This window comes from Melanerpes formicivorus, unplaced genomic scaffold, assembly GCF_026170545.1.
Source record: "Melanerpes formicivorus ecotype bairdi unplaced genomic scaffold, bMelFor1.0.p_v2 SCAF_116, whole genome shotgun sequence".
In the NCBI taxonomy this organism is placed as follows: domain Eukaryota; kingdom Metazoa; phylum Chordata; class Aves; order Piciformes; family Picidae; genus Melanerpes; species Melanerpes formicivorus.
This window is the reverse complement of record NW_027142468.1, coordinates 314,969-427,494: the sequence shown is the minus strand read 5'-3', so window position 1 is coordinate 427,494 and position 112,526 is coordinate 314,969. Positions and strand designations below refer to the sequence as shown.

The following is a 112,526-nucleotide window of genomic DNA, read 5'->3' as shown; positions in this document are numbered from 1 at the left end:
TGGGGACTGGAGCAGAAGGAAGTCATGCAGAGAAGATTTGCTGTTTGGTGTTTGGTTGTGGCTTGGTTTATTTCTTTTTTCAGTCATTGGTTTAAGTCCTTTTGTAACCTGGTTTGGGTTTGTCTTTCTGTCAAGATGTTCTTCTCTCAGTCTAGAATCACAGAGCTGTCAGCTTTGAAAGGGACCCCAAGCAGCACCTTCTGCAGGGACACAGCAAGCTGAACCCTTCTCCTGCTGGCACAACATCTTGCAAGGTGCTCTGGCACTGCCAGGGAAATCCACTGCTGGCCCCAGTCCAGCGGTGAGGGATCAGAGCTTTCAGGGGGGCTCTGTGAGTTCCTTTTCCCGTGGCTACTGGCAGGGCTGGGGGGTTGCTTGCGAAGCCTTTCTGCGCAGCATCGCTTCCTCTCCCGGCTGGGACGCGGCACGGCGGCAGGCAGGGTCCCTCCCACAAGGACTGCACTGAAGGGAGAGGCACAGCAGCACTGACTGGGCCATGCTGGCTACCTCCCAGGCTGGGGAAAAGCAGCAGGCATCCCCGAGCCTGCAGAAGGCCGTGGGGCCAGCAAGGGCCAAAGCACACAGTCCATGTCCGTGGTGCTGGGCAGCTGGGCAAGGGCAGGCAGCAAGGAGGAGCTGTGGGCAAGGTGCTCCCAGTCCCTGGGCCCAGCTCCTAATGCTGCTCCCGAGAAAGGGAGAGGAGAGTGAGGGAGAGGCAGAGGAGTGCGGAATCTGCCAGCGTGGAGATTCCAAAGCACCTTCACTGTGGAGGTGGTGCAGGGGGATCAGGGCCAGCACTTGGGGATGCTGCAGGGTTGTTCCTTCTGCGGAGGCTCCTGGCTGGGGCTGGGCTGTAGGGAGCAGCTTCCTCTCGACGCTGCAGGCGGGACCTAGCGCGCGCCTGCACAGGCCCAGGGCTGCTGGACTGGCTGGCAGGCTCAAGCCCTGGGCAGCTGCCCTGCTGCCCTCTCTCTGCTGGGCCTTGGGCTGCTGCTCTGCGGGTGCAGGGAGCTGCAGGATGGCTCCAGCTGCCCCTGTCTGGAGCTGCTGCTCTGGCTGGCTGCTCTTGCCCTGCAGGGTCTCCCCCGGCGTCTTCTGGGCCGCCTGCAAGGAGGAGCTTCACCCTCACCCTGCAGCTGGGAGCCACCTCGTTTCCTCCTGCGCCGACGGCTGCCGGCCTGGCTGCCAGTCTCCTGCACTGGGGAGCTGCCCTGCTCTGCTGAGGGTGTCTCTGGGGGGCTCCTGGGGCTGCTGGTCTCAGGAACCGTTGAGCTGTGGGATGGCACAAGCAGCATCTGGCTGGAGGGGAGGCCCTCAGGATGAAGAGTTGCTGCAGCCCTGTGATGTCCCTCAAAGCCTCTTCTGGACAGGCTGTGGGGAGCAGCTTCCTCCAGACGCTGCAGGCAGGACTCATCCTGCACCCTCACAGGCCCAGGGGTGCTGCCCCTCTCCACTTCCTCTGAACTGCTGGAGGATGCTGCCCCTGTCTCCTGTCTGGGGGCACCTGGGTCAGGGAGCTGCCAGCTGTCACTGGAGTCTGTAGAGGAAAGCAGAAATGTCAAGGGCACAGCCTCCAGCTGTGTGGCAGCAGAGGCCTCTGCAGTGCCCCCAGCCCTCCCCGAGCAGAGAGGCTCTGCCAAGCCCAGCCTGGGCACCACTGCCAGCACCCCAGCCCGGGCTGGGGAGCAGCTGAGTGCTTTGCCTCTTACCTCTGCTGGGGCCAGCACAGCTGCTGCACTCCCAGCTGCCGGTGCTGGGCCTCAGATGGGAGCATTGCCTGTGGGTGCCCTCAGCAGCACAGGAGCTGCATAACAGCAGTTGCCAGGGCCTGGGGAAGGAAAGGGGTTCATGGCTGTGGGGACAGACTGAGGGCAGCACTGCACCATCTGGCACAGCTCTTCTTCCTAGAGCTCCTGCTCGGAGCCCTTGGCCAGACAGGGATCCTGTGCAGAGCCCCAGGTTGCAGCTTTGCCAACTTACCCTTCTTGCTCTGCCTGCTCCCTGCCTCCTGGGCACAGGCACTCGCTGGCATCACAGTGCCTGTGCCTCTCACCTAGTTCTTCTACATTTTCCTGGACTAGCCAGGATGGCAGTCTGGTGGAGAAAGGGATATGGATGAGTCCCTGCTGCCACCCTGGCAGAAGGCAGATGCAGGCCATCCTGCTCACCCTGCCCTGCCCTGGCTCCAGCTCCTCCCTGAAGCTGAAGCCAGGACTCCCAGGAGAGCAGGGAGCCAGGACTGCAGGGGCAGGCCCTGGGCTAGCAGAGTGCTTGCACCTTCCTGCCTTGGGAGGTGGATGGAAGGAGACCAACCTGACAGGGACTCGGATGCCCATGTAGAGCATTTCAGGCAGGAATGCATTCTGATCCCTACATGCTGGGCACTGGAATCTCAGCAGCCCAGCCTGCAGAGCTTGTCCCTCCTGCTGGGGATGTGCCCAGGGCCCACCCTTCCCCATGGCTCTTGCCAGCAGACAAAAGGGGGCACGGTGCTGAGACTCCTGCCCTACAGCACAGTCTTGGGCTTGGAATGCCTCCAGAGACTCCACCACCTCTGTGGGCAGCCTGTTGCAGGACTTTACTACCCTCAAGGGAAAGCAGTTCCTCCTCATGTTCAGATGAACTTCTGGTGCTGCAACCTGGGACTGGCAGCCCTCCTGCTGCTGCTGGGCTCCACTGACAGAGCCTGCCCGCAGGCTCCTGACGCCCACCCAGACGTGTGGAGAAGCATTCAGGCTCCCCCTCAGTGCTCTCTCCCCAGGCTAGAAAGCCCCAAGCCCCTCAGGGCCAAGGCAGAGCTGCGCTACTGCTGCCCTCGGGGCTCGCACAGGGCAGCAGCTGCCGCGGCGCCGCTGCGCCCCAGCAGGAGCCGGGCGGCGCATGCGCACAGGCAGGGCTAGCGGAGCCCAGGGGCCTGCAGGAAGGGCGGAAGTCACGTCCTGGCCTGGTGCCGCTCAGCGCTGTATTTGGGGTGGGCAGCCATGAGCGCCGTCCTCACCTGGTGCCGCTCAGCGCCATGTTTGGTGTGGGCAGCCATGAGCTCCGTCCTGGCCTGGTGCCGCGCAGCGCCATGTTTGGTGTGGGTAGCCAGGAGCTCTGTCCTGGCCTGGTGCCGCTCAGCGCTGTATGTGGTGTGGGCAGCCATGAGCTCTGTCCTGGCCTGGTGCCGCTCAGCGCCATGTTTGGTGTGGGCAGCCATGAGCGCCGTCCTCACCTGGTGCCGCTCAGCGCCATGTTTGGTGTGGGCAGCCATGAGCTCCCTTTCGGCAGCATGGGCAGGAGGGAAGTGCTGGCGCTGCGCCGGGCGATGCCAGGTGCACAAGTGGCAGAGCATGGCCCTGAGCTTCTCTTGCAAAGGTCTTTTAAACCCCTCCAGGGATGGGGACTCCAGCACCTGCTGGGGCAGCCTGTGCCAGTTCCCCATGAGCCTTGCAGTGAAGACTTTTCCTAACATCCAAGCAGAAGCTCCCCTGGCACAATTTCAGGCTTCTTCCTCTCATCCTATCACTTCTTCCCTAAGAGAAGAGGCTGCTCCCCGCCTGGCTCCAACCTCCTCTCTCAGGCAGTTGTAGAGAGCAAGAAGGCCTCCTTCAGCCTCCTCTTCTCCACACTCCACACCCCCAGCTCCCTCAGCTGCTCCTCCCCAGCCCTGTTCTCCAGACCCTTCCCCAGCTTCGTTGCCCTACTCTTGAGCAGCTCTGTCCCTCAATGTCCTTTTAGTGAGAGGCCCAGAACTGAGCCCAGTGCTCCAGGTGTGGCCTCCCCAGTGCCTGGCACAGGGCTAAGATCACTGCCTGGTCCTTGGGGCCACACTGTAGCTGATCCAAGGCAAGATGTGAATCAGAGAGAGAGAAACTACTCAGCAGCTGAGACTGCCCAGCAGGGATTCTTTCACAGTCTCTGTGCAGTGCTAGACACAGCACTGCCACACAGGGGGCATGGTGTCCAGGCAGGGAAAGGGATGCTGGAGGTAGATGAATGTTCAGAGGGGTCAGTAGAGGTTGATGGAGAGGGAGGGCAGACAATGCAGGTGGACCAGGGCCCCCCACCAAAGCAGGGGAGTGCTCCCCATCCTCGGCCCAGATCTGGCTTGGGTCAGCTGCTGCCAAGCTGGGGACGGTGATCTCCACTGCAGGGACACAGCACCCTGTGCCCTTCCTAAGGTGGCACAAACCCAACCACTCTGCTGCCCTGAGAACCTCTCTGCTCCCCTTCTCCTGCTGGCACAACTGCCACCACCCTGCTGCCCTCAGCACTCCCCCTCTTTGGGCAAGGGGCTCAGCCACCCAAGTGTAACCCTCAGGCCAGGCAGGGCTCAGCACTGGCAGCAGAGTCCTGCTCTGCCCAGCGTGTCCCAGGGCTGTGGCACATCCAGTGCCTGTCAGGACAGAGCCCAAGCCCCAGCTGAGCCCCTCAGGAAGGCCTCAGCTGTGCTGGGCCAGGGGCTGCTCCTTGGGCCAACAGCCACATCCCTGCCTTTGCCTCCAGGTTGATCAGAGCTGTGGGGTCTGGAGCAGAACAAAGGAATTTAGAGAAGATTTGTTCTCTGCTGTTTGCTTGTGGCTTGCTTTATTTTTCTAAAGGCATTTCTGGAAGTCCTTTTGTAACTAGCTTTGGCTTTGTCTTTCTGTCAAGATGTCAGGTTTGAAAGGGACCCCAAGAAGCATCTAGTTTGGGGTGCAAGGCACTGTCAAGATCATCTCATTGCAGCACTTCCTCCAGAGGCAGTGTCACCTCCCACTAGAGCTGGCTGCCCAAGGCCTCATCCAACCCAGCCTTGCACACTGTCAGGCACAGGGCAAGCACAGCCCCCCTGGGCAGCCTGTTCCTGCCTCTCCCCATTGGTGGGAAGAATTTCTTCCTCATCTCCAGTCTCAGGCTCCTGTCCTCAAGCTGCAGTCATTGTGCCTGCTCCTGGCACTGCCAGCCCTTGTCAGAAGTCCCTGCCCAGCTCTCCTGGAGCCCCTGCAGGTTCTGGCAGGCTGCTCTAGGGTCTCCCTGGAACCTTCTGTGGTTCCTGGGCTGGAGGCAGCTGGGGGTGCTGGCACAGCCACCCTGGGGGCAGGGGGAGCTGAGCTGAGTGGTGAGAGGGTCTCCACTGGGGAGGTGGCCTGAGCTGGCACCTTGGCAGCACTGCAGCATTGCAGGGCCCCAGGAGTGAGGCCAGGCCTGGGAGAGAGGCCAAGAGCAAGCAGGGCAGAGCATGGGTGCCCAGGAGAGAGGAAAGGAGCAGGCAAGCAAGGCCTGCCCTGGCCCCACTGCCAAGAGCCTCCCAAAGAGAAGCCAGAGCCTCAGAGCTGCTGTGAGTGCAGCAGGGATTGAAAGGAAGCTAGAGGGACAGCCCTGCTGTGGCCCAGGCTCCTCTGCTTGCCACCCCCTGTGCCCCCATGGTGACAGGATGCAGTCTGGGGCCTTGGTGACAGCCTGGGGTGATTGTGAGGTCACAAAGGCCCTGGGGGGCACAAATGCCCCCAAACAACCCCCCCCAGGGGAGTGGAGCATTTGCCAGGGCCGCTGGAGCATCAGGTTGCTCTTGGCTGCAGCAAGGTGCCCAGGCTCAGGCATTTGCTGTGTGGCAAAGGACTTGTGGAGATGCCACTGAGGTCTGTGAGGAAGAGGAGGCCCCGGGCCAGCCCTGCCCAGCATCCTGCAGCAGGCAGCAGCAGGCAGGAGGAGCAGGCAGGACCTTCGGATGGGCCTCCCCCTAGCAGAAGGAGAAGGCTCCATCAGGTTCCTGAGGAGACAGGTGAGCCCAGAGCACTGCCCCGGGCAGCTGGGGCCAGGGCACAGTTGTCTGAAGCCTCCCTGGCAGAGGGCAAAGTGCCCAAGCCATTCCCAGGCCTTGCCAGGGGAAAAGGGAGGCTCCTGGGGGAGCAGGAGCGTGGCAGCTGGAAGCACCAGACGCTGCTGGCTTCTGCTGCCATCTCTGCCACCCTTGCCAGGGCTAAGAGTTTGCTTTGGCCTTTCAGGGAGTCCAGCTGAGAGGCAGGAGGAGCCACAGCAGCAGCAGCTGCTGGCTGAAGAGCAGCGGCCAAGGAGACGCAGAAGAAGGCGGCGTCCAGCACGGCGCCAGAAGCCGGTGTGAGATCCCAGCCTGGCCTTAGCTCAGCTGCGGGGCTGCGTGCTGGAGCCCTGCAGGGTGCCCTCCATGCCTCTTCTCATGCTCTGCTCCTTTCTTCTCTTCCAGTTCTCCTGCCAGTACCGCTGCTTCTCAGTGTTCAGGGCTGCTGGAGCTAGCCACAGGCCTGCTGTGCAGACAGGCGGGAAGAGTAGGTGCCCTTGGCTTGGGGCTGCAGCCTGGGGGAGGAGGGCTTCTGAATCCTGAGAGTGAGAGAGCTTTAGGCCCAGACTGCAGGAGCAGCTTCAACAGCCTGCAGAGGTGCTGCTGGCTTGGCAGCTGCAGCTACAGGCACCCCCGGGGGCACTTGAAGCAGGAAGGAGGAGGCCTTGAGGGCTTGATCCCCACGAGTGTGTCATGAAAAGTCCCACCCAGTGGGGCCTGCTTTCTCAGCAGCAGCACAGGACATTCTTTTGCTGCTCAAAGCTCAGGGCCATTAGGAGCCCTGGCAGTTCCTGCTTAAGGACTTCTTGCCCCTCCTTGCTGCACCTCACTTCTCCGCTTGACCAATGCCCAGAGATCGGCCAAGGGAGTTTTCAGGCTGCCAGCCTGATGCCAGCTTGCTTTCAGCTGGCCTCCAGTTCAGGGCACCTGTAAGGCCAAAGCCAAGAGAGTGCCTGGAGGAAGCATTGCCTTCAGAAGCAGCTCACAGCAATCTCCTCCCTCTGTCAGGTTACACAGCGTGGCCTGCTGTCTTTCCATCCCTAAGGCCAACAGAGAAGATCCTACTTTCAGAAAGGGACAATAGAATGGGGTGGGATTTGCTCTTTGCTCCTTGCCACTCGTCCTAATCCTGTCTTCTCCTTCTTCTCTGCAGTAATTCTGCCCCCCTCGGCCTTGGCTCAGCTCAGTAAGTGAATATTTGACTGGGGAACAACACACTTGGGCTGCCCAGGGCACGAGCCAAGCTGCTGAGCAGCTCTCAGCAGTGCACAGGGCAATGCTTACAGCTAAGCCAGGAAACTCTTGGTCTCAACCTGCTGCTTGTGGCTGCTGCAAAAGTGACTTTGAGGACAAAAGCAGTGACAGCTTTGCAGCGGGGAGGAGGATCACTGGCTCAGTGCTGCACAGGCTCCTTCCTGGCCTCTGGGGTCTGGAGGAGCTGCAATCCTGGTGTGAGGGCAATGCTCTCCTCTAGGCTCTGCCCTCTTCTCTTGGTAATGTGCAGTCTCCAAAGGCTTCAGCAGTGTGGCACTGGCCTTTAACAGAGGCAATTTGGTCCTGCTTTCTCCCCAGGCCAACTCAACCTCCCTTGCCCAATGTTCTTCAAGCTGACCAATGCCAGGCGCAACCGCAGCACTCACTGTGGGGTGCTGGAATTTGTGGCTGAGGAAGGCATCTGCTACCTCCCACCTTGGGTGAGTTGCCTGAGGCTGAACCAGGCCTGGCAAGGTGAGGAGCAGGAGCAGCCAATGGGCAGTGCCAGAGGAAAGAGGGAGAAGGTTTGCTGAGAGCCCCTGCCTGTCTCTGCTGCTCCTGTTCCTCCCCGAGCTGCCAGGCCCAGCTCAGGCTTCCCTCCAGGAGAGCTGAACGCAGCGAGCAAAGCAGCCTGCTCGTTGCGCTGCAGCAGGCTGTGCTCCCTGGCAGCAGCCCCAGCAAGGCAAGGGGCTGAGAAACATTGGGCACTGTCTTCATTCTTGTAGGTGATGCAGCTCCTGGAGCTGGAAGAGGGAGAGCTGCTGCGGGTGAAGAGCGTCCGGCTGCAAATGTGCACTCAGGTCACATTGCAGCCCCAGAGCCCAGAGTTTTGGGGCATCACTGATGTCAGGGCAATGTATCCTTCCTAGGAGCCAGGGAGCACTTTTCTCCCCGTTGCAAGGCTGAGGCAGAGCTGGGCAGCCTTGCCTCACACTCTCCCTGCTGCTGTTTGTGCAAAGCCAAAGTGTGGAGAGCTCCTCTGCAGAGCTCTTGCCAGCTCCTGGGACACAGGGGAGCTGGCAGGCAAGCAGCCTGAACCTGGGCTGGCTGTGCAAGGAGCCTGAGTGTGCTCTAGAGGAGCTTGCACAGCCTGCTGTTCCACAAGAGGCTCTCTGCAGCCCTGATGACTTCTAGGCCACCTTGGAGAGATGAAGGGTCAGAGTTTTGTGTTGAGGCACACAGATGGTTGACCTTAACCCCCTGCACAGATTGGAACAGCACTTGAGGCACTGGCCTTGCCTCACCACTGGAGACCTTGTGCCCATCACCTACAATGAGAAGGTAGAGTAGAGCTGAGAAGGGAAATCCTGCCCCAGGGAAGAGAGGAAGGTGCTGTGCTTCAGCAGAGCTTTCCCTCTGCACAAGGGGAGCTGTGCCATGGGCAATCTCTCTCTCTCCATCACTCTGCCAGGTCTATGAGCTTCGGGTGATGCAGACAAGACCTGCTGAGGCGGTGTCCATCACCGATTGTGACATCCATGTAAGTCAAGGCTGAGAGAGAATTCTGCTGCTGCTGTGTCCTCCCCAAAGGAGAGGACATCATCTGAGAGTCCCCCAGGTTCCTTTGCAACCCCACCCCTGGCCAGGGGGCTGAGCTGCACGGCAGGTCCCTTCGGGTGTCTCTAGTGGCCAGAACTGGAGGCCTGCAGTCAAGGTGGTTCAGCACCTGGGTCTGATGTAGCAGCCCTGCCTTGATTCAAAGCCCAATGCTACTGTGGGCTGCTGCTTTGCTGCTCTCTTGCCTTGCCATGCTCAGAGTCGTTGCTGGGAGGCTTAGTTTGTCTACTTCCCAGTTCAGCTGGTGTTGAAGAAGCAAAGCTGAGGTCTTTGCTGATCCAAATGGAGGAGTGCTGGTTTGTGGAGTCTTGGGGGAGAGTGAGACAGAGCTGGTGATGAAGAGAAAGAGATCTCAGTCATGCTTCTTTTCATGCTGCTTCTGTCCCCAGGTGGTTATTGTCCCTCCCCCGGGCTGCCAAGAGCCACAGCATCAAGAGAGCACAGTAAGTGAAGCTTCTGCTCTTCCAAATGCCAGTCTCTAAAGAGCAGCCTTGCTTGTGGGGGAGCACTGAGCTCCAACAGACTTGGCTTTGCCAAGACTTTCTGAAGGCTAAGCTTTCCTTGCCCCATGCTTTTGCTGGCCTTCCTTAGGAGGTGCTTGCTTACCACCTGCTGCTTGGGGAAGAGCATTTTGGTCAAGTTTGCTCTGGCTGCAGCTCTGGGAAGCTGTTTCCATGTGCTCTGCATATCCCCACGGGAACAGCATGCAGGACCTGACTCTTCCCTCACAGGATGCTGAAGCAGGCCCCAGTGCCTGTGGCTCTGGACTTTGTGCTGCAGCAGGCCCCAGGCTGCTGGATGGCAAGGAGGAGGAAGATGCTGAGCCTCGTGCAGCTCCAGCAGCCGCTCCAAGGTATGTCCCTTTCACTCACTTCTCAGCAAGGGAAGGAGCCCTGCTAGGCTGCCTGGGACATCCCTGGCTCCTTCAGCTGCAGCTGCTGACTTCATGCTGCCCAACCTCTCTCAGCCACTCTCTTCAGCTGCTCTCAAATTCCTCCTTTCATGGCACTCTGCTGCTTCTTTTCCAGAGGAATCCCAAACTACGACTTCAAGCTGGGCAGAATCACCTTCCAGAGAGACTCTCAGCCAGCAGCTGGGAGAGCCCGAGGAGAGGTAAGGAAAAGTGGATCCAGCCCCAGGCTGCACAGGGCCCTGTGCAAACCTACTGCCCCAGGCTGTGCTCCTCTGGCTTTTGCCAGCACACTGCTGTTCAAAGGGGGGAGGAGTTGCACAGGGCTTGCAGTTAGCAGGGGCTCAGCTTTCCCCACGCACAGGCAGCACACAGAGCTAACAACCTCTTGTCCCTCTTCCCTTTCTCCAGGAGGAAGCTGCAAGGCAGTTCATTCCCTTCTCAGGGCAAGGCCATGTGCTGGGCAGGAAGTAGTGAAAAGCCTGAGCTGTGGAGCCTTCACTCAACTACTGTGTAAATACTGTAGATATACCAAACCCAACCCAACCCAACCCCAACAACCCCCAAAAAACACCACCCCATACCCCAAAAAAAAGAAAAAACCAATAAAAATCCCCCCAAATATATATAATTCCTTGTCCTGGTCTCAGTCCAACCTGATCTTCTTCTATGATCAGGTGACCCGTCTGGTGGACGTGGGGAGGCCTATGGATGTGGTCTGCCTGGACTTCAGCAAGGCCTTTGACACCGTCCCCCCACATCATACTGCTGGCTAGACTGTCTGCTCGTGGCTTGGAGCACTACACTCTGTGCTGGCTTAGGAACTGGCTGGAGGCTGAGCCCAGAGAGTGGTGGTGAATGGTGCCACAGCCAGCTGGCAGCCAGGCCCCAGTGGTGTGCCCCAGGGAGCAGTGCTGGGCCCTGTGCTCTTTAACATCTTCAGTGATGATCTGGATGAGGGGGTCGAGTCAGGCATCAGCAAGTTTGCAGATGACAGCAGATGTTGGTCAGTTAGAGGGTAGAAAGGCTCTGCAGAGGGACCTCAACTGACTGGACAGATGGGCAGAGTCCAATGGGATGGCATTCAACAAGTCCAAGTGCCAGGGGCTGCACTTTGGCTACGGCAACGCCATGCAGAGCTACAGGCTGGGCTCAGAGTGGCTGAGAGCTCCCAAACAGAGAGGGACCTGGGGGTGCTGATCGACAGCCGCCTGAATGTGAGCCAGCAGTGTGCCCAGGTGGCCAAGAGGGCAATGGCATCCTGGCCTGCATTAGGAACAGAGTGGCCAGCAGGAGCAGGGAAGTCATTGTGCCCCTGTACCCTGCACTGGTTAGGCCACACCTTGAGTCCTGTGTCCAGTTCTGAGCCCCTCAGTTTAAGAAGGACATTGAGACACTTGAAGGTGTCCAGAGAAGAGCCCTAAGATGTTGTCGGGCAAGAGGGGACATGGGTCCCAGGAACACCTGTGCAATTCAGGCCTTGAAGGATTCTCTGTTGATAATATAGTGGCAGAGTAGGAGATGTGAGAAAGTGCTGATTGCTTGGTATGCTGAAGTCCAGCTGCCCCTGATATGGGAGGCAAGCAAGATAAGGAGGAGGCGAGATCTGGGAAAGAGAGCAATTAGACCGGATAGAAGAATTCCACAGAGTTGTGAAAACAATGATGTAACCTGTTAGAGAGCAACCAATAGTATGTTGCCAAGTGGGCATAATTATAGCAAACTGTATATAAGATGTGTCTGATGCTCAATAAAGTGGAATCCGCTGATCAAATTGGTCGTTAAAGTGGCCCCCTTCTTGCAGTAAGTGGCGCTCGAACACGGGACCCTAATGAAGACAAACGTTAGGGTTTAAGAAGTTCTTCGGGACGTTGGGAGATTCGCAGTAAGCCGGGAGGCAAGAAGAAGGCCGGCCCGGGATAGCAGTACCGGAGGCTGCAAGAAAAGGGAAGACAGCCTTGAAGCCGAAGACGCTGTAGAGCCGGAAACTGCTTAAACGAGGACTGTGCGCACAGGTATTAACGTTTAAATACGGACATGGATAGGCAGGCAGCGTATGATTTATTTATATGCTTGTTAGAAAAGCGACAGTGTAAGTTAAATTTTACAAAGGAGTTGGTGCCGCTGTTAAGCTATGCAGGAGAGTTAGGATATTTTAAGGACCCAAATGAGGTGTTTGAAAGATTGCAGTGGAAAAAGTCTGGACAAGACTTGTGGCTGCATGGCTTAGATGATGAAAAACGAGCAAAGGAGTGTGGAAAATGGTGGAAGATGGTTATGACAGCATTGGATCAGCATCGGATCAGCATCGTGCTGAGCAAATGGCAGCTTATCAAGCCAGGGTACGATTAGATTATACGGACCCAAATGGAGCAAGTGTTACACATGCTGGGTTGCCTTTGTCAGAAGAGGTTCAGGATTATTTAAGAAAGGAGAAGGCTGCGTGTGTAAAAGGACTAGGTGGCAGAGTCGAATTACAATCTGTAACACAGGACTCTGCTGAGGAGCCTTCCCCATCTCTTTTAGCTGAGCAAATTGTACAGGAGAAGAAAGTAGGTGAGGGAGAGGAGACAAACAGGGCGATAGATCCTGGAGGTGGTGTTAAAGATCATGCAAGAAAGCACAGAGTATTGGCGAAAGGTTGCAGAACACTTAAACGCCGAAGGAGATCAGGAAGGGCTTAGCCGGCTGGCTGCTTCACATCAAGTTCTTCCAGTAATGTATACACAGGTCCCTGGGGAGCAAAATGTTGTTCAGGCTGATGTAACCCAATTGCCATGGAAATTGTTATCTCAATTACGACAGACTGCGAGTCAGTTTGGGATTCAATCTGAACCAGCTAGACAGATGATTGATTTTATTTACATGAACTATAATATGTTACCTAGAGATTCTTATAATGTTATGAAGCTGATCCTAACAGCATCTCAATTTATGACATTTTTGAATGAGTGGGAACACCTAGCTAGACAATCAGCTGGAGTACAAAGACAGCAAAATGATCCACTATTTGGTGTAACAGTAGATCAGTTGTGTGGAACGGGACAGTATGAGAGACCAGAGTTACAGGCACTTTTACAGCCGCCTGTTTTGCAAGCATCAGCCCAGATAGTAAGGAGGGCTTTTGACAAGCAGAAGGATGGAAATGCAAATCCTCACTATATGGGAATTAAGCAAGGTAGACAGGAACCTCTTGGCGAATTTGTAGATAAGTTGCTTGCCGCACTTAGAGCAGCAAGTGTAGGAGAAGGTATCCGAGAGGCAATTTTAAGGCAGTGTTTAATGCAGAATGGGAACCAGCAGACGCAGCAGCTTATTACATCAGCAGATCCTAGATGGACGGTAGCCGAATTGTTGCAGAGGGCTCAGGACTTGCCAAGCAATCCGATGGCCATGTTGACGGACGTGATTGATAAGGGATTACAAAAACAGGCTGAGGTGTTGTCAATGACAATGACAAAACAGCTTGAGCATAGTCAACAGGTTATGGCAGCCTTAGTACCTTTGCGCACAGACTCGAAAGGGCAAGGCCGACCCTATAAGCAGTCATCAGACGAAATACAGTGTCATCGAAAAGCGTAAGGCGGAGATATCGTCTAAAGTAATGCCCGGACTTTTGGCCCATAGATCCGCTTTAGGGCATTTCCCTAGCGGAGAGAGTTATTTTGATGAAGCTTGTTGGAGAGAATACAGGAACAAGTTGTGGGACTTGGTTATAGATGGTGATAAAACTGCTATAAAGCTGCAAAAGTCGTGGCGAGAATGCATGAACTGTGTTAAAACCTACGAACTGAAACAGCGAATGGCTGCTGCAGTTAGAGCAACTTTGTCAGGACGAGACGCAGCGCCAGGTGTATCTGAGTTGCAGCTGAAAGATGTGTCTGAGAACTGTCGACCGATCGACCGGGGCCGCCCCCGATACATCTTGCGGCGACCACACCGCGTTTACCAGCCGTCACCACTGCTGTTTGCACACAGCGGGGAACCTTCCTCTGACATCGCCAGCGACGGCTCGGATTCGGAAGACAATACCGGCAGCGAGGAATTCAAACAGCGCCGACTTTGCTTTACAGCCCCTCTTAGAAAAAATGGAGCGCTTGGAGGCTCGCGGTTACAGCGTTCCTGCCACCGCACTCCTCCCGCGAGCCCTGCCGGCCCCCGCGGATACCGACGGCTCCGACCAAGGCGGTACCGGCTGACGCACCACCGACACCGACAGCACCGACAGTAGCGGCGGAGCAGCTGCCACGGCAGCAGCCCCCACCCCTTTCCCCCACAGCGGCTTTAGCCGCACTACTCTGTTTTGATTTAAAGCAACAGTACTCATTTTGTCATTTCTGGTTGTAACGTCTTTCAGAGATTTGTTATTTAGAGTTTTGTTAAGTTTTTCTAATAAGCATAATGAATAAGTAAGCATTTGGTATTTATAAGTACTTAGTACATAGTAATTGCAGTAAGGTGTATGCACTTAGTTAAGAGTTCAAATTGTAAGATTTTCTTTTGGTTCGAACCTTCTTAGTTGTCTGCCTAGGCATTTCAAAGGAGCTCCATGTAATATAGTTAAGAGATGTATAAACAGGTTTTAATTTTGGAAAGTGTTTTTTAGTTAATGTAACAATTTTATTTCTTTTTAGACACTGATTTGATGGATTAATTTTAACATAGTTTTTTAAGGTTTTAAGGATTTTTTGGTATTAGCATAAGTTAAGGTTTGTAGTAAATAGGTATTAATTTTAACAACTATTCCTTCACCAACCAAGACTAAGAGGAAACAGCATTTCCCATGAAGCCGAACATCGATCACAATAACTGTTCTGATAATCTGGGGTCAAAAGCATCAATCAAAAAATATTTTGTCCTGAATGCTGAATTTGAAAATAGGCAGTTTGGGCTGGTAAATACAGAAAACCTATTTTGTGGTGAGAAAAAGGATTTAAATCCCCATGGAAAATTATTGAAAGGGATTGGCATAAGTGGGAAATAAAGACTAGAGAAATTTTAGTTGGGAAATATCAGGAATAATTAAAAGGATTAGTAAAAGGAAAAGTAAGAGACATAAGATTTTGAAGGCAGAGGAATTGAAATAACAAAAGCACAATGGGAAATGGTAAACAAACTAACCAAGGAAGTAGAGAAGAGACTCCAAATGGAATTTTGAAGTGGGTTAAGGAGTTAAAAAATCTGTAGGGCTCCTGAAGAATGTAACTGCTGCCGAGAAGAAAATACACCCGGCTGCTGGTTGCACCCCAGCAGGCCGAGGAGGCAGAGTTCACATATACTTGGTGGAGCCTAATTTTGGTCCTAACCCTATTTGTACATAAGTAGTCCAATCGAAATCAAAAACCATGTTCCCATGTGTGGAATCTTGATCAGACCGGAGAGAAAAGACTTGAACTTGAAAAAGCAATAGTAAATTTTTCTGCTACAGTTGAAATCATGATGAATGCAAGCATAGATGTAATAAAAGTGCAGCAAATTGAAATCAATAGTCTCTCGAAAATATCTACTCAGAATAGATTAGCTTTGGATTTTTTATATGTTAAGGAAGGGGGTGTATGTGTAGTCATAAATGTAAGTTGTTGTAGTTATGTTAATCTAGATAAACGAGTGGAAACAGATTTACAGGCGATTGTAAACCACAATCAGATATTACATCAGATTTCTTTAGATGATACTTCTTGTGGATTTAAAGAAATATGGGATAAATTAACTTTCTGGTTACCAAATCTAAATTGGCTTCAACATTTGTTTGTAATATTGTTGGAATAATTGTAATATTGCTATGCATAATACTCTGCAATTGTTGTTACAAAATACTAAGACCTTTAAGTAAGATTGCTCATGTCAACGAGTTACAAGTAGAGAATTATGATCAGAATGTGATCAGAACAGATGAACTTAATTATGATCCAATTAAGAAGGTTCTGAAATATCTGGAAATTTTAATACAAATCAATGGTGACAAAAAAAAAAAAAAAGGGGGGAATTGTGATGAATATACTGGTGATTTGTGTTAAAATTCTAAGACTTAGAGTGCACTGGGATTAAGGGTCAGGATCTTGTGAGGCCTGTTTAGAGGGTAAAGAGAAAGAAACCTCTCTTGCAGACTTGCAAGGACACTGTCTGGTTAATTGGAGACATCACGGCTGAGAAGGAGCTGTCTTAAAGATAAACATTCAGAACTGGGAATTTGTTTTCTTCAGATAAGAAGCCTGCACAATTGAGCATGTGTGAAAGTGGATGCTTTGACCCTTACCACACTGAATGTAGGGAGAAGGGATTTGACCACCTATTCTAAGACTATCATATGCCTCCCTTCTATTTAGCATAAGTTTGCTTATATAGATGATGAAACTATATAAGATGAAGAAAACTATTGTAAGGTTGCTTTTTGGGTGAAGTTGGTACCAATAAGAGATCAGTATTACTAGGATGAGCAAAAACACATTATTATGGGTAATTTTATATTGGGCAAAGCAATGAAGCTCTTTTGCTCTTGCTGATTGCCTGCAAGTTTTCTGTCTGTGAAGCTAGAGCCTGGCCAGATCTACCTTTACAGATTAAAGAAATCTTGCTACCATTAAACAAATTATGATTTTTGACCATCCTAGAGAAAATAAAGGTGCAACATAACAGGTAATAATGAATTGATTGAACTTTTTCAGACATGTCTGATAGGGATACCCAGACTTAATGTAAATATGTTTGTTAATTATAGTAGTAAGTTTTAAGGTTCTTAGGTATCATCGTACTCATTTTGATTATTGTTAAACTTGTTTATAATTGTATTATGCAAAGTGTTCAGAGAATAACTTCCAAGGCCTTACTTGCACAAAAGAAAAACGGGGGAATTGTTGTTGGGCAAGAGGGGACATGGGTCCCAGGAACACCTGTGCAATTCAGGCCTTGAAGGATTCTCTGTTGATAATATAGTGGTGGAGCAGGAGCTGTGAGAAAGTGTTGATTGCTTGGTATGCTGAAGTCCAGCTGCCCCTGAGAAGGGAGGCAAGCAAGATAAGGAGGAGGCGAGATCTGGGAAAGAGAGCAATTAGGCCGGATAGAAGAATTCCACAGAGTTGTGAAAACAATGATGTAACCTTTTAGAGAGAAACCAATAGTATGTTGCCAAGTGGGCATAATTATAGCAAACTGTATATAAGATGTGTCTGATGCTCAATAAAGTTGGAATCCGCTGATCAAATTGGTCGTTAAAGCGGCCCCCTTCTTGCAGTAGTTGTGCTCATAGTAAAGAACTTCTTCCTCATCCAATCCAAACCTACCCTGCTCCAGTTTCAAGCCACTGCCCCTGGTCCTCTGGCTGCATACCTTTGGAAACAGCTCCTCCTCAGCCCCCTTCAGCCACTGGAAGGCTACTGTAAGGTCTCCTTGGAGCCTTTGCTCCCCAAGCTGAACTCCTTCAACTCTCCCAGACTGTCTTTATAGGAGAGATGCTCCACGCTGCTGCTCTCAGCTTTGTGGCTTTCCTTGGGGCCTCTTGGTATAGAATCATTGAATCACTAAGGGTGGAAAAGACCTCAGAGATCATCAAGTCCAACCTGCCACCCAACAGCTCCTGACAACTAAACCATGGCTCCAAATGCCAAGGTTGAACACCTCCAGGGATGGTGACTCCACCACCTCCCTGGGCAGCACATCCCAATGGCCAATTTCTCCTCAGCTCCAGCCTGAATCTCCCCTGGCACAGCTTGAGACTGTGGCCTCTTGTTCTGCTGCTGGGTGCCTGGGAGAAGAAACCAACCCCCACCTGGCTACAACCACCCTTCAGGGAGTTGGAGAGAGCAAGAAGGTCTCCCCTGAGCCTCCTCTTCTCCAGACTAAACAGCCCCAGGGCTCTCAGTCTCTCTTCACATGGGAGATCCTCAAGTCCCCTAAGCATCCTCCTGGCTCTCCCTTGGACTCTCTCCAGCAGGTCTCTGTCTCTCTTGACCTGGGGAGCCCAGAGCTGGACCCAGGATTGCAGCTGTGGTCTGAGCAGGGCAGAGCAGAGGGGGAGCAGAACCTCCCCAGCCCTGCTGGCCACACTTTCCTTCCTGCACCCCAGGACCCCAGTGGCTCTCTTGGCCCCCAGGGCACATTGCTGTCCCATGCAGAACTTGTCCACAAGGACTCCATGGAGCTGCTCTCCAGCAGGACAGCTCCTAACCTGTCCTGGTGCCTGCTGTTACTCCTCCCCAGATGCAAGACCCTGCTCTTGTCCTGGCTGACCTCCATGAGGTTTGCCTGCAGCCAGCTCTCAGCTCTTCCAGAGTTCCCTGGATGACAGCACAGCCTGAGGGGTGTCAGCCACCCCCACCCCCCAGTTCTGACTTCAGCACCTCACAAGAATTAAAGATGATTGGTGAAACTCAGGTGGTTGACACCTGAGCAACAAATGATTTGGCATTCTGAAGGTCTCAAAAGAACCTTGGTTTGTTTTGCCCTTTCCCTGAGGACTCCTAGCTGATCTTGCCCTGTCTGCAAGCACAGGTAGCATGAAGATTGATGTGAGAAACTCACCTTGTGTGGCTGGCAGTGGGAGAGGTTATCAAATTGCTGGCTGTGAGGCACAAGGGGAAATGGTTTGGAACAGGGGATCAAAAGAAGTGAAGAGAGTATTTCGTTGTCTGGAGCTCCTCACAGGAGCCCTGAGCAGCATCCAGGCTCCCACAGGCAGCACATCCTTGAAGAGGTTGAAACAGGACCTGGGAGTGCTGGGGGGCAGCAAGCTCTGCATGGGACAGCAATGTGCCCTGGGGGCCAAGAAGGCCAACGGGGTCCTGGGGGGCATTCAGGGGAGTGTGTCCAGCAGAGCCAGGGAGGTTCTCCTCCCCCTCTACTCTGCCCTGCTGAGACCCCACCTGGAATATTGCATCCAGCTCTGGGCTCCCCAGGTCAGGAGGGACAGGGACTGCTAGAGAGAGTCCAAGGGAGGGCTGCAAGGCTGCGGAAGGGACTGCAGCACTGCCTGGGGAGGAGAGGCTGAGAGCCCTGGGGCTGTTGAGTCTGGAGAGGAGAAGGCTGAGAGGGATCTGATCAATGGCTATCAAGAGCTGAGGGCTGGGGGTCAGGAAGGAAGGGACAGGGACAGCCTCTGCTCACTGTGCCCTGGGATAGGCCAAGGGGCAATGGATAGAAACTGCAGCACAGGAGGTTGGGGATGAAAGAAGAGAGCCCTTTGGTTTCAACTTCCCCCTGTGAAGATGAGTGGGGCTGCCTGATCCACAGAGGCTAAGAAGAAGAACCCCAGAGCCCCTGCGATGATGGTAGAGAGGGGGAAGGCAGACTAGAGCCCAGGCCAGGAGGAATGGCCTGGCCCAGGCAACCCCCGAGGGAGCCCCAGCCCCAGGGTCCCCCAAGGGGAGGGAAAAAGCAGCCAGAAAAGGTCTGAAGAACCAAAAACCAAACCTTTAGTGAACAACACAAACAGAGGGGGGAACCGCGCCGCAGAGGGGAGGGGACAGGGCCGGGAACCGCGAAGTGGGGTAGGGGGAACCGAGCTGCAAAAAGGGACGGGGCCGGGACGCTGCGGACGGGACGGGGCCGGGGCCAGGGAAGCCGCGGACGGGGACCGGGGTGGGGACCGGGGCAGGGACGGCGCGGACGGGGACCGGGGGCAGGGACGGGGCGGACGGGACGGGGCCAGAGACAGGGGCGCGGCGGACGAGACGGGGCCAGAGGCAGGGGCGCGGCGGACGAGACGGGGGCAGGAACGGCGCGGACGGGACGGGAGCAGGGACGGGGGCAGGGACGGCGCGGACGGGACGGGAGCAGGGACGGGGGCAGGGACGGCGCGGACGGGCCGGGACCAGGGACCGGGGCAGGGACACGGCGGACGGGACGGGCCCAGGGACCGGGGCAGGGACGGCGCGGACGGGACGGGACCAGGGACCGGGGCAGGGACGGCGCGGACGGGACGGGACCAGGGACCGGGGCAGGGACGGCGCGGACGGGACGGGACCAGGGACCGGGGCAGGGACGGCGCGGACGGGACGGGACCAGGGACCGGGGCAGGGACGGCGCGGACGGGACGGGACCAGGGACCGGGGCAGGGACGGCGCGGGCCCAGGGACCGGGGCAGGGACACGGCGGACGCGACGGGACCAGGGACCGGGGCAGGGACACGGCGGACGCGACGGGACCAGGGACCGGGGCAGGGACACGGCGGACGCGACGGGACCAGGGACCGGGGCAGGGACGGCGCGGACGCGACGGGACCAGGGACCGGGGCAGGGACGGCGCGGACGCGACGGGACCAGGGACCGGGGCAGGGACGGCGCGGACGCGACGGGACCAGGGACCGGGGCAGGGACGGCGCGGACGGGACCGCGGGCAGGGACGCCGCCGACGGGACCTCCAGCTTGGGCTGGGGTCCTGGCTGCTGAAGTTTTCACTGGATGGGGGCTGGAAGGAGAGAGGTTGCTGCCGAAGCCTGGGAGCACTCTGGGGCTCCTCTTGCTGCACTGCCGTTCACAGGGCCTGAAGGATGCTCCGGGGCTGCAGAGAGAGGAGAGAAGGGCATCAGGCAGCTCTGGGGCACAAGCAGCAAACGCAGCTCCCCTCCTGAGGCACACCCAGGCACTGGCACCTCCCTGCTCTCCCGCCCTCCCCCCAGCACCAACCATGCCCCTGCCAGGGCTTTGCCTCGCAGCTGGCACAGGGCTGGCACAGCAGCAGGCTGCAGGCTGCCGCGGGGCAGGGCTCACTCCTGGCTGAGTGGTTCCCAGGGCAGCCTCACCTGGGCTGCAGAGGACAGGGCAGCTCTGTTCCTGCTCTGGAGTTCCACTGCCCACTCTCCGGGGGGCAAAGGGCTCTGGGAAAGGCAAAGAGGCCATTGGCACCCAGCCAGGCTCAGGGCAGAGGCCACAGGCAAGGTGCAGCTGCAGCCATGGAGCAGGGCCCACACTGGGGAGCACAAGCAGCTGCTGGCAGCTCTCTCACCTCTCAGCTCCCTCCTGCTTCAGGGCAGAGGCTCTGCAGTCCACAGGGAGCCTGGGCACAGAGGGTGTCCGTGGGGCACAGGCCAGCTTGCAGGGCCTGCAGGCAGGGCAGAGATGGTTAGTGCCAGGGGGGATCCTGACTGCCCCTGGCACGGGGCTGGGAGGCACCTGGGTGCTGCGTGGCTCCCTCCCTGGGGGCCAGGGGTCGCACTCGCACCGTGACGGCCACGGCGCCCTCCTGGGGGGAGGGACCAGCACCATGGCGGCGACGACGACGCAGGGCTGAGGGCACTGCCCCTGGGGTCCGCACAGCACCGCTCCAAGGACAGCACTGGCTGAAGAACACAGCTCCGGGCTCCAACGTCCTGAGGGCGCACTCTCGGGAGAAAAAAAGGTCAGGCAGGGAGGGGAAGCGGCGGAGGGGGAGCCGCAGGCTGGAGAAAGCCTGGACACCCCCAGCCCCCCACCCGGGACCCTGCTCCCACACCCCCCCTGTGGTAACTCCCACCGGTACCCCGAGAGCTGCCCTTCCAATACCCTCCAGCCCTACAGGTTCCCAGCGTCTGCAAGGATCCTACATCACCCTGGGGTCCCCACAGCCACCCTAACGCTCCTACAACCGCCCCGGGACGCCCCCACATCCAGAGCCCTGATCCCTGATCCCCAACCCCCTCCCCACGCCCACACCCCCGGCCTCTAGCCCTCCCCGGCGCCCTCCCCAGCTTCCCCCCGGCGCTGCCACCGCCGCCTCCAGCACTCCCTGCCTCCCCCAGCCCCCGCTCCCCGCAGCCGTCCCCATCCCTCTGCCTCGCCGCTCCCGGGGCCCCAGCGCTACTCACCGCCGCCTGCGCCACAGGGCTTCAAACGCTGCCGCCGGACACGCCCCCTGCGCTCACTGGCCGGTGCCCGAACGCAGCCCCCCATTGGCTCTCGAACGCCGACAGCCCCGCCCCCTCCCGCCCGCGCAGAGCACCATGGGAGCCGTAGGCCGCCGGGGCCCGGCCGCCATCTTTGCCCTCAGCCCCAGCCCTGCCCTGGCAGCTTCTCCTCCCAGCTCCCTGCCGGCAGCTCCGGCCCCGACCAGCCCCCGCGGCCAGCCCAGCGCCGCCTGCCCCTCAGCAGCGCTGAGAAGCCAGCACCGGGCACCCACCAGGGCCCGCACGGGGCACGCCCAGGGCTGTCCACACCTCCCCAGGGGCTCTGCTCTCTCAGCCGGGGCTGGAGGCACTCTGGGGCTGCTCCTGCTGCGCTGCTGCTCAGAGGGCCTGAAGGATGCTCTGGGGCTGCAGAGAGAGGAGAGAAGGGCAGCAGGCAGCGCCGGGCACACCCAGGCCCTGGCAGATACCTGCTCTATTGCCCTCCCCCAGCACCAACCATCCCCATGGCAGGGCTGTGCCTCCAGCTGGCACGGGGCTGGCACAGCAGCAGGCTGCAGCCACCCCCCAGCACCAACCATCCCCATGGCAGGGCTCTGCTCCAGCTGGCACGGGGCTGGCACAGCAGCAGGCTGCAGCCACCCCCCAGCACCAACCATCCCCATGGCAGGGCTGTGCCTCCAGCTGGCACGGGGCTGGCACAGCAGCAGGCTGCAGCCACCCCCCAGCACCAACCATCCCCATGGCAGGGCTGTGCCTCCAGCTGGCACGGGGCTGGCACAGCAGCAGGGCTCACTCCCAGGGCAGCCTCACCTGGGCTGCAGAGGCCTTGGCAGCTCGCTGCCTGCTGCGCAGCTGGGGGATGCGGCTCCGCTGTCCACCCCCGGGGGGGCAAAGGGCTCTGAGGGAGGCAAAGAGGCCATTGGCACCCAGGCAGGCTCGGGGCAGAGGGCACTGGCAAGGTGCAGCTGCAGCCATGGGGCAGGGCCCACAGTGGGGAGCACAGGCAGCTGCTGGCAGCTCTCTCACCTCTCAGCTGCCTTCTGCTTCAGGGCAGAGGCTCTGCAGCCCACAGGCAGCCTGGGCACAGAGGGTGTGCGTGGGGCACAGGCCAGCTTGCAGGGCCTGCAGGCAGGGCAGAGATGGTTAGTGCCAGGGGGGATCCTGACTGCCCCTGGCACGGGGCTGGGCCCTGCCCTGTCCCCATTTCCAGCTCTCCTCACTCTGAGCTATTTGCAGAGCCCCAGAAGCAAGGAGGTCTCCCTGGGGGTGTCCTGCACCACCAGGGCCAGGTGGGGCTCAGCCTCTGCACAGCCACAGGGCTCCAGAAGAGCCAGAGCCTCTTTGCTGCACCAGCCAAAAGCCACCCCAAAGATGCCCAGGCCCCCAAGGGCACAGCCCTGACCCCCAGTGCCAGGAGAGCAGATGCCCAACCTGCTCCCAGCCAGCACTCCTGAAGCAATCTGGAGGATGCTCCAGGGCCAAAGGGAGGAGCAGGAGCAGGAAAAGCTTCCCTTGGAATGCTCTCTGCCCTGTGCAGCCGTGCCCAGGTGAGCTCAGCCTGTGCCTGCTGGCCAAGTGCCTCCTGCCCACCCTCTGCCCTCCACAGAGCTGCAGCCATCCCCACAGGAGGCACCCAGCCATGGAGGGCAGGATCCCCAAAGCCACAGGGAAGGCCCCAGGGCAGCACTCACTTGGGCACCGAGAGGGCATCCTGCTTGTGCTGCCAGCCTGGGGGCTCCAGGCCCCTGCAGCCCAAGGGCTCAGGGCTGCTGCCTGAGGCTGGCAGCCTGCAGACCTGGTAGGTGACATTGAGCTCATGGCTCCTGGCAGCAGCTGCAGCCCTGGGGCAGAGAGAGACAGAGCCAAGGAGCAGTCAGGGGCTGAAGCTCAGCCCCTGGCACCCAAGACAGGCTCAGCACCACCAGCAGCACCTCTGAGCCCCCTCCTCAGCTGGGGCACAGCCTGGGGGGAGCTCTGGGCCAGGCAAGCTTTGAGGCAGAGCTCATCCCTGGGGCAGCTACGTGCAGGAGGAGGGGGCACACACTGTGCCAGGGCAAGTGGCACACAGGGGGGCCTTCTGCTTGGCTTTTTCTCTTCAGCAACCCCTGCCCAGGTGAGCTCAGCCCACTGCTGCCCACCCCCCAGCCCTGTGCCCCCTGCCCACCCTCCCTCCCCACAGAGCCGCAGCCACCCCCCCAGGAGGCACCCAGGGGGTCCCCAACCCCGCAGGGAGGGCCCCAGGGCGGCACTCACTTGGGCACCGAGAGGGCATCCTGCTGCCGGAGGAGGTCCTGGCTGGGGGGCTCCAGGCCCCTGCAGCCCGGGGGCCCAGGGCTGGCTGAGGCTGGCAGCCTGCACACCTGGTAGGTGCCATCCAGGTCAGGGCCCGGGGGCAGGGCACAGCCCTGGGGAGCTGCCAGCGGCGCCAGGGGCAGGCGGCTCCGGGAGAGCCTCTCCGGGCACAGGCTGGAGCCGCAGGGCCAGGCTGGCAGCGCCACAGGGGCTGGGGGGGCTGCAGCCGGGGGGCAGGGGCTGGGGGGGCTCTGTGCCGCCCTGGCAGCCTCTGCCGGCTGCCCACTCGGCCGCCGGCGTTTGGGCCGCGGGGAGAGGCTGCAGGCAGAGGCCGGCTGGGCAGGAGTTGGCATCTCAGGGGACCTCCTCCTCTTCCCGATGGGGCTGAGGGCCAGCAGCCTGGCACTGCTGAGCGCAGCCAGGTGCTGCCAGCCTGGCAGGGGAGAGCTGGTCACGGGGGCGCCAGGCACAGCCACGCAGCTCTCGGCTGGAGGAGCAGAGCAGAGACCGAGTCAGCTCCCTGGCTGCAGCTCCCAGGCCCTCCCCCCCTGCCCCCCACCCCCCTCAGCTCTTTGCTGGGACTGCCCCAAACCACACCAAGCCCAAGAGCCAGCACCAACCATCCTGGGCCCAGAGCAAGTGCCCCGTGGCAGGGCCTGGCCTGTGCCCAGCAGCAGCCTCTGCAGAGCCAGGCTCTGCTGCTGGCCTCATGCATGGGCACCGAGGATGAGGAGGAAGAGGTCAGCCCTGCCCAGACACAGGCTGCCAGCAGCCAGGCCACAGCTGGGCTGAGCGGGGCAGATGCCCCCAAGAGCAGTCACCCACAGGAGATAAAGGCAGGCTCAGCCCCCACTGGGTGCCAGGGCAGGAGAAACTTCTGCCCCTGCCCTGTGCCCACAGCTGGCAGCTGCCCCCCACCACCCCCCAGCCCTGCAGCAGAGCCTGGGACAGAGGAGAGAGAGGGCACCAACCTGGATCCTCAGCAGCACTGCCCTGCTGGCTCCTCTGGGCTGGGCTGGCCCTGCTGGCCTCTGCAGCCCTCCCTGGGGAGGAGGCCTGCTCCTGGCTGGCAGCAGCCTCCTGAGGGGCCAGGGGCTGCAGTGCCTCAGAGGCCACAGCAGCAGCAAGGAAGCTGCCAGCCTGGGGCAGGGACTGCTGCTCTGGGGAGGAGCTCCTGGCAGCAGCTGCAGCCCTGGGGCAGAGAGAGACAGAGCCAAGGAGCAGTCAGGGGCTGAACCTCAGCCCCTGGCACCCAAGACAGGCTCAGCACCACCAGCAGCACCTCTGAGCCCCCTCCTCAGGTGGGGCACAGCCTGGGGGGAGCTCTGGGCCAGGCAAGCTTTGAGACTGAGGGGTGCCCAGGCTGGCACTGCAGGACCTGAGCTGGGAGATCACCTGTGGGCTGCAGGGCACCCAACAGCAGCCCCAGAGCTGTGCTGGGCCTCAGGCACACAGCACAGGCAGCCTCCCTCGGGAGACCTTCCCCCTGCCAGGACATTGGGGCACAGACAGCAGCAGGTGGTGCCAGGGCAGCACCTCGGGGAGCAGAGGCAGCAGCAGAGCCCTGGGGGAGGCAGCTCCAGGCCTGGCAAGAGGCACTGAAGGCTCTCAGCTGCTGTGCCTGGAAACCTTCCCTGCTGACCCTTCCAGGGGAGCTTCTCCCCTGGGACTGGCTCTCTAGGAGCCAAATCCCACCTCAGAGGGCAGGCACTGCTCTGTAAGCCAAGGCCTGGGCCCTCCCCCACCTCCAGCACCCTCAGGGGGCTGCACACCACAGGAAGGTTGAAACTCTCTGAGCAGCCAGGAGCAAGTGGCACAGGGAGGGGGCACAAGGACACTCACCCCTCTGGCTGGCTGGCAGTCAAGCCCTGCAGGAGGGGGGCTGCTTCCTTTGCTTCCTGCTGCACATCTGCCTGCTGGATGGCTGGGGCAGACCTTTCCTCTGCAGCCTGCAGCAAGCCCCCAGAGCAGCATCAGGCCAGAGCTGAGCTGAGCCTGGGCCCCCAGCTGCCCCTTCCCTGCCAGGCTCAGAGCTTTCTCCAGCACTCCACAGCCCAGCACCTGCTGAGCCCAGACCTCCCAGAGCAGCTCAGCTCCTGCCCTCTCCCAGCCTGCCCAGTGCAGCCCAGCAAGGTACCTGAGCTGGGTCCCGTCACCAGGCCAAGCCCTCCTCTCACCTCCTCCAAGGCCAGCTGCAAGGCAGCAGGACACCCAGCTGCCAGCTCCTGCTGCTCTCCAGCACTCTCCCCACCAGGGAGCTCCAGGCACGCCTCGGGCACAGCCTCCTCCACCCTACACAAGTCACAGCAGCAGCCCCTGAGCCAGGGAAGAGCCTCTGGGGAAGCCATCCCTTGGCCTACCAAGGTTTGGGATGGAGCCAAGGGCAGCTTTGGCCTTTGTCCCCCAGCTCTGGGGGCTGCCAGGCTCCTCACTCCAGCTGGGCAGCGGAGAGGCTGTGGCACAGCAGCAGAGCAGCTCAGCTGCGTCCTGGCAGCCACTTGGGCTGCAGCCAGCAGCCAAACTCTGCAAGCTCCTGGCCCTGGGGGACCCCAAGGTGCCAGCCCAGGCTCCCTCCCTCCTGCCCAGCAGCCTCACCTGGGCAGCTCCAAGGGGCTGGAGCCGAGGGCAGGCAGCGGCTCTGGCGCCTGGCCCTGTGCCCCGCGGGCAGCATCCTCATAGGCACGGAGCTTGGCCTGCAGCTCTGCCACCTGTGAGCAAGGGGCAGCCCTGGCTCAGAGCATGCCCTGAGCCCCAGCAGCTCAGCAGGCTGGGTGCCAGGCAAAGCAGAGCCGCAGACAGAGCCCAGCCCTGCCCCCGGCAGCTCACCTCCGCTCTCAGCTGCGCACACAGCACAACGTACGGACAGACGTGGGAGTCCGGGCTCGGCAGGTTGCTCTTGAGCTGCGGGGAGAGGGAGGAGCGGAGCTGAGAGCAGCACCGGGACAGCTCCTTCCCCTCCGCTGAGGCGGCAGCGGGGCAGCTCCTCAGCCTGCCCTGGGCTGGTGGGGCCCGAGGGGCTGCAGCTGACTCTGAGAGGGGCTCCAGAGGCAGCCCGGCTGCGGCAGGGAGGCGGCAGGGAGGCAGCAGCCTGCCCCAGGCTCCTTCCCGGGCAGCCCCAGCAGCTGCCGGCCGCGGGGCGAGGTGCTCACCGAGACCTGGATCTCCTTGGCCCTGCTGGCATACTTGAGGGTGTTGAGGGTGTCCTGGCAGCAGAGCGGCGAGGGGCTGAGGGCAGCCAGCATCAGGGTGCGGCAGTTGCCGCCGATGGAGTCCTTCAGCAGCCGCGTCAGCTTGCTGTCCCGGTACGGGACGTGGCTCTGCTTGCCCTGCCCGGCACAGCGAGGCTCCGCTCAGGGGCTGGCCCTCGGCTCCCAGCCCCGGCCAGGCCCAGCCCACGGCAGCTCTGCCGTGGGGACGGCGCTCAGGGCCCCTCAGCGGCAGCCTCACCTTGGCCCCAGCCAGCGCCTGGATGACGCTGAGCAGGGCCAGCAGCGAGCGGTTGATGCTGGCTCCCTCCCGCAGCCGCTCGCCGCTGGTCTTGGCCACCGCGGCTCGCTCCGAGCCGGCCAGGTCGACCAAGCTCATCTTGGCCACCCGCACGGCCCCAGCGAGGCCCTCGGCGCGGTCCTGCTGCTTCACGTAGACCTGGCAGGGCACACAGAGGGCAGGCTGCAGCTCCGCAGGGCGCTCGGGCTCGCCGCTCGCAGCCGCGGCAGCAGCCCTGGCACGCCGGCCCTGGCACAGCATCGCCGCCTGCCCCCCTCCGGGCAGCGGTGCCAAGGGCTGCCCCAAGCACCACCCCTCACCTGCAGCACGGCGTGGGAGCGGGAGGAGGAGGCGTTGGCATCGGTGGCATGCTGCGTGCGGTTCCTGCTGCCCCCGAGCAGCATCTGCAGGAGCTGCTCTGCCGAGCTGGGCTGGCGGGGAGCAGGCAGAGGGCAGGGATCAGCGCAGCCCCGGCACGGGCACCGAGCGCCCACAGGCTGAGGCCTCCTGCGCCCCTGCAGGGCTCCTCTGGCCTCGGGCTCAGCGCTGCTGCCAGCCGGCACCCACCCAGCCGGCACCCCCGGGGCCCCGCAGCCCCTGCCCCGGGGCCCCGCAGCCCTCCCCTCCCCCTCCAGCTCCCCCGGTCCCAGCTGGCACCCCTGGGGCGGGCACAGCGCTGCCCACACCTTGTGCCTGCTTCCACCCCCACCTGCTGGATGGAGAGGCCCTGAACCACAGCTCCTCTCTCAGGATCCTCCCGGATGGGCAGAGGGCCCTTGGGCTCCAGCAGGTCACGGATCTGCTCGTTGTAGACCTGCAGCAGGCAGCTCCAGCTCAGGATGAGGCTTGGGGCCCCAGAGGGCAGCAGGCAGAGGAGCTTGGGACTCCAGGGCCTGCTGCCCACCCAACAGCACCTCTGGCACCTGCCGCCAGCAGGAGCAGCTGAAGGTGCCCTAAGGCAGGGGACAGCTCAGGAGGCTTCAGCAGCCAGGCACTGAGCCGCTGCTCCTCCAAAGGCCTTGCAGCCAGGAAGCCCTCATTGCCCTGTGGCCCCCAGCTCCAGAGGGGGCAGGCCAGCAGCACCAGCCCAGCAGCCTGGCCAGGGGCAGCCTGCTTCCAGTCTGGGGCTGCCCTGGGCACAGCTGGCAGCACAGGGGTAGCCCTGGCACTACAAGCCCAGACCTTGGAGGTGGTGGCCTGGCAGCAGGAGGGGCACAGCTGGGCACAGCCTACCTCCAGGTAGGAGACCAGGACCTCGCAGCTCTTCTGCTCCTGCCTGGCCTCCAGCCTCCTGAACAGCTCCTCCATGGTGAGGTAGATGATGCCAGGGCTGTTCTCCGAGCCCAGCATGGTGTAGGTTTTCCCTGCTCCGGTTGCTCCGTAGGCAAACACTGGGAGGAGAAAGGGAGGAGCCCTGAGAGCAGCCTCCATCGACAGCAGCACTGGGGGGATGCTGCCAGCTCTGCCTCAGCTGGGGACACAGCCCCAAACCCAGCTCCTGCTGTGGGGCACTGCTGCCTCCCACTCACATCCTGTCCAGCAGGGCCCCCGGGGCCCTCTGCACCAGCCTGCTGCCCAGCCTGCACAGGGCTCCCAGCTGATGCCACCCCACAGGCAGGACTCCACACTCATCTGGGCTTGTCTCTGCTCTCCTCTTGCTGGCCTGGGCCCTGCCTGCCCCCAGAGCCCTCGGATGACATCTCCAGGCCAGCACTGGCCCTGTCCCGGCCCCAGCTTGGTGCCAACAACAAGGTCAAGGCTTTCTCTTTCTGCAGAGCCGCTGCGTCCCCACTGCTGCCACAGCCGCTCAGGGCTTCTGGAACCAACCCCCAGCTCTGCTGAGCCCACCCAGAGCAGGGGCAGATGGGCAGGAGCTCCTGCAAGGGCCAGAGCAGGCTGCTAGGGCTCACCAGAGCAGTTGTAGCCGTCGAGGAGAGTATCGACCATCTGGCGGGTGGTGTGCTGGAACACCTCCTCCTGGGTGGCCTGCTCAGCAAAAACCCGGTCGAAGAGGAACTTCTGATGTTTGCCTGGGTTCTTGCCGCGGCCAGCAGGCAGCACACCGCCGGAGGCACCAGGGTCGAACAGGAGGGTGTGATGGTCGACCACCCTCAGCAGCGGGTGCTGCGCGGCTCCCTCGCCGGGGGCCGGGGGTCGCACTCGCACCATGACGGTCACGGTGCCCTCCTGGGGGGCAGGGGCCGCCGCCATGGCGGCGGCGGCGACGAAGGTGACACAAGGCTCAGGGCACTCCCCTTAGGGTTCGCACAGCACCACCACAAGAAAAGCACCGCTCGAAGGAAAGCGCCGGCTGAAGAACACCGAAGAACACAGCTCTGGGCTCGAAAGTCCTGAGAGTGCACTCTGAGAAGAGACAACAAGGGTCAGGCGGGGAGGGGAAGCGGCGGAGGGGGAGCCTGAGGCTGGAGAAAGCCTTTACCTCTCGAGCCCGGAGCCTGCTCCCGAGCCCTGCCTGCCCTAACCGCCGCCGCTGCCGCCGGGGCTGCCGTTACACCCCCCCCAGCCCTGCGCCTTCTCCCCGTCCGGAAGGAGCCTGCATCCCCTGCGGGTCCTCACAACCGCCCCAACGCTCCGACCCCACCGCGGGTCCCCAGAGCCCCTCCACAGCCTCGGCCGCGATCCACCGGCCCCGGCCCCGCGACGCTCCCCCGGGCCCGGCCCCGCGACGCTCCCCCGGGCCCGGCCCCGCGACGCTCCCCCGGGCCCGGCCCCGCAACACAACGCTCCCCCGGGCCCGGCCCCGCAACACAACGCTCCACAGCCTCGGTCCCGCAACGCTCCCCCGGCCTCGCAACGCTCCCCCGGCCCCGGCCGCGCAACGCAACGCTCCCCCGGGCCCGGCCCCGGCTCCGCAACGCTCCACAGCCCCGGCCCCGCAACGCTCCCCCGGCCCCGCACCCAGCACTGCCCAGGGCGCTTCCACCGCCGCCTCCCGCAGCCCGCCGCAGCCCCGCAGCCCCCACAGGCTGCCCCTGACCTTGCAGGCTGTCCCGGATCCCGCAATGCTGCCTCAGCCCCGCAGCCCGCCTCAGCCCCGCGGAACCCGCAATCCTGCCTCAGCCCCGCAGTCTCCGCAGTCCTCCCCTGCCCTTCCAGGCTGCCCCCGGCCCCCGCAGCCGTCCCCATCCCTCTCCCGTAGCCCTTGGGGCACCGGAGCGCCTCTTACCGCTGCTTCCACCGATGAGGGCTCAAACAGTCCCGCCGACCACGCCCCCTGCGCTCATTGGTCAATCGTCGAGCAGAGCCTCCCATTGGCTCTTCAGCAACGCGAGCCCCGCCCGCTCCCGCCCACGAGCCCCGCCCGCTGCCGGCCGCTCCGCCCGCGAGCCGCGGCCGCTCCGCGCAGTGCACCATGGGAGCTGTAGGCCGCCGGGGCCTGGCCGCCATCTTTGCCCTGAGGAGCCAGCCCCGGGCACCCCTCAGGGCCTGCAAGGGCTCCCCCGCCCCGGCCCGGGCCCCAGCCCCAGCGCTGCCCACACATCGCCAAGGGCTCTGCTCTCCGAGCCGGGGCACGGAGCACTCTGGGGCTCCTCTCGCTGCGCTGCCGCTCAGAGGGCCTGAAGGCTGCTGCGGGGCTGCCGAGAGAGCAGAGAAGGGCAGGAGGCAGCGCTGGGCACAAGCAGCAAACGCAGCTCCGCTCCTGCCGGCTGCCACAGTCCCTGTCCCGAGCAGAGGCTTTGCTTCAGAGGGCAGCTGGCAATCAGCTGCTTAACCCAGCCCCACGCTGGCCCCGAGCTCCTTGCCCAGCTGCTGCTCGTGGGGCAGGAGTTGCAGTAGGGAACCAGAGAGCTGCAGGGCAGTGCTGAGAGGTTCTGCTCTTGAATCCTGCCCTGCAGGTCCTGACCTGCTGCCCTGGCTCTGCTGCAGGCACCTGGTCCCCATCCTCACTCCCAGCCTGAGGCATAGATTGCTCTGCCTGCCCTGCTGCCTGCATCAGCTCTGTGCCTGCTGCCCACCCCCGGGGGGCAAAGGGCTCTGAGGAAGGCAGAGAGGCCATTGGCACCCAGCCAGGCCCGGGGCAGAGGCCTCCCTGCAGCCCCATGTCCCCTGGGTGCCAGCTCTGGGGAGCCAGAGGCTCTGGGGAGCAGAGGGCTGGTGGCACTGAGGCTGCTGGATTGCCTTTCGTGCCCAGCCAGCTCTGTGCCCTTGGGGCTGTCCTGGGCCGCTGGCAGCAGTGCCAGGCAGGGCTTCTGCCCACACAGACAGCTGCTCTGGGGCACCGAGGTACCCCACAAGTGGCACTTGGCATCCCCACCCTGCCCCCCAGGGACAGCCCCAGGGACAGTGGCTGTGCCAGCCCCTGGGCTCAGGGCACCTCCAGCCCCACAGACTCCCTGAAGGCCCCCAGGGGGCACAGCCCTCACAGGGTAGGGGACAGTGTGGGGGCTTCGGGCTGCCCCTGAGCTGCCAAGCAGCTCCCCAGGGATTCCTCTTTGCCCAGCTCCTCCCCAGCCAGGATCCAAGCACAGAAAGTGTGGAGTCTCCTTCTCTGAAGCCTTTCCATCCCTGTCTGGATGTGTTCCTGTGGTTTGGCTGTGGTGCTTGGGGCTATGCTTGAGGGGTGACCCTTGCAGAGCAGGGTTCTGGGTTGGCCTTGGTGACCCTGAGGCTCTTTTGCAACCTGAGTGTTTCTGTGACTCTGTGACTGGCAGTGTGGAACCACAGCATCCCAGGTCTGTTGAGGGTGGAAGCAGCTCTGCTCCTTCTGATGTCATTAGAATACACAAACACAGCTCCTGGCCCACAGCTGCCCAGCTCCAAGGCAGACCATGCCTTGGGCCCAGACCCCACCTCAGGCACTCCTCCTTGGGCATGAGTGGAAGCCTTACTCTTGGGGGCAGGAGGGGGAGAAAGAGGAGGAGTTTGGACACAGGCAGGTGTGAAGCTGGTTATAACAGAGGTCTCCTTTTCAATGGGACAGGTTACAAGAAGAAAAAGAAGAAGAAGAAGAAGAGGCTGCCACAAGAAGGCAAAGAATACCCAGGAGGAAAGCTTTCCCCACCAGGATCCAGAGAAGATCAGAAGGAGCAGCAGGACTGCACCAGAGAGACAGCTTTGGACCCTCACAGTGGTGGTAGCCATAAACTTCTTCCTCTCTTCACTTGACCTTTCCACCTTTCTCCTCTCACTTTTCCCTACCTATTGCACACCAGCTTATGGGCAAACAGTGCCAGAGGGCACTGCCAGCAATTCTGCTGCTGGCACCAAGCTGGGAGGAGTGGCTGACACACCAGAAGGTTGTGCTGCCATGCAGCAAGACCTGGACAGGCTGAGAGCTGGGCAGGGAGAAATTTGATGAGGTTCAACAAGGGCCAGGGGAGAGTCTTGCACCTGGGAAGGAACAACTCCATGCAGCAGTACAGGCTGGGGACTGAGCTGCTGGAGAGCAGGGAAGGGGAAAGGGACCTGGGGGTGCTGCTGGATGGGAGGTTGAGCATCAGCCAGCAATGTGCTCTGGTGGCCAAGAAGGCCAAGGGCATCCTGGGGTGGGTTAGGAGGGCTGTGGTGAGTAGGTCAAGAGAGGTTCTCCTCCCCCTCTGCTCTGCCCTGCTGAGGCCACATCTGGAATCTTGTGTCCAGTTCTGGGCCCCTCAGGTCAAGAGGGACAGGGAGCTGCTTGAGAGAGTCCAGCACAGAGCCACAAAGATGCTGCAGGCAGTGGAAGATCTTCCTTAGGAGGAGAGCCTGAGGCAGCTGAGGGCTCTGGAGCTTGCAGAGGAGGAACCTGAGGGTGAGCTCCTTGCTGTGGCTAAAGCTGTGCAGGGGGAGTGCCCAGAGGCTGGAGCCAGGCTCTGCTGGGGGATGCCCAATGGCAGCACAAGGGGCAGTGGTGGAAGCTGAGGCAGAGGAAGTGCCATGGAAAGAGGAGGAAGAATTTTTCCCCTGTGAGGGTGAGAGAAGCCTGGAGCAGGCTGCCCAGGGGGGTTGTGGAGTCTCCCTCTGTGGAGCTATTCAAGACCTGCCTGGCTGTGTTGCTGTGTGAGCTGCTCTGGGTGCTCCTGCTCTGGCAGGGGGGTTGGCCTGGATGAGCTCTGGGGGTCCCTTCCCCCCCTGGCATTCTGTGATGACACAGTGAAGGTTCACTGTTGATGGCAGTGAACCCCTGGTGTAGTCTCCTGAGTTGTTGCATTTGAGATCACTCTCACAAAGCACCACCAGTCCCCTCTCTGGACCATGACTCACATCCACAGCTCTCTGAGATACTTCCAGGGATGTGACTCTACCACCTCCCCAGGCAGCCTTCCCTATGATTCCATGATTCAAGGGCTTGCTGTGCACTCTCTCTGCCAGATTACATCTTAGGAGGACTTTCAGTGACCACAGCCCTGGCATGACACCTGCCCTTGCTCATTGCAGGCTCCACTCCCTCAGTTATGGCCCATAAGGAGTTGCTTGTGGGTGCTATTTCATTTGGAGGGGAAGCAGACATCTCTAATGAATATTTCCTTTCTTTTGGAGCTCCTGACACAAGGAGCTGGTCTGTAATTAGTTACTGGTGGTTTCCAACAATAAGTCTTGCAGCAGCAAGGAGGAGGAAGCTATGTCCTGAAGAATTTAGTAGCTAGAGGATTCCTGCAGGAGATTGACCACATCCAAGTGCCAGGTTCTGCACATTGGCCACAGCAACCCCAGGCAGTGCTACAGGCTGGGGTCAGAGTGGCTGAGAGCAGCCAGGCAGAGAGGGACCTGGGGGTGCTGGTGCACAGCAGCTGAACATGAGCCTGCAGTGTGCCCACAGGGCCAAGAGGGCCAAGGGCATCCTGGCCTGCATCAGGAGTAGTGTGGCCAGGAGGAGCAGGGAAGTCATTGTGCCCTGTGCTCAGCACTGCTTAGGCCACACCTTGAGTCCTGTGTCCAGTTCTGGGCCCCTCAGTTTCAGAAGGACATTGAGAGACTTGAAGGTGTCCAGAGAAGGGCAATGAAGCCAGGGAGGGGTCTGGGGCACAGCCCTGGGAGGAGAGGCTGAGGGAGCTGGGGTTGCTTAGCCTGGAGAAGAGGAGGCTCAGGGGAGACCTTCTTGCTCTCTCCAACTCCCTGAAGGGAGGTTGTAGCCAGGTGGGGGTTGGTCTCTTCTCCCAGGCAAGCAGCACCAGAACAAGAGGACACAGTCTCAAGCTGTGCCAGGGGAGGTTTAGGCTGGAGGTTAGGAAGAAGTTCTTCATAGAGAGAGAGATTGGCCATTGGGATGTGCTGCCCAGGGAGGTGGTGGAGTCCCCATCCCTGGAGGTGTTCAGGAGGGGATTGGATGTGGCACTTGGTGCCATGGTCTAGTCATGAGGTCTGTGGTGCCAGGTTGGACTCGATGATCCTTGAGGTCTCTTCCAACCTTGGTGATACTGTGAGCCTGTGATACTCTGATGCTGTGATACTGTGAAGTTTCTCAATGTCCTTCTTAAACTGAGGGGCCCAGAACTGGACACAGGACTCAAGGTGTGGCCTAAGCAGTGCTGAGCACAGGGCACAATGACCTCCCTGCTCCTGCTGGCCACACTCTTCCTGATGCAGGCCAGGATGCCATTGGCCCTCTTGGCCACTTGGGCACACAGCAGACTCAGGTTCAGCTCCTGTCCACCAGTACCCCCAGGTCCCTCTCTGCCTGGCTGCACTCCAGCCACTCTGTCCCCAGCCTGTAGCTCATTAGAGAACATTTCTGGTCCCTGACAAAGCAGTAAAAGCTCTTATTACCAAAACTGCCCAGGGATTCTTTCTTTGCTCACATAGCTCTGCTTTCATTTGGGGAAACTGGAGGACAAGGTTAGTAGATTGACTTTTGTTCAGCTAAGTGCCATAAATTGGACCTGAGTGCTCCTGTATGGCTGGTTTCCATCACTGCAGACACTGAAGGCTTTTGAGGAGGCATGGGGGTGCACTAGAAGAGCATCAAGCACTCAGGTCCTAATAAATCTGGGGAAAAAGTTTTGTTTCCACCTCAGCTTCTCTGTTTTGTGGTCTGACAGTGCCTCCATCCAGGGCAACATGAAGACTTTGAAGCAGGCAGAATGTTTTAGGCTAGCTTGGGTCATTAAGCATGCATTCCAGACACCAGTGGCACGTTAGCACTTGGGGTCAACACCTGCTGATGGCATCAGGATGTTTGCATCTCCTCTGAGCCCTCCATAGTCATGGCTTAGAGACAGTGTGTTGGATTGGACGGGCTTCTTCTGGTGTTCATAGAAACACAGAATCAGCCAGGCTGGAAAAGACTTCAGAGATCATCAAGTCCAAGCTGTCACCACAGGCCTCATGACTAGACCATGGCACCAAGTGCCACATCCAATCCCCTCTTGAACACCTCCAGGGATGGGGACTCCACCACCTCCCTGGGCAGCACATCCCAATGGTGAATGACTCTCTCAGTGAAGAACTTTCTCCTCACCTCCAGCCTAAACCTCCCCTGGCACAGCTTGAGACTGTGTCCTCTTGTTCTGCTGCTGGGTGCCTGGGAAAAGAGACCAACCCCCACCTGGCTACAACCTCCCTGCAGGGAGTTGGAGAGAGCAAGGAGGTCTCCCCTGAGCCTCCTCTTCTCCAGGCTAAACTACATTCTTGTAGTAAGATCCCCATTGCCCATCTATGGTGTAGGCTAGATGATGTATGCCTTCAAGGACCACAGATGAAGGTAAACCCCAGGAAAATGCTCCCTTCCCTCCTTCCTATGAACCCCCAAATGCACAAAGCCTCTTCTTAATTCTTGCTGCATTTCCTTTTCACTTGTCAGCACTTGCCAGAGGGTTTCAGACTTTCACATGAATTTACCAAACTATAGAGCAGCCACCTGCTGTCCTCCTGGGTCCCACTTTGGTTGGTGACTGTATGCTGGGGGTTTGCTTCCTGTGGCTTGAGGCTTGCTTCTTTGGGGCTTGGGGTTTCCTTCCTTTCGACTGGGGGTTTACAGAACCAAGGGCAAGGTCCTGCAGCTGGCTCAGGGCAATCCCAGGCACTGCTAGAGGCTGGGCAGGGACTGGCTGGAGAGCAGCCCTGAAGAAAAGGCCTTGGGGGTGCTGGGGGAGGAGAAGCTCAAGAGGAGCCAGCAGGGAGCACTTGCAGCCCAGAGAGCCAAGCAGAGCCTGGGCTGCAGCAAGAGAAGTGTGGCCAGCAGGGCCAGGCAGGGGATTCTGCCCCTCTGCTCCACTCTGCTGAGACCACAGCTGCAGCTCTGGGGCCAGTGCTGGAGCCTCTGTGCCAGGAAGGATCTGGAGGTGCTGGAAGGTGTCCAGAGAAGGGCCAGGAGGAGGAGCAGAGGGCTGGAGCTGCTCTGCTGTGAGGACAGACTGAGGGAGTTGGGGTTGTGCAGGCTGGAGAGAAGGCTCTGAGGAGACCTCATTGTGGCCTTGCAGGATCTGCAGGGGGCTCCAAGAAAGCTGGGGAGGGACTTTTGAGGGTGTCAGGGAGGGATAGGACTGGGGGGGGATGGAGCAGAACTAGAAGTGGGGAGATTGAGACTGGCTGTTAGGAAGAAGTTGTTGGCCATGAGGGTGGTGAGAGCCTGGCCCAGGTTGCCCAGGGAGGTGGTGGAAGCCTCCTGCCTGGAGGTGTTTGCAGCCAGGCTGGAGGTGGCTGTGAGCAACCTGCTGTAGTGTGAGGTGTCCCTGGCCATGGCAGGGGGGTTGGAACTGGCTGAGCCTTGAGGTCCCTTCCAGCCCTGACACTTCTGTGATTCCTTCCTTTGGGCTGGGTTATTTTTGTTTGTGGTTTTCTCTCAGGTGGTCCTGCTCTGAGCCTCTCTAGAGGCCTATGCAGTCTTTATTGAGGCTGATGGAGCCTCTCTATTGACAGTGGCTGCCTCTTTAGAGGCCTATGGACCCTTTGGTGAGCCCTTGGTAGTCTCTGTGGAGGCCCAGGGAACCTCTCTATTGACCATTGGAGCCTCTCTACAGGCCTATGCAGCCTCTACAGAAGCCTATGGTGCCTCTGTAGAGCCCCTGGAAGCCTCTCCTGTGGCCTGAGGAGCCCATATGGAGCCAAAGGGAGCCTCTGTAGAGCCCCTGGGAGCCTCTCTAGAAGCCTATGGAGCCTCTCTAGACTCTCATGCAGACACTCTATACCCCTGGGAGCCTCTCTCTAGACCTTGGGAGCCTCTCTTGTGGCCTAAGGAGCCCACATTGAGCCCATGGGAGCGTCTCTAGAGCCCGTGGGAGCCTCTCTAGAGCCCTAGGAAAGAGCTGTTCAGGAGAAGGTTGGAGCCTGGAGCGGGGCCCAGCTGGGCACTCCTGCCCCCGAGCAGGCACTGCTTGGAGCTTGCCCTGCATCAAGCTGGGAAGGTAAAGAAAGGAAGATGAAAAATGGAAGACTGAAAAGCTTGGGGTCTAGGATCTGCCTTGAGAAGCTGGGGACCACCTCTCAAGCCTTGCTTGTCACACAAGCCCACAGCCTGGTTCCTGCTCAGTGCTGCAGCAGCAATCCTCAGCAGATGCTCCAAGGACTCTGTTCACAGCCTGCCCTCAGGCTCCAGGCTCAAGAAGGTCTAAGAATTGCCTGGAGGCTTTGTGTGCCAGAGTTCAGTTGAGTGACTCTCACTCCTGCTCCTGAAGAGCTTCTGCCCTTGCCAGAACATAAGGACAGCTCTGAGTCAAGAAACAAAGAGCAGCCCAGAGCAGAACACCTTGTGAGGCCCAGCTGGCACCAAGCAGGATGGCTGAGCTGCAGAGCCAACCACCTGTGCCTTTGTGCCAGGGGTACCTGAGCACTGCCTGCAGCTGCTGGCACTGCCCCTGCTGAACTGCCAGAGCAGGCCAGGAGGGAAAGAGAGCTCCTAAGAAAATGGCAGCTGCAAAGAATGTCCTGCTTGACAGACAAGCAGCTAGGGGAAAAGCTGGCCAGGAGCTCAGAGAATCACAGACTGCTAGGGGCTGGCAGGGACCTCTGGAGAGCAGCCAGTGCAGCAGCAGCCAGAGCAGCAGCAGCCAGAGCAGGTCCCACAGGAATGCAGCCAGCTGGCTTTGGAAAGGCTCCAGAGAAAGAGACTCCACCACCTCTCTGGGCAGCCTGCTCCAGGCCTCCAGCACCCTCACCCCAAACAAGTGTCTCCTCCTGTGGAGGTGGCAGCTCCTGTGCTCCAATTGGTGCCTCCTCTTCCCTGGCCTAGCCCTGGGCACCACTGAGAAGAGCCTGGCACCTCCAGCTGACTCCCAGCCCTCAGATATGGATAGACAGTGAGCAGGTCCCCTCTCAGCCTTCTCCTTGCCAGACTAAAGAGCTCTCAGTCTTTCTTCAGCACAGAGATGGTCCAGTCCCCTCCTCATCCTCCTAGCTCTCTGCTGGGCTCTGTGGCAGTTTGAGGCTGCTTGCCTTGAAGAACTGCAAAGCTCCAGCAGCTAGAAAGGTCCAGGAGGTGTCCCACAAAGTGTCACCTCTGGATTCCATGCCCAGGAGTCCTGCCCCCCTGGAACACTGCCTGCAAAGCTCCTTTCTTCCCTTTTCCCTTCCTCTCTCCTCCTGGGAAGATGTGCAGGTTCTTAGCTGAGGCCTGCTCAGCATTGGTGCTTCTGCCAAGCAGGCCTGGAGCAGCTGAACTGGGGCCTGGAGCTGCCAGGCTGAATCTTGTGCTGCGGCACAAGCGGTGGGGGAAGGGAGGGGAGAGAGGCAGTGGCAGGGAGGGGGCCGTGGAAGCCTGGGGGTGGGTGGCCTGGTAGAGAGAGAGGTCTGTGTGAAGCTTTGGCTTCAGGAGCTTCTGTGTGGAGCCCAGAGCAGGGATTTCTGTCTATTTGCTCTGCACTACAGCCCTGGAGCAGTGGAGTTTGTGAGCAGCCTCTCCAGTGCAACTTCCCCATCCTATCCCCTCCTCTCTGGCAGCCCAAGCCCTTCTCTTGCCCCTTGTGCAGCAACAGAGCAAGCTGCCTGCTCCTGAAAGCACCCCAGGCTCTCTCCAGCAGATCCCTGTCCCTCCTGACCTGGGCAGAGGCAAACCCACACCTGGGAACAAAACTCCCTGAGCAGTGCTGCTGGCTTGGCTCAGGCCCCGAGGCCTGGCAGCACAGGAACAAGGGCACTCCTGAGCCACACAGGAGGAGGTTGCTAAGAGGATGTCTGGGGGGGCTGCACAGCTGCCTCCAGAGGAAGTCAGCCTTGGCTCAGAGCAGTTGAAGTGCAACCCAGTTGTAAAAACACCAGAGGGGGAAAAGCAGCCAGGCAGAAACTGCTGGGAAAGTCTGCCCTGGAGTCAGCTCTCCTGCTCCAGGCACCAGGGCATGGCAGTGATCAGCGCTCCCTTGGCAGCTGAGAGCTGGCCCAGCAGCAGCCTTTAGCAGGCCAGGCTTACCTAGCTTGTGTCCAAGGGAAAACTAAGCCCATGGCTGCTCCCCCTTAAGCCCAGGAGGGGCAGGAAGAAGCCAAAGGAACCCTGCCTGCTGTGGGCACTTGGGAAACAAAGCCAGAGAGCCAAAGAGAAACCCCTGTGGAAAGAGAGCAGGAGAAAGCTGGAAGGCAGCTGAAGGCAGAGCTGAGAGAACACAGCCCAGGCAGTGCCAGCTGAATACCTCTTGGCAGGATGTCCTGGGTGGACAGGACTAGGCCCAAAACAGGTTTCAGTCAGAGCCCCAAGAAGCTGGGGGAGACAGACCAAAGGAAAGATGTCCCAGCACAAAGCTAGCCAAAGCTGTTTGGCAGGGATCCTGACCACTCAGCGCTGTGCTGATGCCCAGCAGGGGATGGGCTAAGTTTCCAATCGCTTCTCTGCCAGGGCTCAGTTGTGTTTCACAGCAGCAGTTCAACAGAGAGGTTCTTCAGTCACCCGGCCCCTGTTTGCCTTTGCCTCTGGCTCCTCTTCAGCCAGCCAGGTGTGTGCCACTCGCCCATCCCCCTGCACCAGCATCCCCCACCTGTACTCCAGTTTCACTTTCAGTGTCAGGCACCGTGCTTGGGTCCTATTTGTACTGTTCCTTGGCTTTACAGCATTATACCCAGCACAGAGTTCTGGGTGATAAACTTTCCTGCCCGCTGCTCCCAACCCCAGGTCTGGGCCTGACTCACAATCTCCGGCCTGAATATTGCTTCACAGTGTCACAGGATCACCAAGGTTGGAAGAGACCTCAAGGATCATCCAGTCCAGCCTGTCACCACAGACCCCATGACTAGACCATGGCACCAAGTGCCACATCCAATCCCCTCTTACTATGGTAGAGCCAAACACTCCATGGTTGGAAACTCATCCTGTACCTCCTGCTACTGCACCTAACACCATTCTTGGTCTGGAGAGACAAATCCTGTGCAGACATGGAACTCCAGAGAGGATTGAGTCAGACAACAGAACTCACTTCAAAAACAATCTTGTGAAGAACTGGGCCACAGAGCAGGCATGGAGTGGATATTCCACATCCCCTACTCTGCACCAGCTGCAGGGAAGATTGAGCACTACAATAGTTTGCTGAAGACCACTCTGGGAGAAACATCTAGCAGCAGCAACCTGGCTGGTAAATAGCAGAGGCTCAGTGAATGGAGCTGGACCTGCACACTCAGGTTTGTCCTGAAAGGTAGAAGGTGATAGAGTTCCTGTTGTTAGAGAAAAGGATCTGTTAGGCAAAACTCTTTGGATATTTTCTCCTTCAGGAGAGGCCAAACCTGTCTAAGGGGTGGTTTCTGCTGAAGGTCCTGGTCACACTTACTGGGTAATGCAAGAGAATGGAGAAATTCAGTGCATTCCCCAAAGAAATCCAACTTTAGCTGAGAGAGTTTCAATTCAGAGTGCTGTACAGATACAACCTTGTGCCCAAAGGAGTAATCCATGAGGCATCTACGGAGCACGAACCCTAAGAGCCCTGAGAGCCCTGAGTCACCTGAGAGTCCCTGCTCCTTTTCTTTGCTGCAATGCAGAGAGACAAACTGTTTTCTGTTTTCTTGGTGCCTGGTTTCTGGACTCCTGAATCATCTCCATCGGAAAGTATCCAGAATGGACTGTGAACTTTATTTACTCATTGTAGCTGTTGTTTTAGATGAGATGGATAGTATTAGCAGCCACTGGAATTGTTTAGAAGGGGTGGAGCTCAGTGTGGTGAAGGCACATTATGCCCAGAATTATGCCCAGATACTGAAACCTGTCCCAGCATGCGGACAAGTTCCCTCTCCTTTCATGAGGGGAACAAAGGCCGAGGCAGCACAGCCCACCGCACACACCCATGGCAGGGGATGCTGGTGCTAATACCAAGTATGGCATCATTCTAGCTTCATGCTTCCTGTAGGCTGCAGCCGATTGTTTACGGCATGCCCATTGGCCAAGTCTAGCCGCAAGAAACCTGTAAGTATTACCCCAACTTGTAAATACGTTGCCCTCTTTCACTTTGCTCTCTCTCCTTGCTCCAGCCTAACCTCATGCCATAGCCTTGCTCTTAAGCCTGCATCCAGGCAGGCCTGTTGAGCCTTGGCCCTGAGAGTATCTCCAGAGGAGTGACATACGCTGAGCGCCTGAGAAGCTACAGCCTTGTATTACCAGTCTCACAGGCCGGAAGACCCTGCCATGTCTTCAAGAGGACTGGACCCCTGAGGGTAAGATCTGCCCAGTTGCCAGGGAAGAGACTAGCCGAGTCCAGCAGTCCAAACATCTGCCTCAGCCTTAAGCAGCAGACTAACAAGCTGCACAACCCTGGGTGTCAGCTCAGCAAGCAGGACCAGTGCTTCATCGCATGCCTGCATGATGCCACTGTTGTGGGAGAGAAGAGGAGTCCATGCCCTGTGCTCCAAAGCTGGGACCACTCCGATAGGGTCCCGTCCACACCTTCGAGCCAAGCAAAGGGGAAGCCGCTGCTTCATGCAGCCGCACTTCCTCCCCAGGGCTGTCCACGCCGGCCCCGAAGGTCGTTGCCACAGGGCCGACCCCGTCCTGGGACCAGCCCTGCCGGCCCTGCCAGGCCGATCCCACAGGACCGCTCCCTGCCATCTGAAGGGAGCCGCCACAGTCCTGCCAAGGGAACCTGCCTGCCAGCTAGCCTCCATTCCATCTCTTCTCTGCTGCCGTGGGAGGGAGAAGGCTGCCCCCCACTGTCACCATCTGGACCAGTCAGGAGCCAGCCCGGTGACAGCAGACTGCTACAACAAAGGACACAGTGAATCTTCCCCCGTGCTTTCCACTTACTCATTAACATTTGGTTCAAAGCACCCGCGTCTAGCAAAGTCACCTCTGATGCATTGTAATGTCTTTCTATATAGTTAAGCAGCTGCCAATGTCCCATCAACCCGCCATCTGGTGGACAAGCAGTGGAATTGCACCCTTCTTTAGATTCATAGAAATTAACTCTGTAAATATTCCAATGGAGTCCAAATGATAAATACTAAACCACTTCTGGGATGTATTGCACAGCTGTGCACTAGAATATGTACATCAAATAGTGGTTATTAATTATTTTAATAATTAATACAATTAATATTTCTGTGTTTCATATTAATTAATAACCTCTTCATCACACTCTGAGCCAGTGACAACAGCGCTGAGGAAAATGTGCACCTCACGGCTGCTGCTCTCCAAGACAGTGTGAGCTGGTTCTGCCTCTGGCTCCAGCACCTGCAAAGAGAAGAGAAGAGTCACTGAGCAGGGCCCTGAGTGCCAGGCTGATCAGGGAGCTTCCAACAGCAGCCACACAGAGGGGCTAGGAAGGACATTCCCATGGCTCATCCCATGAAGACGGCAGCAGGAGACCCTTCTGCTGTAGGCTGTGTGTCACCTGCTGACCAAAGCCAGCAGCGCCAGCACTGCAAGCACACACGTGGGAACTGCCACTGGGTACCAGTGCCTGACCTTGCTTTTCCTGGCCCCTATAAACCTAGCGGCCTCCAGTTTCCCTCCTGGAGGCTGTGGGTGGAGAACCCCAAGAATGAACAGCTCCGGAAACTCTTTTTAGGACAAAGGACTTTCCGGAGAGATGTCTGGTGTGGGGCAGCCACCACACTGCTGGGGGCTGGGAAGGGGCATTCGGGGCTGGGAGTGAACTCATTTGGAAAGTCTCTGACTGCTCTGCCTCTGCTAGGCAAAACGATTTGGGTTCCAGGTCTTGCAGTGGCTCAGCAGCTGGGGCAGAGCCATCACCCAAGAGAAGTGTGTTGGGCAAGGAAAGTCAAAGCAGAAGCTGCTGCTGAGATCCCCACAGCCAACAGCAGAGGGTGTTGGAGTTGGAAAAGACCTGGATGATTGTCGAGTCCAACCTTCAGCCCTGCTCTCCAGACCCTTGGCCAGCTTTGCTGCCTTGCTCAGTGCAGACAACGCTCAAAGCTCAGCCCCAGGGTGCTGGGGGGCTCCGCAGCACACACAGCAGAGTGCTGCTACTGCTGCTCTGCAGCCAAAACAAGAAGCAGGGGATTCAACTCCTTGGGAGTTCAAAGGCACTGAATCTAAACCAGATCTGAACTCCAGGGAATGGAGATCTGCTCAGTGCTGACCAACAGCTAAAGTGGGGGGCAGGAGGGTGGGGGGCAAGAGGATGAGGCCAGACTCTTTTCTCAGTCATGCCCAGTGACAGGAGAAGAAGCAAGGGGCACAAACTGGAGCCCAGGAGGTTCCATCTGACCAGGAGAAAATTCTTTGCTGTGAGGGTGCTGGAGGCCTGGAGCAGGCTGCCCAGAGAGGCTGTGGAGTCTCCTTCTCTGCAGAGATCTCAACCCCCCCTGGTTATTGTGATCCTGGGCAAGCTGCTGGGGGTGTCCCTGCTTTAGCAGGGTGTTGAGACTGGAGGACCTCCAGAGGTCCCTTCCAACCCCCACCATGCTGTGCAAGTGGGTTCAAAACTGTGAGCTCCCATCCAACACAGACTGCAACACTTCAGCTCTTGGTTTAGGGTTGGCCTCTCTTGTCCAAGAGACTTCCCCATCTTGTCTGAGCCCTCAGATCCCTCAGCAGCATCCTTTCCTCTAACACATCCTGCTGGTTCCCATTCAGGGATGGATTCACTGTCAGGAGGAGCAGCTCAGCCAGCAGAGATGGAGATCTGCTGCCATCAGCAGACCTTCCTGTGGCAGCTCAGGGAGCTTTTGCTGCTGTGCTTCTCACCTTCTTCTTGACAGGCCAGGTGGCACCTGGGGCCCTTGTGGTATCCACCCACTTGATGGCATGCAGGCTGTCATCCCAGTCAGGGACCTCCTCTGGTGGCAGCTGGAAGGAGATCCTGGACACCTGACACTTCACTGGGTGCTTTTTAAAGGTGACCTCAACTTCTGATCGCAAAGTCACTGTGATGTCCTTCACACAGCCAGCATGGAGGTGTCCCACCTAGGGAGAAGCAGAGAGCCAAGACCAACCTGGGATCACTGGCAAGGGATCACAGGCTGTGGGCGTGGGGAGCAGCTGTGCCAGCAACACCTCTGTGAGGAGAGGCTGAGAGCCTGGGGAAGAGCAGCCTGAGAGACAATCTCTCAAAGCTTATCAAGAGCTAGAAGGTGGGGCACAAGAGGATGGGGCCAGACTCCTCTCAGTGGTGCCCAGGGACAGGGCAAGGGGCACAAACTGGAACCAAGGAGGTTCCATCTGAGCCAGAGGAGAAAATTCCTTGCTGTGAGGGTGCTGGAGCCCTGGAGCAGGCTGCCCAAAGAGGTTGTGGAGTCTCCTCCTCTGCAGAGATTCAAACACACCCCCCCGGCCATTGTGATCCTGGGCAAGCTGCTGTGGGTGCCCTGCTTTGGCAGGGGGGTTGCACTAGATGACTCCCAGAGGTCCCTTCCAACTCCCACCATGCTGGGATTGTGTCAAACTGCATCTTACTGAGGATTTATCTGGGTTTTGATGGAGAAGAACACCACCAAAAGATGCCATGTCCCACAACACGGAGCTCTTCTGGCCCCAGCAAAGCCAGGGATGGCATCTCCTAGGTGGCACTGAAAGGGGTTCTCACTGCTCCATGGTGGCTCCCAGAAAGCTGCCAGGCAGGGTCTGAGCAGCAGGGAAAAGCAGAGACAACCAAGCTCACCTGGGGGCAGAAGTGGAAGGGAGGCTCAGGCAGCCACTGGAAGCGCAGGGCCTGCCCCCTGCTGCGGTTGGCGATGGTGAAGGTCACGGTGCAGGGGGTGCCAACGGGACAGAACCCAAACTGGATGTGATCCCCTGGGTCAGCTGTTGGCAATGAGAGAGAGAGCTCTCAGCATGAGGGGAGAGCCCTCTGCCCCCCACAGACACACAGGACTCCAGCTCTACCTTCTCCAAGCCTTCCTTCCCCTGGGACATGCAGCCCAGGACATGTCTGGGCCTGGGCTGAGATCACAGCGCCAGCTCACCTCCAGATCTGCACCTTCCAGCACCCCCAAGTCCTTCTCTGCAGGGCTGCTCTGGGCCCAGCATGGACCCCTGAGGGACACCAGTCTCCATCTGGACATTGAGCTGTTGATCACTATCCTCTGGCTGTGACTATCCAACCAATTCCTTAGCCACCAAGCAGTCCACCCAGAGAGGACACAAATGATCAGATGTGCTCTTCACAGCACCCCATGGGCTGGCAGACCTCCTTTTAGAGCTCCTCAATCAAAAGCTGCTTCCTTTGAGCCCTCCCTGCTGGCCTGCAAACTTCTCCCTTGACAGGGCACCTGCCCTGGGGCTCCCAAGCAAGGCTGCTCTGCAGGCTACAAAAGGTGACAGCAGCTGGCTGCTAAATCTGGGCCAGCCCTGTGCTGCCACAAGGTGTGCCCAGCCCTGGAGGTTCCTTGCTACACCCTGGCAGCCTCTCCTCTTACCCTCCAGGCTGTCCTCCTCCAGGCTGCTCTCAGGGAGCTTCTGCTCCTCCCTGTCTGCCACTAGTCCCTGCATGTTGTCCAGGGTGAAGTCATCTTCATAGCCTTCCCCCAGCAGCCTGATGGTGGTCTCAGAGGGGTTGTCCAGCACGGACAGGTGGAGCTTCCCTTCCAGGCGTTGGGCCAGGGTGGGCTTGAAAACCACCTCAAACTCTGCTGTCTGCCCACGCTGCAGGAGCAGGGAAGCAGTGTGGGGCTTCCTCTCTGCACAGAGATGGACACCAGGGACAGGTGAGGCACTGCAAACATTTCCATGCTCCAGAAAAGGAACAGGAGCTTGAAAAACAGCTGTCTCTAAGCACAGCCTGGCTCACCAGTGCTTCCAGACCCTCCTCCCATGGTCACAAAGCTGTGACACTACCAGGGCCATCCCTGTTAGTTGTCTTAAGCTCAGCTCAGTGCTCAGCCCTGGCTCAAACTGCAGCCAGATAGCTCCTGCCTTAAGCAGAGCTGAGTCAGAGTGCTTTGGGCTTTTGCTGGCTGGCTGTGAGCTCAGGGGCAGCCTCCCTTCAGGCTGGGGACTCCCCATATGCAGCACAGACCTCAGATGCTCCACTGAAGTGGTGTTACCCCCCCCAGGACTCAACCCACCACCTCCATAAGAATGGAAAAGCTTCCTAGAGCTTGCCAGGTAGAAATCAACCCTGCAAAGAGTCCATGTGCAAAAGCCCCAGAGAGCCCCAGGACACAAGCTCTGGCCAACAGCTGCTTGCTGCTTGGCCAAGCCAGCAGCAGGACACAAGTTTTCCCTCTGTGAGTGACCACATTTCATGGGTGATGAATTCACCTTCCCCAGCAGAGTCCTTCATGCCCACAGCTTGGTAGAGGCATTTGGTGCTGGGCCTGGCTTTCAAGAAGAAAACTCCCTCTTCATCCAGCAGGTCCAGCAGCACCTGGGAAAAGAGCAGGACCAGACTGGGGTGGGCACAGCATGGCCCAGGGCCTGAGCCCACACTGCTGCTGTTCCACCACGGGCAGCCCAGCACGCTGCCCCCCTTCCAACACAGCTCTGAGCACAAGGCTGGAGCGAAACCAGCCCCAAGCCAGGCATCCAGAGACACTGGGAGGGGATGGAAACAGAACCAGGCAGGACAGGAAGGCTCCAGCCTGACTCTCTGAGTTGTGTTTCCCTGAGAAGGTCCCAAAATCCCCTTTCCCAGAGGAACTCCCTTCCTGGCAAGCAGAAGTCAGCCAGGGGCTTCCAGCAGACTTTCTGAGGCCCCTTCCCAGGCTGTTCCCTGAGGCAGGGAAAACACAAAGCCCAGGGCTGGCTCAAGGCTGGCAAGGACAGCAGCAGAGCTTGCAAAGGAGGTGGAGGCAAAAGTGAAGGGCTGCTGAGGCACGAGCCTCTGCCCACTGCTTTGCCACAGCAGAAGCTCAGGAGGTCGTCCTCCTGCCACAGAGGGGCTCTGAGCACAAGCCAAGGCTTTCCTTTGGGCTCCAAGGGCACCTGCAGAGCAGTGGGGCCCCTGCCCACCCTCACCGGCTGCGCTGGGCCCTCTCCTGCCCAGCAGCAGCCTTGTTCCCAGAGCAGAGCTCCCTCAGCAGCTGCTCACCTGGGCAGGGACAGGGCCAGAGTTCTGCAGGACCAGGGGCAGCTTCTCCCAGGCCCCCAGCAGGAGCCTCCTGAAGAGCAGCAGGGGGTTCCCTCTCCTGTCCTTCAGCGCCGGGCGCAGGACCCTCACCTCCGGCAGCTTCCCCTCGCCGCTGATCTCAAAGCTCAGGCTCTGTGCTCTCACTGCTGCAGGGCTGCAGGAGAGGGGCAGCAGAGCCACTGCTCACTTGGCAAGCAGTGAAGCCAGGGCCACCTGCTGCATTTCCCCTGCCTGGGGCTCCTGGCCCCCAGGACACAGCTCCCCCTTGCCCCTCTCCACCCAGTCCCATCCAAGAGGAATCTGCTCTGCAGAGCCAGAGCCTCCCAGAGCACCAGTTCAAACCATTTCACTCAGAGGAGCCCTGCAGGGCAGCAGAGACATGAGGAGGTGACAGAGGCCATGGGGCAGGTTCCCTGGCTGTGCTGAGGTGAGACAGAAGCAAGGAGCATGAGCAGAGCATGGAAAAGTCTCCAAGGCAGAAGGGGCAAATCAGTGACCCCAGCAGGGAAGGTGATCTCCACAGAGGCTCAGAGCAGGAATTGCTCCTTAGGGCAGCAGACTGATGGATCCAGTCCCAGCTCAGCTACTAAAGGGCTGGGCAAGGGCAAGGCAGGCCCAGGACACACACAGGGCCTAGGGCAGAAGAGCTGGGGTCTTTTAGAGGGGATCCAATGGCTCCTTTAGCATCAAAGATCTTCATGCACCCCAGGAGATCCACCAGATCACCTCCTGAGCACAGGAACAAGGAGGCAACAAGGGCAGCTGGCTCAGGGCATGGAAACAATCCTCTGTCCTTGGCATTCTCCAGCTCAGCTGAAGCTGCACACAGCTCCATTGCTTCCTGATTCATCCACTCCCTGTTGGCTCCTTGGCATCAGAGAATCCTGGAATGCTTTGGCTTGGAAGGGACCTTGAAAGCTCATCCAGTCCAAGCCCCCTGCAGGCAGCAGGGCCCTTGGCAACTCCAGCAGTTTGCTCAGAGCCCCAGCCAACTTGACCTGGCATGGTTCCAAGCATGGGGCATTCCCCACCTCTCTGGGCACCCTGGGCCAGTGTCAGTGTCCCACTGCCCTCACAGGCACTGCTGCAGGCTACAGCAGGGCACTGACTCCCCGGCTCTGCTGGATCTCGCAGCTACAGCTTCTGAGTTCTCTGCAGCATCTCTGTCAGCAGGAGAGGCTGAGAGCCCTGGGGCTGCTGAGCCTGGAGAAGAGCAGCCCCAGAGGGGCTCCTGGAGGTGAGGGTGCTGGAGCCCTGGAGCAGGCTGCCCAGAGAGCTTGGGGAGTCTTCTCTGCAGAGATTCCACAGTCCCCTGGCCATGGGGATCCTGGGCAAGCTGCTGTGGGTGCCCTGCTCAGGCAGGGGGTGGGGCTGGATGATCCCTAGAGCTCCCTTCCAAGCCCCTCCCTGCTGGGATGCTGTAACGCTGAGTACTCTACCCCAGGCTACTCAAAGAGCTAGAAGCTCTCAGGAAGGTCCCCTCCCAAGCTCTCCTGAGGTGAGTTACCTTGTGTGGACATCGAGGGAGGCCTCAAAAGTGCAATGGTAGCTCTTCACCTTCCGTGGAGTGAAGGTGACCGTGGCAAAGGCCTGGGAGCAGCTGGGCACGGACAGCCGGACAGGATCCACCTCAAACACCTGGCCAGAGTGGCTCTTCAGCTTGGGGAAGCCCAGAGAAGGCTGTTAGGAGGCAACTTTTCTCCATGTGCTGCTGTCTCACCCATACAAGGATCATGAGGAACAGCCCCAGACAGTGTGGCCCCCTTCTGGCTTCCCTAGACAGGCTCCATCTGTCTCGGGGGGGAATCCAAAGCAGTGCTGCCCCAGGGGGCTGCCATCAAGCCCAGGAGTGCAAAGCTTGCTTTCAGCGCTGCTCAGACCTCCAGCACACATGGGAAGTGGGGACTGCATGGAGAACCCTGCAAAGAACCTGCCCCTGGCCTTTAAAGAGAAGGGGCAAAGAGCAGGGAGCCTAAGGAAAGCAGAGAATGGCTTTGGTTGGAAGAGACCTTTAGGATCATCAAGTCCAACTCTAAGCCCAGCACTGCCAGGTCACCACCAAACCATGGCCCTCAGCACCACAGCTCCACAGCTCTGAAATCCCTCTAGAGATGGGGCTCCACCTCTGCCCTGGGCAGCCTGGGCCAGGCCTTGACAACCCTCAAGGGAAAGAAATTGCTCCTCATGTCCAACCTAACCCTCCCCTGGCACAACCTGAGGCCATGTCCTCTTGTCCTAGCACTTATTCCTTTTGAGAGGAGACCAAGCCCACCCCAAAAGGGTCTGCTTGGAGCCCTGGCTCAAAGCTGAGGAAAAGCTCCTCCTCTGCCTGTGCTTCCAAGAGATGTTCAGAAGGGCTCAGGTCTCACTCCAAAGCCCCAGGGGCCTGGAGCTAAAACCTTGCCTGAGACACACTGAATGCAGCCCAGCTCTCACCTGCCCTGAGCTGCACTAGGCTGGGCAAAAGGAAGCAAGGAAGCTGGAGAACAAGGCAGATGCCACACAGCCTTCAGAGACTCCCCAAGGCCTCCTGTTCTTACCTTGCTGGGGCTGGGTTTGATGGAGAGGAGCACATGGCAGGGGATTCTGTTCACATTGCAGATCTTGAAGCGTGCCGTGGCCTGGTGCCCAACCAGGACGTTGGTGAAGATGAACTTGTTCTCATCTGTGAGGAACACCCCCTGCTGCTCCTGCACTGTCTGGAGGACCTGGCAGAGGTTGCTGCTGCTGCAGATCTGATGCCCCTCAAAGATGGCCTCAAGGTCATCAGCCACGAATGCTGTGAGCAGAGCAGAGGGAGGGCTGAGGATGGAGAATCCTTCCTGCTGACCTGCCCTGCCCCTGCTGGCCTCTGAGAAGCTCTTTCTGCCCAGGGAGCTGCAAACCCCAGCCTTGGGTGGGGGAGCTGCCTGTGAGGATGGAGCTCAGGCACCCTCAGTCTGAAAGGGTTTCTTTTGATCCTTCCATGCATCCCTCCCAGCCTCTCCCACTGGTGGGCTTGGCAAGAACCTCTGAGGATTGGCAGAGAGATGCAACGTCAGGCTCAGGCTGTCTGCTCTGTCCCAGGACTGAGGCTGGGTGCCGAGCAGCAGCAGCCTGGCCACAGGAACCCGTGGGCAGCACTCACCTGGAAGGCAGGACTCGGCCAGCAGGGTGTAGGGGATGCCAAGAGGGTTGTCCCTGGGGTCTCTGTTGCTGATGTCGATGAGCAGCTGCTCCTGGCACGGCCCTGGCAGCTCCGCAGCACAATCTACTGTCACCAGCTGCTGCTCCCCAGGAAGGATGGAGCCAAAGGCAGGGGACACTGTGAACATGCCCAGGGTGAGGCGAGCCTGCAGAAAGAGTCCCAGCAGAGGCTGATGGCAAACAGCCTCACTCTGAGCATCCCAGCAAGGAGGACCCTGGGCCTTGGCCTCCAGCTGGGCCCAGGGCAGGCAGGGATGACACCACGGCCCAGAGCACAACCCAGGATGAGAGGAACAAGCTAAGGAGATGTGCAGGCCTAGCCTGAGTGGCTTAGAGAAAGGAGTTGGGCTGTAAAGGGTGAAGGTGGGAGCTGGGGTCCTTCAGCCTCCAATGTGAAACAGGAGAGCAGAGAGAACTGTGAGAAACCATCAGAGAGGAGAGCAGACTGGGCAGAAGGCAAGGCAAGGTCATCTCCTGTCCCTGGACTGGGAGTTCAGCAGGGACACTCCACAGCTGTGGCACTCACAGCCTTATTTTGGCCAGCAGCTCCCAGGTACAGATCCCTTCCCCTTGGCCCCACAGCTCCAGGGCTGAGCAAGAGCACAGCATTGAGCAGCTCCTTCCTCTGCTCAGGGCTGGCAGAGGATGGGTCTCCCCCATGCAGCCCCTGTCCCATGCCGTGGGCACAAGCCCCCAGCCTGGGCACAGCAGGGGAGGAGCCTGTCCTGGGGAGCAGGAGCCACCCACCTTCACGGAGGGCTTGGTTTCCTTTGGCAGCAAGGGCTTGCTCTGCTTGGCTGCAGCAGACCTTCCACTGGAGCTCCCCTGCTTGTGGGAGTGGGAGAACTTCCTTTGATGTGCACCCAGAGGAGAGAGCAGAGAACATCCCTCAGGCTGAGCTCCTCCTGCCCTTCTCCACAGCCAAACCTTCCTCCCCAGGGAAGAAAGTCCTCCTGCTCTTCACAGCCCCCTGCACCACCTGTGGCTGTAGCTGATGGGCAGATGGGCTCCAGCAGCAGCTGCATGAGGATGAGCAGGAGGATTCTCTGGCATCTCTCTCCTCCCTGCTCACAAGCCAACTGCACAGGCAGACAATAACCCAGGGCTCACAGAACATGGACTTGTTTAGTTGGGAGAGACCTTTAAGGTCAGCAAGGCCAAGACTGACCCCAGCACTACAGGTCACCACTAAGCCATGGCCCTCAGCACCACACCTCACAGAGTCACAGAGGTGTTGGGGCTGGAACAGACCAAGCACCACATCTAAACGACCTTCAAACACACCCAGGCTTGGTGACTCCACCACCTCCCTGGGCAGCACATTCCTCTCCTGACCACTCTTGCTGGGACACAGTTTTTCCTAATGCCCAGTCTGAACCTACCCAGTCACAGCTTGAGGCTATTCCCTCTTTCCCTGTCACTAATTACCTGTGAGAGGAGACCAGCACCAACCTCTCCACAGCTCTGAAACCCCTCCAGGAGCAGGCACTCCACCACTGCCCTGGGCAGTCTGGGCCAGGCCTTGACAAGCCTCAAGGGGAAGAAATTGTTCTTCATGTGCAGCCTAACCCTCCCCTGGCACAACTTGAGGCTGTGTCCTCTTGTCCTAGCAGTTGTTCCTTGGGAGAAAAGACTAACCTCACCTGGCTCCAGCCTCCCTTCAGGGAGTTGTAGAGAGCCAGAAGGGCTTCCCTCAGCCTCCTCTTCTCCAGGCTAAACAATGCTAGGTGCCTCAGCTGCTCCTCACAGCCCATGTGCTCCAGACCCTTCCCCAGCTTTGTTGTCCTTCCCTGGCCACCTTCCTGCACCTCAATGCTCTTGGAGTAAGGGGCCCAAACCTGGCCCCAGGACTCACAGTGCAGCCTGCTTGTGTGTCCTGGCTGCCTGCCACACGCCAGCCCTGCTGTGGGGCCTCCTCCAGCAGGAAGGTTGCTGCAGGCCTTCTCACCTTTTCTTTGTGGGCTCAGCTGCAGCCTGCTCTGCTCTGCAGATGAGGAACTGGAAGGGCAGGAGGCCTCTGTTCTGCAGCAGGAAGCTGCAGGCCCTCCTGGTGCCGCTGGCCATGGCCCCGCAGTCGAGCAGCGCCGCAGGGCTGATGCTGTACTGGCTGAAGACAGCTCTGGCTGAGAGCCTCACTGGGATGCTGGCCATGGGCTCCCCTCCTGCCCTCAGCTTGGGCTCCAGCACCTGCAACCAGGGCAGGCCTTGGTAAATCCAGCAGAGCCCAACCTCTGGCTCTGGCCTGTGGCCACAGCCCAGGTGCCCATCAGCTCATCCCCCTGCTCTGAAGTCCTTCTCCAGAACTGCATTTTCAGCCCCTCTTAGAATCATGGAATGGGTTGGCTTGGAGGAGTCATTGCTTCCATTTTCCTGCAGTCAGCAGGAACACCTGAGGGCAGAGCAGGTGCTTCAGAGCTCCAAACAACCTGACCTGCAGTGCTTCCAGTGATGGGGCAATGACCACCTCCCTGGCCAAGCTGGGCCAGGCTGGCACCACCCTCAGTGTCAGACATTTCTTCCTCCTATCCAGGCTGAATCTTCCTCTTTTAGTTTCAAACCATCACCCCTTGTCCTGTCCCAGCAGGCCCTGATCCAAAGTCTGTCCCCAGCTTTTGGATTGGCCCCCTCCAGCACTGGAAGGGCCAGAGCTGGCTTCTGAAAGCCTTTGCTGTGTGCAAATAACAGAAGGTTCCCCAGCTAAAGCTTGCTTTCCAGCACAGCCATGTCCTCCTGACCCCCTCAGCCCAGCTGTGCTCACCCTGCCTGCCCCAGGCAGCTCACCTGGCACAGCAGGATGGCTTTGTCCTCAATGCTGATCTCCCTCTGGGGGTGGAAGAGCAGCTGGACACGGACAGGATGCTCAGAGGCAGGCAGCAGGCCCTGCTGGGGCTGCACAGTGAGGTGGGAGGCCAGGTCACGGCTTCCGGGCTCTGTGGGGCGCAGCCTGAACCTGGGGAGGGAAGGAGAAGAAGATCTCTGCAGTGAACAGCCCAGGGGCCAGCAGCACAGCCAGGACCTGGCATGGGACCAGTAAAAACCAACCAAAGAATTCTGCTGTGCTTAGGAGCCCCAGGCCCTGGCAGAGCCAGGCAGTGCTGAGTGCTGGCAGCTCCCCTCCACCCCCAGCGTTTTCATTCCTCCTCTAAAGAGTCTCCTGAAGAGAAAGAACTTAGCCCTGGAAGGACAGCAACAGAGCTCAGCAGGGACTGGCCTCAACTTCAGGGGCACAAAATCCCAGACCCCCAGCATGGGAGGGTTTGGAAAGGACCTCTGGGGATCATCTGGTGCAACCCCCCTGCTAAAGTAGGGCACCCACAGCAGCTTGCCCAGGAGCACAAGGGCCAGGGGGGGTTGGAATCTCTGCAGAGAAGGAGACTCCACAACCTCTCTGGGCAGCCTGCTCCAGGCCTCCAGCACCCTCACAGCAAAGTTTCTCCTCCTGCTCAGATGGAACTTCCTGGGTTCCAGTTTGTGCCCACTGCCCCTTGGCCTGTCCCTGGACACCACTGTCAGGAGTCTGGCTCCAACCTCTTGCCTGCCACAGGTCCTTTATCTGCTGCTGAGCATTGCTCAGCTCCCCTCTGGGGCTGCTCTTCTCTAGGCTCAGCAGCCCCAGGGCTCTCAGCCTTTGCTCCTCACAGAGCTGCTCCAGGCCCCTCAGCACCTTTCTAGTTTCTGCTGGACTCTCTCCAGTGGTTCCCTCTTGCACTGAGGAGCCCAGAGCTGGAGCCAGGACTCCAGAGGTGGTCTCCCTAGGGCAGAGGACAGGCAGAGGAGAATGTCCCCTGACCTGCTGGCCACACTCTTCTTACTGCACCCCAGAGCCCAGGGGCTCTCCTTGTGGTGCCTGCTGAGCTGTGCAGAACTGCTGGGCTGGGGCTGGATTCTCCATGCAAATGGAGCCTGGAGCTCAGGACAGTCCCAGTGGTCACACACACCATGAGGCAGCCAGCATGGGAACAGCTTCTAGCCACAGGAGCAGACTGCAGGCCTGGGCAGGTGGTGGCCCCAGGCACTCCCAGAGCAGGCAGCTGGACCAACCTGTATGCAAGCTTGCACTGCCCTTGGTTCCTCAGGGTCAGCACTTGCTTGGCACTCCCCAGGACCTCCAGGACTCCAAAGTTCACACAGCCATCTGCACCTGCAGGACACCCCCAGAGCGAGGGAAGGGATGGGGAGGATGCTGGAGCTGCTGCAGGCTGCACCCAGTCAGGAGACAGAGACTGGGAGAGCTCAGGTGGGACAAAGCTCTGCTCAGCAAGTCTCCAGCCTTGCAAGGTTTCTCTGCCTGCTTTGCTGCCCTTTGCTCTTCTTACTCAGAGAGGATCTGTAGGGCTTAGCAGCCAAGGAGCTCAGCCTCTACCTCCTTGCTTCCAAGCACAGATCAACCACTTGATGTGCTGTACTGAGCCTTCAGGAACTGCCAGCTGCTTGTTCCCACCCCTGGTGTTTCAAAGGGGCACACTTCAAGGTGTGAGAGAGGCAAGGCACTGTGTGACCTGACAGTGCTTTACTCCACACAGCTGGCAAGAGACCTGTGCCATGGATCCATGCCAGGCCTGCATTGCTGTCCCATCCCATCCCACCCCATCCCATCCCATCCCACCCCATCCCATCCCATCCCACCCCATCCCATCCCATCCCATCCCATCCCATTCCATCCCATCCCACCCCATCCCACCCCATCCCATCCCCCACTTGCCCCAGCAGTGCAATGCAGCTGAACTCCTTTGCTCTGGGGCCAGCCACTGACCTTCAGGCAGGGTGATGTTCAGAGCAACTTCGTAGGCCTCAGCCACAACTTCAATGTTCTCCACCTGAACAACACCCTGGACATTCTCTGCATCTGAAACCTGAGGCAGCAAGAAGCAAACCCTAAAGTCATTCTCCTCAGTGTTCCTGCTAAACAAGAGGAGTCCTTGTCTCTAGCAGCTGTCTTTACCCAGCCTGGGAGGCAGTGTGATGTACAAACACCCACAAGAGTCCTGAGGTGTCCCAGAGCAGGTGGCAATGACAGCCAACTCTCTCTTAGCAGGCAGCAGCCTCACTGCAATGCAGCCTCTAAACCCCAGGGAACAAAGCCTTAATAGCCAGAGGAGGAGACTCCACAACCTCTCTGGGCAACCTGCTCCAGGGCTCCAGCACCCTCACACCAAAGATGTTGGAGCCTCCTGGCTTCCAGTTCCTGCCTCTTCCCCCTTGTTCTGTGCTGGCACCACTGCCTGGCTCCAGCTTCTTGCCCCCCACCCTCAGCTCTTGCTCAGCACTGAGGTATTCCTAAGCAGCATCCTTCAGTGAGGGTCCCTGGGTGCTAAGGGCCCAGACAATGTGGGCTCAAAGGAATCTCCTCAGGGCTCATCCTTTGGCCCTCTTTGCCTTCAGACACAGCCTCCATCCCCCAGGGCCCACAGCACTCTGCCCAGCTCTGCCAGGCAGGGCCCTGTGCCCTCACCTCCAAGCGGATCTTCTTCTCCACGCCGAGAGCCTTGCTGCTCCTGAAGCACAGCTGCACGGCCAGCTCCGAGCGGGGCCCGACCGTGCCCTGCCTCTGCGACACCGAGAAGCCCTCGCCGAGGCTCTCCAGCCCGCTGAGCCTCCAGGCCACCGGCAGGGGGCAGCTGTTCCGCAGCAGCAGGCTCCTGCTGTGCTCGCTGCGGAGACACCAAGGCTCAGTGCCAGCTGCTGAGGGGCACAGCGGCAGCCCTGCCGCTGGCAGCAGCCCTCCCCATGGGGCTGAAACCACCCTGCAGGTTTTGCTCTTTGCCACAAGCCTGAGAGGGGAGGCCCCTAGGGAGAGCTTGGTGGCAGAAGGGGATCCAACAGCAGGCAGAGCCAGAGCCAGAGCCACTCTCTCTGCACCAGCAGAGGAGAAGCAAATGCATCAGGGCACCCACTGCTGGGGGGCTAGAGCTGGGGACTGTCATGGGACATCCCAGCCAGCAAGGAACGGTGAGCAAGAGGCTGGCAAGTGCTGGGAGCAAGAGGGCTGCTGGCCCAGCCTCCAAGCTGAGGAAAGGGAAGCTGCAGCAGAGCCACCCCCAGCAGAGTGCCCCTGGCCTGACTGACCTGTGCAGAAGCACCCTGTTGAAATGCAGCTGCTTGGGGCTGACCCCCAGCTTCACCTGCACCCCTTGGCAGCACAGGTGGAAGACCACTGGCTCTGGGTTGCCCTTGATGCAGCAGATGAGGCTGTCTTCCACCAGGCCAGGTGAAGTGGGGTATGCCCAGATGCTCAGCTCCTGGCCCCAGCCCCACAAAGAGAAGCACAGAAGAACATTCAGTGAGCAGGAGGGGCAGCTCCTGGGCTCTGCTGCTGCTCCCTGTCCCACCTGCCTGTCTCCTACCTGCTTCTCCTTAGGTCCCAGCTGCATGCTGGCAGGCTCCAAGAGGAAGGTGCCCCCACTGCCACCCCGCTCAAAGGAGAAGTGCACCTCTGCCTCCCAGGGGCTGACATTGCAGATGGAGAGCTGCTCGCAGTTGTCATCCTGCAGCACAGCCTTGGACCTGGCCACAGAAAGGGCAAAGGCTGCAGGGGAGCTCTGTCAAGCAGCCTGAGAGAAAGGCTCATGTGGGACACCTTGCATGCTGCCTGTGTTCATTCCCTGCTTCCTTGGATGCCCAGCCCACACTTGGTGTCTCCATCCCAGAGGTGTGCACAGGCCACTTCAAGAGGCCTTCTACAAACCAGGACCTCAAAGGTGCCTGGCAAAACAGAAGCACAGCAGGCACCTGGATTCCTCCCCTCCTCTGCTGGCTTTCCCTCCCTGCAGGCTTCCCAGGAAAGTGTGGCAAGAGCTCAGCTTCTCTCTTCCAAAGCAGCCAGGAGACTGCCTGGGCCCAGCTCCTGGGTGAGCCTGAGGCTGAGGGCGGGAAAGCAAAAGGATTCCTTCCCAAGAGGAATCCCAGAGTTAACAAACACCTCCTGGTTCAGGTGTGGGACAGAGGTTGGTGGGAAAAGGTCAAAAAAAGGCAATGCCTCAGCCTGGCCAAATCCTCTTTTGGTTTTTAAACTCTTTTGATTTAACCTCCCTGGGGTGTCAGAATGCCACCAGCTCTCCAGAGCTCCCCTGCAGACAAACCTCCATTTCTAATGCTGAAAGAAGAGGGAAGTGAAAACCAGAAAGATGCCAGCAGCTACAGGGACATTATTTTAAGGCCAGACTCTATCCAGCAGTGAGGATCAGGAAAATGGAAATCCCATTTGCCCTGCCCTGCAGGTGCTTGTCCCCCAACAGCAGCTCCAACCATCAAGTCTTGCTGACACTGCAGATTTCACGGAGGGTTTCCAGTCCCTCAGCAGAAAAACTTCCTTTGCTCCTTCAGGCTGACCCACAGAGCTCCCAGCACTTGAAACAAACAGCACAAAGCTGCTGAAGCTGAGATGGGGGCTGACAAGTGACCCCAAGCTGCTTTCAGGCCGCAAGCAGCACCTGGCTCTGGCCACCAAAGCCCCCAGGGGGCAGGAAGATCAGCTCCATCCCCCCCAGCACTCCTGTGCCTGCTAGGTGCTCAAGTTGCCACAGCTGTGCTCCTTCCAAGCCACCAAACTCCCAGCTCTCTGCCCGGGCCTGCCCTGAATCGTGCCCCTGGGTGCATGTTCCTGGAAGCACAAGGTCCTGCAAGCAGCACAGCTGGGGGCTGGGCAGCACCTACCTGTCTCTTGCCTTGGCACACAGCAGCGGCCCGAAGTGGAACATCCCCGTGCTCAGGACATACTGCTTGGAGATGATGGCATCAGCTGCCTTGCTCTGCCTGCAGCGAGGAAACACCTCCCTGGCACAGAGAGAAGGAAGAGTTGGGAGATTCTCTGAGCACAAAACCTGCTCCCAAAGGCTGAACTCTTAGTGCTGGCCGAGGCACAGCACCGCTGCCCAGCTCCAAGCACGGCAAGAGATGCTGGGGGGCTCAGGCAGGTCCCAGGGGCACAAGGGGCAGAGTCTCAGCTCTGAGCTCAGGGGCAGCAGAGCGGGACGGCCCCAGGGGCCAGCCTTACCGTGGCTCCTGGCTGATGCTGGGGTACAGGCAGGTGCCCCTGCAGTGCAGCTGGTAGGGGCGCTTGGTGCCCAGCAGCTCGAAGTGCAGCCTCTGCTCAAAGCTGCCCAGCAGCGCGGAGCTGAAGTGGACCTGCAGCACCACCTGGCCCTGGGCAGGCACTACCCAGCGGTAGCTGCTGAGCCTGGCAGGGAAAGAGGAACCTTCAGGCACTGCTGAGGAGCAAAGGAGAGCAGGAGGAGCCATGGTGGAGCTGGGGTGGGAAACCTCCTTGGCAAGCTGGCCCTGAAGCAGAGGGATCCCTCCTCCCTCACAGCTCACCTGGCACAGCTCTCTGGGGGGGGCAGGGTGTCCACGTGCCTTTGGTCCCCCTCAGAGGAACGGCTGGGGGGTCCTGTGGCTGGTCCCTGGAGATCTCTCCTGCCACAGCCAGAGCTCTGCTTTCCCCTCACAGCCTCCTGGCTGCTGCTGCCTTTCTCCCTTCTCCAATGGCCTCTGGCTGGGGTGCCCTGCTCCTCTGAGGTCTTCACCCCAAAGGGAGAGAGCAAAGGGAAAGACAGCTGAGACCTGCCCTGAGAGCCAGCACTGCAGGGGAGCTCTCAGCAGAGCAGAGCACAGCACAGGGGCAAAAGCCTCTCCTTTGACCTGCTGCCCACATTGCTGGGGATCAGCCCAGGATAGGGCTTTCAGCACTCAGTGCCAGCTCCTCTCCATCTTTGCACCTCCCAGCTGAAGGTTTGAGGGGCAGAGCAGGCTTTGCTGCTGAGGCTTTGCCTCTCCTCTCAGACTGGCCCTGTGTTTCAAGCAGAGCTCGCTCTTCTGGACAGCCAGAAGGGATCTCTGCAGGCTTGGGCCCTGTCACATCTTCACTGCCCTGCCACTCTCACCCTTTTCCATCCCACCTGCCCCTTTGCCCCCATCCAGCCTGGTCCCTGTCCTGGCACCTTCACTGTGGGCACAGTGGGGACATCCACAACACTTTCAGGAGCCTCCTCCTCTTCTGGCCCTGTGGCAGCTGCTGGCAGGAGCACAAAGTGCTGGAGGACTTCTGCAGGCACCTCCCGCTTGGCTGGGCAGTGAACCACAGAGTAGACAGCAGGGGGAGGAATGGGGGGCCCTGAGGGACCCAGGCCCAGCTCATCCAGCACCTAAAGCAGAAGAGCAAACCTTGGTCATGCTCCTGTGGCCTCTATCCTCACACCTCCTGAAAGACACTGAGCTGTTAGGGAGCTCTGATTGACTGAGGTGGAGCACAGCCCTTGCTCTGCCCAGGGTGGGGAGCAGGCTCCAGAGCAGGGCCAGGACTACAGGTGGCACCTGCAGAGGAATCTCTGCCCCAAGTGACTCAGCTGAAGGGAGCAAAGCCCAGGGGCTGCCCTGGCACCCCCTTTCTCCCCAGACTGGCAGAGCAGCTGACAGGCAGGAGGCCTGCACAGAGAGCACTCCCTCTGCCCCCAGCCAAAGCACAAGGCTGCTGAGGGACAGCAGCAGCAGCCTGGAGAAGGCTCTGTGCCCTTGGCACCCGCTGGGACACAAGGCCCCAGGGCCCCCACGGGGCAGGCTCAGCACCTGAGCATTGTGGGGCCCTACCTGCTCTGCCCCTGGCAGCTTCCTGCTCTCCAGGATGGTGCTCAGCACATCTGCAGAGCTCAGCACCTCGATGTCCAAGCAGGGCACGCCGACTTCTTGGCCACTGGCTGACCCTGCTGCACCTCCCCCTTCCAGCTGAGACAACTTGGGGGCCTCAGGAGGCTTCAGTTTCTCCAGGAGCTCTTTCTCCTGCCTCTCCTGACGCTCCTTCTTTTTAGCCTTCTGCCTTCTGGGCCTGGATAAATGCTGCTGCTGATCTTCTGCTTGCTGCTGAGCTTCCTGCTTTGAAGGGGACAGCAGGACACCCTGCACCCTGTCCCAGCATGACAAAACACGTGCCACATCTTTCTGTGATGCCTCATAGGCCTTAAAGCTCAGGGCCAAGTTCTTGCTGTCAGCCTGGCCTTGCTCTTGGGCTTCTAGCTCTGAGCAGGTGTCTGCCGGGGCAAGCTTGCTCTGCTTCTTCTCATCTTCCTTGCCAGCTGCAGCAGAGTCTGGGCCCTCCTTGGCAGAGCCCTTCTTGCCTGCCTGCTCACTGACACTCAGCTGCTTGGTGCTGCTGCTGGATGTGTTGATGCTCTGGGCAGGAGGAGCAGGAGAAAGCCATCAGCATTTCAAAGCAGGACTCAAATGCTGCAGGACACTGATGATCTTTACAACAGCAGCCCAGGCATCATCTGTGCCAGGTGCTCTACAAGTCCCAGGCCAGAACACAGCTGGTACCCAGGGGAGCTCAACTGAAACCAAAGCCCTCAGTGCCAGACCCACAAGCAGTCAGCAACATAGGAGCTGCCCCAAGCCCAGCAGGAAACTCCAGAGCCCTCCTTCCTCCTGAGCACTCCTTGGGGCTCGTTTCTGGGGATGCTGAGTACCCCTGACTCTTTAGGAAGCCTGGCTGCTCACAAACACCTGGGTCCTGCTGCTCTCTCCTGCCAGGCAGGCAGGAGCAGACCCCACTTCCCAGGCAGGCCCTGGCTCAGAGCTGCAGGGCACAAGCAGGGTGGGGAGGAATGCTGGACCAAAGCCACCCAGGACTTCCCAGGGCATGTCTGGAGTTGTGTGGAGCCAGGACTCCAAGGCAGCCTGATCCCAAAAGAGCAGCTCACCCCCAGAGCTGTGGCAAAGCCCCTGGTGAAGCAGCAGCACCATCAGGCACCAGCTGTTGTTTCCCAGCACAGCCCCAGCCAGGAGCAGGCTGCCCAGCACGGCCTGGGGCTGCTGCATTCTCAACAGGGCTGCAGCTCAGCGGGAAGATCCCCAGGGCTCTTGCTCACACAGCCACCCACCTCCCTGACCAGAGGCTGCCTTTTCTGCTCTTTCTTGCTCTGCTTCCACTTCCTCAGCTCCTCTGCCTCCTTCCAGTGCTGCAGCTCCTGCTGCTGCTCCTCAAGCTCTTCAGCCAGCCGCTGCAGCGCCCTGCAGCAAGGCAAAAGGAAAACAGCTCTGAGAGTCCCCACCAGAGCCCTGGGCTCCTGCACTTCAGCCACTGACCCTGAGCCCATGCAGAGCCCTTACAACCTCTCCAGGGATCTCCCTCAAGCTGGGGAGGCTGGGAACATTCCAAGGGAGGAAAGGGGGGAGGGGGTCTGCAAGGCCAGCCCCAGTGAGGCTTTGCTGTTGGAAGGGCTAAATCCTGCTGCTGCTCCAGTAAGGTCCCCCCAGGCACCGGCCAAAGGCTGCTCCACCATCACTGCACACTGATGCCTGAAGCTCTCTCTTGATTTCCCCGAGTAAAGCAGCTGACCAAGCACTTACACCTAGTTCTCCCTGCACCAGTGCTCAGAATCAGAGACTCACAGAATCCCTTTGGATGGGAGAAATCTTTCAGATCATCAAGTCCAACCAGGAGCCCAGCACTGCCAGCTGCCCACTAACCCATGCTCCTCAGCACCACCCCCACAGGGGTTTGGCAGTCTCTCCAGGGGACTCCACTACTGCCCTGAGCAGCCTGGCCAGGCCTTGATAACCCTTTTGTGGTGAAGAAACTCTTCCTCATGTCCAACCTAAACCTCCCCAATGCAGCTTGAGGCCATTTCCTCTTGTCCTATCGCTTGGTCCTTGGGAGAAGAGACCAAACCCTGCCCCTGGCTCCAACCTCTTTTCAGGGAGCTGTAGAGAGCCAGCAGGTCTCCCCTCAGCCTCCTCTTCTCCAGGCTAAGCAATGCCAGCTCCCTAAGCTGCTCCTCACCAGCCCTGTTCTCCAGAGCCTTCCCCACCTTCATTGCCCTTCTCTGGACACACTCCAGCCCTTCAGTGTCCTTCCAAAACTGAATCTAGGCTTGGAGCTATGGCCTCCCCAGTGCCCAGGACAGGGGGACAATCCCTTCCCTGCTCCTGCTGACCACACTATTGCTGATCCCACCCAAGATGCTCACTGATGCCAACTCTGCTCAGCTTGTCCAGCCCTTCTCCATGGGCATGGCCTGCTCTTTATGGAGGACAGCCACAGCAGTCAGAAAACAAAGGCTGCAGCAGCTCCCCTCCTGCAAAACAGGCTCTGAACAAACAGGATTCCTGCTGGAAGCCAGCTGGGACTGTGGGAAACCTGTGCTGTCTGTCCTGGGAGATGTGCCTCACACAGACCCACACCACAGCCCCTCTGCTGAGGTGAGGAAGGGCTGAAGGGGATGGGAATTAACATCATGAAATTAGAGACCCTCAGAAGCATAAGGGCAAGGCCAGCACAGAGCCCAGCTGCCTGCAGCAGGCTCTGAGCCCGAGGCCTCAGCACTAGCAGCAGGAGGAGATGTTCTCAGCTCCCTGCAGGAAGGTCTCTCCTCTGCTGGCAGCCAGGCAGGGGGAAGGCAGCATCCCTGTGCCGCTCGGCAGGGACACTTTTGGCCTCTTCTCTGGAACCTCCCCAAGCCCAACCAAGGGCCCCAGAGCAGGGACACCTTGCAGGGACACTGTGCTGGGCAGCTCCCCACAGAAGGCTTACAGACCTCTGCCTCCTCTCCCTCTGGAGCTGTCGGATCCTGCTCTCCAGCTGAGCTTTCTGCTCTTCCGTGAGGGCATCAAACTCCTCCTCCCCCAGCTCCCAGAGCTCTGCTTCCTCCCTCCTGGCCGCTTCTTCCCGCTGCCGGCCTTCAGCAGGCACCAGAGGAGAGACAGAGCAGAGCTGTGCTGGGGGAGCTGCGAGGAGCCACAGCTCTGGCCCAGCCCTGCCAGGAGCCAGCAGGGAGCTCACAGCCCTGCTCCCAGCTCCAAAGAACCCCCAAACCAGCACCAGTCTGGCACAGAGGCATGGTGCATAGCCGGCTGCTGCTCAGACATTGAGCCCCAGCAGCTTGCACCTGGGCCCAAGCTTCAGTGCTGGAGACTGAGAGAAGTCTCCCAGCCTCAGCTCTGCTGTGTTCTAAGCAACAGTGAGCTGCACCAAGGCAGGAAGTCGAAGGCTTCCTGAAACTACCTCTCACCAGCTCTGCTGGTGAACCAGACACATGTGGACAGGGCTGAGGGCTCTGGAGAGAAGCCTTGGGAGGCAGGGAGATGAGGATTCTCACCTTCCTGCTCCTCTGCAGCTGCCTGCCTGGCTCGCCAAGAGGCAAAATCCTGCAGCAGGTTGACAAAATAGATGCGAGGTTGGTTTCCAACAGCTTTGAGCAGGCAGAGGAGAGCAGACACTGTGCTGCCTGCAAAGAGGCTCTGCAGGCCATCAAACACCACTCCCTGGGAGCAGTCCCTCAGCTGTGAAGAAAGGCCAAGAGAAAATCAGCTGTGCCATGCTGCAGCTCTGGGCCACTCAGTGACAAAGGTCACCAAGCAGCTGTGCCAAGCTCTGAGCTGTCCCCACGGCCCTGCCAGCTGCTGGCATCTGCAGCTTCCCCCAAGGAGCCCAGGACCCCTCCAACAGCAGGACTCCTCCTGCTCTCCCAGTTGTGCCTCTCCAGCAGGAAGGTGTCCTTTGCCCCCTGGCCACGCACCTGCAGCCTTTCAGAGAGGATGGCCACCAGCAGCTCTTCGGGCAGCACGCAGCTCACCGGGCCCAGCTCTGCCACCGTGCTGCCGCTGGGGCTCAGCCAGGGCTGCGCAGGAGGGGCAGAGATGAGAGGAGAGCCGGAGGAGCCCTGCAGTGTTGAACAGCACCACACTGAACATCACCACAACATAAACCCCCTTGGCACCCCCTGGGCAATCCCAGCTGCTGGCCTTGGAGCTGAGCTCTCTCCCTAGCAAGGGACTGAAAGGAAAGCGCAGGCCAGCGGCTCCGGGGGACAACCCTGCAGAGCACAGCCCTGGAGCAGCAGCCCCCAGCGCTGGCACCAGCACACAGCACAGGAAGGACAAGCAGCTGACCAGGCCTCCTGGACTAGCCTGATCTTCAGCTGCCCAGGGCAGGGGGGTGTCCCCATCCCTGAGGGACTGAAAAGCCAGAAAGATGTGGTGCTGAGGGACACGGTGTAGTGGTGACCTGGCAGTGCTGGGTCAGCAGCTGGATTTGATCATCTTGGAGTCCTATCCCGACCAAAACAGCTCAAAGGTCACAGAAAGTTCCCTGGCATCAGCCAGGGCAGGCCATGCCTCACCTGGGAGCCTGAGGACTCCGTCGGAAGCTGTCTCTCAGCAGAAGCCTGCCCCTTGCCGGCCGCAGCTCTGGGCTGGCCTCGGGAGCTGAGGGGCTGCTGCCTGCCGTTGTCCACAGAGCTCTGGGGCCTGGCCTTAGTGCTGCGCCGCCGCCAGAGGGCAGCAGCTGCCCTCACACCTGCGGAGGGCCCAGAAGGCTCAGGGGGCTGCTGGGAGGAGCACACCAGCACCTTCCACCCCAGTGGGCACCCTGGCAGGGACACTGCACTCGCTGTTCTCCAGAAGCAGCTCCTTCCCTGCTCTCCTCTTCCTGTGGCAGGACAGACCAACCTGGCACTGCAGTTACAAGCCAGAGAGGTTTGGATGCCTTGCCCCACCTCCACTGTCCATCTCCACGGGAGACAACCCTGCCAGGGACCCAGACCCTTCTTCCTTCCACCAGCTTTCAACCCAGGCAGGTTCAAAGCTGAGCAATGCCAAGGTAGCCCAAGCAGAGCCAAGCTATAGCCTCAGCCAGCAGAGCCTGGGCTACCCACTGCCCCATAAAGGCTCCGCCAAGAGCTTGGACTCAGGTGGAAAACAACTCAGTGTGCAGGAGCTGCAGGAGCTGACAGCACCCCCAGGGAAACCGCGGGAGAAAAGAGCTCAGCTACAGCATGGCTCTCATCTCAGACTCCTCTGGGAGCTCCTGCCCTTCCTCTTGGCCTTCTGAAGCCACAAAGTCAGTCACCTCATGCCTAAGGAGCCACTTCAGAGGGCTGTGCCTGCTGAAAGCAGGCAGAAGTTCTGCCTGATGGCCATGAGGGACAGGGTGGAGATTGCACGCAGGCAAGGGAAAAGCTCTGAGAAAGATGCTGGGGGCTTCCCCACCCCTAGCAAAGGAAGCTGTGCAGAGAAGGGCAGGGCAGGGCAGGCAGAGTGCCCTTGCATGAGCCCTTCGGCTGGCGTCTGAGTCCCCAGCACTGCTCTCTGCAAGGGCTCTGCCCTGCTCTGTGCTGCACCCCTGCTCCTCAAGAGCCCCCGGGGCTGTGCCACTGCTCTGGAGCCAGCAGAAGCAGGAAGCCCCGGGGGCTGCAGCAGCGCTGCTCCGGGCCCAGCCTGTCTCCTTACGGCCATCCTGTGCCTGCTGGAGGCTCTGCTGGCTGCCGGCGGCGCTGCACAGCTCCCGGGCTCGCCGCCCTGCCGCGCTGCTCCCGGCCGCCACGGCCTCGCTCACCACAGCGTCCAGGGACAGGCAGGCGGCGCCGTAGTGCTTGGCCAGGGCGGCCGCTGCCGACGTCTTGCCTGCAGAGAGAGGGAGGCTGCTTGGGGACCCCTGCGGCCGCAGGGCTTGCCGGGGACAGGCTCTGCGAGCTCCCCAAACAGAGGAGGACTTCATCCCTCCCTTAGGGAGCCACTTCAAGCCTGGGCCTGGGGCGCTGCTCTGAGCCCTGTGCCACCACCACTCAGACCATCCCCTGGCCTGTGCCGCTTGGCGTTGCCTCAGGCAGCAGCTGGGCACAGTTTAGGGCTCGGGCCGGGCTCGGCACTGCTCCACAGGCAACAGGGACACCAGGCACCGTGCTGCCATGCAGCAAGGGGCACATGGTCACCCTCCTGGGGGGAACCAGAGCCCAGCTGCATGGACACCAGATGAGCCACACCACTGGCACCAGCTGCTGAGGGCCTGGGACCACCCCAGCAGAGCTGTGCCTCCCCCTGCATCGCTTCAACTGCTCAACCCAGCACCGTGCTCCACCAGGACATGCCTCTCCTGCTTCCCCCCTCCTCACAGCCAAGAGCTCCAGCTCAGGTACCTGCCAGGGGTGCCCCATGGATGATGAGCACGATCCCTTTGCGCTGTGGGGCTCCTTCAGCGACGCTGAGGTACCGGGCGAGGGCCCTACGGACTGGGCTGGCCTCCAGTTCTTCTGTGGCCTCCTTGATGCTGGTGGAGCTTGGCTGATGCTCAGCTGTGCAGAAATGGGTAGAGGAGTCAGCCTCCTGCCTACCTGTGATCCTCACCATCCCCTCCAGCCCCTCAGATCCTGGCAGAGGAGACTCTGCTCAAACCAATGTCATATCCATGGACTTCCTTTCAGCTTGTGCAGATCAGGCTCTGCCCTTGATGCTGCTGAACATGCCCATAAGTAAATGGGGTGGCAGAAAGAGGAAAGCAGAGCATGCAGCAACACCTAAAAGGACTGAGAGAAATCTCCTTCCATCAACTGTCTACATGGTCCTCATGGGAGCTTGGTCCCAGGTCCTGCTGAGTAAGGAGGGCACAGGCAGAAAGGGGCATCTGACAGAGCCCCAAGGGAGAGGCTCCACCTGGGTGCTTTAGAAGTGTCACTGCAGTAGATGTGGCTTGGCTCTGAATTCACCAGAACAGCCCTTAGGAGGTCACCCAGAGCACCTCAGCTTGCAGTGCCAGGGAGGAGAGCAAAGGCGCTGAGCTGCCCAGGACAGCTTCACCATCAGCCTGACCCCAGCAGCTCCCGGGGCAAAGATGTTCCTTTGGGGAAGCTGAGGAAAACTCCCAGACCTCTGCCTTGGCCCTGGCCCTCCTGCAAGGGGACATTTTGAGTTCTTCCCCAGACAGGGCAGACAGAAGCTTGCTTTGCTTGCTCTCATGGCTGTCACAAGTTTCACCCTGGACCTGCTCCACCAAGCTAGGGAGTGAGGAGAGCTCAGGGGAAGGGGGCTGGGCTCCCTGCTGAGCCTCCACTCGAGACAACCAACGTCAAACCTTCAGCCTTGTCCTGGGCTGTTGGGTCTTGAGGACGGGACCTGGCCTGCTCATCCTGCAGCCTCTTCTGGCCCTGACAGCCCTCTAGCAGCTCTGGAGGCAGCTGCTCCCCTGGGGCACGTGGAGGCAGCAGCAAGGTCCTGCGGCAGTCGTAGTCTTGCAGCTGCCGCAGGATCTGTGCATGGGAAAGAGAAACCACTCGTGGGAGGCACTGCTGGAGCTCCAGCACAGGAGCTCCAGCACAGGAGCAGCTCCCCAGCCAAGCCATCTTCTCCCTCGGGCCTCCCTCCCAACACCAGGGACTAGCCAAGCCCCTCCACAGCCTGCCAGCAGAGGAGCTAACCCTGCAACACCACCAGGCTTTGCCCTGGCTTCTGTCTCCAGCTCCCTGGCACGAGGCTGGGAATGCTGCAGTGCCCTGAAGCTCCAGGAACGTGGCCTTGGGGACCAGACTTTGTCTCTTACCTGCTCCTCAGCAAGGTACTGCTGGTCAAACTCCAAGGAGTAAAACTCGATGGGGAACTCACAAGGGTTCTTCACCACCACTGTGCCCTGTGCCCCGGGGCTGGATGGCAGCACTGGCCCCAGCTCCAGCACTTCAGGCTGGAACTCCAGGCGTGGCTCCAACCCACTGCCCGAGACCAGCAGCTGGAGGTGCTGGCTGCTCTGGCAAATGTTGATCTTCAGCTGGCTCAGGTAGGGCTTCTGAAAAGAGAAAAGTGCAGAAGCTCCTCCATGAAGTGCCAGGTGGCAGGGCCTCAAATTCACCCCATGCCCCAAGGCCAGGGATGGTAGCAGCACCTCTGAGGGGAATGGAGAACAGAAAAGAGGACAAGGAGGGATGGTTTGGAACTGAAAAAGGGAGATGCAGACCCCAAGGAAAGGAGATGTTTTGGAAGCTGAATGCTGAGCCTCTGGCCCAGGCTGCCCAAAGAGGTGGGAGATGCCCATCCCTGGAGCCCTCCCTGGGACAGTGCAGTGCTTAGCAGAAAGATCCACAGGGTTATCCTGCCCAGTGCCCTGGCACTGCTGTGTTGGGCAAAGAGCAGCCGAAGAAGAGGGGCAGAGGAGGCAGACAGGAGGGAGGGGAGTGTCCTCTGCTCAGTGTTTGGCTCTCCAAGCCCCCTCTGCAGAGGCTCCAGCAGGGGAAGCTGAGCTTGCAGAAAGCTGCATGTCGAGGAAGAGCTCAGTTCCTGCTCCCTGCCTGGGCTCTCCTTCCCACACTGCCCTGCCAGACCTCCTGGGGCTGACATCCACCCAGCTCACCTCTTCCACGGGGGAAAATCTAACTTGCAGGTTGCACCACTGCCCAGGGTCCAGGACTCCAGCTGAGGGAAGCACCTCAAAGACAGAGGCCTTGGCCTTCAGCTCCTGCAGCAGCTTCTGACGCCTGCTGGCTGGCAAAGCTTTGTCCACCTGAGCACAAAACCAGGGGGGTGAGGTCTCCTTGCTCTGGCAGGACACAGCTGGCTTCCTGCAGTGCTGGCACTCGTGGGGTAGGAGCACACATCCAAACCAGATGTGGCCAGCACTGGCCTAGAACTGGTGGCAAAATGTGGAGGCAGGAGAGGCAGCTGGGGAGGGTGCTCCTCAGAAGAGGAGCAAGGGGTGAAGATGGCAGAAAGTGAAGCACCAGCTGGTGAACAGGCCCAGGGGCTGCAGCTTTGCTCTGCACCCTCCAAAGCCTCCTCAGCCCAGCTGGAGCCCAAGCGTTCGAGCAGCCAGAGGAGCAGAGAGGACAAGAGAGGAGAAAGAAAGGCAGCCAAGAGGCTCCAAGTCACACCCTGTCTGTGCTTTACCTTCTGAGCAGGCTCCTCCCTGCTGAGGAACCACTGACAGGGCAGTGGGAGCTGATTGTAGAGCCGGATGGTCTCTTCCTGGCACTGCCCACACTGGACAGCAGAGAACTCCAGCCTGGCCCTGGAGAGGCTGAGGGAGGGCACAGCCACCTTGGCACGGAGGAGGACACGACATGTGGGTCCTCCTGCAACCTAGTGAGGGACAGAGCATCCAGGTGAGATCCCAGCCTGCCAGCTGCCCCAAAAGGCAGTGTGGGCACAGGGAGGGGGGGAAGCAGAGGGCACCTTGATGGGCAGCAGTGCCTCCACCTCGCCCTGCGGCAGGGTGGCACTTTGGGGCTCCAAGCACACAGTGAAGGTTCTGCTCTGGGAGCAGGGCAGCTGCTTCACGAGCCCCAGGTCCACGCTGAATCCTTCAACAGATGGAAAGGAAGCAGCTGAGGCACAGGGGACATGAGATGGCTCACAAGCACCTTAAGTGTCCTGGCTAGCAGCTCTGGGAAGGATCTTTTGCACCTCCAGAAAAGCTGCTGCTCCTTCTCCCTTGGCAAAAGCTTTGCACAGCCAGAGCCCAGGAGCCACAGGGGAAAGGAAAACATTGCAGCTGAGGAGCTCCAGCAAGTGCAGGGAAGGACACTCAGAGCTCTTCAAAGAACTCCCATGCCATGGTGCTCCCTACAAGCAGCTGGGAGGAGACCTCTGAGCACCCTTTCTGCACAGCAAGGCAGCGATTGCTGGTGCTGCAGCCTTGCCTCAGGGCTGATGCCAGAAGCTGTTGGGATACCCCCAGGGGAGGCTGAACACAAGCCCCAGGACCTCGTGAGCCTCACACCAAGCAGCTCAGCACCACCAAGGCTCCAGCTCCTTGCAACACAAGGCCAGAGAGTGCACAGAGAAGCTCAGCTGCTGCTGCTGGCAGCCAAGTGCAGAAGGTGCTGAGAGGTGCCCAAGGTGCTCACCCACCCAGCCCCTGCAGGGCAGACTTAGGGCAGCCACAGGCAGGCCAGGCCCCTGGGCACTGCTGGCCAGGAGAGCTCAGGCTCTAAAGCAGCAGGTCCCAAGGAGGACAAAGCTTTACAAACAAGTGCTCCAAGAGAACTCCCCATGGCCAGGGGCTCAGGCTGAGCTGTCCCAGGCAGGCCACAGGAAGGGTCCCCAGCACTGCCTACCTGTGCCACGCAGGAGCTGCCCACAGACTTGGAAGGACACAGGGAAGTGCCCCGGGTTGGTGACCTTCACGCTGCGCCTGTGGATGCCACCCAGAGCCACGCAGCCAAAGTCCAGGATGTGCTCAGGCAGCTCAGCTCTGCAGGGAGGAGGGAGGGCACTCCTGAACCCACAGCCTGGCCACGTTGCCACAGGATGGGAGGTGCAAATCCACTGGGAAAACTCAGCTCAAGCTGCTGACACCCAACACCTGAGCAGCCAGGGACAAGACTCTGGCCGGTGCCAGGGGAGGCAGGGCCCAGGTTCTAGCAGCTCCCAGGGGCACCTTCAAACACAGCTGGTTCCCAAGGGACACTGCCCACAGCTCCTGTGCCACTGCAGAGAAGCCCCCTGCAGCTCCACTGCTCTCAGTGCAACTGCTGAGCCTGGCCTGCAGCCCAAGCCTGGAACTGCTTCAGGGCCTTGTCAGATTTGAGCCCCAGGAAACCTTCACCCAGCTCTGTCCCCAGAGCCCCAGGGACCACAGCCACCAACACCTGCAAGACCCATGGGCAGGTCCTGTCCAGAGCCATCCCACTGTTCTGCAGAGCATCTTCTGCCTGGGCTGGAGCCTGCTGCACCTGCTCCTCAGCATGAAGCAGCAGAAGGAAGGACCAAGCGACCTAGGAGAGCCCTGCAGTCCCCCCAGCCCCCAAGCCCCCAGCTGAGACTTTGCCAAGCTGCTCTGGGGCCAAGTGTGGTCTGGTGGGAAAAAAAGGAGGCCAGTTCTGAGCTGCTTCTTTCAGAGCTGCTCAGCAGGAATGCTGTCTGTGCTGTCTGGAAGGGCCTGATGCTCTGCACTGGCTCCATGAAGAGAGCCCAGCATCTGTGGGCAGCTGAGCACCCCCAAAGCTCAGGGAAGTGAGGACACTCAGCTGCTCCCAGGCAGCACAGCACAGCTCTCAGGAGCAAAGCCTTTGTGCTGCCCACAGCTGTGCCCAGCTCTGCAGAGCCCAGCAGCTCTCAGCAGCAGGGCTGCACTGCTGGCTGTCACCCCCAGAGCACCTGCAGGTGGCTGTGGAGGTCTCTACTCACTTGAGAAGCCTGCGGCGAGCCTGCAGCCTAAAGGCAGCTTCCTCTGGGGCACTGCAGGCCACAGCTTCCTGCTGCTCCAGGATGTGCTCCTTGAGCAGGATGTCCTCCAGCTGCATCTGCAGCCCAGTGTCCAGCTGAGGCAGGGAAAGACAGGGGCTGCTTAGCCAAGGTCCTTCCCAGGGCATGGGCTTGGCTCTGAAAGAGGATCCCATCCTGCTCTTCTCGAGGGGGTGATGGAGTCCTCTTGTCTCACTGCTCAGTGCCTGGGACACCTCCAGCTCTCTTGGGCAGCACCTTCTCTCCAGAGCTACCAGCTCCAGCACCCTCACCTGCCCAGACACTGCCTTCAAAGCTATGCCAGCCACAGATGGACAAGCCAGGAACTTCTCAGAGCTCCAGGGATTTGCCTGCCCACAGGGAGTGCCGAAGCAAGCTGGACAAAAGCCCTCTGGAGCAGGAGACCAGGAGAGAGCTGCTGCCTCTTGCAGATGAGAGCTGAGCACAGTCCCAGGGCCAGCCCAGGCTGCTGCTCTCAAGCTCTGCAAACCTGGCAGGGCTTGGCCTGGGAGGAACAAACAGCCCAGGGATGGGGCCCCATCAATTCACCCCCATGAGCATGGCCTGCAGGATCTCAGCCAGCTGCCAGGAAGCTCCTCCAGCTCCAGCAGGGACAACCTCCAGGGCTGGACAGCCCCTGGGGCAGCACTCAGCTGATGAGAGTCATGGCTGAGTGTGGGCAGGGAGGTCCCACCTGCTAGCAGGGCCCCAAGAAGCCTGTTGTGGGGTACAAGGGGATGCAGTGACACAAGGGGGAGAGGCTGGCTCCTGCCACACAGGGCAGCAGCTGTTCTCACCGTGGCAGCCAAGTCATCTGGGGTTGGTTCTGTGGCTGCAGCCTCCCCCAGGACAACTTCTCCATCTCTCTCACTGTCCTTGGCCATCTTTTCTTTCACCTTCCTGAAGGCCTTCTCATATTTCTCATTTCCTGAAGGCAGAAACCCCCCAGAGTGCAGTGTGGGCATCTGAGCTGGGCAGCCCCCTCCCCACACCACCTCTCCCAGCAAGGCTCCTCCAGCAGCTCAGGGCACAGCATTGGAAGAGACCTCGAGGATCATCCAGCCCAACCTGTCACCACAGACCTCATGGCCAGACCATGGCACCAAGTGCCACATCCAATCCCCTCCTGAACACCTCCAGGGGTGGGGACTGCACCACCTCCCCAGGCAGCACATCCCAATGACCAATGACTCTCTCAGTGAAGAACCTTCTCCTCACCCCCAGCCTAAACCTCCCCTGGCACAGCTTGAGACTGTGTCCTCTTGTTCTGGGGCTGGGTGCCTGGGAGAAGAGACCAACCCCTTCCTGGCTACAGCCACCCTTTAGGTAGCTGTAGAGGGCAATGAGGTCACCCCTGAGCCTCCTCTTCTCCAGGCTAAACAACCCCAGCTCCCTCAGCCTCTCCTCACAGGGCTGTGCTCAAGGCCTCTCCCCAGCCTTGTTGCCCTTCTCTGGACACCTTTCAAGTCTCTCAATGTCCTTCTTGAACTGAGGGGCCCAGAACTGGACACAGGACTCCAGGTGTGGCCTAAGCAATGCAGAGCACAGGGGCACAATGACCTCCCTGCTCCTGCTGACCACACCACTCCTAATGCAGGCCAGGATGCCCTTGGCCTTCCTGGCCACCTGGGCACACTGCTGGCTCATGTTCAGGCAGCTGTCAGTCAGCACCCCCAGGTCCCTCTCTGCCTGGCTGCTCTCAGCCACTCTGAGCCCAGCCTGGAGCTCTGCCTGGGGCTGCCGTGGCCAAAGTGCAGCCCCCGGCAGTGGGAGCTGCTCCTCCTGCCTGCATGCTGAGCTTCAGCCCTGCCCAGCTTCCTCCCCCAGAGGAGCAGCTCAGCCCCAGCCAGCTGGTGCAAACCCAGCTCTGCAGGGTGGCTCCTGGGACAGAGCCCACAGGGACTTGCAGAGCCTGGGGAAGCCACCAGTGCTGCTCTGACAGCCTTGGGGGTAGGCCCTGGGGGAAAGCCCAGGGGAGCATCCTGAGGAGCAGCCAGGCAGTGCTCACCTTGGATGTTCCTGGGCAGGTGCAGGCAGAGCCTGGGAAAGCTTCCCTCTCCTTTCAGGCAGACTTCTTGCGGCTCCAGGTGACCCACTTGGAGCTGGAAAGCCTTGCAGAAGGCCCCAGGCGCTTCTGGCAGGTAAGAGACTTTCAGCACCTGCTGCTGGCCGGCTCCAAGGCTACCCTGCAGGGAGGGAATGCACCAAAGAGGCTTTGATGGAGGGGGTGATGCTCAGCCAGGTTCTCCTCTAGAAGACAGCAGACAGCAGCACCTTCTAGCTGTCTGGTTTCCAAGAGCTTGTCTCCTGCCCCAGGCTGCCAGGTCCCCTCCAGAGTGCCAGCGTGGGGAGAGCTGGAAAGGACCTCTGGAGGTCATCACTCCAACTGCCCTGCTAAAGCAGGGCACCCCCAGCAGCTTGCCCAAGAGCAGCATGGCCAGGGGGAGCTGGAATCCCTCCAGAGCAGGAGGAGGCCTTCCCTCAGCACAGCCTGGCCTTTGCTCAGCACCAGCACAGCTCTGCTGCTCCCAGGCTTTGCCTTCAGCCAGCAGGAGCCAGGCCTGACCAAGCAAAGCTCCAGCAGCAGTGCTGGGCAAGGCAAGGGAAGTGCCCCTGCCCTCTGCAGGGCCAGCAGCTCCTCTCACAGCACCTCAGTGGTGGCCACTAGGCTCCTCAGCTCAAAAGGGACAGGGACCTACTGGAAAGAGTCCAAGGGAGACTACACACATGCTGAGGGCCTGCAGCATCTTTGTGAGGCTCAGAGGCTGAGACTCCTGGGGCTGTTGAGCCTGGAGAAGAGCAGCCCCAGAGAGGGCCTCTGCTCAAAGCTCAGCAAGAGCTAAAGGGCTTGTGGGGGACAAGAGGATGGGGCTGGACTCTTGTCAGTGGTGCCCACTGACAGGACAAGAGGCAAGGGGCATCAGCTGGAACCCAGGGAGTTCCAGCTGACCAGGAGGAGAAAATTCTCTGCTGTGAGGGTGCTGGAGGCCTGGAGCAGGCTGCCCAGAGAAGTTGTGGAGTCTCCTATGGAGAGATTCCAACCCCCCCTGGGCACGCTGCTGGGGGTGCCCTGCTGGAAGGAGGAGGTTGGGCTGGATGACCCCCAGAGGCCCCTTGCAAACCACCCCCCCTCCTGGGATCCTGGGAGTGCAGGTGGGTGTCCAGGGCTCTGAGCCCCACCTGGGACTCCCACCAAACCTCCTGCCTGTGCAGTTCAACTCAGGGTGCAGGAGCCTGCCCTGGCTCATGCTGAGCTCCAGAGAAAGGCCACAAGGAGGAGCAGAGGGCTGGAGCTGCTCTGCTCTGAGGACAGACTGAGAGAGTTGGGCTTGTGCAGGCTGGAGAGGAGAAGGCTCCCAGGAGACCTTCTGGTGGCCTTCAGGTCTCTGCAGGCAGCTCCAAGAAAGCTGGGGAGGGACTTTGGAGGGTGTCAGGGAGGGACAGGACTGGGGGGGTGGAGCAAAACTAGACAGGGGGAGATTCAGGTTGGGTGTTAGGAAGAAGTTCTTCCCCATGAGGGTGGTGAGAGCCTGGCCCAGGCTGCCCAGGGAGGTGGTGGCAGCCTCCTGCCTGGAGGTGTTTGCAGCCAGGCTGGAGGTGGCTGTGAGCAACCTGCTGTGGGGTGAGGTGTCCCTGCCCATGGCAGGGGGGTTGGAACTGGCTGAGCCTTGAGCTCCCTCCCAAGCCTGACAATCCTGTGATTCTGTGAGCTGCAAACACATCTCTGGCCACACAGCAGCAGAGCCTAGGACAAGATCTAGAACAGAAAGTGTCACTGGGGCTTCCAGAAGTGTCTCTGGCTTCCAGAAGAGCTGTCCCAGGCCAGAGCAAAAGGAAGCAGATCCAGAGGCACCTGGCTCTGGGTGACAGGACACATCTGCAGCCTTCCTCAGCTGCCCACTGCACACAGGGCTGCACTTGCAGGTCCCTGCTCCCCTTCAGGCTGCAGGGAGGAGCTGAGGAGCGGGCCAGGACCTGCCCCCTGAGCCCCCACTCCAGCACAGGACACAGCCAGAGCCAGCCCAGCCCCACTGCCAGCACCATCCACGCTGCCACAGCAGCACCAAGCAGAGCTGTGCCTTCAGAAGCTGGCAGGAAGAGGGCATGAGCCTGGCACCTCTTGCAGGAGGCAGGCAGAAGGAAAGATGGAAGCCATTTGGCTTCCTTTGCCCATGGCACCAAGGGCCTGAGAGAGGAATGCTGCTCCAGCCCAGAGACATCCACCCAAGGCTCAGGAGCTGAGGTCACAGAATCCTGGAAGGCTTTGGCTGGGAAGGGACCTTTCAAGGTCACAGAATCACAGGGCTTGGAAGGGACCTCTGGAGATCATCCAGTCCAACCCCCCTGTCAGAGCAGGGTCACCTAGAGCAGCTTGCACAGGAGTGCAGCCAGGAGGCTTTGGAATGGCTCCAGAGGAGACTCCACAGCCTCTCTGGGCAGCCTGCCCCAGTGCCCCACTGCCCTCAACACACAGAAGGTCCTCCTGCTGTCAGATGGAACTTGGCTGTTGCAGTGTGTGCCCATTGCCCCTTGTCCTCTCCCTGGGCACCACTGACAGAGCCTTGGCCAGAGCCCCCTGGGTCCCCTTGAAGGCTTCAGAAGCACTGAGGGGATCTGCCCTCTGTCTTGTCTTCTCCAGGCTACAAAGCCCCAAGCCCCTCAGCCTTTCTTCACCAGACAGATGTTCCAGTCCCCTCAGAGCCCTTGGCTGGACCCTCTCAAGCAGCTCCCTCAGGTCCTGACCAGCTCCTGCCCCCTGGGGACCACCACTCACTACAGAAGCTCCAGCCAGCCTCTGTGCCAGCAGCTCCTTCAGGCCTGCAGTGAGCAGGGACAGCTGCAGCTAGGGCAGGCTGCTGGGATGCTGCAAACTCCTCTCTGCACTGCTCCAGCCCTGCTCAGCCCTGGCCCCCTCACTGCCCCCCCCAGCTGCTGCAGAGGAGCAGAGCTGGAGGGGTGAAGGAGCAGGGAAGGGCTGCTCCAGCTCCTGGCACAGGAGCTTCATGGCCAGGCAAGAGCCAGGCAGTCTCCTGGGCAGCCCTGGCAGGGGCAGGCAGGGCAGTTCCTGTCTGCTCCCACAGGAGGTGACCCAGGACAAGAGCAAATGCTCTCAGGCTGTGCCAGGGGAGGGGGAGGTTGGCCATCAGGCACAATTTCTTCCCCACAAGGGCTGTGAAGGCCTGGCCCAGGCTGCCCAGGGCAGCAGGCAGTCCCCAGCCCCGGAGGCACTGAAAAGCTGTGGAGATGTGGTGCCAAGGGCCAGGGTTTGGGGCTGGCCTGGCAGTGCTGAGCTCCCAGCTGGCCTTGAGGATCTGAAAGGGCTCTTCCAAGCCCAAGGATCCTGTGATTGCATCCCCTCAGCAGAGACAGCTCCCAGCCCTGCCTGCTGCTGGGACAGTTCCCTCCTGCTCTTCTCTTTCTCCCCGGTTTTCCCCTCCAAGCCCAGCCAGGGCAGGCTGGCACAGGGCCAGGGTCAGGCCCTTGTGCTGCCCCCATCCTCACCGTGCTGGGCACCACCAGGGGCACAGCGGGCAGGGGGCTGCGGGCAGTGCCCGTGCCAGGGCTCAGCACCACGAAGGGGAAGGGCAGCTTCCCACAGTTCTGCAGGGTCAGCTCCACCTCTGTGACCACGTCCCACAGCTGCAGAGAGGAGAGAGGAGTGGGCAGTTAGAGACAGGCCTGGCACTGGGCATCTCCTGCAGCTGGCACTGGGGAAGGAGCCAAGGGAGGCAGTGCAGCAGAGCAGCAGAGCAGAGCTGGACACTTGGCTCCCAGCTTCACCTGGGCACCCCCAGCCCCAAGGGACCTCTTGGCCCTGCACAGCAGCTGAGCTTTGGGGCACCCTGCAGAGGCACAGCACCAAGCACCCAGAGATCAGGCATGGAAGCAGAGAGGAGCTGAGCTCTCTGCACCTGGAGGGGGCCTCAAAGCCTTGGCTGCAGCAAAGCAGCTGGCATCAACACATGGCAGAGGCAAAGGCACCTGCAGAGCTGGCAGGGACACAGGGCAGACAGAGCACCAAGCACAGGGCCAACAGCTGGAAACAGCTGGGGGGGAACTGAAAAGGGAAGTGGGGGTGACTCTGGGACATTCCCCCCAGGATGGGGACTGGCAAGCCCAAGAGGGCTTCCTCTTGGCTTTCTGTTGCTGATGAGCCAAGAGCATTACAGCAGCCTCTTCCTGCAGCTCAGGCTTGAGCAGCAGCTCAGCAGCTGCTGGCTGGAGAACACAGCCCTCTGGAGGGCAGCGCTGGCCTCCTGCCCACCCCAGGAGGCACCTCCAGGTGCCTTGGAGAGGAGGACTTCCCAGCTGAGGTGGGGGTGGAGCTTGGCAGCAGGAGGCAGCACTCCAAGGTGGTGCTGCCAAGCCCTGGAGCCAGCACAGCAGCTGGCCCTAGCCCCAGGCAGGCAGCCCCCAGCAGCCAGGGCTGCAGGCAAGGAGAAGCCTGCGCTACCTGCAGCCCCACGTCCAGCTCTGTGGTGTCCAGGAGGTAGCTGATGAGTGAGGCCTCCCCACGCAGCCTGAGCTCGTAGCTGGGGCCTCCCTGCACCCTGCAGAGAGCCCTGGCACAGGCCACAGTGTTAGGGTGGCCAAAGAAGCTGAAGGTGACCTGCTGGCTCTGGCCCGGCTGCAGCAGCCCATGCAGCGGCAGCACATCGAACACCTGGGGAGGGAGGAGAGGTGGAGAGGCTGAGCAGGGAGAGGGAGGCAGGAGAGCAGCCCTGGCCTGGGGCAAAGGGAGAGCTTCCACAGCACCTCCCAGCTCCACAGCACTGGACAGCAGCAGCAGCTGCAAAGCAAGCCCCAAGGGCTGCAGTGAGCAAGTGGCTGCTCTGGGGGAGAGCACTCTGCTGCAGGCTCCAGCACCTCATCAAGCCAGGGGCAGCTGAGATGGGAGCTGGGAGCAAATCAAGTCTGGCTGTGCCCATGGCATCTGCTGAGTGTGGCTCCAAGCCCAGCCACAGATGAGGCCTGGGCTCCAGCTTCACTTCCTACACCCAAGCCTGCAGGAGCAAGCTGAGAGGCCTGGCAGAAACTTTGAGGGGGCATTTTGCACCCTTCTGCCAGTCCAGCTCTGCTCCCTCCTGCCCAAAGAACATGTTGAGAGCCTCCTGCCTGGACAGCTTAGGGTCTCCAGGAGCAAACCAGGAACAGAGCTGCCAGTCAGACTCCCAAAGAGGCAAAGGACAACTGAGGAAGTGCTTGGCCCAGCTCTCCAGTGGTGCTTTGGTTTCATCCTGTGCACTCATGGCTGCTGCAGAGCTGAGGATCTCCCCCAGGCCATTATTCCCAGGACACCTTCCTGAAGAAGGCAGCTGAGATGCTTTCCTGCCTGGCAGCAGTTGGGAGCTCATCTGTAACCTCAGAGGTGCCACCTTGCCAGAGGAGCCTTGGCTCTGGCCTTCTGAGGCCTGTTTCTGAGAGAGGCTTCTGGGATTGCTCCTCCAGCTCCAGAGGCTCTGCTGCTTCAGGCAGCTGCAGTGCTTGGTGCTGGGGCCTGGCCACCAGCAGGCTCTGCAGGAATGGTGCTGGGACATCCTTGGGCCTAAGCAGAGCTCCATCTCCCTGAGAGATGAAGCACCAGGCAGGGCTGAGTCTTCTGTGTCAGTGCCCCTCCTGCCCCCTGCCAGCTCCCTGGCTGGCTCTGCAATCCCAGCCCTTGGCTGAGGCTGGGAGGGGCAAAGGAGTGGGGCTGAGCAGCTGGCCCATGGGGCTGAGGGCTTGGCTTGGCACAGAAGGAAGCTCAAAGCCTTCCCAGCAGCAAGCCTCATTCCACCCTGCAGAGCAGCCCAAAGGCAGGAGCCCTGTGTCCAGCTGCCAGCTGCTGCCCCTCCTGCTCTCAGGGCAGTGGCTGCAGGGCTGTGAGAAGGGAGGGTGGCAGCAGCAGGGCTCTGCTGGCAAACTGGGAGGCAGGAGGAGCAGCAGGTGTCCCAGAAAATCTACCTCTGCCTCCAGGGAGTCCTTGGCATCTGCTGGCTCCTGGGCAGGATCCCCAGCTGCTCCCAGGGCCTGGGCTGGCTCCTCCACACCCCCAGCCCTGGAGCTGCTCCCTGCAGAGGCCCAAGGCTGCCAGCAGGCTCCCTCCTCCTGCACTGCCTGGGCTGGGAGGCTGCACCTGGAACAGAACAGCCCTGTGAGCAGGGACTGCAGGGGCAGGCAGGGGAGACTGCCCCAGCAGCTCCCCCCTGGGCTCTGCTGCTCTGAGCTCAGCAAGGGCTCCGCCCCAGCAGCAGAACTCAAAGAGAGAGAGTCAGAGCAGATGGAAGGAAGACATTTGTGGTGCTGAGAACAGTGAGCCACTGGCCCAGGCTGCCTGAGGAGGGGGCAGATGCCCCATCCCTGGCACCACTCCAGGGCAGGTGAAGGTGGAACAAAAAGAAGCTACCAGGCAGCTTGCAATCAGGAACTGCCTGAGCCCTCAACCTGTCCCTGCAGCAGCCCTGGGAGCTGGGGCTTTGTCTCTAAAGAGGCAAGGTGAGAGCAGGGGCTGAGAGCCCTGGGGCTGTGGAGCCTGGGGCAGGGCAGCCCCAGAGGGGATCTGCTCAACACTCAGCCAGAGCTAAAGGCTGGGGGGCAAGAGGACACCTGTGCTTTGGCAGCAGCAGAGCAGCTGTGCTTGGGGGGACAGAGGAGTGGCCTCTGCTTGCCTGAAGGGGGAGGCTCTTGGAGCAGGGGCTGGCTGCCAGGCAGGCTTCACCTCTGAGGTGCCAATCCAGCACCTTCCCATCAAGGAAGTTTCTCCTCCAGCTCAGATGGAAGCTCCAGGCTTCAGCAGGCCCTTGTCCTGTCACTGGACACCACTACTAAGAGCCCAGCACCATCCTCTTGCCCCATCCTCTTGCCCCCAACCTTGTATCTCTTGCTGAGCATTGATCAGATCCTCTGGGGCTGCTCTTCTCCAGGCTCTCAGCCCCAGGGCTCTCAGCCTTTCCTCCTCAGAGAGCTGCTCCAGGCCCCCTCCAGCATCTTTGGAGCCTCCCTGGGACTCTCTGCAGTAGCTCCCTGGCTCTCCTGAGCTGGGGAGCCAGCACTGGACACACTGTTGTGGGGGCAGTGGAGGTTCTTAGTACTGAACTGACAACAGCTGGGGCTGGCAGGGAAGGCAGAGAGCTCCCAACTTGTATCTGCTTGTCCCAGGGCCCGAGCAGGGCTTTGGAGCTCCAGGGACAAAGCAGGACTCCGAGGTCATGGGCTGCAGGAAAAGTGTTGGCCATGTCTTCTAGTCTTGGCTGGGCTGCAGAACAGTCCCCTGCCCATCCCCAGAGTGCTGGAGGACACCTGAGCACCCAGCCTGGCCACAGCTGGAGGGCTTGTTCCTGCCAGGCCAAGGGGAAAGCAGTTGGCCAGAGCCCAGGGAAACCACCTTGGTCTCTGCAAAGCACAAGCAGGACAGCAGGAAGCAGAAGAGCTGCAAGGAGAGGGCAGAGGTGGCCATACCTCAGCTGGCTGCCCTGGCTGGCTGGCAGCAGCTGCCAGCAGTAGGAGACAGGCAGCTGGCTGCAGTTGGTCATCTCCAGGCTCTGCACAGCTCCAGTGTCATTCAGGATGCAGCCAAAGTCCACAGCCATGCTCTGGAAGTGCAGGCTGGGGCAGCAGACTTCTCCCCGCAGCAGGACCTGCTCCTCATGAGGGTGCTCCAGGAACTGGATCCTCAGAGCCTGCTCCACTTGCCAGGAGTGCAAACCCTCTTCATGAGCAGGGTTAAAGCTGATGCAGAGGGGAAGCTCCTGCCCTGCCTCCAGCTTCATGGGCTGCAAGGAGAGGAAGAGCATCCAGCACCCGTGGGATGCCATCCCCAGGGCTCACAACCATGGCAGTGCCCCAAGTGTGGCCCCAGCAGGGCCTGCCTGTGCCAGCCCCACCCCACTGCTGGCCCAGCCCAGCTCAGGCTTCTGCAGAGGCACCAAAGCCCCCCCCAGAGCAGCACCCTGGCAGGCCAAGGCCGTTTGCACTCTCTGCTCCTCCCAGCACTGCAGCCTGGGCCTGGCAGGGCTGAGCACCGGCACAGAAGCACAGAAGGTTAGGACTTGGAAGGGGCCTCCAAAGGTCATCAGTCCAACCCCCCTGCCAGGGCTGCACAGGAGTGGTGCCCATGCCCACATCACCACGTGCCTGGCAGAGCCTGTGCCCAGCACCTGCCGCTGGCACAGGGGGCAGGCAGTGGCTGGAGGAGCACCCTCAGCCTTCTCAAAGGCAGGGCTGCCCTTGAAGGCAGCAAGCTGCTCCTGAGGAGCAGACAGACAGCTGAGGAGGGCTGCTGGGATGGCTTCCAGGAGACAGCTTCACTAGATGGCTTGCCCACAAGTTGTTTGATCCCTTCTCTTCATCTCCTAGAGCCAGGACTCTGAAGGAGGTTGGAGCAAGGAGCAAGCAAGGAACAAGCCACAGGGCAAGAGGAAAGGGCCTCAAGCTGCCCCTGGGGAGGGTTAGGTTGGACAGGAGGAACAATTTCTTCCTCACAAGGGCTGTCAAGGCCTAGCCCAGGCCTGCCCAGGGCAGTGGGGAGTCCCCATCCCTGGAGGGAGTGCAAAGGCATGGAGATCTGCTGCTGAGGGCCATGATCTAGCAGTGAGCTGGCAGTGAGAAGCTCACAGTTGGCCTTGATGATCTGAAAGGTCTCTTCCAGCCCAAACCATCCCATGGCTCTCTTCCCCATCCAGATGATGCCTTGTTTCCTCCAGCAACTCATTTCCACCCTGGTTCAGCTCAGGCTCACTGCTGGCTCTGCAGAAGCTTCTCTCCTGGAGGCCCTCCCAGCAGGAGCACACCACCACACTGCTCCCTCTTCACACTCCAGCAGCAGCAAGGCCCAGGGCTGCTCACCTGAGCATCTGCAGGCAGGGGCTGCTGCTCCACATCACAGAGAGAGAAGGGCTGCCCTAAGGCCAGGACCATGCTGAGGGGCAGGGGGCAGATGTTCTTCAAAGCCAGAGGCTGGGCCAGAGGAGTTAGGACATCCCCTGCTTGCTGCAAGCACAGGAGAGAAGCATCACTCACCCCCAAGTGCCCAGGGCCCTCCTTCCCCACCCGCTGCCTTTCCAAAGCCTTCAGCCCCCAGAGCTCCCAACAGCTCCTCTGGACTCTTTGGATAGGTTTCTCCCCTTCTGGAAGGGCTTTCTCCAAGCACAGCAGATGCTGCTGCTGGCTGCAAACCACAGCATTGCCCAGGGGGAACAGCCTCAGGAATGTGCAGGGAACAGGCCCCTGAGAGGAGGCAGCTGCTGCTAAGAGATCCAGCCCATCTGATTGCAGTGGCCTGTCCTCTCCTGGGGACAGCAGCACAAGAGGAGTTGCAGTCACCTACACTCATGCCTCTAGGAGCCTCCTAAGGCCAGGGGTGCTGGGCAGAGGAGACAAGCAAGCAGGATGCAGCAGAGAGCCTGCAGGAGCCTAAGGCTGGCTTTGAGTATGCACAGCCAGCCAGCAACCTCCAGGCTCCTGCTGCCCCTGCTACAGTGCCAAGATGCTCAGGGGCCTGGAGCAGCTCTGGGAGGAGCTGAGAGCCCTGGGGCTCTTGATCCTGGAGAAGAGCAGCCCCAGAGGGGATCTGATCAGTGCTCAGCAAGAGCTAAAGGGTGGGGGACAAGAGCTTGGGGCCACTCTCCTCAGTGGTGCCACACCAACAAGAGCAAAGCAGTGCTGCTGAGGCTGTTGCCAGCCCCAGGGCAGCAAAGAATGAGCTCAGTGCTAACAGCAAAAGCTTGGTCCTGCTGCAGTCAACAGCCAAAGCCCTGGGGACTCAGAGCAGCTCTCTTCCCTCCTCCTTTGAAGCCAAGCACAGCCACAGCTTCCAGCCAGCAGGTCCAGGGCCAGGATGCCAGCCAGACACTCACCTTCTCCACCTGGAAAGTGATTGCTGTGGAGGACATCTGCAGGGCAGGAGCAATGAATTGGCAGCTGAGCTCCACCTGCAGGATCTGGGTGCTCCTGGCCTCGCTGCCCACCGCGGCCTGGCACAGCAGCTGCTCCCTCACCGCCTGCAGGAGAAGCCACAGGGCACATGGGGGCTGCCAGCAGGGTGGCCAGAGGACAGCCTGCATCTGCCAGCCACCAGCCACGGCCCTGCCACTGCCCCCCTCACTGCTGGTTTCCCCTTGCCCTCCACAGCTTGTGCTGCATCCCCTTTCTCCTGCACTCCAGTGGCCATCAGGCTGCAGCCAACAGCCACAAACAGCTCTGGGGAGGCTTGTGCTGCCAGGGACAATCCCTGCCCCAAAGGGTTCTTCCTTTGATGTGCCCCAGTGCTGAGCACAGTGCTACAGAAAGCTGGAGGAGCTGATGGAATGAAGATGGAGATGGAACTGGGCAGAAAAACAGGAGACAGAAAGGCCAAGGGCAGTCAGCTCTGCCTTGGAAGCTCAGTGGAAATGATTCCTGAGGAGGAACAACCCCTGCCCCAGCACAGCTGAGGCCTTGGCCTGCTGGGAGCTTGCAGCTCTGCAGACAGGGACCTGGGAGTGCTGCTGGAGAGCAAGTTGCCCACGAGCCAGCAAGCTGCCCTTGTGTCCAAGAAGGCCAAGAGGATTCCTCAAGGAGACTGTGGCCAGCAGGCTCTCCTCCCCCTCCATCCTGCCCTGCTGAGGCCACAGCTGGGTCCAGTTTGGGGCTGCCCAGTTCAAAGTAGTCAGGGAACTACTGAAGAGAGCCCAGCGAAGACTACAAAGATGCTGAGGAGCCTGGAGCACCTCTCTGAGGAGGAAAGGCTGAGACCTGGAGCTGCTGAGCCTGGAGCATCACAGAATCACACAGAAGCACAGAAGGCTCTGAGCTGGAAGGGACCTCCAAAGGTCTTCTAGTCCAACCCCCTCAAAAAGAAGAGCAGCCCCAGAGCAGATCTTCTTCATGCTCAGCAAGAGCTAAAGGGTGAGGGGCAAGAGGATGGAGGTACCTGGCCAACCTGCTGTGGGGGACCCTGCTGTAGCAGGGGGATTGGGCTGGCTGATCCCCAGAGGTCCCTTCCAACCTCCCCCATGCTGGGATTCTGTGACCCACAGGAACCCCCCCACAGGCAGATGCCTTCAGGTCAAGGAGGGATCACTCCCCACTAGGATGCCTCCTGCCTTCCTTCCCAGAGCTGCTTTGAAAAGAGACCTCCCCAGGACAGAGCTGCCTTGCATGTCCCAGCAAAGTCCTCTCTCAAGCTGGATGGGCTCACAGCCAAGCCTTGCTCTGGACAGCTCCTGGGATCACTTCTCCACTGCTGGCTCTTTCCTCTGCTACAGCACCACAACCCAACTCCTCCCAGAGCTCTTGGCTCTGACTGCAGGGCCAGGCAGGCACAGCTGGCTGCACAGAGCCCCTGCCAGCTTTCCAGGGAGACATTCTCACCACTGCACTCAACAGCTTGGTGCCTTTTGCTCCTCCTCAGCAAAACCTTTGGGCTCAGAACTGCATGGGGACAGCCCCAATACAGCCACCCAAGTGAGCAACGAAGTCTTCTTCAAGCCACTCTTGAGGCAAGCCTTTAGAACACCCTTCAAAACATGAACATCAGCTCTAGAGCTGTTCCACAGAGAATCATCTCATGGCTTGCCTTGGCTTGGCAGGGACCATTCAAGGTCATCCAGTCCAAGCCCTCTCCACTTCAACCTCTGTGCTGCTGGAGCTCAGCAGTGCACATCAGGCTGCAGCTCCTCTGCAGAGCTGCATTCCCCTGGCAGAAGGCTCCAGGCAGGAGGAGGCCCAGCGACCCATCCAAGGGTGCTGGCAAGACCTGGCTGCCCTTGGCACAGCAGGGCTGGCTGGGAGCCTGGGGCAAGTGTCACTGTTCCCAGGAAAGCAAGTTAAGCTGCCAGTTGCAGTGGTGCCATGGGGATGAACATCCCTGATCAGCAGAGCTGGCACTGGGCTCCTTCCTCTCCTCCAGCACTTGGTGCCAGACAAGGCCTCTGCCCATCTTTGTCTGCAGAGGAGAAATGCTGCAGCTCCAGCCACTGCCTGCCCTGCTGGCTTCCCCCAGACACAGGAAACCTGCCCTCCTGCCTTCCTTTCTGCCTCTGCTCCCAGGCTGTGAGTCACTTCTTCTCTCTGCCCTTCCCTCCTGCCTCAGCACCTGGCACCTTGGCACCTGCCACAGCAGCAGCTGCCTTCAGCCCCTGCTTTGGTAGCAGCAAGTGCTGCAGGATGGAACACAGAGCAGCCCCAGCCACTGATGGTGGCCAGCAAGGAAAGCAGAGGACTCTGCCAGGGGGAACCTGTGGCCTTCAAACACTCTCTTGCTCACATTCTCAGGCCAGTGCCAGGGGGCTGCAGGACAAGTCCCAGGGGAGGTGATCTGATGGGGAAGGCTCAGCCCTTGTGAGGGACCTCACCTGGGGAGTGCTGGAGAAGCCTTCCAGCATCACCTCCATCGTTTGGCCTGGCCTCAGCTCCATCCTCTTGGGCCGAAGCTGAAACACAGGGCAGGCAGCAGGGGGGCCCTGGGAGGAAGCTTTGCCCTTGGTGCTGCTGAGGGAAGGCAGCCAACGGCGCTGGCCAGGCAGGGAGCAACCTCCCACGGTCCAGCGGAGCCGCTGGGTGCGGCGGCCTCGGTTGGTGACCCTGAAGCTGTAACAGCAGGGAGCCAGGCTGCAAGAGGAGCAGAGATGGAAAAGATCAGGAGAGCTGCTACTGCCCAGCACTCACCCAGCTGCTGCTGCTGCTGTCTGACCACACAGCTGGCAATGGAACCACCTCTGAACTGCTGACCTAGCTCAAACCTTCAGCGGGAGCCAGCCCTTGCCTACCCCTGAGCTTCTCCCCACCCAGCAGCAGCTCTGGTTGTGCCCAGCCAGGGAAAGCTTCCTGAAGCACATCCTCTCAGCTGCTGTGGGCAGAGCAGCACCAGCCCCTGCTGCTTCACATTCAGCAGAGTTTTAGCAAAGGGCTGCCTGAGGGTCAGGCTGGATCAGACCCTGAGCTGGCCTGACCTGGCTGCAAGCCCCTATGACAAGAGGGATCTGGAGGTGCTGGAAGGTGTCCAGGGAAGGGCCACGAGGATGAGCAGAGGGCTGGAGCACCTCTCCTATGGGGACAGACTGAAGGAGTTGGGGCTGTTCAGTCTGCAGAAGAGAAGGCTCCCAGGTGACCTCATTGTGGCCTTCCAGGATCTGAAAGGGGCTACAGGAAGGCTGGGGAGGGACTGCTCAGGATCTCAGGCAGTGCTAGGACTAGGGGGAATGGAATGAAGCTGGAGGTGGGGAGATTGAGGCTGGAGGTGAGGAGGAAGTTCTTCCCCATGAGAGTGGTGAAGCCCTGGAATGGGTTGTGCAGGGAGGTGGTTGGGGCCCTGTCCCTGGAGGTGTTTAAGGCCAGGCTGGATGAGGCTCTGGCCAGGCTGATCTAGTGTGGGGTGTCCCTGCCCATGGCAGGGGGTTGGAACTGGATGATCCCTGTGGTCCTTTCCAACCCTGACTGATCCTGTGATACTAAGCAGATGGAGGAACAGCTTCAGGCCACTGCAGCTTCCCCTGGGCAGCTGCTGCCTCAGTTGGCTTCCTCTGCAGATGCCAGCGGGGAGCTGCAGGGTGTGGACTCCTCAGGGCCCGCCCGTGGCAGGAGGGTTGGAACCAGATGATCCCTTCCAAACCAAACCATTCTAGGATCCTATCTGGTGGTCAGGGCACCACTGGCTTCGCTGGTGGGGGGCCCTGGCATCCCTTTCATGCCTCCATCCTTTAGGAAGCATCCAGCCCTCATCAGCCTCTGCTGACCAGAGCAGCTGGGCTTGTGTTTGAGACAGAGCACTGAGCCTAAGAACATGGATCAGCAGGAGTGTGGCTGAGAGGAGCAGGGCAGCCAGCCCAGCTCTGGCTGCTGAGGAAACAGAGCCACAGCCAGAGATGAACAACCAGAGCCAGACAGAAACCCAAGGGAATGTCCCATGGGAATGGAAGTTCCTTCCTGGAAAGAAAGCCCAAGTGCAGCTGGGCAGACATGGCCACCCTTTGCTCCAGGAAACCCCTCCAGGGATGGGGACTCCAGCACTGCCCTGGGCAGCCTGGGCCAGGCCTTGTCCCTTAGGGGAAGAATTTGTTCCTCATGTCCAACCTAAACCTCCCCTGGAGCAACCTGAGGCCATCTTCTCTCCTCCTATCCCTTGTTCCTTGGGAGAAGAGCCCAACCCCCACCTGGCTCCAGCCTCCTTCCAGGCTCTTGTAGACAGCACTGAGGTCTCCCCTCAGCCTCCTCTTCACCCCCAGTTCCCTCAGCTGCTCCTCCCCAGCCCTGTTCTCCAGAGCCTTCCCCAGCTTTCTTGCCCTTCCCTGGACACGCTCCAGCCCCTCACTGCCCTTCCTGGAGCGAGGAGCCCAAACCTGAGCCCAGGGCTCCGACTGTATCCTCAGCGGTGCCCAGCACAGGGCACAAGCCCTGCCCTGCTCCTGCTGGGCTTCAGCCTGAAGAAGCCCTGGGGCTGCCCTGGAAGAGCCAGGAGCTTCTCCTGGCTGAGCCCCCGGCAGCAGCAGGAGCTGAGGGACACCTACCTGAAGCGAGTGCCCAGGCTGAGCTGCGGAGCCAAGGGCCTGTCGAGGACGATGGTGCTGCCGACGCCGAGCGCCCGCACGGGGATGCCGTAGCCACGGCTGTGCTCCACCAGCAGCTGCACCTCGGCCTGGAACTGCCCCGTGTCGTCCAGCTGGGCTGTGACAGACACAGACACCTGGCCCTCGGGGGGGATCACTCCTCGGCTGGGCTCAACCCTCCAGCACCAGCCTCTGCCAGACTGCAAGACAAGGCAGAGCCCAGCTGAGGCCAGGAGCCACAGCCCTCGGTCTCTTGTGGGCTGGAGGAGCAAGGATGTGAGGGCAACAAACCAGAAGGGCTTCCTTTGCCTGCAGCTGAGCTAGGGGGGCTGCAAGCAGCACCTCTGCAGGAGCTGACACCCCCCCTGTGCCACCCTCCTCTCACAGACTCCCCTCATTAGCCACCACCTCACCAGCCCCAGAGACACTCGGCCTCAAGAGAAGGTTGTTTCCTCCTCCAGCCTCCTTGCAGGGAGTGCTCCCTGGCCAGCAGGACATGCACTGGCATGCAGATCTGCAGCTCCCAAGGCTCCAGCGTGGGGGCAGTGGGACATGCTCCACATTTCAGGGCTGTGCTTGGGACAAGAGGCCCTGCTCAGCCCAAACCCTGCAGCATCCCTGGAGAGGTTTTGCCCTTTGGAACAGGAGGCAGCAATGTGCTGGCAGGCTGGGCACGAGCCAAGCACATTGCATTGGGCAGGAGCCAGGGGAAGGCAGCTGGAGTTTCCAGCCTGGCAGCACTGAGCTCTCACAGGACAGCTGCTAGAAATCTCCCTCTTGGAGTTTCCAACTAGCCCTCTTGGCCTCTCACTACAAGTCCTAGTCAACAGTCTGTCCCCAGCTTTCTTAGAGGCCTCTTGAAGTACTGACAAGCTGCAAGAAGTTGACTTTCCTCCAGCAAATCCCAGGGAGAAGATCAGAGAGTCACAGAATGCTTTGGCATGGAAGGGACCTTCAACTAGTTCCAAGCCCCTGACCTGGGCAGGGACAGCTTCAACTAAAGCAGCTTGCTCAAAGCCCTGTCCTCAGTTCAAAGCTGAAGGACCTGGCATTGCTCAGCCTGGAGAAAAGGAGGCTGAGGGGAGACCTTCTGGCTCTCTACACCTCCCTGAAAGGAGGCTGGAGCCAGGTGGGGTTCAGTCTCTCCTCCCAGGTACAAGCGACAGGACAAGAGGCAATGGCCTCCAGTTGCACCAGGGCAGGTTGAGGGTGGCCATGAGCAACAATTCCTTCCCTTGAGGGCTGCCAAGGCCTGGCCCAGGCTGCCCTAGGCAGGGGTAGAGTCCCCATCCCTGGAGGGATTTCAAAGCCTTGGAGCTGTGGTGCTGAGGGCCACGGTTCAGTGCTGAGCTGGCAGTGCTGGGCTGAGGCTTGGCCTGGAGGATCTGAAAGGTCTTTTCCAACCCAAGGCATTCTGTGATCCCAGAGCTCCAAAGCCATGACTCTCACAGCCAGAGACCTTCCACAAAGGAAAGGGAGAGCTTGGCAACAGGCTCCAGGCTCACTGCTGCTCAAACATCTCCTCAAGCTCTGGGCTCCTGAGGGCTGCCCCAGCTGAACCTGCCCCCACAGCCAGGCTCCTCTGGCCACCTGGGGGTGGAAGATCTTGCTTGCTCTCTCAGGCAGCCAGCTGGAAAGGCTCCAGAGGAGAACTGAGCCCCGGGTGGCCACAGAGCAGCCATTGCCACTGGAAGCCTCTCCAGATACTCACCACCTCTGCCTGGAAGGCTGCAGGGATGGGGCTCTGATTGCAGAGCTGCAGACACCGGGAGGCCTCCTGCAGAACTTGGATGCTGCCAAAATCGAGCTGGCTGGGCTGCACAGAGACAACTGGGCCCTCTCCAGTGCTCACCAAAGAGACCTTCTGCTCCAGGGAGGAGAGAGGAAAAACACCATGGGGAAAGCTGGCAAGGGTCAGACAGCTCTGAGGCTGCTCCTGGATGGGGGAGAGCTCTGCCTGCTGGAAGTTGGCAGTGTTGGAAGCCTGAAGCAGGAGGCCTGCAGCAAGGGTGGGCTCTGGAGGGACCCCAGCTGAAAGCCACAAGCTGCTGTTGTCAGGGGGAAAGAAAGCAGCCTGCCCAGGCTGCAGTCTCTCCAGCAGCTCTCCTTCCTCTGCCCTGTGCCTGCTCCCAGCCCTGCTGCTGCTCAGCCTTGCCCCAAACCACTCTCCCTGGCTTCTGCTGCTGCACAGCCAGGCTTGGGCAGCAGCTTTTGGAACACTCCCAAAGCTCCCCCTTGACCAGCAGCCCTAGCTGGCACCAAGCTGGCTCTGCAGAGGAGAGATCATGGAAGCTGCTGCTCTGCTTTGTGCTCTGGGGTAATCCTGGCACCACCTGAGGAACAGAGCTGATGGCAGCACTCCAGCAGCCTTTTGGTCTCTTGAGCCAAAGCAGTGTTCTTGCAGAAGCAGCAAAGAGCACTGGAGGTGGCACCTGGATGCCTTTGCTGCAGCACCTTCTCACTCATTCCAGAGCCAGCCTTTGCTTCAGCAGCACTCTGGGCTGTCCCTGGCTGCTCCTCCCCAAGACCCCCAAGGAAGCAGCAGTTGCTGCTCCTCTCCTAAGAGCAGAGGAGGAGAGCCAGGGACAGTGCTGGCTCCTTCCCCCATCTGCCCTGTCCCCAGTGCACTGCTGTGGCACACACTCTGATCACCCTCCCAGAGGGCACCACGCTGCCTCTCCTCTCCCCCTCACCCAGTGCCAGGGATCCCTGTGGTACAAGCCCCCTTTGCCCTGCAAGAAGCCCTGTACACCTCAGGCTCCAGCAAGCCCTGTGGCACGGAGCAGGCCCCTCCAGCACTCACCAGGGGGTGTCCTGCACGCCCAAAGACGGCCACACGGGCAGGAGTGTGCTGCTCTCCTGGCACCTGGGCCTCCAGGCTCAGTGGCACCTCCACGGAGCTGTGAGGCTGAATGATCCCACAGGGCACGGGGCTGGAGTACAGCACAGCAGCATCCTCCTGGTGCTTCTGGAAGGGGCAGGGGCAGAGAAGGGGCTGGGCTGAAAGGGATCTTTCAAGCTCCTCCAGTCCAAGCCCCCTGCACTGAGCAGGGACAGCTGCAACTGGAGCAGACTGCTCAGCACCCCTGACAGCCTGGCCTGGAAAGGTTCCAGGGAGGGGCATCTCTCACCTCCCTGGGCACCCTGGGCAGGCTCTCACCCCCTTCAGAGTGAAAAAATGTCTTCCTCTTATCCAGTCTCCATCTCCCTCTCTTAGTTCAAGCCATCCCCTCTCCCAACAGGCTCTGAAAAGCCACCAGAAGCTCTCCCTGGAGCCTTCTCCTCTCCAGGCTCAACAGCCCCAACTCTCCCAGCCTGGCCTCACAGCAGAGGGCTTCCAGGCCTCCCAGCATTGCTGTGGCCTCCTCCAGCCGGTCCCTGAATGTGCTGAGATCTCCAGAGCTGCCCCAGCACTGCAGGGGGGGGTCTCAGCAGAGGGGCAGAACCTCCTCCCTGCCCCTGCTGCCCACTGCTGGGGACCAGCCCAGGGCACAGCTGGCTCTGGGCTGGTACTGCACAATGCCAGCTCAGGAGCAGCTTGGCAGCCCTCAGTATCCTCAGGGGCTTCTCCATAGGGCTGCTCTCCAGCCTGGGTTGATCCTGGCAATCAAAGGTTACTGCAGAGGGAACTTGTAGAAAAATGTCAACCCTTAAGGTGTCCACAGCAGCAACTCACAAAGAGTTTGAAATCCCTGGCAGGAAGGCACAGAATGAAAGGCAAGACTTGGATGGCCTCAGCATCCTCAGGGGGTCCCAAAGCTGCTGCACTCACAACTCTCCCTGCTTGGGCTGGCAGAGCAGCTTCTCACCACCCTCTGAGTTCTCCTGCATGACAGCACCCCAGAGCCAGAGCGCAAACTGCTTCCCAAAGAGCTGCCTACATTTGTCTCAATTGCTGCCTAAAGTTGATCCTCAGGAAGGTTCCCATTTCCCTGCTTCCTGAGCTTACATTTGGGCAGCTGAGAGAGACTGAATCTTGGCTCTCTTGATGGGACTCAACAAAGGTAAAATCACCTTTGCTGCTTGCCCAGGCAATAGCTGATGTGTATTGGGAGCAGCCACTGGGATGCCTCTCAGGAAGGTGCAGAGATAAGCAGACTGCAGCTGTCCTGGAAAGGGGCAGAGGCCACTGCTATCCCTGCTCTCTGGAACACACACCTCTGAAAAGCTGTTCCACAGATCTGAGCAACTACTGGCTCAGGAGGAGGCCAAGGCAGGAGGAGGGAAAGAGAGGAGGAGGCCAAGGCAGGAGGAGGGAAAGACAGGAGGAGGCCAAGGCAGGAGGAGGCCAAGAGAGGAGAAGGCCAAGGCAGGAGGAGGCCAAGGCAGGGGGAGGCCAAGGCAGGGGGAGGCCAAGGCAGGGGGAGGCCAAGGCAGGAGGAGGCCAAGGCAGGAGGAGGCCAAGGCAGCAGGCAGGACAATGCTGCTCTGAAGGAAAACGGAGAGCATACCAGGAGAGGGAAAATGACAGAGACCCTGGAAGAAGCAGACCAAAAGGAACCCTCTCTCCATGTCCTAAGTTGTGCCTGCTACAACTCATGGAGCTGAAGAGGCTGCTCAGAGGACAGCAATGACCTCTCCTCTACAGCCAAAGCTGCAGCACCCTTCCTCCACAGACCCAAACTGTCTTGGGGGGTGAGGGGGTGCCAATAGAATTCCTCTTCTCTCTCTCCCTATTTTCTCTCTCTCTCCCCTTCTGATCCATCCACTTTATTTGTGTACTACATAGCCTAGCTGTTGCTATTTTGGCCTCCTCTGTGCCTCTAATTTCCTAACACAGGAATATTCACAAGAACTGAGGCTCTTTCCCTCTCCAGACCAAGACAGTGGGTTCCTGTTCCCAGCAAACCTGTAGGATGGACTGGAAAGCATCAAGGTCTCTCTCTCCCAAAGGCCTTTTCTCCCCAGCACAGCCTGGCTGAGCCCTGGGGGCAGGAGGTGGGTGGGGGTGATGCCAACCTGAGGCAGCAGTGCATAGCAGCCTGGCAGGTCGCTGTCGTTCACCAGGGGCAGCAGCTGCTGGGCAGGGAGCTGCAGGTAGCAGCGGCCGAAGGTCACCACGGGCTTGGGCACTCGCAGAGCAGGAACCACACACCTGGGCAGAGAGAGGGCCAGAGGCAATGGAGACACTGGCAGAGGAGAGGCTGCTTGACCCCTCATGTGGCATGGAAGGGAGCAGGACACAGCTGCCTAGAGCAGAGTGGCTGCAAATTGCCACCAGCAGCCTGGCCTGGATCAGCAACCCCGTGGCCAGCAGGAGCAGGGCAGGGATCGGCCCCCTGGGCTCAGCACTGCTGAGGCCACCCCTCACATCCTGGCAGCAGTTTAGGGCCCCTCCAAGAAGGGCCTTGAGGGGCTGGAGCGGGTCCAGAGAAGGGCAACACAGCTGGGGAAGGGTCTGGAGAACAGGGCTGGGCAGGAGCAGAGCTGCTGGGAGCAACTGGCGGCGTTTAGCCTGCAGCAAAGGAGGCAGAGCAGAGCCCTCCTGGCTCTCCACATGTCCCTGAAAGGAGGCTGGAGCCAGCTGGGGCTTGGGCTCTGCTCCCCAGGAACGAGTGACAGCACAAGAGAAATGGCCCCAGGCTGTGCCAGGGGAGGGGCAGTGCCAGGCAGCCATAGAATTGCTGTGTCCTTTAGGAAAAGGCTCAGGGCCAGGCCTGGCCATTCTGGGATGATGCTCCTCCAGGGGGCTGCCTGCAAGCCCTGCTGCTCCCAGCTCTGCCTGGGCAGAACCAGCTCATGATGCAAGGCTCCTCCTGTGGAGCTGGAGCCAGCAAACCACATGCAAGGGGCTGGATGCACCAAGAGACCCTGCAAGGAAAGTGCTGGTACCTGGCTGTGAGGGGCAGTGCCAGCAGCTCCTGGCCCACACCATCCACATCCACCACCAGAGCCAGCTCATACAAGCCCTGGGTGTTGGAGCACAGGGTGACCTGGGGGGAGAGCAAAGCCCCAAACACTTCAGCACCCCCACAGCTGCTGCCTTTCCATTCCCAGGCCATGGGAAGCAAGGGAGGCCTTGGCCCTGGTGCTGCTCCATCTGCAGAGCACAGGCCCTGGCAGCACCACAAGGCTGCTGGCAAGAGCTGCTTGCAGAAGTGCCTGTGGCAGCTCCCAGGCCATGGGTGAGAGGAATGCAGGCCCCAGCAGGCTGCCACTCAGCACTGCATGGCCAGGGAACAGCAGCAGTGCAGGGCAGAGCTGCTGCCTCCAGCAGAACCACTCCAGCTGTGCAGGGGGAAGCTGCTGCAGAAGCTTGGCCCAGCAGAACCTGCTCAGCTCACAGCCACCACAGCTTCTGCAGTCCCCCTGCAGAGCACTGCAGGGAATCCAACTCATCCTGCCCACAGCACAGGAGGAAGAAGAGCAGGCAGAGAAGCTAACTGCTTCCTACAGCCACATCTCTCCCTGCAACAGCCTCCTGCTGCCCTCAGCCTTCCTCTGCCCAGCTGCAGGCCAAGGAATCAGCCTAAGCAGCTCTGAAAGCCTCAGCAGTGGCTTCTGGCCTGGAGCCTGGGGGGCAGGAGCTGCAGCTTCTGCCTGCAGGCTCCAAAGGCTGCTCCAAAGGCAAGTCCCAGAGCAGCACAGCTCCCAACAGCCCAGCCCTGCTGCAGGGCTCTGCCTGGCCTCCCCCTCCCAGCCAGCAGCACTGAAGCCCTCTCCCAGAGCAGGGCAGCCTCAGCCCCAGCTGCTGAAGCCCCTCTGGCCCCACTGCTCCCTACCTGGATGTCCTGGAAGCTCAGGGCAGGGATGGTGCCTCTGCCAGGGCTGATGGTGAACTCACAGGGCCTGAGGCACCTCCTGGCTCTCTTCTTCCAGGAGGGCAGAGAGTTGTCCAGCACCTGGGCAGTGCTGGGCACGCTGGGCTCTGCCACACCGTCCCCGGGCACACGGAGGGTGAAGGCCACAGGCACCAGGGAGGTGTTGGTCAGGCGACAGAACAGGCTGTGAGGGAAGCCTAGGAGAAAGGACACAGCTCTGCACCTCTGCACACAGCTCCTCTGCCTCCTGCAGGCAATCTCCTGACATGCTCAGGCTGCCCTTGGCCTCTGGCTCTCTTCCCTCTGAGCTGCAGCTGCCGCGGAAGCCAAGCAGCTCTGTGCTGGCACTGCTGGGGGACAACAAGTTCCCCATCGGGCAGCCAGGGGCCCTCCTGGCCAAGAAGGCCAAGGCTGCTCTCAGCAGAGGGTGGCCAGCAGGGCACAGCAAGCACCAGGAGCCTGCAGCTGCAAAGGCCTTCTCCAGGCCAGCAGCTGGAGAGGACTCTTCTCCTCTTGGATCCCAGGCTGCTGCCTGCTGGCATCCCTCTGGCTTTGTCTGCTCACAAGGAAGCCAAGAGACAGGGCAGGGATGGAGGGAGGGGAGGCTGCAGCTCAGCAAGGGCCAGCACTTCTCTTAGCCAAGTCCCTCAGCAGGAGGAAAACAGAGAGGCATCCTGGCCAGGCTGAGCACAGCTCTTCAGTCAGCCCAGAACTGGCTTCCCAGGCAGAGCTGAGAGCCCCTCAGGGAAAAGCCTTCTGGGAGCCTGAGCTGAAGCAGCAGAACCTGCAGCTCAGTGCTCAGGCAGCAGAGCTGGGCCTCTGCTGGGCAAGGAGAAGGAGCCCAGGGCTCTGAGCACACCAGGGCCTGAGGCAGAGCTGTTTCTTGGCCACATTCCCTGGCACTGACAACCAGTGGCCCTCCCAGCACCAAGCAACATCTCACCCTGCAGCTCAGGGGGGAAATGGTCTCCAAGCCTGGCAACATTGACCCCCAGCAGCTATGGGCTGGGCCAGAGCTTCAACTCCCTCCTCCTGCAGTCCCAGCCCCTGGGCCCTGCTGGGGCTCTCACAGCCATCCTGCTGCCAAGGACTGGCAGCCTGGGGCTGATCAGAGCATCAGGGACCCCACAAGACCCTGCTCTGCCAGTCCTTTGGGCCTCTGTGCCCTCAGGATGGCAAAGCCCTGCCCAGGCAGCCTGCAGCCCTGCTTGAACCTCCTGCAGGCTGCTCTGGAGGGCCACCAGTGCTGGAGGCTCTGAGGCTGCACTCTGGGGCTGCAGAGCCCTCGGGCTGTGCTCCAAGGCCAGGCCACACTCACCATAGGAGACGTCCCCGAAGCGCAGGCAAGGGACATCGAAGCGCAGAGGGGGTGCAGAGACACAGCCCCTGGGGGGACACAGCAGAGGAGGCCTTGGCTTGGCTGCAGAGCACTGCAGAGCCTGCAGCTTGCACTGCTGCTGGTAGGCTGCAAAGCTGCTCTCACAGCACAGGGGGCTGCACTCAGCCTCTCACCTGACAGTCAAGGTCACAGGCTCAGGGCATCCTTCCACACTGAACCTGAATTCCTCTGTGAAGTGCCCCAGGACAGGGGGACAGAAGCAGACCTGGATGACTTGGAACTCATCTGGCAAGAGAAGGCCCTGACAGGGGGAGAAGCTGAAGCAGGGGCCCAGAGCTGTAGTTGGAGGGACCAAGCTGAAGGAGGCATGGATGGCTCCTTTGTTGTGCAGGATCACCTGCAAGACAGCCAATGGAAACCCCTAAGGAACTTTCTTTCCTTCCAGGAGGCTGATTTGTGTCCTGCCCAAGCACCTCCCTGCAGGGTTACACCCCCCTTGATGGGGGCTGAAAAGAGCCCAGCCCCAGCTGCTCTGGCTGGGCAGAGAGAGACTTGGCTTTCCCCCTCCCAGGAGGAGGGGGCCCCTGGCTCCAAGGGGCTCTATGCCACTGCCCCTCCCTGCCCAGCAAGCCTTGCTAGGCAGGGCAGAGCTCTGCTCCTGCTCTCTCTTTCCCCTGCACAGCCACTGCTGCACAGAAGGCTCCCCAGGGCTGCTGCATCCCCCCCCTGCTGCTCCCTGCTGCATCCACACCTCCTGAAGAGCTGCAGCCACTGGCACCAAGGGAATCCAGTGCCAGCTGGGGCTGCCTTTGGATGCTTTGCCCCCTGCCCTTCACCCTATCCCTTTGGAACCTGCCCTGTTACTGATACATAGAGATAGATAAAATTACCTTTTTTCACTTCCAAACAGATTCCAGACCATTTTTTCCCTGATCTTACCTCTCCTTTCTCCTGCCTGATTTGCTTTACCTTACCAGGAAAGGGAAAGGGGGAGGGAATCTCAATCAGTTTCCATTTGGGCTTTTGGCCTGCAGGTCCAGCCCAGAGCAGCACAAGCTGACAGCTGGCAAAGGCAGAGGATGCTGCCTGCTGCTGCTTGGCAGAAGCCAAAGGGAAGTTCAGCCTTTGGGGCTTTGATGCCAAGCAGCCAGGACTTCATAGAATGGATCCTGGAATGGCTTGGTTGGAAGGGACCTTCCAGCTCATCCAGTTCCAACCCCCCCCATAGGCAGAGACCCCTCCCACCAGCCCAGGCTGCTCCAGGCCTCATCCAGCCTGCTCCTGAACACTTCCAGGGAGGGGGCAGCCACAGCCTCCCTGGGCAGCCTGTGCCAGGCTCTCCCTCCTCTCACTCTAAAGAATCTTCCTAGTTTCCAGTCTCAAGCTGCCCTCCCCAAGCTTCACCCCATTCCCTCTCCTCCTCTCCCCCAGCCCTTGGCCAAAGTCCCTCCCCAGCTCTCCTGGAGCTACTTCAGCTCCTGGAAGGCTGCTCTGAGCTCTCCCTGGAGCCTTCTCTTCCCCAGCCTGAACAGCCCCAGCCCCCACAGCCTGTCTCCATAGTAGGACTTCCCCCCAAGCCCTGCCAGCCCCTGCTGCTCACCTCAGACTTGCTGCTGGATCCAACCAACACCTGCCCAAGGTCCAGCTGCTCAAGGCTGAAGCAGAGCCAGGGCCCTCGGCCTTCCCCTTGGATGTGCAGAGGCAGCCTGGCCTCACGGCCTGGGGAGAGAGTTCCATTGGATGACTCCTTGAGGCCTTGAGGTGGGAAGGGACCTTGCAAGGGCAGCCAGCCCAAGCAGCAGCACTCAGCAGAACAGCTGCAGGCACAGCAGCTGGCTCTGAGCCCCAAGCAACCTGACCTGAAGGGGTTCCAGGAGTGGGGCACCTACCCCTCCCTGGGCAACTGGGGCCAGGCTCTCACCACCCTCAGTGTCAAACATGCTCAAGGTCTGAGGAGGTCAGCCAAGGGGCTTGGAGGAATCAAGGAGCAAAATTAATTGACTCCTTGGTTTCTTTCAACTCACAGGGACCTTGATTCTGGGACAGTTTCCACCCTGGCAGCACAGGGGACCCGCTGCTTTGGAATGCTCATCTGCCACAGAATGGCTGCAAGAAGTGAAGCTCTCCTGAAGGCCCAGCAGGGTCTGTCAAGAGCAGGCTTCTCTCTCCCAAGACAGAGCATTTGCTCAGCTCTGCCTCCTGGAGCCCCAGAGCAGCTCAAGGGCTGTGTGCAAGTAGCTCTCTTATTGCTCTGCAATGCAAAACCTCTCCTGGCACAAGATCCACCCCTGCTGTAGAGGGATGGACATCTCCCTCAGCAGAGCAGAAAGCCCAGAGCCAGCAGCTCAGCACTGGCAACTTTGTGAAGCAAGAATTGCCTTGCCCAGCTCTGACAAGTGCAGCTGGGGCAGGAAGACATTTTGGGAACACAAGCCCTGGGCTCACACTGGAGGTGGCACTGGCCAAGGGAACCAGGCCCAATTCCTGGGCAAGTCAAAAGCTGTTCCCTGGCATCTGTGTCCCTTGGCTTGGGGCAGGAAGGAAATCAACAAAGCAGCAGAGCAGGGTTGGTGCTTTCAGCACCCTCCAAGAGTGGGAGCTGGGCTGCTGGGCCTCCATGAGCTCTGGAGGTGAGGACACCCATCAGATTCCGTGGAGAAAGCCTGGCAGCGAGCTCCCACCCTTGAGACACAGCCTGAGCAGCACCCTGCAGAGATGGAGAGGAAGGACAAGGAAGCCTGAACCTGGCTACAAGCACTCCCTGCCCTGGGCTAGCACAGCACAGCCACCACCTCTGGAAGGGCAGAGCTGGTGTCACTCAGGGGGCAGTGCTGGCTGCTGCCACCAACAGCCTGAGCACCCTGCAGGGAGACAGCAGCGGCACAGAGCTCATCCAGCAGGCTGCTGGGGCTCAGCTTGCCAGGGAGAGACCTCCTGCTGAGCAGAGCAAGCCCTGAGCAACGCCACCCAGGGGAAGCACAGCCTCAGAGCTGCCAGGAGACACTTCCCAGGCAGGGAGAAGCACCTGCTGGCCAGAGATGCTCCTTTGGAGGGCACCCTGCATTCAGCAGGGTTCCCCACCTAAGCGCTGGCAGTAGCTGACCAGTGGGAGGAGATCCAGGGGCTGGCAGCACTCTGGAACTCAGCTCCTACCACCTCAGGAGCCCCAGGATGCCTCCAGGCTATGAGGACTCCTCTTGGAGGGAAACAGGCTAGAGGGGCTTAGGGGCTGCTGTGTTCTGTAGCTCCTTGGCCTTCACAGACACCTCCCAGCAGAGCAAAGGCTGGCAAACCCATGGCAGGAAACCTCAGCCCTTCCCTGCCTCACATGTTCTGGACTCAGTGGTCCAGAGGCAGTGTCCTGAGCCCTGGCCTTGGACAGCAGAGCAGCTGGGAGCCACAGGGACAGCAGGCACGGGTCCTGTTGGCCACTGACCCTTCCTAGCAACTCGAGCAGGAGCCAGGGGGCTGGAAGGTTGCTTGTGCCTGGCCTGCAGCCTGGGGCAGAGAGCAGCAGAATGGAGCTGTACCTGAGATGTCACAGTAGAACTTGGCTTCATAGACTCTGGCTGCCTGGGGCTTAAAGGTCACCTGGATCTCAGCTGAGGAGTTTGGCCACACCTCTCCCTCCTAGAAGAGAGGATGGCAGCAAACCATTGATCACCAAAGCTTCCAGCTCATGTTTGCAGCCACAGCCCTGCAGCCCTTCTTCAGAGCACCAAGGGAGAGCGAGGAGCAAGCACCACATGTGCTGGGCTGGGGGAGGAGAGACAGACACAGGCAGAGCTCTGCAAGGGAACCTGCTCCAGAGGGGAGGGAAGCCTGGGAAACCAAGAGACTGAGAAGGCTGGACAGGGCAGAAGGGCAGAGAGCCATGGAGCAGCCCACTTCTAAGGCAGTCCTAGAGCACAGTGTGGCACATCCCCAGAGCCAGTGAGGAAAGGTTTCCACTCCCAAGGCTTGAGGCCAGGCTGCACTTGGTGTCCCTCCATCATTACCAGGAGCACCAGGACTCAGTGCTGTGGGCAGCCAGACTGCTGCCCCTCACAAGCTGGAGAGCAGGTTCAGCTGCTTGTGGAGACACAGTGCAGCTGTCACCAAGCAGGAGCCCCCAACACACTCCCAAAGCAGCTCTGACACACCACAGGATGCTGCTCACCTCCCACTGCCTCCAACATCCCTACTGCTCTGCCACAACCTCCTGCTCCCATCCTGCTGCTGCCAGCTGCTGTGCTGGGACAGCGCAGTGGTGCTGCTGCTGCTGGCTCTCAGCCTTCCATGGGCTCCAGGAGGAAGCAGCAAGAGCAGCTGAGCCCTTCCTTCACACTCATTTCACCTCTCTGCATAGAAAGAAGAGGTTGGGATTCCTGCAGGCTTTACTCCCAGATGAGATGCTGCTCAGACAGCAGCATTCTCCAGCTCAGACCATGCTCTCCCTCCGAGTCAGGGCTCTGGTTGGTGGCAGGATGTGGCCTTGGGCTCCCAGAACCAGCAGCAAGCCCTTCTCTGTACCTAGGGGCACCACAACTCCCAGAGCCCCTTTCAACCTGCCAGCCTGGGGCCCAGGCTCACAGGTGACACTGGCAGGGAGACTCAGAGCTGGTGGAAGCCCGGCTTCCAGGAGGGGATTGCTATTGCCATAACTCAGCTGCCCTTTGCCTCCTCTCCTTCCCTTCTTCAGGTGGTTTGGGACCTGCAGTGCTCTAACAGCCTCTGGGCAGCCCCCGAGCCACACGGAGGGGATGTCCTTGCAGCTAACACCGCAGAGCCCTCTGAGGGCTGGAAGGACACCGAGGCAGTGCCCTTCTTTTGCTCAGCTGCCAGCAGGCTCTCGCTGCCTGCCAGGGCCCTGCAGCTCACCAAGGCTTTGTGCACCAAGCCCTGCCAGCTCCACTCCCTCTGCGGGAGCTGGGGGCAGGATCTGCCAAGGGACCTCCCCAGGGAGGAGGAGGAGGAGGAGGAGGAGGAGGAAGGAGGGCTCTCAGCTGCGGCTCACCAGCGGCTCGATGGTGAAGATCTCCTCAGAGCGGCACAGCAGGGACTCTCCTTGCGCCTTCGCCCTCTGCTGCTGGAAGATGCGGGGGAGCCGGGAACGGCGTCCCTGGGGCGCAGGCTGCTTCCTGGGCTCCAGGGGGGGACGCGGCTTGAACTGCCCCCACAGCCTGCAGCCCAGAGACAAAGCCCAGCAGACAAGGGCATCACCAGCAGCTCTGCAGAGGCTCTGGCAGAAGCGCTCGGGGAGGCACAGCAGCGGCACAGCAAGGGGCTGCCCCCGAGCCCCCGGCTCCCAGCCCACGATCCCTGCCTCTTCCCTGGCCACTCGCACTCCCTGCTTGCAAGCTCGGAAGAGCTTTGTGAAAGGCAGCAGCCCCCCGGGAGCCTTCCTGCTTCACAGCCACTGCCACAGCTGATGGAGGCTCCAACAACAGCCTCGAGTGGCTCTTCCTCCCCTGGAGCTGCTCAGGGCTGCTCTTTGCACAGCCTGAGCTTGCACAGCAGCCACACACTGGGCAAGGAAAAGCACTGAGCGAGGGGAACCTGGGGCTGGCCTCTAGGGCCTGCCTGGCCCAACCACACTGAACTTGACTTGCTCAGAAGCCCCTGAAGAGCACTCCAGCTGAAGGCACTTTCCTCCCCAGCTGTGGCTTCAGACTAACTCCAGATCCCTCCATGCACCTGGGGCTGGAAAGTCACCCAAGGCTTCCCGGGATCCCCCAGGCTTTGCAGTGTGCTTTCCAGCTCAGCCCCTGGGCTCCAGCTCTTCCTCTGCTGCCTGAGGTGGCAATTTCCAAGCTTCACCACAGGCAGCCTCTGGAGAGCCTGCCCCATCTCCCACCACCACAAAGACACAGGTGCTGAAACTCAACTGGACTTCTAAGTCCTGCCTTGCTCCACCCTCCCTGCAGAACCCTCCACCTCCCAGCTCTGCTCAGCCTCCAAGGCAGGGTGGAAATAGCTCCTGGTGCTGGAAACTGGGACACCAGCAGGCAGTTAACAGCCTGCAGCAGGATAGCCTCAACCTTCTGGGCCCCTGAAGCACTCTGCCCTGCACAGGGCTGGGAAAGGAGCCTGCCAGCTTGTGCCAGCTGCAGCAGGAGAAGCTGCAGCGAGTAGCAGCAGAGTTGTGCTGCATGCAGCTGTGCTCAGTGCTGCTACTCAGTGCAGCCCAGCACTGAGCCTTGCCTCAGCCTCATGGTCCCTCTGGAGCCCAGAGATCTCTGGGCCTCAGTGCTTTGTGGCCCCCACAAGGCAGTTTGAGTGTCACCCTTGGAGAGGGATCTGCCTGCAGTGCAGCTTTCCAACCCACCTCTGCTGCTGCTCCTCCTCCTCCTGACTAGCAGCAGCCTTCCACTGGAAGTGAGCTCTCACACTGCTGCTGTTGTGGATGAGCAGGGTGCTGCGGCTGCTCAGCGACAGGTAGGTCTGCTCCATGCTCAAGGAGCTCCTGTCCAGCCTGATGTTCACATCCACAGCTGTGCCACTGAGGCTGCTGTGAATATCTTCTCCTGCAAGAAAGCAGAGGGGAGTCTTGCTCATCTCACTTGCAAGCTACAGCAGCATTTGGATCCTTTCTGCCAGCCCCAGAGAGCTCCAGTGCTCACTGCAGGGCTGCAGCACCACAGCAGCACCCAGGGAGCACATCAGGCTGCCCAGGAGCCAGGGGCAGCAACAGGGACAAAGCAAAGCTCTGCTGCAGGCAGAGGAAACACACCCCGAGGGCACCTGTGAGCAAGGCTCTGCTTCAGCATCAGCTCTGCTGAGCCAAGCCTGTGGGCAGCATTTGGAGGTCCCAGCTCCGCTCCCCACTTCCTCCTCAAGGGCCTGCTGAGGCTGACACTTCTCCTGGGGCCTGCTCTTGGCTTCTCCCACCCCAGGAGGAGTTTGACACCTCTCCAAGGAGGCAGTGAGCACTTCCTGCCCGAGCCCAAGAGCCTTTTAGTCCTGAAGCTGGGAGGTGTGGGATGGAGATGGGGAGAGGAGAGTGCAGCAAAAGGCTCTGAGGCAAGGCAAGGGAGAAGCAGAGCAGGGGACAGAGGAGTGCCAGAGGCCCTGGGCACCACAGCGTCTGACAGAGCCCTGCCCTCCTCCTGTCAGCCCTCAGGCCCAGCACTGGCTGGGAACCAAAGCTCAGGCTCTGCAGTGGGCAGCCAGGGACACAGAGTGCAGGCAGGCAGTGCCCAGCACTGACCTGAGTCCCAGTGCAGGCTCAGGACCCTGCGGTGCTCCCCGGTCCGCAGCGGCAGGAACTCCACAGCCACCTGCACAGCAGCACCGACCCCCAGAGCTCCCACACAGGGCTCAGCAGAGAATGGGCTGCAAGAGAGAGACACAGCAGGGCTGCTGCAGAGACCTGGGCACCACAGCCCTGCTGCAGGCCACTGCTCTGCAGCTGCCTTCTGCAAGCAAGGAGCAAAGCAGCCCCAAGCAGCAGAAGCAGAGAACCTTTTTGGCTGGAAGAGATCTTTCAGCTCCAGTCCAACCATGCTCCCATTGCTAGGGCACCCCCAAACCATGGCCCTCAGCACCACACCAACCCCCCAGGGATGGGGACTCCACCACTGCCCCAGGCCACCTGGAGCAGGCCTTGACAACCCTCAAGGGCAAGAAATTGTTCCTCATGTCCCAGGCCACACACAACTGAGGGCATTTCCTCGTGGCCTAGCACTTGTTCCTTGGGAGCAGAGACCAAGCCCTGCCTGGCTCCAGCCTCCTGTCAGGGAGCTGAAGAGAGACAGAAGATCTGCCCTCAGCCTCCTCCAGGCTAAACATCCCCAGTGCCCTCAGCCTCTCCTCACAAGACTTTTGCTCTAGACCCTTCACCAGCTTTGTAGTCCCTCCTGGAGCCACCCCAGCACCTCAGTGTGCTCCCTGCAGTGAGGGGGCCAAAAGTCAATGCAGTACTCAGGCTGTGCATCCAGTGCCCAGTGCAGGCTACACTGCCCTGCTCCTGTTGGCCACACCATGGCTGACCCAGGCCAGGATGCTGTTGGCCTGCTCAGCCACCTGGCCACCGGCTGGCTCATCTGCAGCCTCTGTTGAGCAGCACCCCAGGTCTTTGCTGGGCATCTTTCCAGCCACTCTTCCCCCAGCCTGCAGTGCTGCAGGGGGTTGCTGTGACCCAGGTACTGGCCCTGCCACTTGGCCTTGATCAACCTCATGCCATTGGCTTGGCCTTTGATCCAGCCTGGCCAGGTGCCTCTGTAGGTTAACAGGCAGCTCAGCACTGCTGCCCAGTTGGGCCTGTCTGCAAACTGACTGAGGCAGCCTCAATGTCCTCACCCAGGGCATTGAGCAAGTGTTCAGGAGAGCTGGCCCCAGCACTGAGCCCTGGGGACCACCACTGGGGACCAGACACCAAGTGGAGTTAGCTCCCTTCACTGCAGGCAGCAGAAGGGAAACCAACCCCCCAGGGGATCAGAAAGAGAGCTCCTGGCTCAGTGCTGAGGAGATTCAGCCCTCAGAAGGGCCTAGAGTAGAGAAGGACAGCAGGTGCCCCATACACTGCATCCAGCTCCCTGCAGTGAGGCTGCAGAGCCCAGCTGCTGGCAATGCCACCAGAGCAGGGCTGCTGGAGAGCCCAGGGCTGGAAGGGCTGCTGGAGAGCACAGGGCTGGAAGGGCTGCTGGAGAGCACAGGGCTGAAAGGGATGCTGGAGAGCACAGGGCTGAAAGGGCTGCTGGAGAGCACAGGGCTGGAAGGGCTGCTGGAGAGCACAGGGCTGGAAGGGCTGCTGGAGAGCACAGGGCTGGAAGGGCTGCTGGAGAGCACAGGGCTGGAAGGGCTGCTGGCACTCAGAGCTTCCCCCTGGCTCCCTGCCACCCAGAAACCTCACCTCAAGAGCTGCAAATGGCAAGGCAACTCCTGGCCCAGGAGATCCCAGCCTAGAAAGCAGAGGCAGGGACAAGCAAAGCCTGGCCTGAAGAGCAGAGCAGGATGCTGAGCTCCTCACCTCTGAGTGCTGAGGCTGTAGTGAGCCTCCCGCTCGCCCACGTTGCGGAGCAGCAGAGTCCTCTGGGTGCTGTACTTGACTGGGCAGATGGAGAAGTTTAGCTGCTGGGGGAAGTCCAGCACAGCCTGGGCACCTACAGCCCGGATGGGCACAGTGAACTCCTCCCTCTGGGTGACACAGAGCAGCTGGTGACAGTAATCCTGCAGGGAAAGGAACAGCCTCAGCAGGCTGCAGGCAGTGCCAGCCCCAGGGCAGAAGGGAAGCTGCTGGGCTTTGTCTCACTGCCAGCTGCAGGCAGAGATGCAGCAGCCCCTGGGCACCCTTCTCTCCTGCAGCACAACTGGCACAGGGCTGGGAAGGATCAGAGCTGAGCCAGCCCCTCTGCCCCACCTGCTCTCTCAGCAGGCCAGCAGCACCAAAGCAGATTCTCTGATGCTTGGATGCTGAGGCAGCCCAGAGTGACTCCACCTCAGGGGTGCCAGCCCCCCAGAGCCACTGAAGCCTGGGAAAGGCACCCAGCTGTGCCACGGTGCCAAGTGCAGTCCCAGCAATGCAGGCACCTCCTGGAAGCTTGGCAGGGATGCTCAGGCACATTGCCCAAAGGCCTTTGCCACATCACCATCACAGTATCACAGTATCACAGTATCACTTAGGTTGGAAAGGACCTCGAGGATCATCGAGTCCAACCTATCAACACAGACCCCATGCCTAGACCATGGCACCAAGTGCCACGTCCAATCTCCTCTTGAACGCCTCCAGGGTCGATGACTCCACCGCCTCCCTGGGCAGCACATCCCAATGACGAACGACTCGCTCGGTGAAGAACTTCCTCCTCACCTCGAGTCTAAACCTCCCCTGGCGCAGCTTGAGACTGTGTCCCCTTGTTCTGGTGCTGGGTGCCTGGGAGAAGAGGCCAACCCCTTCCTGGCTACAACCACCTTTCAGGTAGTTGTAGAGGGCAATGAGGTCACCCCTGAGCCTCCTCTTCTCCAGGCTAAACAATCCCAGCTCCCTCAGCCTCTCCTCATAGGGCTTGTGTTCAAGGCCTCTCACCAGCCTTGTTGCCCTTCTCTGGAAACGCTCAAGTGTTTCAATGTCCTTCTTAAACTGAGGAGCCCAGAACTGGACACAGTACTCAAGGTGTGGCCTAACCAGAGCAGAGTACAGGGGCACTATGACCTCCCTGCTCCTGCTGGCCACACTATTCCTAATGCAGGCCAGTATGCTATTGGCCCTCCTGGCCACCTGGGCACACTGCTGGCTCATATTCAGGTGGCTGTCGATCAGCACACCCAGGTCTCTCTCTGTTTGGGAGCTCTCAGCCACTCTGAGCCCAGCCTGTAGCTCTGCATGGGATTGCCGTAGCCAAAGTGCAGCACTCGGCACTTGGACTTGTTGAATGCCATCCCATTGGACTCTGCCCATCTGTCCAGTCAGTTGAGGTCCCTCTGCAGAGCCTTTCTACCCTCTAACTGACTAACATCTGCCCCTAACTTTGTGTCATCTGCAAACTTGCTGATGACTGACTCTACCCCTTCATCCAGATCATCAACGAATATGTTGAAGAGGACAGGGCCCAGCACTGATCCCTGGGGGACACCTGGCTCCCAGCTCCCCACAGCCACCAGGCAGTCACCTGGGCATGGAAGGAGATCAGGTTGGTCAGGCAGGACCTGCCCTTCCTAAATCCATGCTGGCTGGGCCTGAGCCCTTGGCCATCCTGTAAGGGCTGTGTGATTGCACTCAAGATGACCTGTTCCATAACCTTGCCTGGCACTCAGGTCAGGCTGACAGGCCTGGAATTCCCTGGCTCCTCCTACCACTGCAGGCAGCAACCTCTTGAGACCTGCAGCCTCACCTTGTTCTCCTCAGGGGTGAAGAGGATGCAGTAAGTAGAAGCCATGCCAGGTGCTACCTTCTGGCACACATCCTTGGGGCCAACCAACTTGAAGTAAGGAGAGGTCTCCAGGATGACCTTCACCCACTGAGGAACCTGCAGGGAAGACACAACTGGGATTTTGCCACCTGTGGCACTGTGAGAAGAAACCTGGCCATGGCCAGCTGCCATCCTTCCTTCCCAAGGCACTTCCAGCACAGAGGACAAGGCTGGAGCCAAGTTCCTGCTGCCTGGGCAAAGGAGCTCTGGGACATGGGCTGCAGGCCCAAGCCCTGCTGTGAAGCAGAGCCAGAGGAAAGGAGAAACTGAGGCCCATTTTAATGAGGAAAGGGGAAAGAGCAGCACAGTGTCTGGGGTCAGTGTGGAGCACACCAATGTCCCAGGGGCCTCTTGCCAACACTCCCAAGCCAGGCAGCAGAGCAGGAATGGCTCTGTTCTCCCCAGCAGGAACTGAGAGGGACCACACTTTGCAGCCTTCCTTGCCAAAGGGGCTTCTCTTTCCAGCCACAGCCCTGGCAAAGCCTCTTCTCTCAGGACACACTTGGACTGCTCTTGCTCTTCCCCCACAGCTTTTGTTGTCCCCTTGTTTCCCCCAGGAGGGAGGTGTGGGGGGGGGAGCTCCTTCCCCTGCTCTCATGCAGGCTGCTTCTGCCTTCCCAGCTGCTCTCCTCTCCCCTTCACATCTTGCTCCCCACTGCAGAGCAGCAGCTTCCAGGACACTTCCTTTGCTGACCCTTCTCTGCCTCCAGCACACTGCCTGCTGCCTGGCAAGAGAAGCCCCTGTGTGCACAGGGTTCTCTCCTGGAGCACCTTTGAACCCAGCCCCACTCCTCCCTCCTGTCTCTTCTCACCAGCTTGCTCTGGGCACCTGCCTCACTCCAGCAAATGTTTCCCCAGCTCAAATTCAAAGGGTCTCAAATCTTCCTCTTTCCACAGGAACAAAACTGCTGGCATTTGGCAGCCTTTCCCTGCTCCACTTCTTTGGGGCATCTCCTCAGCACCACCAATTCTTTCCAAGCACAGGTGGAGACCTTCAGGAGGAGATGGCTCTGGATGTGCTGTGGTGTTCCAAAGGGAAAGCAGAGCTCCAGGAAAGCCCCAGCAGGGCTGAATGAAGCGTAGCAGGACCCCCAGGTCGTGCCTAAAGGCCTCCCCTTGCTGCTGCTCCATCAGTCTGTTCCACTGCTCTTTCCAAACACCTCTCCTGGAGTTTCAGTGCCACTCCCTAGGACTTATTCCAGCCTCAAGCAGAGAAGACAGCCCCTGAGCTTTGTCAGGGGATTGAAGCAGCTAAGCAGGCTGTGAGAGGCAGAGAGGCCCTCCCCAAAGGCAAGAGTAACCAAGGAGCCATCAGGATGCGCTGCACACCTGAGGCAGAGCGTGAGACGAGAGAACAGCTGCAGAGCCCTCAACATTCTCAGCAAGCCAGGGCTTTCAGAGGCAAGGCTGCTCTCTAGGCAAGCTCCTCTGGGCTAGCTCCCAGCAGCACATGGCAGTGTCAGAGACAGCATGCCCAGAGAGGGCAGGTTCCTCCCACCCCCCAGCACTTACCCTGCCCTTGTTGCGCAGAACCAGCGTCGCTTCGTAGACCTGGTGGGGGAGGTAGTTCTGGAAGACCACCTCTGCTGGGAGAGGCTCAAAGCAGCTCTGCTGCAGGGCAGCTGGCAGCTGGGGGTGCACAGAGAGCAGGGAGAGGTTCAGCTGCTGGCAGCAGGACTCCTGAGTGACAACCCTACACTGCTCTCCAGTCCAGCCCAGTCTCCTGGCGAGTCCCTCTGCCCAGCTCAGCCTGGGCAAGCAGAAGCTCTCCCACCTGGCTCCTGGGTGGCTCAAGAGGAGCTGGGCTGTGCTGAGCAGGCTCAGGCTAAGCAGCTCTTGGGCTGTCTCTCCAGGTTCCCTCTCCCAAACACAGGGCAAAGCCCTGTGCTGCTGTGGTCACACAGCACCAGAGCACTCCCTGACAGTGCTGGCAGCACTCATGGAGCAGCTGAGGGCCAGCAATGGACAGGAGGCTCCAGGGGAAACACTCTGGGGATGATCTTTGCTCTGAGGCAGGGAGGCCGAGGCCCACACAGCCCCAAAGAGCTTTGCCAGTGTAAAGCCTGGGAGCTGCTAAGGAGAGAACAGCAGCAGAGGAGGGAAGGCAGGACAAGGAGAGCTGAGTGCTGGCGAGGTTCAGCTCCTTTCTCTGCAGCACTGGGCAGCTGGAGGAGGACTGGACTTGGCAGCTCCTTCTGCCAGGAGCTTTCAGTGGCTCTTTGGTCCTGCTCTGGTGCTGCTGCTTTTGTTCCACTCCACTGCAGCAGCAGCCTGGCAATGCACACAAGCAGCAAATGCTGGCAGAGCAGAGGCACTGCTAGGAGAAAGTTCCTCCCTGCTTTGCCTCCCCTCTCCCAGCTGTGCTGCTCCCACTCACCAGACCCAGGCAGCTCTCCTGCTGCTCCACACAAGCCATGGCCAGGCTGAAGCCAGCAGCTGCAGCATGCTGCCAGTGCTCTGTGGGCCCAGCTGAGGGCTTCCCAACCTCCTGGGCTGGCCAGGGCAACCCACAACCAGTATGTCACAGGTCTGCTGCTGGCAATTGCTGCTCAGCAGCCTCCCTCCCTGCTCTGCCCTCGGGGCTGTGTGCTCTGGCCAGCAGCTCTGCAGCAAAGCAGCTTGAGGCACAGCTGCAGCAAACACTGAGCCAGACAAGGCACAGCCAGGGGCTGAGGCCCCTCTGCAGCTGGCAGGAGCCTGCAGCCTGCAAACCCAGCCCCCTGGGAGGGCCCCAACCTGCTGCTCCACCCCAAAGCACCACTGCAGCTGAGTGTGCTCAGTGCTGAGCAACTCCTGCAGGCCTTCAGCCCCCCAAGGCCAAGGCTGCCAGCAGCGAAGGAGTCCCAGCCCCAGGCACTTGGCAGCGACCACCCCAAGCAGCAGCTGCCTGTGGCAGCAGGAGGATGGCAAATGGCAAGCTCCTGCCCTTGTGTCCTGCCCCAGCCTGCCCCCTGCATGGGGCTTGAGTGCCGGGGGCTCAGCTCCAGGAACCCCCCCCAGCTGCAGCAGAGCTTCTGCAGCACAGCTCAGGACTTGAACAGCTCAGCAGGGAGCAAGGTCTGAGCTTTCTCCTGGCAGGAGGAACTCAGCACTGCCAGCAGCTGCACAGCACAACAGGACCTGGCCAGCCAGTTAGAGCTAAGCTGGAGGCAGGCCTGCCACGAGCAGGCTCCTCTCCAAATGCCTCCCCAAACAGCAAGGAAAGGGCAGGAAAAGCTTACCTTGGGGCAGGAGGCCTCACTGGAGTCTGCAAGCTGGGCAATCAGGGGCAGGGTCCTGGCCTCAGGCTTGCCCCTCCTGGTAACAGGGGGCAGCTTCCCCTCCAGGCTGCTGCCCCTCTGGGTGGGGATTGGGGGCAGCTTCCCCTCCAGGCTGCTGCCCCTCTGGGTGCGGATTGGGGGCAGCTTCCCCTCCAGGCTGCTGCCCCTCTGGGTGGGGATTGGGGGCAGCTTCCCCTCCAGGCTGCTGCCCCTCTGGGTGGAGACTGGGGGCAGCTTCCCCTCCAGGCTGCTGCCCCTCTGGGTGGGGATTGGGGGCAGCCACATCTCCTGAATGCTGCCCAGCCTCTGCTTGAGCCGGGGCAGCCTCCTCTCCTCAGCCTTGCCACCCCTCTGGATGATCTGGGGCAGGCTCCTCTCCTGAGTGCCACCCAGGCTCTGCTCCATGAGCTCAGGCATCTCCTGCAGGAAGGAGGAGGGAGTCAGCTGAAACACACACCACCAGCACAAGCCACAGCAACCCCTCTGCTCCTCTTGTCCGAGTGCCACTGAGGAGTAATTTGTGGTCAGAGCTACCAGGCCAGTCCTGGAAGCCTCCTGAGGGACCTGCTGCAGTGTTTCAGATCAGAGCATTCCTGAGCCAGAGCAGAAGGGACAAGCTCTAACCAAGGGGCTCTGTCCCATGAGCTGCTGCCTGCTTTGCTGGGGCACTCCTGGGGATTGCTGCTCTCTGGGCATTTGTTCCCTCTGTAGTGCTGCTGGATAGAGCCAGGGAGCTCTGAAGAGAGCAGGGCAAGAGTGCTCAGAACTGCCCCAGCTCTGCCCTTGCCCCAGGCTCCCCAGCCTGCCCTGGGGAGATGGCACTGCTGGGGGAGACAGAGGAGAGCAGAAAAGCAGCCCTGTGCCAGGACTGAGGTGCAGAGGAGTGTCTCCAAGTCTGAGTTCTCCTTCATTAGCACTTTTCTCTCTGTCCTGGCCTCACAGAGCCCTCCTCAGAAGCCTACAGAGACATCTCCTTGAGAGACCATCAGCACCAGGGCATCTCCAGTCAGGTGAGCTGCAGTCAGCAAAGGGGACAGTTATGGAGAGGAAGGAAGAATTGCCCTGGCTCCAGAGGGGTGGCTCTGTGCTCCATGGAGGCTATCCCAGCAGGGTGGGGGTTGGAAGGCACCTCTGGGGATCAGCCAGTCCAACCCTCTTGCAGAAACCCAGAGCAGCTTGCCCAGGATCACATCTAGGTGGGTTTGGAATCTCTCCAGAGAAGGAGACTCCACAACCTCTCTGGGCAGCCTGTTCCAAGGCTCCTCCTTGACCACAGCAGCTACTTACAGTTCCAGGCTGCTTTGCCTCTCTGGCTGGCTTCAGGTGACCAGGTGCTGCCACTGTGCCCTGGAGCCCCTCAGGCATTTTGGAGGGCCTCCTGGAGCGCTGGTTCTGCTCAGTGGCCATGGCTCAGCTCACCTGCAAGGAGCAGCAGCAGACCTTTGAAAAGCCAGAAGCCCACTCCCAGCAAAGCCAAAGGCTCCACAGTGTCTCCAGGCTGGGGCATCCTTCCCCAGGGGAGAGCACCTGGGCTGCCCTGCTGCTGTTTCTGCCTCGGGGAGCACAGGGCTCCATTCCCTGGGCAAGAAGCAGAGCTGCTCAGCAGAGTTGCTCAGGGCTGCTCTGCTTGGCTTCAGGGACAGAAATGAGCCAGCAAAGATGACTCCTTCCAGACACACAATTACCACAGTGCCCACCAGCATTTCTCCATGGAGAATGAGGGCCCTGCTCTTCACTCCCTGACACCCAAACTCAAGGCTCCCCACAGGCACTCCAGAGGCTGCAGCAGCAGAAAGAAAAGCAGGAAACCACTCAAGGGAGAAGCTCAGCAAGAAATGCTGCAGGGGTGAGAGCAGGGCCACTTAAGGCTTCATCCTAACAGCAGCAGAGGCTCTCCAGCCTCCTTAGCCTACAAGTAGCATGGCTTAACAGGTCCCCCTGAGTGAACCAGGTCCAGGTTAACTTCTTCCACTCAGCAGCATGGCCACCACCTCTCTCCATCGACACAAAGCTATCAACAGTGAGCTCCACTCTGCTGAGGGGCACCAGCGATCCACAGCCAAGCTGGCACAAGAGGCACTGCCAGCAGCCCTGGAAAACAGCCTCTCCCCCTTGCTGAACCATCTGCAGATCCTGCAGCAGCACTTCCCAGTGTCCAGCAGAGGCTGTGGATGGTCACATCCTGAGCAGCTGCCTTCCTGGAGCCTCCCTGAGAGCTCTGAAATGCTCGGTAACCCTCAGTCCCAACCAAGC

At 59.8% G+C, this 112,526-nt stretch overlaps 3 protein-coding genes and 1 long non-coding RNA gene across 5 annotated transcripts; all 4 read right to left on the bottom strand.

The window, feature by feature from the left end:
• Positions 1–18,888: 18,888 nt before the first annotated feature.
• On the bottom strand, positions 18,889–21,119 carry LOC137456084 (tetra-peptide repeat homeobox protein 1-like). Of its 2 annotated transcripts, XM_068167385.1 has the most exons (4): positions 20,658–21,119; positions 20,442–20,537; positions 20,239–20,313; positions 18,889–19,997 (listed from the first exon to the last, which is right to left on the bottom strand). In XM_068167385.1, the coding sequence occupies exons 1-4, from the start codon at positions 20,699–20,701 to the stop codon at positions 18,911–18,913; spliced, it is 1,302 nt and encodes a 433-aa protein (XP_068023486.1). In that variant the 5' UTR covers positions 20,702–21,119; the 3' UTR covers positions 18,889–18,910. The 2 variants fall into 2 exon arrangements, with proteins under 2 accessions (XP_068023486.1, XP_068023487.1); XM_068167386.1 differs by lacking the exons at positions 20,239–20,313; positions 20,442–20,537.
• Positions 21,120–21,320: 201 nt separating this feature from the next.
• Positions 21,321–22,411, bottom strand: LOC137456123 (uncharacterized). The gene is made up of 3 exons (XR_010990955.1): positions 22,345–22,411; positions 22,129–22,216; positions 21,321–21,723 (listed from the first exon to the last, which is right to left on the bottom strand). It is a non-coding gene; the product is annotated as an uncharacterized lncRNA (long non-coding RNA).
• Positions 22,412–23,005: 594 nt separating this feature from the next.
• LOC137456107 (kinesin-like protein KIF18B) lies at positions 23,006–29,355 on the bottom strand. The gene is made up of 13 exons (XM_068167412.1): positions 29,007–29,355; positions 28,330–28,487; positions 27,806–27,910; positions 27,417–27,527; positions 27,058–27,255; positions 26,760–26,936; positions 26,437–26,511; positions 26,206–26,318; positions 25,788–25,902; positions 25,453–25,559; positions 24,582–24,802; positions 23,572–24,097; positions 23,006–23,159 (listed from the first exon to the last, which is right to left on the bottom strand). The coding sequence occupies exons 1-13, from the start codon at positions 29,305–29,307 to the stop codon at positions 23,006–23,008; spliced, it is 2,361 nt and encodes a 786-aa protein (XP_068023513.1). The 5' UTR covers positions 29,308–29,355.
• Positions 29,356–42,309: 12,954 nt separating this feature from the next.
• Positions 42,310–109,429, bottom strand: LOC137456106 (hydrocephalus-inducing protein homolog). Its single transcript, XM_068167411.1, has 60 exons — positions 109,391–109,429; positions 108,526–108,642; positions 106,936–107,070; positions 105,078–105,277; positions 103,317–103,441; positions 102,435–102,633; positions 101,124–101,289; positions 99,658–99,757; positions 97,728–97,846; positions 96,301–96,524; positions 96,107–96,174; positions 94,750–94,985; positions 93,860–93,960; positions 92,987–93,122; positions 90,831–90,995; positions 87,989–88,227; positions 86,024–86,093; positions 83,360–83,503; positions 82,350–82,493; positions 80,964–81,277; positions 79,470–79,641; positions 77,980–78,189; positions 77,028–77,165; positions 73,534–73,711; positions 72,323–72,453; positions 71,469–71,602; positions 70,397–70,533; positions 69,513–69,640; positions 69,228–69,419; positions 68,695–68,844; positions 67,894–68,133; positions 67,465–67,603; positions 65,811–65,984; positions 64,703–64,878; positions 64,100–64,243; positions 63,680–63,863; positions 63,119–63,260; positions 61,463–61,592; positions 60,177–60,755; positions 59,531–59,734; positions 58,908–59,110; positions 58,588–58,770; positions 58,248–58,367; positions 56,939–57,098; positions 56,657–56,833; positions 56,047–56,241; positions 55,348–55,447; positions 54,636–54,735; positions 53,376–53,544; positions 52,543–52,781; positions 51,342–51,444; positions 50,536–50,740; positions 49,949–50,187; positions 48,916–49,067; positions 47,370–47,562; positions 46,601–46,706; positions 45,757–46,017; positions 45,000–45,142; positions 44,087–44,305; positions 42,310–42,607 (listed from the first exon to the last, which is right to left on the bottom strand). The coding sequence occupies exons 1-60, from the start codon at positions 109,427–109,429 to the stop codon at positions 42,488–42,490; spliced, it is 10,110 nt and encodes a 3,369-aa protein (XP_068023512.1). The 3' UTR covers positions 42,310–42,487.
• Between the last annotated feature and the right edge of the window lie 3,097 nt (positions 109,430–112,526).

Bases quoted from the DNA above. Each gene is read 5' to 3' on its own strand.
- LOC137456107 (XM_068167412.1), bottom strand. From the start codon at position 29,307: ATGGCGGCGGCCCCTGCCCCCCAGGAGGGCACCGTGACCGTCATGGTG. The intron at 28,488-29,006 runs GTGAGCCCTAGC...TTCTCCTCCCAG, and splicing joins CGACGGCTACAACTGCTCTG to TGTTTGCCTACGGAGCAACC. The intron at 26,512-26,759 runs GTGAGCACCTCG...CTCTCCCCGCAG, and splicing joins CCAAGGAGATCCAGGTCTCG to CTCAAGAGCAACCTGCCGAG.
- LOC137456084 (XM_068167385.1), bottom strand. From the start codon at position 20,701: ATGGTGCTGGTCCCTCCCCCCAGGAGGGCGCCGTGGCCGTCACG. The intron at 20,314-20,441 runs GTGAGAGAGCTG...TGCCTTTCCCAG, and splicing joins AAGCAGGAGGGAGCTGAGAG to AGCCCTTTGCCCCCCGGAGA. The intron at 19,998-20,238 runs GTGAGGCTGCCC...CTCTCTCTGCAG, and splicing joins CCCTGTCCTCTGCAGCCCAG to CCCCGGAGCATCCTTCAGGC.
- LOC137456106 (XM_068167411.1), bottom strand. From the start codon at position 109,429: ATGGCTTGTGTGGAGCAGCAGGAGAGCTGCCTGGGTCTG. The intron at 83,504-86,023 runs GTGGGAGGTTGC...CTTCTCCTGCAG, and splicing joins CCCAGCGGCTCCGCTGGACC to GCGGTGAGGGAGCAGCTGCT. The intron at 45,143-45,756 runs GTAAGAGGAGAG...CATTGCCAACAG, and splicing joins GGAGGAGGACAGCCTGGAGG to CTGACCCAGGGGATCACATC.